Source organism: Lepidochelys kempii, chromosome 1 (assembly GCF_965140285.1).
Source record: "Lepidochelys kempii isolate rLepKem1 chromosome 1, rLepKem1.hap1, whole genome shotgun sequence".
NCBI lineage: Eukaryota > Metazoa > Chordata > Testudines > Cheloniidae > Lepidochelys > Lepidochelys kempii.
Window position 1 is genome coordinate 337,229,593 of NC_136380.1, and position 121,896 is coordinate 337,351,488.

Consider the following 121,896-nt stretch of genomic DNA (forward strand, 5'->3'; position numbering starts at 1 on the left):
TACGTCTGTCTGACTCCAGTCCTGACCCTTGGCGAGACTCCTGACACTGCTTCTGGCTCAGCCTTTTAGGTGACTCCGAACCCTGACTCCAGCCCTGACCCTTGGCGTGATCCTGACTCCAACTCCAGCTCTGACTCTGGCTTTGGTTCCTGGCTCCCAACCCCAGATCTGACCAACAAACATGACCACCCTTGCTCTGGTCCCTTGCTTGGATCACTATTCTTACAACTGGGCCCAGCTGAGTACGGATCCAGCAAAGTTCCCCTTCCCCCAAAGAATATTGGCGTCGCATGAGAAGGCAGCTTGGCTCCAGGTAGATAACTGAGCAACGGAGGTACAGATTGCACAGCTGGCTGCCGAAAATCAGGTCTTGTGGGAGCAAGCCCATCAACTCCATGCAGAGAATACTGCACTCTGTGCCCGACCAGCCGCACTACCACCTGGGCTGGGACTTACTATCCCCCTTCTGGAGTGCTTGAATGGACATTGTTCAAAATTTCAGGGCTTCGTCAACCAGTGCCACCTCTTGTTCCTGCTTCGACCACAGATGCACTCTTCCATCCGGCCAAGATAGACCTGGTAATACGCCTACTTGATTGGGGAGGCATTGGATTGTGCCTTCTCACTGTTGTACACCAGCAGTCCAGTGCTGTCTAACTGGGACTCCTTCCAGAGGGTGATACCAGTCATCTTGGATGACCCCAACCATACCTGCTTTGTTGGGGCTGCCTCCTCCTATGCAGCACACTCTGCCGGCTCATATCAGACACAGAATGGAGTCCTGCTTTTACCGTTCTGATGGGGCTTGTGGGATGAGATCAAGGGTGAACTGACCTGAGCTGAGATCCCAATGGCTGTGGACACCTTCGTTGATCTGGTAATTAGGATCAACAATTGGCTATGTGAGCGACGGGAAGAAAGAAAAGAAATATCACAACTGCACTCCATTCTTTCGGATCCTTAGATTCTGCTCAGCCAGATGAGCTGATGCAGGCAGACCTGACTCACCGGCAGCTCTCCCCTGAGGAAAGAGCATGCTGATGACGCCTTCACCTGTGATTCAACTGTGGTGAGCTGGGTCACACTATGTCCAGTTGTCCCATGAGGAACCCATCCTGAAGGGATCTGGTAAATGAGCTAGCCAGGCCCAGTGAAGGGGGCTGGCCTGAGTGCTCTGACAAAGTGTTCCCCTGAGTCCCAAGCTGAGGTCCTAAAAGGAACATGAGCTGATTCCCATCAACCAGTACGCCATCTACTAGCACTATTTGAGTTCCCAACCATCCCCTCAGCAGTAGCACTCATTGACTTGGCCACAGTGGATAACTTTATCAGCATGGAGGCAGCCTGATCTCTGCAAATTCCGCTGCAGTCCAAGCCTGTTCTGGACCTAGTAGAGACAATTGATGAGTCCCTCCTGCCCTGTGGGCTGGTGCCCATGGAGACTGTTCCCCTGGAGGTTACCATCCATTCAAGGGCATCAAGACACACTACAGTTCAGTGCCGTCAGTTCCCCACATTTTCCCCTGATGCTAGGTATCTCTTGGCTGGTCCTCCACAATCCTCTTATCCATTGGCACAAACTAACAGTCAGCTTTTCCTCAGAGTTTTGCCAGCAACACTGCTTGACCCTAGGAAATGGGAAGCATGAAGTCGTTTCTCAGTGGTCACAGGTCAGGATAGCAAGGCCACCAGAGGTGACCACGACCTCAATTCTCAACTCCCATCCAAATATAGTGACTAAACTGACATCTTGAAAAGAAAAACACAGGTGCCTTGCCCCCATACAGCAGTTACAATTGCCCAACTGAGTTACAAATGGGGTGAACTTTCCATTCTGTCACATTGACATCATGGCTGAGCCTGAACTAACTACTCTGTGCACCTACATGCAGGGCTTTATTTGCAAGTCCACCTCGCCCACTGGGTGCCAGTGCTCTTTGTAAAAAAAAAAAAAAAAGATGATGTCAGTTTCTGACTTTGCATGGGCTATTGGGCCCTAAAATCAGGTCACCATTAGGTATCAATAACCACTATGCCCAATCCCCAAAATATTGGACCAGGTGAGGGCCTCTCAGATCTACACAAAGTTCGATCTCTGAAGGGCATACAACCTAGTCTGTATTAGACTTGGGGAGGGGTGGAAGACTGCTTTCCAAACCCCATTTTTAGTACCCCATGATGCCCTTTGGTTTGATGAAAGCACCTGCCATGTTTCAACATGTTTTATTAATGATATGCTCTGGGACATTCTGGACCAACATAGGGTAGTATACCTGGATGACACACTTATTTTTTCAGAGAATGCTAAGCAGCACATCATGCATGTCCATTTGATCCTGAAGAGGCTATGTCAACATGACCTCTACGCTAAAATGGAAAAATGTGTCTTTGTCCAGTCCTCCACAGAATTCCTAGGGTTCATCTTATCAACTGATGGTTTTGAGATAGATCCTTGGAAGGTGAAGGTGGTTCTCGAGTGGGCAGCATCCCTCAATGTTCACAAATGATAGCACTTCCTGGGGTTTGGAAATTTTTACTGATGGTTTGTCCCGAGGTTCTTGGAGTGTATCACTCTCCCTCAGTGCCCTGCCTCACAGAAACACCACGTGTCTCTGGTCCCTTGAGGCCCAACAGGACTTTGAGCAATGAAAACTCGCATTCACTACTCCCGTACTGGTTCATCTGACACTATGCATGCTTCCAATGTGGCAATCGGAGCTGTGCTTTCTCAGAGACACAGTCTCCGACAGATGTTACATTTGTGCACCTTTTATTCCAGGAAACTCACACCCCTGGATCAGAACTGAGAGATTTTGGACAGGAACTCCTGGTGATTAAAATGCCACTATCTAGAAGGGGCCTGGTACCCTGTCCAGATGTATATAGATCATAAGAACTTAGAATATTTGTGTAGGGCCAAGGCCCTGGAACCAATGACAACCTCAGTGGGCCCTGCTCTTTTCACTTTTCAGTTTCATAATCTCCTATTGCCCAGGAGCCAAAAATAACAATGCCAATGCACTGATCTAGAGGATTCAGGCCCTGAAATCTCCTCCACCCTAATGCCTCATAACTTCCTGGATGCAATGTCTCATCAAGACTGGCTTACCTTAATATAAGCAGCCTCAGCCCATGAGGTCCCTCCTGATGAAAAGGAGTCCATAGGAACCACATGATGTCCGAGAAAGGGTAATCTATGTGAAAGCGTGTATATATGTTTCCCCTGGACTTTTGAGAACTATGCAAATATGTCACAACTCTTTGTGAGGTGAGATTTAGGCCAGATAAAGACTCAGTGCCTTCTGGTGGCTTCTCTTGTGATCCATGGTACGGGCCTATGTTGACGTGGATGTGTGCACCTTCTCCAAGATGTCACACAAGAAACCCCTCAGACTGCTGCAATCCCTCAAGACCCCTTCGAACCCCTGGTCAGTCATTGTCCTAAATTTTACAGTAGAATTACCCGCATCCAAACAACCATTTTGTGAAATGAAACCTCACAAAAGTAGCGTACTTCATCCCCTTTACTGGCCTCCCTTCTCCAGGGAGACCACCCAGCTTTGGCTGGATTAAGTCATCCATCTCCATGGCCTCCCAGAGCACATCATCTGTGAGTGTGGAGTGCAATTCTGGCATGAAGTCCTTTGTATGTTGGGCATTTGCTCTTGTCTCTCTTCTGCATATCACCCTCAGACAAATGATCAAGTGGAAAGAACTAACCTGATTCTGAAGCAGTATCTTCACTGTTATATAAACTACCTTCAGAATGATTGATCTTCTCTGCTATCTCATGCAAAGTTCACATACTGCAACATGGAATATGCCTCTGTAGGGCAAAGCCCCTTCTTTTTGAACTATGGATTCCACCCTTCGTTCCACTCAGAGCTACCTGCAACTCCCCCTACCCAGCATACCTGGACTGGGCACAACAACTCTGTCAAATCCAAGATGACATGAATATTCACTTGGAAGTTGCCAAAAGGAGCTACAATATGAAGTATGCAGACCGCCGTCGACAGGACAGGCCCGCCATTTCAGAAGGCCAGATGGTATGGCTCTTGATAAAACACCTACACATGGACAGGCCATCTCATAAACTGGATGACTAGTTCCTCAGTCCCTACCGCGTTTACTGCCAAATCAGTCCAGTCATCTTTAAACTCCACCTACCTTAATCCCTCTGGATACACCCTTTTTTTCATATATCACTCCTGAAGCCCCACGTACAGGATCCATTCCCTCACCACTTCCAACTATCTCCCCCGCCCCTCCAAGCATGTGTTCAAGATCATGATGAGCATATTGTCCATGAGATCCTCAACTCCACAGTAAGATGGGGTAGACTTTGGTATCTCGTAGATTGGGAAAGTTATGGTCCTGAAGAGCACCCTGGGATCCAGCAGAGAATGTCCAGACCCCTGGCCTGGTAAAACCCTTTCAGGAGAGCCACCCTGGAAAAACCTAGCCCACTGATGCACAGAGGGCGCCCTGCGGGGTGATGTGAGGGATCATATGTCTTGAACCTGAACCCAAGGGTCCCCAAGTGATCCCCAGACAGTTACCGCCACTCAACAGTTCTCCAGAACCACCAGGGGAGGGGCTTTCACAACTCTGGCCCACCAGAAGCTCCACCCATGAAATCCCTGATTGGAGCAGACATCCAGCCCCACCGATTGGCCCAGACACACTACTTATGCCAGAAGGAGGCATAGAAAGTTGTCTGAGTGACTGAGTGAACTCCCAATCTGCTGCTGCACTGGACACTAACTACTGACTCTGGCTTGACCTTTGCATTGTTCCCTGGCTCCAGTTTGATCCTTGGTACCGCTGTCTGACTCTGACTTGACCTCTGGCACTGTTCCTTGATTCCTGGCTTGACCCTTGGAATGGCTGTCTGACTCTGACTCTAGTCCTGACTCTTGGTGTAACTTCTGACACTGGTTCTGGCTCAGCCTTTGGCATGACTCCTGACCTCAGCTCTGTCCCCAGTGCTTGGTGTGATCCGGACTCCAGCTTTGGTTCCTGCTTCTGATCCCAGCTCTGAGCACTAGGCTTGACTGCCCATGCCCGGTCCTTACAGCAGGACCTCAAGCTGACCCATCTTTGTTGTGAGTATTTTTCTGTACTAGCCTGTGAACCTAGTTGGGGCTGCAGCTCAGCAGAAGCCCTGTGAAGAGAGCCTTGTCCCACCCATGGGACACTTTGTTTGTGTTAATTTCTTTTTGTGTTTGCTGGCAATCCTAGAAGGAGCTGATTGTCTGGGACTCACCTGGAGGGCTGAGCCTCTTCCAGCTGGGCATCACAATGCAGAGGCCTGGATGCGTGCAAGGGCATGGACCAGGCTATACGGGGCACCCTGGACAAGAAACCCAGTGACAAAACTCATGGGCAAACTTCCCTTCATAATAATATTCTAGTAATGACTCCAAGTGTGGTGTTATTATGATATGCTTGTAGTGTTCCTTGTCATCCCTGTAAAATATGGTCGTGTTTTTTTAAAACAAGAATTTAGGTTTAAACAATTTCACAGCATACCCTGTGCATGGAAATCTCAATTTCTGCTCATCAAGCCCCTATTCTTGCGTGATTAAAACCACTGAGAGCTTGGCCATGGATTTCAGCAAGCATGATTATGCCTGCATAGAACCCGACTGACTTCAGAACTGATTCTCATTGCCATCATATCCAAATACCCGACTACCAAGTACTTGATTTCTACTCCTAATGTTGCCTTCATGTTCGGTTTCTTTGCATTTCATTTCTCACGTTTTTAAAAAAGTGGGAAAATAAATATATCTGCTGCTGCTCACCTTGCAGAGCTCATGGTCTCTGCTAGTTTTGCTAGCAAAGCTTGTAACGTCTTGTTCCTGAGCTATTAAGGCCTTACCAGCTCCTCCTGCTTTGCTAGCAGAGTTTAAAAGTAAAGCTGGGGGAAAATTTTCCTTCCCAATGTTTTTCAGTGGAAAATATCTTTTGCCAAAATGCAAATGTTTACGAAAAGTGTCCACATTCAACATAAAATACAAATGTTTCAGTATCTGCAAACAAAAACTAAAAATGTTTTAAAACTGAATGGTTTTGGTTTTTGTTGAAAACCCCAAACATTTTCTGCAAAGAAAACAATCATTTCCGCAGTTAATGGATCAAGCCCCCGCTACGTTAAATATGAAATTTTGTTTTATGAACCACCGAGACACCTATGGGACAATGCAGATCACAAAGCCCAGCCTGCAGCATGATAGCTGGGGACAAAACATTCTTGGTCGAAGGGATCTGGCTCTGGATGAACTTCCAGAGCAGAGTAGGTGAATCCAGGATCTGACCAGCTTTAAGAGACACCATGAAATCTTCATCTTCAAAAAGGCCTTTCCACCACAGTAAGTGTGACACTCACAACATTGACACTGTATTTGCCCAAACTCACCTCAAAATATATACTACTATCACGAAAACTAATTTAAAATAAAAATTAGGGCTGTCAATTGCAGTTAACTCAACTCGAAAAAATTAATCACGATTAATCACAGTTCTAATCGCACTGTGAAAAAATAAAATACTAACTGCAGTTTTTAAAAATTTTTTGATGTTTTTCTATTTGGATTATTTCAGTTACAACACAGAATACAAAATTTAAATGCTCACTTTATATTATTATTTTTATTACAAATATTTGCATTGTAAAAATGATAAACAAAAGAAATAGTATTTTCCATTCACCTCATATAATACTGTATTGCAATCTCTTTATTGTGAAAGTGCAACTTACAAATGTAGATTTTTTTTGTTACATAACTGCACTCAAAAACAAAACAATGTAAAACTTTAGAGCCTACAAGTCCACTCAGTCCTACTTCTTGTTCAGCCAATCAATAAGACAGAGAAGTTTGTTTACATTAATGGGAGATAATGCTGCCGGCTTTTTATTTATAATGTCACCTGAAAGTGAGAACAGGCATTCACATGGCGCTTTTGTAGCTGGCACTGCAAGGTGTTCACGTGCCAGATATGCTAAACATTCATATGCCCCTTCCTGCTTCGGCCACCACACCAGAGGACATGCTTCCATGCTGATGATGCTTGTTAAAAAAATGTGTTAATTAAATTTGTGAGTGAACTCTTTGTGGGAGAATAGTAGGTCTCCTGCTCTGTTTTACCCACATTCTGCTATATATTTCATGTTATAGCAGTCTCGGATGATGACCCAGCATGTTGTTCGTTTTAAGAACACTTTCACTGCAGATTTGACAAAATGCAAAGAAGGTACCAACGTGAGATTTGTAAAGATAGTTAATGCATTCGACCCAAAGTTTAAGAATCTGAAGTGCCTTCAAAAATCTGAGAGGGACGAGGTGTGGAGCATGCTTTCAGAAGTCTGAAAAGAGCAACACTCAGATGTGGAAACTACAGAACCCAAATCACCAAAAAAGAAAATCAACCTTCTACTGGTGGCATCTGACTCTGATGATGAAAGTGAACATGCAGCGGTCTGCACTGTTTTGGATTGTTATTGAGCAGAACCCCTTATTAGCATGGATGCATGTCTTTTGGAATGGTGGTTGAAGCATAAAGGGACATATGAATCTTTAGCGTATCTGGCACATAAATATCTTGTGACACCAGCTACAACAGTGCCATGTGAACACCTGTTCTCACTTTCAGGTGACATTGTAAAGAAGAAGCGGGCATCATTATCTCCTGCAAATATAAACAAACTTGTTTGTCTGAGCGATTGGCTGAACAAGAAGTAGGACTGAGTGGACTTGTAGGCTCTAAAGTTTTACATTGTTTTATTTTTGGATGCAGTTATTTTTTTGTACATCATTCTATATTTGTAAGTTAAACTTTCATGATAAAAGGATTGCACTCCTTGTATTAGGTGAATTGAAAAATACTATTTATTTTGTTTTTATAGCATAAATATTTGTAATCAAAAATAAATATAAAGTGAGCACTGTACACTTTGTATTCTGTGCTGTAATTGAAATCAATATATTTGAAAATGTAGAAAGCATCCAAAAACATTTAAATAAATGGTATTCTATTACTGTTTAACAGTGTGATTAATCACGTGATTAATTGCAATTATTTTTTTAATTGCTTGACAGCTCTAATAAATGTAACAAGTAAACAAATCAACCAACACAAAAACAAAACAGAGTTGAAACAGAGTTTTGGGATTTTGTTTTTTTTTTTACCCTCAAAAGTGAGAATTGAAAAAAACTCCATGAGATCCACTGTGGACTTTGTGATTGCTATTGATTTTATGTGGAAGGTGCTCAGATACTCGTAGATGGGTGGGATTAAAAAGATTAAAATAGGCAGGCATATATCCTGACCAGCTCTATTCAAAATACTTTGGGCTCCAGCCGAATTGCTGTCCCGCACAGTGTAGGAGCCTGAGTATTGCTAGAATCAATTTTTTTTTTAGTCTAAAAGCCCCATCTCAGGACACTGACAGAATTCAGATATAACTGAAGGGGGAGAGTGCTACTGAAATCACCTTCAAGGCTGCCTATCACTGAGCTGCATTTTTGCTGGAATGCCTTGTAATCGGTGTTTTTAAGCTACTGTTTAACTATTCCAGTGGTACAAGAACACTGGAAACGTCAGTATTCAAAAGACTTTGCAGTTTGGATCCCAATGAGATATCTTATTTCAGCAATTTTGGTTTTGGTTTCAAGATCCTCTTAAGTTTCACAGATACTGTCATAAAACATTTTAACAAAAACCACAATCAAATTAGGTTAGTCATGGGTATATTTAACAAAAGTTCTTGTATTTCTTGTCAGACAAACAGACTCCTTTGCTTATGAATTTGTGTACTACAGTCCATGTTTAATTTAATTTGCTGCCTGATTTCTATTTATGATGCACAGAATGATATTATTTACCATTAATGTTTTAAACAATGCCAGAAATATGCTGCAATGTGGGCAGTACAGGAAAGAGGAGATGATATTCTGAAAATGAGTTAGCTGACTTAATTTTTGTCTTGTCTGGATGCTAACGGAACCACAGCAATGAATTAACGGGGTTCAGTGTTTGCACTGGAGCCTGATAATTCCAGGTTAATAAGGGGTTGTGGAATAAGGGTTCCATTAATCATCCAGTGAAAGGGAGTGGTTTCCATTCAGAAGGGGACTTGTTTAGCTCTCAACATTCTCGAGGTCCATTCATTGTCCTCAATTCACTGTGTCATGGGGGGTACATTCACCGTTAGTAGTGCCTCCTGCTGGCTATCCTGGGAATTAGCTCCACCCAGCTTGCACCCTCCCTCCAATGGTATCTTCCCCTGTCCTGTCTTGCTCTGCAGCCCCGCTCACTCTCAGATCTGCAGTCTCCTGTTCGTGGCTTGGCCTTCCAGCTAGGTCACGAAGGTCCTCCCCTTCCAGGGAATTCAAAGTCCTTCCAGACCCACTGGCTGGCATCTCTAACAACCAGTGTCACTTCCCAGTGGCTGGTAGGGGAACCCAGACCTGCCCTTTACACTGTGTTCCAGCCCAGGGACCCTATCACAAGAAGCCAATGGCTCTGCATGGTCTGGCCCCTTGCTGCTTTTAACTTGGGCTTCTCCGATTCCTGATTCCTAACACTCTTCAGTCAGGGAGTAATTGCAACCTGCCTTCCTGCAGCCCCTTTTGCTGCTGACTGTTCCTGGGTTTTATACTGATCCCACCTGTTCCTACCCAGCTGATCCTACTTCTAATTAGTGGTGTGCTCGCTGGCTCCTCCTCCAGGTGTACTGGGTGGAGTTGATTGGCCTGCCCAGCTGCCTTAATCCCTTTTAACCCTGTGTGGGGCGGACACCTCATCACATAGTGTTTGGTTCAAACAAATCCAGATCACTGTGCACTACAACAAGGCCTGCTGGGAGGAGGGAAACAGGATATAAAAAACAGGTCCTGCTTCTGAAGTGTGGAGAGCATAGGGAGTTTTGCCCTTGGGAGCCCTGAAGGGGAGCACCAGGAGATGTAAATTCTCTCTAGGCCAGGGTAGAGACTGCCTGGTGCCCCACCACTAGGGATGAACCCCTGCAACACAGTGCAAGGACTGAGGAACCCCCAGGATAAGGGAAATTGGTCACCCTTGTCCTCATGAGTGGGCTGTGGAGGCCTAAGAGACAGTGCATAGAGGCTGGTGAATTAAGCCTGAAGAGAAAGTGTGTATGGGAGCAATTTCCAGATATGTGCTGTGTGCTGAGACGTTATTAAACCAGAGCTCAGGAGGGGAGACTTGTTTTGGAACTTTAGATGTTTGTGTGTGATTACAGCAGGCCAGGAAGGAAAGAGAGTCATGGCTACACCTGAGTGCTTGAAGGGGAAGTAGCCTCCTCACACTAGGCTTTCATAAGTTGTTATTAAAAGATAACCTTGAAAAAAAGAACAGAGTGTAACCAGTTTAGAATGGTCTTCCTGAGTCTGCACAAAGCCTGAAAGAATAACACTAAGAGGTGTGAAGTGCCCCGTTCCTGTCAATGTGCTGTTAATTCTGAAACCTAAGGGTAGCAGTATAAATGTCAACATTAACTATTTCTCTGTTTATCATGTTAGGAGGAACGTCCAGTGAATGGTTGAAATGTTCAAAGCCAATCAGGGGCTTTAGCCATGCAAATCCCCTTGAAACCAGTCCCAAACAGCTTCCCAGGAGATGAAAGTCTCAGCTATTCCCTGCCTAACTGCCAAACCCTCCAGTTTTCCCCTAATAACTTCTGTGATGAAGATATAATGAGTCACAAAAACATGGGACATATTAAAATGTGTCAGAGCACTAAATGAATGGAATTTAGTAGTGTATTGAGTGCATCATTCATTTTCATATTTAAGCACCTCAGTTTTTAAAAAAATTAAATGAAACTGCCATAGAATTTGCATTAGGCTGCACCGGGGCTATGCAGAAAAGCCGTTGGTATAATTTTGGATCAGCCATCTAAGTGACACAAATTATGCTCACATATAATTGAAGTCAAAAAATGCACATGAACAATTATTTGCAGGTACAAAAAAGAAGCTCAGTTTGAAGCGCTGGTAAGAATCAGGATCCAGATTTTCTCTTCATGAGTGGCTGGATCCCGCTCTGCCTTCCACACTGCACAATCCTGTTGGGAGTCAGTTGCATTTTACGGGGTGCAAGTCAATGCAGAGTTTGGCTGTCTGTCTATACCATTAGATCTGAACTGTAAGACACTACACTGCAATTCAGGCATGAATAGACTTGAAAGGATTTTTATCAGTAAATATTGGTCCATGTCAATTTCACTATATACACAGACACAAACTGATGAAAAAATATTTCCATCAATGATGATGGAAATGTACAGAGAGGCAAAGTAAGCAAAACGCTGCTTGAGAACTTACTAGTATTTGATCTAAGGTTATTTACTTTGTATATTTTGATATATGATGTTGGCCCCCCACGTGATTTCACAGAACTGTGAGTTTAAGTTGATTAAAAACTAAAAAAAAAAAAATGCTTAAAATAAACATCAATATTATCTGTCAAAATTATAAAAAAATAAAAATTGAGTTCGGCCAAGCGTAAGCATGAAACACTTCTCTTCCCCGCACTGCCGCCGCTATTTTTTATTATGGCACATTGTGTTACAGTTGCATAGCAGGTTTAGTCCCTCATGTCTTCCTGCAGTGTTTGCTCCCAGCAGAGTTTGCCAGAACAGAGCCCTAATTGATACAAGACCTGGGCTGGAGCAGTTAAAGACCTTGTCACAGAGCAGAGGCCAATGGCTGCTGGGCCTGCACGTGTAGCCAGAGTGTAAAAGGACACTCTGGAATGAAATGAGAAGAGGGTGGGGGAAAAGAAGCGCTTTGGTGGTGGTTGGGGAATTGAGGGCGGGGGCATCATTTCCAGGCAGGAAGCGGGAGGAGGAAGGCAAGCGGAGAGAATAAGACGTGTGGGAGCAGCATGCTGACTAATAAACCCATTGTCGTGATCTCTGCTGTTGAAGGGATAGGAGACCACAAGCAGTTCCTACTGCTGATCTTTGATACATACAGTAAATGTATGGCATTTTACAGTCTATATTTTATACTGTATCTGTTGTGTTCATTCAAAATTTCCAGTCCTTTCACACATTAAATTGTTAACCCGTCAAAGGCCAACACCTGTCTGGCTTGCAAAAAAGAGCCAGTATTCTAGTCAACAGGACTACCTGTGCGTGAGGAAGGCATGCAGGATCTGACCCAAAGTGTCTGGATCAAATTCAAAGGTGAGTCTGAGGACAGGTCTACACTACCGCTTAAGTTGACCTAACTTAAGTTGGTCAGAGGTGTAAAAAAGACACCTCCCCAAACAATTCTAGGTACAGCGACCTAAGCACTGTCCACATGGTGCTATATTGGCAGGAGACGCTTTCCTGACAGCATAGCTTCTGCCTCTCATGGAGGTGGAGTAATTATGCCGACGGGAGAGTGCTCTCCCATTGGCATAGAGCGTTTTCCCCAGATGTGCTACAGCCAGGAAACCACATCAGTGCAGCTGCTGTGCACTGCTTCTAGTGTAGACCTGCCCTAAGATAGTGTCATTATACATTCTTCCCTTAACGTTGGCTGCAGCCTCTGGGTGAAATTCACCCCCAGGTACAGGACAAGCACAAGGGCCTATGTACCATTCAATCCCCCTGAAGCCTTGAGACTCTCAATTCACAATGTGTTGGTTAGATACATAGCTCCTCCAATCACAGATCAGAAACCATACCACAGAACTTCTGTATCCAGCCAGCAGCTTGAGAAATTAAGATAATCCCCCTGAAATGTGATGAATGATTTATGGACCAAGAATTATTCTTAGAAGAAATTCAAATAATGAATAAATGTGTACATTTTGCAAACAGGAAAAATGCAAAATTCACAGATTAAATTAATCATTTCAAGTTCTTTACTCAGCTCTGTCTGTAGTGTATTTCCTATTCTTCTTTTAGTTTATTTCTTGGTTCGTTGTGATTTCTTCAGTGTTTCTTGTTATTAGGCACAGCTTTGCCAGAGTCCTCTGAAACGCAGTGGCTAGCCCTAGCCCTAACAAACAGGTCAACTTGCAACTTCATTTTAAAACACTTTTTGAGAAAAGCATTTCTTTGTTTTACCTCGCCTTTCTTCCTCTCCCTCCAACCCCAGTTTGCTAACAAGCAGAGCCTATTTCTGATAGCAAAGGAGGTAGCCATGAAGCCCTTTTGTAACCCTCCAGATCTGCTTGGATTGCTGCTGCAGATGTATGGAATACTTCCGGCTCCACCCTTTCCTTCTTTTCCCCTCTCTTTTCCTCCACTTCAGCACGTTCCCATGATCCCAGGGACCCAAATGAATTCGAAAACCTAAGTGCTGTATCCTGTTTCCTGCAATAGAACAACATCAGTGTGCTTATATTTTCAGTTCTATTTTAGGTGCAGGTTATGATGCTTTAGTCGTGGGACATATGAATGTGCATGCTATGCCATTAGAACCTCTGCCATGTTGTAAAATTCTGTTAAGGAAATTAGCTGGGTATAACTATTGCATCATCCATGGAATATACCGAAAAATATAAAGAAGAAAATATAGGGGGGAAATATGATGAGGTAGAGAAACTGCCTGCCAGCACGGAAGGGGTTAAAGAGACCCTTTGGGCCTAGCTACCCCTCCCCGTCATACCTGCAGCCAGTGCCAGGCCTGGAGGGGAGAGAAAAGGAGGGAACCTGGTTCAGTTTGGGGCTGACTGGCGAAGAGGCAGGAGCTAGCTGCCTCCCTACCTGGGAGAAGGAGCACTAGCCTGCAAGCCAAGGGAGCCACCAGGAGACAAGCACCATCTCCCGGGCTAAAGGAGAGTGTGTGGAAGAGGCCTAGGAGCACCTGGCCTTAGAGAAACCTGGCTGACCAAAGCATAGAGACCCTGGGGGGTTGTGACCCTGCCAAACCTATGGCTGCCCCACCCAGAGGAAACTGGGGCCTCAACAGGATGCTGTCCAAGGTCCACGAGAGAGCGCAGCTAGAGACAAGCCGCCACAGTGACTTGGACTATACGGTCCAGGCCCCAAACTGAAGGGACAGTGGGAGGAAGTAGCCCAGGGCAGTGGATGTAGACTCCCAGCTGGGAGGTCCCATACTCAGAGATTGACTTACACATAACCCTGGACTGGGACCTGGTGGAGAGGGAAGGCCTGGGCCTCAATTCCCTGCCTCCCCCGCAGGGGCGGCTCTACCAATTTTGCCGCCCCAAGCAGTCGCCGCTGAATTGCCACCGCCGCCAGAAGAGCGGGGGAGCTGCCTCCGAATTGCTGCCGCGGGACACGGACTGCTGCCCCTTTCTCAATGCCGCCCCAAGCAGCTGCTTGGAAAGCTGGTCCCTGCTCCCCCACATCTTAAAGGCTGAGGCACCTTGACCAAGCCGGAGGCTGGAAATCAAGCACTCCAACCACTAGGCTACCAGGCCCTCCAAGCCCCCTGTTAGACTGACTGATGTTCTGAAGTTGTGAATCACTTACAAGTCAGGAGCACTAGAATTTAATCTAGAATAGCTCGAATAGCTCAGGATCGTTTTAATTGGGTGATGTATTTAGTCTGAATGATCACAAGATGACTCTGAGCTGTGATTAAATAATGGGATTAACGCTGGAGATGGGTTGAAACCAGAACCATTTCTCTAAACTCCCTACAATCCAGGAAAGTAGACAAAATGAGAACTGCAGCCGCACCATCCTCAGTTTGGGTAGTGTGGAACAAAACCCCACCCGATAAGGTTTTTGCAAAACCCAAACACACACACTCACCCGGCTCCCTGTTTTGTGCATTCATGCAGCACGGGGTCAGGATTTGGGTTTGCCTGTCTGTAGGTCTCTCCGTCATGCTGAATTTCTGGCACTTACTCCCAGTTCTCCGCTCAACGTTCTGTCTTACCAAACAGGCACACAGATTTACTGTCCCTTTGCCAGCATCCCAGAGGAGCTCCAGGGCAAGGCTCAAGCATATCTACCAGCTGGGCCTCTTCCCATTCAATGCTAAGCATACTGTTAGCGTATAGCCTAGTTCCCTTCCCAGATGGAGCTTTCAACTGACAACTGAAAACAATCTACATCATCTGCCTTGCCATCACTGCTCAAGGCTGTCCTGACGTATTTTCAGGATCCAGTACATCTTTGTCCCCACCTGTAATGGCTCTCACCCAGATTTGCTCACACCACTCCACCCAGGCATCTCTGGCTTGCCTGAAACCTTGCCTCATGTTTTGCCAGTTCATGAGGGTCCATGGCCTCTGGCGACCTCCTTCCCCAAATATGAATTGATAGGCTGAGCCAAAGCACAATTTATAGAGTGAGGGAGGAGGTCAGAGTGGGGATTCACTTCCTTCTGTCTGGCAGGTCACAGACAGGGCTACAGCTGGGGAGCTGAAGATGACACATTGACTGGTGAATCAGGCATGTGTGAGATGTGGGGGATTCCTAGAAGAGCAAGACCGCACATGACTGTATGGCTCACCCACTGTAAACCTTAGGCTGCCCACCTGCCTTCTTGTTGTCACTGTCAGTGACATGAAATCAGTGTTCAGTGTGCAAAGTCTTTGCCAAATGTGCTCCATCTACTTTATTGCTAATACAACATATGACTTTGCTCGGCATGCCACTGGTCAGGCCGATGACATCAATGGAAGTAAGCAATGTTATTTGACTAGATATTATCAAACTTACTTCCTCACCAGCACCAAAATCCCCACCTGCAACTGATATATGTTTATTTTCCATAGTCTCCCTTGCACTAAGGAATAAGGAGGGAAACCCTATAGTTATCTGTTCAGAATTTAGGAAAGGAAATATCCCCTCCTTGCCCCAAACACCAGGACTTCAGATGGTGGTGTAGTCACTGGAGCTGTCCCGGGAGTAGAGTTGCCAGTTTTGGTTGGACGTATTCCTGGAGGTTTTCTCACATGACATAATCTTTAATTAAAGATTAATCTTTAATTCCTGGAGACTCCAAGATAATCCTGGAGGCCTGGCAACCCTACACATGAGTGACAGAATCAGAAGAGCTGGTGGAAAATGGCTTTTTCAACCAAACGGAAATTTTTGTATAAAATGTCCATCTTCGTTGAGAGATTTTGTTGATAAAAGAGAAAAAACAGAAATGTTTGGTTTTAAACTGGAAAAAAATATATCGGATTTTCAGGTTTTCAATGACACTTTTTTGACAGGAAAAAATATCATGTCCCAACCAGCTCTTATAGTAAGACTAGAATTTGGCTTGAGAGTAAATGAAAGAAGAATTTTGTTCCTCTGTAAAGAAGAGCAGAGCAGTTTATAAGAGATACTGACAGAAAATCATCCCATAACCTCATGTATCCAGCCACTTCACCCCTGTTGTTTTCATATGGAAGTCAAGGGGAGTTTTGTCTTAGCAGGTAAGCATTCCCTTCTTCTGCAGGTTGTGGAGGGGAGCAAAGATGTGGAAATGCATTAAGAAGACTATTATTCTGCAAAACTGAGGAGCTAAATATTTCAACCATACCATTGTATTCGTGCTAGGATAATTTTTTGGTGTTTTATAACTATGTTGTATTTCCTTAGGACACTCCAGGAATGAATTATTTCACTGCTATTCCTCCAGGAAAAGCTAGCAGGAAGCTTTTGTTTCCTTTTTCTCTCTGTGATTACAGGGATTTATTTATTACAATTGAGAGGCAGAGCTCCCTGGTGAGAGTAGAAATGAGGGCCCCCGGGGCTCAATTTCTAGCTCTGCAACTGATTCAACATAATAAAAGAATACAAATGTAAAGATAACTGAATATATATGGTGGGCATGGTGGTGGTGTATGTAACCTAGGAAAAGACTTAGGGTTATATCCAAAAATAATACACATACAATACAATACCTTACTTTTCAGTCTACCTCTGTACTTGTTGTTAGCACAATAAAGAATAGCTGATTTAAAAGATGATATATATGTGAAGTAACTACAGTGAGACCGTCTGGCTTTACATCCAACATTGTAAAGGCCCAGAATTTAGCTAGATGGGAGGTGCACTCATGTCAATGAGGACAAAGCATTTTATTGAAGCTATTTGTTTCTGTAATTGCTCATAGCCAGGGCTGTCCTGATTCACTATTCATTAGCATTTGTCATTCCTTGAGATATCTGTATGAATAAGGTCCAGTTTCCAGGTGAAATGAATATCATGGTGCTTTCTTTTAGACTGAGAAAATATTACAAATCCAAAACAAAGGGGAGAGTAAACCTTGCTTTGAGTAGTCACATTAAGTTTTAGAGTCTCTCTATATATTCAGGATAATCTTATATGGCAGTGAAGAATATGGGCTTGATCCAAAGCCCATTGAAGTCAATGGAAAGGCTCCAGTTAACTTGGATGGGCTTTGTATTAAGCGTTATGGTTTAGCTCCTTCATCATTGAAGTCAACGAGGTTTTTCTTCCATGGCTGTAGGATCAAGATTTCCATGAGGAAATTTGTACTAAGTATTAGTATTTATTTATAAAAGCTCATTTCCTATCAGTAGTTGAAGATCATCTCCTCCTGTGGGAAAACCTGTAGAAGGAGATTATGAGGGAGGAAATCTCCAGGAGGATTTCCTTGTGATCCTGACCTCCCACTGTATCTCATTGGGAGGAAATGCGGGGCTGACAGGGGTATGCACAGGAATAAAAAATTAGCCGCTTTCTGTGGCCCTCACAGTCGGAGGAGCTGTCTTCCCCACTGGCCTGTGGCTGGAGGAGCTACCTTTCCCCGCCGTGGCCCTGGGGCCAGTGTAGCTGGCTCTCCCTCCATCCCCCAGTGGCCCCAGCAGCTGGAGGAGCTGGATCTCCCCTCACCACCCCAGGGCCGGAGTTGTCATCTCCCGCCCGGGCTGGGTCAGAGGAGCTCACTCTCACAGCCCTGACCGCAGAGGAGCTCTGTGCCCCTGCTGATTTGGAGGCGGGGGGGGGGGGGGGCGGGAGAGCTGTGGTCCTGCTTGTCCCCCATTGCGCATGCCCCTGGGGGCAGGTTTACTTCTTTGCAGTATAGGTGGCGGGGCTGAAGATGAAGTATCCATGGAGACCACAGCCATTGGGCACAGCGGGTCCTACACTATTTCTTTGTCCCCAGTACACTGCTCCACTCCCTAGTGGGGTGGGTCCATTACAACCATGCTATCAGGGTGTCTCTGGCCACAGCTTCCCCTAAGTGATCTGTGGGAAAGAAAATACTGCCTTAGGCTGTGTTTATTTTTTTCTCAGAATCTATGCAGGGTAGGTGGAATTTGGAAGGATGTCCCCTCCAAATCTCAGTCCTCTGATTTCTGACCCCAGCCTGTCCCGTCTCTGTCCCCTTCCTCAGTGCCAATCCGGACCTACTGAATACCCTGCACAAGGGATGGTGTCATGGAAGCAACTGTGTCTCTACTTCCCTGGGAGATGAAAGAGACCACTCCATATGTGCATCTGGGGGTAGGGGGGTATAATTCGATAGAAGAAGTTCTATGAAAATACATATGTATTTAGGATTGTAATTTATGGGTGGAGTAACTTATATCAATCACACATTGCATTAAACTCCTGTGGAACCCTGATTTGGAAGAGTTCAGTCATGATCTTCATTAATTTGATTGCCAGAAACAACTATCTCTAGTGTAGGATGCAAAAACAAAAAACACACCACCCACCCACCCACACAACCAGGCAAACCCAAAAGCCCTCCTTATATTCTACAATTCTAACTGTACAGATAAAAAAGTTTAATCATGCATAAAAAATACACCATGTACTAGTGCCAAAATATCCATGATTGGTTTGCAATAAAAGACAGCATAAAACTCCACACAGTCATAATTTTAAGGCTGTCTGAAAAAAGAGGTGAGTCTTAATAAAAGCTACAATACAAATGAAGAATCAGGGTTTTACAGTGCTGCTAATGAGTGTGGAAGGCAACGGAAATGAAAATGTTCCATCATATTGTTAGATTTTTTTCAGGGAGTTATAAACTGGACCAATGGATTCTCCTCAGTATTGATACAGTTTGATCTCTTCTTGGATCGGAATGTTCCCTATACATTGCAACGCCTGGGGTGCTATAATGTCAAAGACGCACTTTCTCTTTCCAGTTCCCTTCTGACATTCATTTGTCTCATAAATTAAATGCATTACTTGTAATTTGGACTGAACGTCAGGCTTCTCCCAAGGCTTTATCCTGCCTGTAGTAAAGCAAAGAAGAAACAGACTGACCTTTGGAAGAGAGCAGCCTATCTAGTATTTTTCCCTTGGGTTGCCACTAGGATATTGATTTGTCATACACATAATTCCTAGAAGTGGAAGTATTTGTTTGTGGGCAGCCCTATTGCTAGGCAGAAAGGCATCAAGTTTTTCACTCGCTTTTGTGGTGACGTAGCAGTCAACATGAATGGGACTGGTGATGTGTTATTTAACTGAAAGCTGCACATGACTGTTTGTGATGGAAGCTGGGTTGGAAGTGTTAAGCCATACTCCTGAGCATTTGTGTTTACCATACTTAGTAATTTATCTCACTTGTGCTCATTGGGAATGCCACTTCTGAAATTGCACAAAACATGCAGGATTTGATTAGGTTTTATTATGAGGGGAGAACAGCCATGGGGCAGATGCTTGTAGGCAGAGGATATATAATTTACCAGCAACCTCAGCTGTGATATGGTCAGTCAACAGTAAAGCCTCAAAGGACCTAAGAATGGCCACAATGTTGCTCAGCCTGCTGATTTCTTTATAGGGAATGTCAGCTGGTTACTAAAATGGTTGGGGGAGAGATAGAAACATGGCAAACTGGGTATAATGATGATTAATTCCAAGGGAAACCAGGAATACATATTTAAAAACTGTTTAAAAATTTAGAATTTCTCATAGCTGCTACTATTATGGTGGTGCAGAGATCAACTGAGATCAGGGCCCCGTTTTGCTAGGTACTGTGCAAACATAGGGTATGTCTACACTACGAAATTAGGTCGAATTTATAGAAGTCGGTTTTGTAGAAAGCGTTTTTATACAGTTGATTGTGTGTGTCCCCACACAAGTGCTCTAAGTGCATGTATCGGCGGAGTGTGTCCACAGTACCGAGGCAACCGTCGACTTCCGGAGCTTTTCACTGTGGGTGGTTATCCCACAGTTCCCGCAGTTTTCTCCACCGCCCATTTGAATTCTGGGTAGAAATCCCACTACCTGATGGGGCTAAAACATTGTCATGGGTGGTTCTGGGTACATATCGTCAGGCCCCCGTTCCCTCCCTCCCTCCGTGAAAGCAAGGGCAGACAATCGTTTTGCGCCTTTTTTCTTGAGTTAACTATGCAGACGCCATACCACGGCAAGCATGGAGCCCGCTCAGCTAACCGTCATCGTATGTCTCCTGGGTGCTGGCAGACGTGGTACTGCATTGCTACACAGCAGCAGTTAATTGCCTTTTGGCAGCAGACAGTGCAGTATGACTGGTAGCCAACATCGACGTAGTCCTGGGTGCTCTTTTAATCGGGTGCCTGGGCAAACATGGGAGTGACTCAGCCAGGTCATTTCCCTTGTTTCGTCTCGTGGCGATTCACTCCTACCGGCAGTGTGCTGTCTTTTAAGCTCCAGCCAGCAGAAGATGATGGCTAGTCGTCATGCTGCACCGTCTTCTGCCGAGCACCCAGAAGATGATGACGGCTAGCGGTCGTACTGCACAGTCTGCTGCCAGCAAGATGTATAAAGATAGATGAAGTGGCTCAAAACAAGAAATAGACCAGATTTGTTTTGTATTCATTTTCTCCTCCCTCCCTCCTTCCCTCTGTGAAATCAACGGCCTGCTAAACTCAGTTTTGAGTTCTATCCTTGAGGTTTCGAGTTCTATCCTTGAGGGAGCCATTCAGTTTCTCGCAAAGCCACCCCCTTTGTTGATTTTAATTCCCTGTAAGCCAACCCTGTAAGCCATGTCTTCAGTCGCCCCTCCCTCCGTCAGGGCAACAGCAGATAATCGTTCCGCGCCTTTTTTCTGTGCAGACGCCATACCATGGCAAGCATGGAGCCCGCTCAGATCACTTTGGCAATTAGGAGCACATTAAACACCACATGCATTATCCAGCAGAATATGCAGCACCAGAACCTGGCAAAGTGATACCGGGCAAGTAGGCGACGTCAGCGCGGTGACGTGAGTGATGAGGACATGGACACAGACTTCTCTCAAAGCAGAGGCCCTGGCAATGTGGGCATCATGGGCCTAATGGGGCAGGTTCATGTGGTGGAAGGCCGATTCTGGGCTTGGGAAACAAGCACAGACTGGTGGGACCGCATAGTGTGGCAGGTCTGGGACGATTCGCAGTGGTTGCGAAACTTTCGCGTGCGTAAGGGCACTTTCATGGAACTTTGTGATTTGCTTTCCCCTGCCATGAGGCGCAAGAATACCAAGATGAGAGCAGCCCTCACAGTTGAGAAGCGAGTGGCAATAGCCCTGTGGAAGCTTTCAATGCCAGACAGCTACTGGTGAGTCAGGAATCAATTTGGAGTGGGCAAATCTACTGTGGGGGCTGCTGTGATGCAAGTAGCCCACGCAATCAAAGATCTGCTGATATCAAGGGTAGTGACCCTAGGAAATGTGCAGGTCATAGTGGATGGCTTTGCTGCAATGGGATTCCCTAACTGTGGTGGGGCCATAGACGGAACCCATATTCCTATCTTGGCACCGGGCACCAAGCCGGCAAGTACATAAACCACAAGGGGTACTTTTCAATAGTGCTGCAAGCTCTGGTGGATCACAAGGGACATTTCACCAACATCAACGTGGGATGGCCGGGAAAGGTACATGACGCTCGCATCTTAAGGAACTCTGGTCTGTTTCAAAAGCTGCAGGAAGGGACTTTATTCCCACACCAGAAAATAACCATTGGGGACGTTGAAATGCCTATATGTATCCTTGGGGACCCAGCCTACCCCTTAATGCCATGGCTCATGAAGCCGTACACAGGCAGCCTGGACAGTAGTCAGGAGCTGTTCAACTACAGGCTGAGCAAGTGCAGAATGGTGGTAGAATGTGCATTTGGACATTTAAAAGCGCGCTGGCGCAGTTTACTGACTCGCTTAGACCTCAGCGAAACCAATATTCCCACTGTTATTACTGCTTGCTGTGCGCTCCACAATATCTGTGAGAGCAAGGGGGAGACGTTTATGGCAGGGTGGGAGGTTGAGGCAAATCGCCTGGCTGCTGGTTTCACACAGCCAGACACCAGGGCGGTTAGAAGAGCACAGGAGGGCGCGGTGGGCATCAGAGAAGCTTTGAAAACCAGTTTTATGACTGGACAGGCTACGGTGTGAAAGTTCTGTTTGTTTCTCCATGATGAAACCCACCGCCCCTTGGTTCACTCTACTTCCCTGTAAGCTAACCACCTCCTCCCTTCGATCACTGCCTGCAGAGGCAATAAAGTCATTGTTGCTTCACATTCATGCATTCTTTATTCATTCATCACACAAATAGGGGGATAACTACCAAGATAGCCCAGGAGGGGTAGTGGAGGAGAGAAGCACCAGGAGGGCTGGTGGAGGAGGGAAGGACAAGGCTACACAGCACTTTAAAAGTTTAAAACTTTAAAACTTATTGAATGCCAGCCTTCTGTTGCTTGGGCAATCCTCTGGGGTGGAGTGGCCGGGTGGCCGGAGGCCCCACCACCGCATTCTTGGGCGTCTGGGTGAGGAGGCTATGGAACTTGGGGAGGAGGGCGGTTGGTTACACAGGGGCTGTAGCAGCGGTCTGTGCTCCTGCAGCCTTTCCTGCAGCTCAACCATACGCTGGAGCATATTGGTTTGATCCTCCAGCAGCCTCAGCATTGAATCCTACCTCTTCTCATCACGCTGCCGCCACATTTGAGCTTCAGCCCTCTCTTCAGCCTGCCACTTACTCTCTTCAGCCCGCCACTTACTCTCTTCAGCCCGCCACCTCTCCTCCCGATCATATTGTGCTTTCCTGCTCTCTGACATTGTCTGCCTCCACGCATTCATCTGTGCTATGTCAGTGTGGGAGGACAGCATGAGCTCAGAGAACATTTCATCACGAGTGCATTTTTTTTGCCTTCTAATCTTCACTAGCCTCTGGGAAGGAGAAGATCCTGTGATTTTGAAACACATGCAGCTGGTGGAAAAAAAAAAGGGACAGTGGTATTTAAAAAGACACATTTTCTAGAACAATGGCTACACTCTTTCACAGTAAACCTTGCTGTTAACATTACATAGACAGCACATGTGCTTTCGTTCCAAGGTTGCATTTTGCCTCCCCCCACCACGTGGCTAGCTCCTCCCCTCTTTCCCCCCCCCATGGCTAACAGCGGGGAACATTTCTGTTCAGCCACAGGCAAACAGCCCAGCAGGAACGGGCACCTCTGCATGTCCCCTTAAGAAAAGCACCCTATTTCAACCAGGTGACCATGAATGGCATCACTCTCCTGAGGATAACACAGAGAGATAAAGAACAGATGTTGTTTGAATGCCAGCAAACATACACTGCAATGAACTTTGTTCTACAGTGATTCCCAAGTACATGCTACTGGCCTGGTGTGGTAAAGTGTCCTACCATGGTGGGTGGAATAAGGCTGCCCTCCCCAGAAACCTTTTGCAAAGGCTTTGGGAGTACATCCAGGAGAGCAGCAAATGCCAGGGCAAATTAATCATTAAACATGCTTGCTTTTAAACCATGTATAGTATTTTAAAAGGTATACTCACCAGAGGTCCCTTCTCCGTCTGGCAGGTCCGGGAGGCAGCCTTGGGTGGGTTCGGGGGGACTGCCTCCAGGTCCTGGGTGAGAAACAGTTCCTGGCTGTCGGGAAAACCGGTTTCTCTGCTTGCTTCCTGTGAGCTATCTACAACTTCATCATCATCATCTTCCTCGTCCCCAAAACCTGCTTCTGTGTTGCCTCCATCTCCATTGAAGGAGTCAAACAACATGGCTGGGGTAGTGGTGGCTGAACCCCCTAAAATGGCATGCAGCTCATCATAGAAGCGGCATGTTTGGTGCTCTGACCCGGAGTGGCCGTTCGCCTCTCTGGTTTTCTGGTAGGCTTGTCTCAGCTCCTTAAGTTTCACACGGCACTGCTTCGGGTCCCTGTTATGGCCTCTGTCCTTCATGCCCTGGGAGATTTTTACAAATGTTTTGGCATTTCGAAAACTGGAACGGAGTTCTGATAGCACGGATTCCTCTCCCCATACAGCGATCAGATCCCGTACCTCCCATTCGGTCCATGCTGGAGCTCTTTTGCGATTCTGGGATTCCATCATGGTCACCTCTGCTGATGAGCTCTGGCCAGCGTGGCAAGCTGCAGGTGACCATGCAAACAGGAAATTGAAATTCAAAAGTTTGCGGGCCTTTTCCTGTCTACCTGGCCAGTGCATCTGAGTTGAGAGTGCTGTCCAGAGCTGTTACAATAGAGCACTCTGGGATAGCTCCCGGAGGCCAATACCGTCTAATTGCGTCCACAGTACCCCAAATTCAACCCGGCAAGGCCGATTTAAGCGCTAATCCACTTGACAGAGGTGGATTAAGGAAATCAATTTTAAGAGCCCTTTAATTTGAAAAAAAGGGCTTCATCGTGTGGACGGGAGCAGGTTTACATCGATTTAACGCTGCTAAATTCGACCTAAACTCCTAGTGTAGACCAGGGCATAGAGTATGAGACAGTCCATGCCAGAAGTATAGTTCATGGATGAAATTCCCACAGAGTTCAGTGGGGCCAGGATTTCATCCCACATGTTCAAGTATATTTCACTGAGAACTATGAGGAAAGAAAAATGAAAACACACTGTGAAATATTTGTACATATTATATGTGAGCATAAAGTGAGCGGGGTGTGTGTCTTGTAGTTAGACTATGGAAGGGGTTCTCGAACTGTGGGTCCGGACCCCAAAGTGGGTCGCGACCCCATTTTAATGGGGTTGCCAGGGCTGGTGTTAGACTTGCTGGGGTCTGGGGCTGAAACCTGAGCCCCACTGCCCAGGGCAGAAGCCGAAGCCTGAGCCCCACCATCGAAGGCCGAAGCTGAAGCCAGAGGGCTAAAGCCCTGGGCAGTGGGGGCTCAGGCTTTGGCTTTAACCCTGGGTATCGGGGCTCAGGTTACAGGCCCCCTGTCTAGGGCTGAAGCCCTTGGGCTTCCCCCCCAGAGCGGTGGGGCTTGGGCGGGTTCAGGCTTCAGTCCCCCATCCTGGGGTCATGTAATAGTTTTAGTTGTCAGAAGGGGGTCATAGTGCAATGAAGTCTGAGAACTGCTGGACTGTGGGACTGGGAGTCAGGAGTTCTGCGTTTTATTCTGAGCACTGTCACCAATTTACTGTAGGTAAACCACTTAGGGCCTAATTTCCACATGGACTGAGCTATACAGCTCCCACTGATTTCAAGTGGAGTTGAGTGTTCAGCCCTTCAAAAATCAGGCCCTTAACCTCAGTTTCCCCATCTGTTAAACTGTTGTTCAGATGCTGTGATGATGGGCACACTGGAAAGAAGTTAGATAGAAGTTATATATCTGCTTTGTATGAGTGCTGAGGTTTAACCAAGGTTTGTAAAGTATTTTGAGAGTGTTAGATGAAAGATGCTAAAGAGCCCTAATCCACCAAAGCACTGAAGTGAATGTTTAACTTTAAGCATGTGAATAATCCCATTGAAGTCATGGTAGTGTAATGGTTACACTGAGGAAAGGTGGGGGAAGAGGACTCAAACTGTTTGACAGATGTTGTTACATTTTTTAAAACCGTGTTTTTAGGAGCGTTGTGGAGGGGGATGTTTATTTTCCTCTCCCTGATGGACTGAGCTGTTGATTGTTTTAGTGGGAAATTATGTGAAATTGTCAATTTTAATTGCTGTAAAGGCACCCACAGCACAGACAGTTAATGAAGTAACATTTTTAATAAATAAAATAACCAAGAAAACTAACAAAACCCACACCCACCCACCCACCCACTCCGGCCTGCATTACAGCCCAGATGTGTAATGACTAGATGTACAGATTGGAACTTCTCAGAGGCTGTAGTGGAATATTAACATTTATTATTTAACATTTTATATTTTGATAGTACATAAAGGCCAATCAAATGAAAGCCCTATTGTGCTAGGCATTGTACAAACATTTAGTAAATTACAGCCTCAAATTGCAATGCATTGCAATTTACATATTACAGTTCTGGTTATAATGGGCACTCCCTTACCACATATTACACTTGTTCTGTTGAAGAACTTGATTTCATGATTTTATGAGTGTTCCACAGGACCATATGCTGTACATTTATGGGATGTGCATTGTGTCTAGAGAGAGATCACTCATACATTCAGTACCAAACCCATATATAGTCTCAGAAATATAGACTTTCTTTATAGGAGTGTATCTCCCTCTGTTTGTCATGCACAGTGTTACAATTTATGGTGCTATAACAATTTTGAATAATGACAACAAGAGAAGGCAAACATTAAAATGATTGTGTTAACGGGCAGTAACTAGATATGTACAAGTAACAAATACAAGATAAGAAGGAAGGTGCAGAAAAAAATTCACAGCATAGATGGCATACAGGACCTAATCCTATGAATAATAATACCCATCTCTTATATTGCACTCTTCAGTATTAGATCTCAAACTGCTTTGCTCAAGAGGTCAGTATCATTATCCCCATTTTATCCCCCATCTAGTGGGGTCCTGCAGGTGTCTGTCCTGGGTCTATTATTAGTCAATATTTTCATTAATTACTTGGATAGTGGAGTGGAGAGTAAGCTTATAAAATTTACAAACGACACCAAGCTGGGAGGAGTGGCTAGCACTTTGGAGGACAGGATTATGGTTCAAAATGGCCTTGACAAATAGAGGAATTCGTCCAAAATCAACAAGATGAAATTCAATAAAGACAAGTGCAAAGTACTACATTTAGGAAGGAAAAATCAAATGCACAGATACAAAATGGGGAATAACTGTCTAGGCAGTGGTACTGCTGAAAAGGATCCGAGGGTTATAGTAGATCACAAACTGAATAAGTCAACAATGTGATGCAGTTGCCAAAAAGGCTAATCTTATTCTGGGGTGTATTAAGAGGAGTGTTACTTTTAAGATACAAGAGGTAATTATCTCACTCTACTTGGCACTTGTGAGGCCTCATATGAAGTGCTGTGTCCAGCTTTGAGGGCCACATTTTAAGAAAGATGTGAACAAATTGTAGAGAGTCCAAAATAGGGCAACAAAAATGATAATTTTTTTTAGAAAACTTGACTATGAGGAAAGGCAAAAGGTCTGGGCGTGTTTAAATCTTGAGAAAGGAAGACTGATAACAGTCTTCAAGTATGCTAAGGGCTGTTATAAAGATGATGGTGATCAAGTGTTCTCCACGTCCACTGAAGGTAGGACAAGAAGTAATTTGCTTAATCTGCAGCAAGAGAGCTTGAGGTTAGATATGAGGAAAAACTTTCTAACTATAAGGATAGTTATGAACTGGACTAGGCTTGCAAGGGAGGTTGTGGAATCCCCATTATTAGAGGTTTTTAATAACAGGTTAGACAAACAGGGATGATCTAGGTATAGTTGGTCCTGCCTCTGCATGGGGGATGACTAAATGACCTCTCGAGGTCCCTTCCAGTCCTACATTTCTATGATTCTGTGATTTTACAGATGGGGAAACTGAAGCACAGAAAGTGACTTGCCCAACATCACCCACCAGGCTAATAGCAGTGACAGGAACAGACCCCACGTCTTCTAAGTCCCAGTCGAAGGAGTACCGACCGAGTATCTGTTAAGGTTCTCAGCATAATAGAGCCCAACATGTAGGTAGTGGTCAGAATGATTTCTAAAGCAGTTATCAAATAAAATTCTGCTGTAAATAGAATCCCCCTTTGTCCTGCAGCCTGTGGAACAAACATATTTTGTATCCAGCTGTGTAGCATTAATCACAATATGGATTATTTGAGCTGTAGGTCAACCACAGGGTCCAACTATTAACATCTGGGATGTATCTATTATCCCTCCTACATAAAGATACAGTATAATAGATAATTAAGCTTCTGAATGACTGCATGTGCAGTATTCTGGTTTTTCCAGTTCTCTTTGTGATTTGATCCAGAATCATTTCCTTTCACTGAATGCTTAGAAAAAGAGGAAACCAAGGTGGCATCCCGATCTTAATTTCAAATACACAGGAAAACTCTGAGGAAATCCCTTTTATGCCCCAGGCTTTATGTAAAGAAAAAAGAGAAAACTAAAATTTCATGTTGTTCATATCCTGTATATATGTGTATAGCAGATGTTTGTTCAGATACAAAACTGATGTCTCTGCTAAGTTGTAGCACAGAAAAATGACCATAGAAACCTACAGTCATATTGTTTTAGTTTATGAAAAGTCTAGACAACCATTTTAAAAATAAACAAATTCGAACACAGAGGACTAGATCCTCATCTGATGTAAATCAGTGTTGCTCCTTTGAACTCAATGGAATGACACTGGTTGACACAAGCAGCGTCTGTTGCAAAAACATGGGGAAGATAAAATACATTATGATTATTTAATATCTTATTGCAGTAGCATGTAGACACCCCAACTGAAACCAGGACCCCATTTTTCTGGGCACTATGCAGACATCCATTAAGAAACAGTTCCCGCCCCAAAGAGCTTACAGTCTAAATAATGTAATATTGTTTTTTATTGTTTCTTTTTAACAAAATATAAACACAAACAGATAAGAAAAATCAAGATATGTAATAGAAACCATTTGATTTATATGGTAACAAGCATGCCAAGTGATCATGTCACATCATGTTTATAAAATGAAATGACCGTGTACTTTTGGCCATAAATGTTAATAAAAAAGAAGGCATATCTTGTTAAATATTTCCAGTGTATCTTTCAGTCTGAGAGATGCTCTGAAGTGCAGCCAGCTCATTCATGACTGGGATTCCAATAAACTATTTTTGGTAAAAAATGATATCTTACGTTTGTATAGTGCCTTTTACCCAGAAGGGTCCCTAAGAATTTTGCCAGTGCTGTGTAGAGTTCACTACACCCATTACTTCAAGAGGCAGTGTAATTTACTGGAAAAGGCACCAGACGAGGAGTTAGGACAGTAGGGTTTCATTCCTGACTGCTGCTGATGTGCAACCTTGGGAAGTCATTTCACGCCCCGCGCCTCTCTCACCCTTTGTCTGTCTTGTCTATAGAGACAGTGAGAGCTTCATGGAAGGAACTGGCTCTCACTATGTGTTTGTGCAGGGCGTAGCACAATGCAGACTCAATCTTGGGCCTCTAAGTGCTACTGAATTACTAATAATTATATACGAAAATTATGTGAAAAGGATATTAAGGTTGCAAGTCAAGCACTCAAACGTTAGGAAATGCCACAGTTAGGGTTGCTTGTGCAGCCTTAATTTATTACCCTTGTGCATATGCATTACAAGAGTCTTTAATTACATGATCACATACTATTTTTCCACAGACATCTGCTTCATTCAGTGTGTGGTCCTACGCCAAGTTTACTGCATACTATCTAAACCCTGCACTCAATACAGAATTGTTCATTTCCTCCTAGACATTTCTATGGTGCTCTCTCTGTAGTGTATGAGTGCTCCAGAAACATTAATAAATTTATCTTCACAATGCATTGGTATTATCAGCCCCCTTTTACAGATGGGGGGCTGAGGCATTGAATGACTGAGGCTGAAATTGTCAGAATTGTCCATTAATTTTGGGTACCCAACCTGAGATGCCTGTGGGCAGATTTTTCAGAGGACATAGTATTTTATAGTACTTTGTTCACAGCACAGCTCCAGTGGACTTCAGTTGTAGTTGTGAGCATTCAGCACATCTGCAAATCTGATCTTTGGTGTCCTAAGTTCAGGGCACCCAGAAAATAAGGAACACACAATTTCATGGCCACCCACAAAAACTGTTGTTTTTGGTGGCTTGCCCAGCATCACAGCCTTTTCTCTGAGTGAAGACATGGCCTCACAGAAAGTGCCAAGCAATCCTTAATAACCACAAGTGGTCATGGCTTCAGCTTTACATCTTACCCTTGAAAAAACAGTACTGAGGTGGCATGGCTGAGTGCCATAAAGATATCCATAAGAACATAAGAACGGCCACACTGGGTCAGACCAAAGGTCCATCCAGCCCAGTATCCTGTCTACTGACAGTGGCCTATGCCAGGTGCCCCAGAGGGAGTGAACCTAACAGGTAACAATCAATCATCATTTGTATGATTCAAAATTCCGCTGTCATTGCAATCATCCTTCACTGCAATCCAAGTCATTTGCTAAAGAAAAGTTTCCTTGTAATAAATATATAGAGTGACTGGGTGAATCCAAATATGTAAAACATGCATTCCAATTAACACTTCATCCAAGAAGGCTCATTTATGATTTGTGCATTCTCAAAGTATCCGTACCATTGTTCCAAATTGTCTTTCACTTCTCCTGCATGTCTTACTTGTACTGAAACAGATTTCCATCCGATCTTTTGCAGTTTCAGATACAGTATAATGATCAGTTACACCCTCATGCTTCAGTTGGATCCACATGGACGTATAGGTCTGTCCGCAGGGATCCAATGGCAGGACTGGGGCCTCAACTCGCATGTAGTGATTGGCAGAAATATAAATGGGGGATGGGATGGAGTTGTTATGTTTTTGGATAAAGAAAAGAGAAGAAATAAATGGGTGGGGGAAGGGAAATTAAACCAAAAATACAGTTTGAGATTACCCTCTGACAAAGAAAGGAATGAGTCACTTTCTTGGATGAATGAGGTCACCCAAAGGATTTAATGCCTTGATAACTTTAGAAAATAGCTACAATTAAAGCAAGCCATGTTTTCCCCCTGCTCTAAGGTTCAATCCACTACAGTTTGATCTGTTTCCTCTTTTAAGAGAGAAACAACCACAAAATTAAGGAGCCCTAAATCACAGCTCTTAACCGGTGAGTAAAACTGGAAAGCCTGGGAATTATACAATTGACATGAAACCCTTTCTTCCATAGCCGCCTCTTTTCCCACTCTCCTTCCTTACCCTTTTTGTTATGCATTATTTGTATTATGGTACTGCCTAAAGCAGTGGTCCCCAAAATTTTTACCTCATGCCCCCCCTTATCCCTGTCCATGCCCGCTCCCTGAGCTGAGGCCAGGAGTGGGGCTGCGGCTCCTGGAGGGCTGGGGTGGGGTGGGTGGGGGGGGGGAGAAGACATGGGCAGGGGTAAGGGATCTGGGAGCCATGGCCAGCAGCCGTAGCCAGGAGCAGAGTTGGGTGATGCTCCCTCTCCGCCCCCCGAGGGGCTGGCCTGGGCCCAGCTGCGCCTCCCCAAACATTCATCCACGCCCCCCGTAGAAGGGCACGCCTCACAGTTTGGGGACCTAGAGACTTGGGCTCTATTGTGCTAGGGGACCATAAAAATACATATTAAGAAACAGCCCCTGCCCTGTCTAAATAGACAAGATAGACAAAGGATGGGAGGGAAAAAAATTAATCCCCATGTTACAGATAGAGAAACTGAAGCACAAAGAGATGAAGGGCATGTCTACACTGCCATGGCAGAGCTACAGCTTCAGCAGCATTGCTGTAGCATTGTAGTGGAGATGCTTCTTACGTTGATGGAAGGAGTTTTTCTGTCGCAGTAGTATGCTACGCCTGGCTCATGAGACAGCTCATGGAACACATCACAGGACATTGACAGTACCACGTCGAGTAACCGAGAACGCTGACCAGGGAAATAACCCACTTCCTTCCCTGACGAATCGAGGGACGCACCCCACCCATGTACTTATTCTCTACACCAATACTGACTCAGACTCTTAATACATTCCATGGGTGGCATACCCGAGCCCATTTATCCACTGATGCATTAAAAACTCCCACACCTCAATCTGGATCTATGCTGGTTATGTGATATGTATGTACCTCGTGAACCTTGTAACCGATACTTGCAATCCCCCATAACCCAAGCCAAACCCCAGATGTACAGTACCTTCCCTCTTAACTTGTGTAAATTTGATTTTAAACATTAACTTTAATAACATTTTTAAATCTGCCTCTCTTAGGGTGGGAGGTAGGTCGGCGGAAGAATTCTTCCGTCAAGCTAGCTAGCTGAGCCTGCAGGGGGGATAGGTAGGTCGACCTAACCATGTTGCACAAGGGTGTGACATTTTTCTAGGTCGATCTAATGCTGAGGCATGGCCCAGGCCTAAGTGATTTCTCCAAGGTCACCAGAGGGTCTGTGGCAGAACCATGCCACGATCCCATATCACCTGAGTCCCAGTCCAAAACTTTAACCATGCACAACAAAGCCCTGTCACCAACACAACACCTCTCCGACCCAGAGGGGCACTGTGGTGTGGGACAGAGGGGCACATAGGGTTTTTCTCTTAGAATCATAGAATATCAGGGTTGGAAGGGACCTCAGGAGGTCATCTAGTCCAACCCCCTGCTCAAAGCAGGACCAATCCCCAATTTGTGTCCCAAATGGCCCCCTCCAGGATTGAACTCACAACCCTGGGTTTAGCAAGCCCATGCTCAAACCACTGAGCTCTCCCTGTGGGGCTCGGGCTCTTCGTCACAACTCCCTCTCATTCGCCCTTCCTCCCAAACACAACCCTCTCTCACCCCCCACTAGCCCCCTTCTTCGGAAACTCACAGCAGCCAGTGAGCCGCCCCCCGACCCACCCCTCTCCCCCTCCTCCCGGGGACCGTGACAACAAAGGAGGCGCTGGCTGGCTGGCTAGGTGCAGAGCCGCGGCACAGCCAGCGGGGCGGGGGGCCGAGGAGGAGGAGGAGCTGCTGTGACTCAGCAGCCAGCCCCGTGCAGCTCCCCCCCGCCCCCGTGCAGGCAGCAGCCGGGGCTTGCCTGTGTGTGCGGGCAGCGCGGCAGCGGCAGCGCGAGCCGGCGGGGCAGCGCGAGCGCGTGGGGCAGGAGCCGCGGCCAGCGCCGCGCGTGGAAGCCCCTCTCCCGGAGCGGCGGGGCGCAGCGCGGGAGGAAGGTGCCTTTTGTGGCAGCTCAGGGGCAGAGCCGCCCAGAGGGGCGAGGTAGGTGTCTGTGTCTGGGGCTCGCGCTCTCCTTTGCATTGCACACAAAGACGCGCTGCTGGGGGCTGGTTGGGGGGTGTGTGTGTGCATTGGCTGGGGAGGGGGATTGGGGGGAAATAAAACCCAGGGGTTTTGTTTTCTAAAGGGAGGCTCAGGGCCGGGGGGGAGGGAAGCCCCCTCCCTTCTCCCAAATTGTCCTAACTTAATGAATAGCAAAGACAGATATTTAAACCGCCCCCCCCCCCTCCGCCGCCGCCGCCTTGTGCTGGAAATCTGCTCGTGTGAGTCAGGGAAGCGGCAGCTCCAGGGCTTTCATTGAGGAAAAGTTCCCTCTGGCAGCCCCATGGGGGGTGCAAATGCCGTAGGGTGCGATCAAGGGAGCTGAGCTGGGGGTGGGGGCCAGAGTGAGTGCCCCTTCTCTGCTCCCAGAGAGAGAAAACGAAGAGGGTCTCTGTGCCTCGGTTGTAGGGTTTTTCGTAAGTGCGATAAAAAGGGAATTAAAAAACAAAAACCTCACGGAGAGTTAATTGTTCCTTTAAAAGGAAGGATGCATCGTGCTCAGTGAATCATGTGGTTCCCTGGACAGATACTGAGCTAAGTCTGGGTCTGAAATCAGGGTTCTTGGCCATGAGGCATTTTTAATCTGGAGCAGAACAGTTATGTGTGTTTCCAGATAATGGTAGGTTTCCCCTGCATTTGGCTACCACGCTTTTTTTGAGCTTGTGGGGTATCTTTGTTCGCCAGCATGTGTCTCCGAAGTAACTTCTTCTCGTGACTATTTCCTGAGTCTCTTTCCAGCGTCTCTTTTCTGTGTTAACAGTTCATTGCTGTGCCATACAGCTTCTGTCTGCTAAAGGAAGGTGTGTGCTGCTTGCATCCTCTTTCCATTATTCACAGACGTCTAACATGTCTAGGAATGTATGTATGTGTCCTTGGATAGACAATCAGAGATACTGTAGGGTGGCAAGACCTATTAGATCATCCTAGCATTGCAGAATTATTCCCTATATTGTCTACCTTTTAAAATGTGAAAATAGTGTTCAGCCTTGAAATTCTGATGGGTAGGAGGATGGGCTGCGAATGTCCTGGGCCAGTCATACCAAACCTATGGTAAAAAATTGTGTAGCAAACCACAGAGATTTGTTCTTTCTTTTTCTCTCTCCTTGGTTCCAACTCTTACAGTTTATGATTTTGTCAAAATTTCCCCTAGTTGCCTTGAGGCTGTAATCTACTAGATTTTCATAGTGCTTTGGGTTAAAACCCTGTACAAAAAGTTAACAGCCCAGATATATTTTTGCTAATAAAATCTCTGTGTTCATTTGATTGAGAGTGTAGGGGGAAGGATGTTATATATATATATATATAACTTTACATATAAAGTTTTTACTTCTGTTACATCATTTGATATTGGGTCATCAGATATATGTAGTCTGACTAGTATACAGTACATGTGTGCTTGACTGGATTGTTAGGGTTTGTGGGACAAGGCACAGGATCTCAGTTCTGTGTAATGAATCTCATGCCTGAAAGTTTTAGTATACGTGCATGTATGTTTGTAGCAAACTCTCAGGAATGGGACAGGAACACATGAACATTTGGTTTCACTGAGACTTTGTATAGTAAAATTAAAACACAGTAAAGAGAGAGGTATTTCTGAATGACATAGCTAGGGCCCTTCCAAATTTGTGGCCATGAAAAACACGTCACGGACCATGAAACCTAGTCTTTTGTGTGCTTTTACCCTATACTATACAGATTTCACGGGGGAGACCAGCGTTTCTCAAATTGGGAGTCCTGACCAAAAGGGAGTTGCAGGAGGGTTGCAAGGTTATTTTGGGGAAGGGCGGGGTGGGTGTTTCATGGTATTGCCACCCTTACTTCTGCACTGCCTTCAGAGCTGAGCGGTCGGAGAGCGGCAGATACTGGGTGGGCACCCAGCTCTGAAGGCAGTGTCCTGCCCGCAGCAGCGCAGAAGTAAGGGTGGCAATACCGTACCATGCCGCCCTTACTTCTGCACTGCTGCCTTCAGAACTGGGTGGCCGGAGAGTGGCGGCTGCTGACTGAAGGCCCAGCTCTGCAGGCAGCAGCGCAGAAGTAAGGATGAGAATACCATATTATCCTTACTTCTGTGCTGCTGCTGGCAGTGGCTCTGCCTTCAGATCTGGGCTCCTGGCCAGCAGCCACCGCTCTCCAGCCTCCCAGCTCTAAAGGCAGCACTGCCGCCAGCAGAAGTAAGGGTAGCAGTACCGCAACCCCCCCTACAATAACCTTGTGTTCTGCCCCCCCCAACTCAGGTCATTTTGGGGGGGGGGGTCATTTTTGGGTCATGACTCCTACAATTACAACACCATGAAATTTCAGATTTAAATAGTTGAAATCGCGAAATTTGCTATTTTAAAAACCCCGTAACTGTGAAATTGACCAAAATGGACTGTGATTTTGGTAGGGCACTAGATATAGCTGCTGTATATAGTCAAGGATTGTTCTTTGAGTCACTTTTGGCAGTAGTGCTATTATACTTTTGGGAGGGGGCGGGTATTTTTACAAGCTGATACATGTGATAGCAAAGTCTGTGTACATTTGCTAAGGTGGCAGATTTTTAAAATAAAATTGCCTAATGTAACAGCCAGGCTTAGAACAGTTTGGGTGAGTAAGTCAAAGGTGCAATTCAATGTATTTTTGTATAGCATGATGCATATAAGGTATCTGCTTCTCAGCGAGGTCAAGGAGCAGTATTGGTTTACAGAGTTGGGTACAGTGTTCTTCAGAAGAACAGAGGCAGAAAAGCGATATACAAAGATGGAGCAGAGGAAGAAACAGTCAACAGATATTTTTGTATGTTAGCTACAAGAAGGGGAAGATGGAAGGATGTAACAGTGTGGCTGAGAATCAGTCCTAAGCTAAATGAAAAAGGGCGGTGTAAAACTGAGTTCAAGCAAGCATCTCTTCTTTAAGGAAGGCCATTCTAGATAGATGGGACGATTTAAGGGAAAGGGGGACTCTATCTTAGGTACTTTTTTGGCCTCCCCTTAGTGAAGTATGTGAGCAGCTCACAATCTTTTAATTTATTGATCCTCACAACATCCCCGTGGAATAGGAAAGTGCTATTTTTTCCCATGGGGAACTGAAAGGCAAAGAAACTAAATGACTTACCCAATGTCACAGAGGAAATTGGTGGCGGAGCAGGTCTCCCAATTCTTAGGCTGATGTCCTAACCACTGGGCCATCCTTTTCTCTCTCTGCAAACCATGAGGAGTGAAGCAAAGAGACATGGACAAGACTGACTGAGCAGAGGGGCATGAAAACCCCTTTTTCATTGGGATTTGGTGCCAGTTAATTGTGGTGTATGTAGTTGTTATCTAAGGTACAAATTTATGTGGGCCTTTGGTAGAGAGGCCATAAAACCAGGAGAGACCTGTAGAGTATGAAATGGGTGTATAGATGGGACTCTTACCCTAGTCTCAACACAGAAACCCAATTCTGTTCAAAATCTTAGGAAAAGAGCCGCTCCACTGCCTGGCACTGTGTGTAGTCACTACATGGGTATAAAACAGGACCATTCTCATTGGGTTTTGCACCTGCTTTGTGTCAGTGTTAACGAGCACGCATAGTGCGTGGTAGTGAAGAGCTGAGTCAGTGACTTCCTACATGAGGGAAATAGCATGAACTCATTAACTCAGCTTGACAGCAGAAAGTCCTGACATCTGTGAGAGGGGAAGGACGTGGGTTAACCAGACCAAAACTTCCTCTCTAACTGTAATCTTAAAACCCCTCAGAATCTCCCATCTGGGCTCTTTGCTTGCTTAATGACTAGACATTTTATTAAAGCGAATGTTAAAAAATTATATAATACACAGGTTAAGAAAAGAGTATCTGTACATCTGGGTATAGTGCTTAGATTATCCACAAATTACTAACGTCCAAAACAACATTTTCTTACGACATCGAGATTGGTAGTTGGCAGTTCTGTGGGCAAAATTAATGTAATCCTGGATGTATTGTTTTGCACAACCCTACAATAACAAATCTGTGTGTAAATGCAATGCAGAAAAGACTTTTTGATGAGGGAACAGATTTTTAGTTTAAGGCTTCCAGCTGGTGATTATAAATGAATAATCCAAAAGGGTTTGGGCTGCTGTGTGTGTAGAACCCCCATTGGGCCATATATATATATATATATAAAAGAACATCTCAAATAGGCTATCAAAAATCCAGAGTAGGGTAAAGAAAGTAGTAAGCATGCCAGTGTTTCTAATGGCCTAGAGGAGTTTACATTCTAATACAGAGCCGAATCTGGCTTGCTTTACATTCAGAATGAGGCCTGTAGTCCATCATAAGCCTAGGCAGATGTGTCCAGAATTGTAGTTTCACAACCAGAGCAAGGACTATAAACAGTTTCCTGTATGTCTCGTTTCTTGGTTTTTCATATATTATTTTCTAACACTTCTGGTTTCATGTTGTTAGAGAATGCATAGGTGTATGCTCTCAATGAAAGGGAGAAACAAGGCAGTCAGGAATTGAGGGTGAAATTCGTTTTACCCACATAGTCCAAGAAACCAGGGTTCGTGCCGTTGAGGAAGAGAAATCCTCCCCCCCCCCCCCCCCGTCATGTCTTTATTCCAACCTATAGGAAGCACCTTTGCTTCCATGATGTATTGCAGATTCTGTATTTCCCTTCCCTGGGATATCCTAGCTAGCTACCATTGTTGGCCTTTGGTACAATCCATGTGGGAAACCTCTCTGTGGCTTGAAAGGGTGTGGAAGGGTTCTAACTGTTGGGAGGGTTCAATGGTTTCACCAGTGACTTCTCCCCTATCCCACACTCAGCCTCAAAGTGGGGAGATGGGAATTGTTTTTGTCCTCTGTGCCTGAGTGAATTTTACCCGCAGGCAATACAACAAGTTAAGAATCTGAAATCTACAGGACAATTCTGCGGGAGTATCCTCAATGGGTGAGTGTGAAGTGATTGGTCCCTCAGCTTCACGGTCAAAGTATATTTGTTTCAGTGATGTATATTTGATCCTTGAAACAGCTTAATATAATCGTGGGTTTCCCTTTGTGCCCATAACTTTGTTTGTTTGAATATTAAGGGGTTTCCCCCTCTGGTGAAGGACACTGACTTCACCACCCCTGTGCCAGCTGGGGCTAGCTAATACATGGAGTCCAGTTTCATCTGCTCCAGAAGGAGGCTGTGCCAGTCAGAGGTAGCTTATAATGATAACATCCACTAAAGTCTTTTTTGATGAGAGGGAGGGTTCTGGGGAGAGTGTGCTTCTATGAGGGGGAGATAATGGAATGATTCTTTCAGTGCCTTGTGTGTACAATGAATAGGCATTCATGTGACCTCATGTTTATACACTGTCCTTTGTTCTACTGAAAATAATAAATACCCAGGGATGTTAATTCTATTTTAAGAGGACGTGACAAGAAGTGGGTCAAGAATGTTCTGCTGTACATAAATACAACCTAGATCTAGGCTGGCATGTATGTATGATATTTCTATACAAACTTAAATGATTTCTAAGGCGTTAATTTACACTTTTTGATGTGCTGTTGGACCCCTGCTGAGCAAAGCACTTACGTATGGGGATCAAAATTGTTTAGTTACCTTTTGAATTCAGATTCAAAGTAAAGTGGAAATCTTATTGTCAGGTAGCTTAGGAAGGAAGGCAAGGAACCTGTTTTGGACCAAGTGAAATTTTATTACTTACTGGCAGGCCAAGGGGCATGGATCAGCGTTCATGTTGCTCTCCCCATCAGTACCCGGCCTGGGTTGGGGAAGTTAATGATCCAACCAGCAGACCAAATTCGGTGATGAATCCTGGTCATGTGCCATCTTAGGCACGTTCCGCATATGCTAAGAAGATGACTGGTAGGTTAGGTTATGAGCAGCACTTAAAAATAAATCCTGTATACGTTGACTTGCTATTTAATTTGAAAATGGGCGACAGGGGATGGATGACTTGATGATGACCTGTTCTGTTCATTCCCTCTGGGGCACCTGGCATTGGCCACTGTCGGAAGACAGGATACTGGGCTACATGGACCTGTGGTGTGACCCAGTATGGCCGTTCTTATGTAAAAATGTCTTTGCTACCTCAGTTTCCTTGTAAGTGTAAGCACCAGGGAAATGGACGGTTTACTGAACAGTCCTGTTAACTTGCTAAAGTCCTCTTCTAGGTTTTCTCCCTTAGTTGTGCCCCATAAGGTACTTCAAGAAAGAGTGTATGTGGTTAATCATGTCTGTGCTTTCCCTGAGATGCAGGATGGGATACAGTTGTCTCTTGGAGGTCAGTTCATGAGGTAACTGAGGCAGGAGGCCAATGTTCACTTGCAGCATCAGGATTTTATTTTTTTATTTTGGGTCAGTTTGGATTATGATAATTTTGCATTATATGGTGCCTTTCATTCAGAAGGTTTCCAATGCAACTTGTCCTTGAAGGAGAGCTGTATTGAATAAAGTACTGAAAACAACTTATATTTTAAAAAAACCCTGCTTGCTACCCTCCCACCCCAACACACACAATTGCCTAGAAAGAACTGCCAGAAATTTGGAATTCAGGTTTTCTTCTGACAGTTTCAAATACAGGAATACAGAAGATGGGGAAAATTGGTTTTGTTTGCACCTTTTGATTTGCTTCTTTATAATGTATAACAGGGATTGGCAACCATTGGCACACAGCCCGCCACGGTAACTTGTTTACCTGCCGCTTCCGCAGGTTCGGCCAATCGCAGCTCCCACTGGCCACGGTTTGCCGCTCCAGGCCAATGGGGGCTGTGGGAAGCTGGGGCCAGCACATCCCTCGGCTCGCGCCACTTCCCGCAGCCCCCATTGGCCTGGAACGGCGAACCGTGGCCAGTGGGAGCTTCGATCAGCCGAACCGGCGGACGCAGCAGGTAAACAAACCGGCCCGGCCTGCCAGGGGGCTTATCCTGGCGGGCTGAGTGCCAAAGCTTGCTGATCCCTGATGTATAAGAAGGCCTGAAAGGTATTTTCAAGGGTGTTTTAAAAATGTTCACTTTTAGAAATATCAGTAACATCAAATCTGGTCATCTCCCATCATGCTGGAAGTGTCTGGAGAATCCAGAGATACCCCTTGCAAGCAATTCTTAGGGTCCGATCCTGCATGGTCGTGCATGAGGATCTTTACTAAAATGAGTACTATATCCAGTGGGACTACATGCATATGAAAAGTTACTTGTTTTTGTGTTTACAAGATTGGGCCCTATGGCCTTAACTGAAGGGGTGAGAGTGACCTTTAACAAAAGTGTTTTTCTTCTAACGGTTTCTCGGGCTGTTGAGTCAAATGGACGTTAACAGGAATGCAAAATCTCAATAAAAATTACTTCCCTTCTCAATTAACCAGGTTTCACCTTCCTTTGGTGCCTGTGATGTCATAGCCTTACTAGTTCTCCAGTTGTCCCTATATTCTTTCAAGAAAAACAGGCTAGACAAGAGCTAGATTTCTAATGTAAAAGATGACCAATTCTCTCCCCTTCCCCCCCCCCAACCCCCAAAATTTCAGGCTGCCTTAATAGTAGCAAAAAAACTACAAATCCATTGTTCCCATTTGAATGTCACTTTTGTAAAGGTTGATTGTTTTAAAAAAAACAAAAAACAAACCAATAGCTTACCTAAAATAGTAGAGTGGTAGTAGTCACTTCACAGATAAAGCTGCAAGTGAAGTTGTCCCGCTGAACACACATGCTTCTTTAAGACCGTTCAGAGAATACTACTCTGTTGCAACTGAGTTGGGGTTGTGGTTTACTTGGGTGTGACTGGCTTTTTGTGGAAGTGCAACCTTAACTCTGAATTTCCTAGGATTCTGTTTTTCTTTCTTAAACTAATATCCTTTAAAAAGTGTAACACACCTCAAAAACGGAGGTGCCTGGAGCTGTAGCACCAGATTTTGTGAAGTAAATTATAGTCATTTAATCATTTCTCTGTTGCATGTTACTTATTTATGGCTGTAAACGTATATGGTGCTTTACAAACACAAAGCAAGACATCGTGCCTGATCTACCAAGGAGCCTGCAATCTACTGTTAGAGAAGACTAGTAATAATAAGATGATTGTGGCCCTACAAAAGCACTTATTTTCTTACAGTTTAGTTGTGTGTTATTCATGTATAATTTGCCTTTGTTTTGTTCAGTTGAAAATACAGTTAACTCATCTCTAGTAGCTTTGAATTCCTTGATATATGTAGAGCTCAGGGGTCAGATAATCTCAGATTGATATTTGCTCATTTGTAGCTCTGAATGAATGGCGTCCAAGGATAAGAAGAATAGGAACATACGAACTACCATAACAGATCCGACTATCTAGTTCAGTATCCTGTATAATGTTGGTGCAGTACAGTGTCATAAAATGTATGCTGGCTGCATAGAATTCCCTAATTCCTATTTAACTGACAGAATAATTTTAATTCTCAGTATTTTTTTCCAGTCTGTTCTTGAGCAATTATACAAGTTGAAACTATACGGTGGGACATACAGTTAGCTTCCCACTATTGTTATAGAGATGAAAATGAAGAAGCCTAGCATACGTTTATTTTGGTTCACCCATTCCATACATGCTTTCCTCTCATTTCCTTGTGGGGATCATTGCCGGTGCACCCTTTCTTTCATTGTAATTATATTTTTCAGCAAATACCTTTTTTAAAAAAAAGTGATTGCTGAAACTAAAGAATCCCCGCTCTCTGAAAAGCAGCAACTTGGTGCTCTATAGATAGGGGAATATTTCCTTACGCATAGTTGAATTGGAAGGATGTGCAAAGATACTTCTGTAAATTTCCAGCAACTAAAAGCAACACTGTTATTGCTTGTAAAATGAAAGAACTAGCTAGATACCACTAAGCTTCGATTCTGGAGGGAATGTCACTTAAGATTTCATACCAACTTCGTGTGTGTGAGGTTTTTTGAAAAACAGCATAGTTTCCTATCATTCATAATACTCCTGCAGATCTTCATAACAAGGTTTTAGGGATGCCACTAGCTGCATTGTGTTATGAGGAACATCCAGCTGAGAAGTGTTCTGGTAAGGTGTGTGTTTCCTCTCTCTGCAATGCACTTGGTGTGTGTGATCAGTCCCTCCTTGTGAGTGATTGAATGAATGCATGCATGCATGCATGTACAGAATGCCAGTAATCCCCCAATTAAATGTGGGGATTGGTGAGCTGCTGGAACCCTGTAATGATTCTGAAAATGTAATGTTGTAGCTTAGTAACATGCCAAGTATAGAGTACACTTGTATTACACATAATACTTTGGTAAGCTATTTTAATATATTGTCTCGTCTATCTTAAATCTTGCAGTCTATTTTGAAAAACTTGGTAAATGTCCCTGTAAATCATTTTGTGTGGAAGGTTTTGTGAAAGGGCTATTATGCAACAAATCACACATTTGAGATGAGCCTGATCCAAACCCCCCTTCAATTTTGGGAAAGTTAGACCCAAGTCTGCACTCTTCAGCTTGAGTGCATTTCTACTGTCTTACTACATGTGTGGAATTGTGGTTTATCAACAAAAGAGACTTTTGCTGAAAGAAAAGGCAGTCTGTAAGTTCAGGCTGGATGTGTTTTATACTTTCTGTGATACCTTTTTCACTATGGCTGCATAATCCAAAGATTCATACCTCATAAATCCAGGAATTTACTGAGCATTCACTAGACTGTGCTTACATACTAGAATTGTCAGTATGTCAGAATACTTTGAGGAAGCAACCAATGCCTTTAACAAAAAAATTTACACGCCAACTGTTAATAATTATTTGCCTTACAGTAGCGCCTAGAGACTTTACCAGCCATCAGGGCCCGATAGTGTTAGACGCTGTTCAAACACCGATAAGAAACAGTCCCTGTCCCAAAGACTTTACAGTGTAACTACACAAGAGGGACAATGTGTGGAGGGGAATCAGAGGCCCTGAGAGGTGAAGTGACATGCCCATGGTAAAAAAGCAGATAAGTGGCAGAATCAGACATTGAACTCATGTCTCTTGTATCCTAGGCCAGGTCTATACAGTCTTTGTACTGATTTAACTGTTTTGGCGAGGGCTGTGATCCACCCCACACCCCACCAAAATAGTTAAAGTAGTGCAGCCTCTAGTGGGGATGTAGTTACATTGGAATAAAGGTGCCTTGTATCGGTTTAGCTCATTCACTATTCCTTACAGGAATAAGCTATACTTATAGTAAAGCACCTTTATACCAGTGTTACTATGTTCACACTAGGGAGTTGCATTGTTTGAACTATGCTGGTACCATTTTTTGTGTGCAGACAAGCCCATATTCTAGCACCCGCTCCTCTGAACCATGCTTATCACCTCCTCCCCGTCACATGCAACAGTCTCGTTATCAACTTTGAAAATCTAGTATGAGATTTTTAATAGAGCTCAGCACCCAGCAACTGCTGTTCCTTTCTTTGGGCACTTCTGGGAGCTGAACTTCTGTGAAAATCTAGCCCCTGTTGTGGATTCTATCCACTTGTGCCAAAGCTTAATGAGTAACGCTGTACAGTCCTCATCAGAACTTTGAGAGTAGTTCAGAGATGCTGGGTCTTCTAGATGAAGTATAATGAAGTTCACTGGTTGTCTTTAAAGAGACAATTGCACTGTATGCAATACTACAGGTATTGGAATCCATATCCTGTGATAGAAGAAGGGTTATGTTCAGTGGTTAGGGCATTGTCCTGGGACTCAGGAGACCTGGGTTCAATTTTACTGCTTCACCACAGACTCCTTGCATGACCTGGGACATGGCACTTAATCTCTCCGTGTCACAGTTCTTCATCTGTGAAATGGAACTAGCAGTATTTCCCTACTCCCAAGGGAAGTTGTGAGGATAACATAGGCCTGGTCTACACTGGGGGGAGGGGGCGGATTGATCTAAGATACGCAACTTCAGCTACGAGAATAGCGTAGCTGAAGTCGACGTATCTTAGATCAACTTAGAATCACTTTCTGCACGTCCTCGCGGTGCGGGATCGACAGTGGCCCCTCCCCCGTCAACTCCGCTTCCGCCTCTCGCCGTGGTGGAGTTCCGGAGTCGGCAGCAGAGCGATTGGGGATCGATTTATCGCGTCTACACTAGACACGATAAATCGATCCCCGATAGATCACTACCCACCGATCCGGCGGGTAGTGTAGACGTTGGCCATACATTAAAGGATGGTGAGATACCCAGATACTATGGTGAGGGGCCATATAAGTATGTCACAGAGAGAGTCAGAGGGATCCTGGCCAAATTGTAATTCAGGTATTTACATTGTGCCTCTCCAAAATCTGCTGCTTATGATTTCCTATTGCTAAGTTGTTATTCCCTTCCTGAAAGCTGTCCTGGGTGTTGCTGGCATGGAATTGCTTCTGCATTCTACTGCAGAGGTTTTTCATTTTCTGTGGTGTACACATAAAGACCACTTCAGACATTATGCTTCTGGATGGAAAGTGCTAAATAAGTAAGAAAATGCCAAGCTAATAAAGTGCTTCATGTCAGTAATCTGAGAATCCCAATCAAATACGTATTTTACTATTCAGTTGTGGTGGGTGAGGTTTTCTAAGCCGTTTCTCTTGTTGTGCGGAAAACTCTACAATTAAAACTCTTTTGCTGCTGAAGAACAGTTTAACTTATCATGTGTGAATGTCATTTTTCAGTTCATCCTCCAGGAATGGAAAGCTTTGTTATGACTTTCCAACAAATTAAGTGTCAAAACTGAATAACACCCACTTGAATGAAGTAGATGCAGATTTAAAGTACTATTCTGTGCATTGAAACAGATTATTGTTAAATCCTTTAAAGAAATATATACTTAAAATAAGTTTATTTTTCCAAATGCTTAGAGAAATTGAACTGATAAGAGTGCTATCAAACAGAACACATAATCTGTGTAACAAACCATGTTTTGTGAAATGATAGTTTTTAAAGGGATGATCCAACTCTCACTGAAATGTAAGTACAGGTCCATCTGTATGCTGGTGCCCCTTTAGATGTACTATTCATGTTTGAAAACACTATAGATTTCAGAGTTCTTCTTGTTTTATTTACAGAATCAGTCATTGATATAGGATTTTTTCTTTTTTAAAGAAAACTGGCTAGCTTTCTGTCAAAATGGCAACAAATATGCAACATTTACTTTCTAAACCCAGACACTGAAAAACAACGTTGTTATATCAGGCAAAGATTGCATTTGGGAAGTACCACACTACCAATACTCGTCAAATTCTGTCATGTATGGATAATTAGGCATCACTATAAGAGGAATGAAATAAAGAATTCCCATTCCTATTGCCACAAAAGGGGGACAAAAGTTACATGCTGTCAGGTACAATGGTTCAGAATATTTTTAAGATTAAACTTCTTTGTAATCAGTGCACAGATTTTCTAATGTACCCTCTTTAAGATGTGCAAACCCAATTTAGAACAACATGGTTATTTCAAATGAGACTCAGAAATGTAGTGTTGGAAACCACATATACAGAAAGAAAACAAAAAATATTCAAGGTTTACAAACACCAAATAAATTAATTGACAGAAAAGAATGTAGATCAGAGTATTCATTACTTCGTACTTACATAGAGCTTTCCATATGTTGAAAGCTGCACAAATACAAATTAATCCTCTCAACATCCCTCTGAAGTAGAGAAGTATTTGTTTTTATTTTTCAGATGCGGAAAAGAAGGCAGAGAGCTTGTCCAAGGCCATATATAATTGGAGGCAGAGCTAGCTAGAATTTGAACCCTGGACTTCGTGAATTCAGTAGGATTTTTAAAAGGATTAGACTTTTATATGGGAACAGAATGAGATAATATACAAGTAAGATACAGTCCTATGTTTCAGGGCATAAACTAACTGCTAACTGGCAAAAGTGAGGTAGAAACTTACCTAATGGGTAGTTTAGGCAGTTATGTGTTTAGAGATCTATCAGTTAGTGAGTTTTTAATGCATTTAATGTATGCTATTTTGATTTTATGTAGTACTAATTTTTAAAATCAGAATGTCAGGTTAGTAGAACATAACAACCATACTGGGTCAGACCAGTGATCTATCTTGCACCTTATTTTGAAACATCTGATACCGACCAGAGGGTGCTGGACTAGATGGATAACTGGTCTGACACAATTTAGTGATTTCTCTGTCAACTCTCTGCATGTTACTCTAGATCATGTCACCTCTACACTGCTTATTGCTGAGTTGAATGCCCAGAAGGGGAAGTTAGTTTGTGCCATTCCTAAATTGCCTCATTTGCTCCAATCTCAAGATTATGCAGACACAGAAAAACAACCTGGGGGTAATTCCACTTTGTTTTGAAAAATTGTAACAATTGCCTGGTGGCAGCAACATAAATAAAGTAAAGGAAACCATCCCGAGTTTCCCCTAGACAGATCCAGTATTTGCGAAAGTTGTCCACGGTGGCTTTACTGAACACTGAAATGCAGCCAACTCAGGGGTGTGATGTGGCATTTTTTCATTAGATGTCACACACGAGTTTTAGGACAGAAAGTGAAGTGAATTCATTAAGTTAAAATTTTCCCTGTTCATTCAAGTACACAGAGTGTAACTACCTATATTAGAATTTGGAGTGGGTGTAGAGGATAAACATGCCTTACTCTTGTGAAAAGTGCCTTGGGGTCAGTAAAGAACACAAGTACTCAGGATGTTGGTTTTTATGACTCATCCCCATAAGTAACACACTTAACACATAAGTAACACATAATGTCCCTACACTATGCTGGGGGCTCAGAGAAAATTTGAACTGGAGTCTGCCACCTGCAGAATTACCAACACCACTTTTTATTTGACCCTGTTTAAGCTTGAGAGATCAGATGTGATCACAGCACCAGAGGCCAGTCCTGAGATGTTACTAAGATTGAGGATTGGTGGTTTTAATCACAGAATGTTTTAGTTACATTTTTAACTCTTCTTTGTTCTTGAGCTCCAAAACCTTTTATACGAGCAGTTCTCAAACTTGAGAACGTGGATTTGTGCAGGAAATGGCCCACCTTGATTATCATACACATTGTGAAGAGAGTTGTCACTTTGGATGGGCTATTACCAGCAGGAGAGTGAGTTTGTGTGTGTGTGTGTGGGGGGGGGGGCGGAGGGTGAGAAAACCTGGATTTGTGCTGGAAATGGCCCAACTTGATGATCACTTTAGATAAGCTATTACCAGCAGGACAGTGGGGTGGGAGGAGGTATTGTTTCATGATCTCTGTGTGTGTATAAAAAGATCTTCTACATTTTCCACAGCATGCATCCGATGAAGTGAGCTGTAGCTCACGAAAGCTCATGCTCAAATAAATTGGTTAGTCTCTAAGGTGCCACAAGTACTCCTTTTCTTTTTGCGAATACAGACTAACACGGCTGTTACTCTGAAACCTCTCAAACTTCAGCAACCCTGAGGACCCACATTTTGATTTAAAAATATTCATGGACCTCCAAACCCCCTGCTCAGCCCCAAGACCCACCACTGTCCCTCCTCTTCCCGCGCCTGCTCCACCCTGCCCCTCCTCTTCCCCACCTCTTTCCGCCCCCTCCCTCCAGCACGCCCCATCCCTGCTTCGTCTCCTGATTGCCAGGGAACAGCTTTTCACCGGCGTGCAGGAGGCACAAGGGAGGGGGAGGAGTTGATCAGTGGGGCCCACGGATCCCCTGGAGGAGGTCCATGGACTCCAGTTTGAGAAATAGTGCCTTATACAAACGAAGGGTACTTTCTCTTGCTCTAAATCTGAGTGCAAGTTGAGATCTGGCTCTTAGAAATATGCAAACTTCAAAGTGTAACTTACTTGTTACATGTCAAATAATATAAATAGGAGGGTGAAATCCCAGCCCCTTTGAAGTCAATGGGAACTGCTTGTATTGATTTAAATAGGGTCTGGATTTCACAGTAAGTCACCAGTGCAACTATTCCATTCAAATAATTTGGAGTTCCAAAGTGGTGTGATTGTAACAATCCATTCTGTATTAATTTTGATTAAATCATGAGTCTTGTGGCTTTTGGTACTTAAGAATTTAGCTATAATGTTGTAGTCCTATAATAGGGTTTAGGTTTTTTTCTTTTTTGAAGAAGAAGTTGAAAGGCTTATTTCAGTGGTCTGTTCAGACAGCTTGCTTGAGTAAGATACTAAAATGAATGGAAAGGGAGTTCCATTTCAACATAATTTTTAGAAATTTCAGCACTGCATAATAAAAGCTGCAGATAACGGTAGGGTTCATTGATACTTTTGCATGAATGGTATGGGAAAGTGTTGGGTGACCCTTGAAAGAAAATGACTGTTGGTGCTTATACCTAGATTTATTGATCTGGTGGAAATTCCTCCTCTTATTTTTCTCAATTAATATATTTCTTTTACACTATACACTGCTTAAATAATATTCATAACAAAATAATTTAGATTCCTTTGGCTTGACTCTGCTGGACTCTCTGTTGCTTGGGCTTCAGCTTAGTAGATGCTAGTCAACACTTCACTAATGGAAAATCTAAGGTAAAAAGTGGATATATGTTGCATCATGAACTGTAGAGCAGTGGTTTTCAAACCGGCACCGCTGACCAGGCCATTAAAAATCCTGTTGGTGGTGCTGCAGAGCCAAGGTAGGCTGGTCCCTACCTGTTCCGACACCGCGCTGCACCCTGGAAGTGGCCAACAGGTCTGGCTCCTAAACGGACGGGGGGAGTGGGGGGGCATGCTGCCCCCACCCTGAGCACTGGCTCCGAACTCCCATTGGCCAGTTTGTGGCCAATGGTAGCTGTGGGGGGCGGCGCCTGAGGGTGAGAGCTGTGCAGAGCTGCTTGCATGTCTCCGCCTAGGAGCCAGACCTGCTGCTGGTCGCTTCTGGGGCGCAGCGCAGTCCATGGTACCAGGACAGGCGGGAAGCCTGCCTCTGCACCCCGGCTGTGCCGCTGACTGGGAGCCATTGGAGATAACCCCACGCCACCATCCCCTGCCCCAGCCATGAGCCCATTCTGCACCCCTCACCCTAACCCTCTGCCCTAGCCCTGAACCCCCTGCCATACTCCAGACCCCTCATCCGCAGCTTTGTTGGTTTGCGAGCATCAATAATTTTCTTCAACTGGGTTGCCAGAAAAAGTTTGAAAATCACTGCTGTAGAGGACTAAAAGATCCTGCAGTGAAAGTGCGAAACTTTTAAAACATTGCATGAAATGCTTTGAAGAAATTGTTTTTGTTAGTAGAAAATTGGATAGTTGGAATTTCTTGGCAATAGCACCCAAAAGTTGGAATCATTAAAACTTTGGACATTTATAATTCAACTAGTTTTGAATGTAAGGACTTTGAAGCTTATAATGGAGGGGGCAAAGAGTGGAAGGCAAGTATTTTTGTAAAGTGTATTATTGATCTCAATTTAGTTTTTTATGATGGATTGGTTGATCATGCTTATGAAGGGTTAGAGGATGATCTTGGCATCTAGAGCATTAATACATAGGCCAAGTGTAGTGCAGACAGCTTAACTGATAGAATTTTTGTGCTGTCTACCTTTTGTGCTGGGGTTCGGGTGTTTTTTTTGTGTGTGTGTGTGTGACACCCATGTGTTTTCAAGTTCTGCTGTATGGAGGTTTTCGCTTAACTGGGTACTCCGCCTCCCCCCTCCCCCCCCCCCCCCGGAGTAACTTTTTGAAAGCATATCTTTCTTTTTATACTGGGGCAACACTTTCGAAGTTTAAACACAAGTTTAGAAAGTTAAAGGCTCTGGGCCAAAATCTTGGTAGACGTATATATGTTGACACCCACCATAAAAACAAACAAAAATTTGTCTTGCAGCTGTTGCCCCACCCCATTCTGGACTCCATATGTTGATTTGATAGGCAAAGCATAAAGCAAAGTAGCCAAGGGCTGCATGTTATGATGCAAACATGTATGCATCTTCCAGGACCAAGCAATGGTTCATACAAACAGACTCTTCTGCATTCTGATCCTACTGTCTGCATCAATAGACTAAACAAGGGGGCTAGGAGTAGTGGAAATTGTAAGGTCTTTTGCAATATAGATATGCAGGCTTTTGGGGATTAGGCTTGATTTAAATAGTTCTCTTTTCAGCAATCAGAATTTGATCTCGTACGGTCCAGTGGAAAGTGATTTTTTTAGATTTATTCATGCACAAATAAAATGTAGAATATATTTCACAGTAATGGTATTGTGTAGCTATGGGTCAAGGTTCAGGAATGTAGAATGATCAAAACCATTCTGGCAAAATCTGAATTAAGTTAATTGATGTAGCATTTAATCAAGGCAGGTAAATATTAACAGATTTTAAACCAAAGTCTCCATAATGGCAATATCTCTCTTCTTTTAAACCGGACTTTTATATTTGAAGCTGGGACACTGAAAATGCTCCAAGAAGCCATAAAAATCACATATAGGAAAAATGTTTGAGGTAGATACAGGAAAGGATATATTACTACTACTTAGTAAAGAAATGTCAGTTGCTTAAGACTCCCTCTTGTGAGTTCGGAAGGAGCGGGGCATGGTTATAACAGTATGACTGAAATGTGCAAACTTAAAAAAAAGCTATCTTTGTGGTGTGTCTGTATAGAGTGCATTTCCTTTTCCAGCTGATACTTGTACAGGCACGATCTGATAGCCCTGTGAGATGGGTGTGCATGCACGCCCTTCCCACATCAGTTTAATCCCTTTTAAAAGTACACAACTAAAAACGTAGATCCTGTTTACACACTCGCCCATGTGCCACTGGGTGAAATGCTTCTCCAGTCCTGCTCCCCCAAAATAGCAATGAGCTCCTAGGAGTTTTGGCTAACATTTAGCCTCCAAATTGACCGTAGTGCAGGGGATGATTTACCTACTTCTGAAGAATCTTGCCCCTGCTTTCTTGTTACACTAGATCATTCCCTCTCAGAGATCATTTATTGCTGGGTGAAGCTCATAAAAATCTCTAGGTAGAGCAAACCTTTTGCATTTGGAATGCACCAAATCACCAAGTGTCAAATTTCTCAGGCGAGTTTATATTTGGAATCCCCTATGAAGTGTGCACAGGCCCTCCAGCCCATACTCAACCCTAGCTACTCAAGCTGAATGTGGAGCTATCCTATTAATGTGGTCAGTATATTTCACCAGAAAAAAGTAAAAACAGTTCCAAGGAAGCATACTTAATATATGGTAAATTTGTCTGCCAAGTGGTGTTGCCTTCTCCCATTGGTGCCTACTCCTGCAAGGTGATGAATGCCCTCAGCTCCCATTGGTGTCAGGAGGGCTTTAGAATGCTCAGCACCTTGTAGAGTGGGTAGAATAGGAGAATGTGTCTTGTTTAACTAGAAAAATGAATTCATACATTCTCAGTACCTCATCTTTCTCTTCTGCAAGCAAATACACTCCCCATATGTGGGGTTTATCCCAGACTAAGGGGAGCAATGTAGGAATCCTTGATTAAAATATTAGCAGCCCATTGTTTAGAAAATGTCCCTTTGTTTAAATGCATGATTATATCAAACCTTGCTTCTTGGTTATGAAATCCTTCTTGTTTGCTCCTTCTCAGTGTTTGCGTGATGCTATATGTTTTATATAGCCTATATTCAGCCACCCAAAGGACAGTCTAATGTGGTTCCGCAATGAACCCTTTAAAGCCCAGTCTGTACTACAACTAGGCAGGTTTAACTAAAATGTGTGCAACTGAACAGTACTCCAGATTCCTTCTCCTCAGTCCCTAAACGCTTTTCAACATGGTTGCTAACTTTAAAAAAAAAAAAAAAATGATTGTGAAAGAAAACCACAATAATTTCCTTAACACAGTTTAACTGCCACATGGTGGGTATCTGAGATGGGGAAATAACAGCTACACTTTCATTTTAGTTAACTTTCTAACCTGTAAACCACACATAGAGTTCATGAGGCTCAAAGGAAAAAAATGTGTGTACCTCCACTCTCCTCTCACTCATTACTTACCAAGGTACATTGCTCGTTTAACATTGTCCTTTATAAACTTTGTGTTTATCTGCATGTCTTATTCCTGTACTTCATTGACCTCAGATATCAAAGTCCTGAAACTTAGATGTTAGAAAACTTAGAGGGAATGCACATCGTTACACTCTCACACACAGCAGTTTGAAAGTGCACCTCATTTTGGTTCTTTGGCTTTTAAAAACTAACTACTAAACTAATTAGATAGCCAGATGTTAGCATGATGAAAGTACAGCAGTTTTAGCATAGTGTCTGTCATGGTGTATGGAATTAGAGTCCTTTTTTAAACTGGAGATATTGATTAAAGAAAACTGCTACAACTTCAGACACAAACAAAACGGTTTTCCCCATAGCTTGAGTTCCAGCTTGGGCATTTCTGCTTACCAGGAACAATACCAGAAAGATACCTGGTAGCTGAATAATATATTGCAAGTAAAGATATCATCACAGGATCTGGGTACACTTGGCCGAGATGGAGACAATTGGCATATTCCTATAAAATAGAGGAATCTAACTTTCCCACCCTCCTCATTCCTTTGAGTCTTATATTTTAAGTTGATCCATTTCTTCCCCGCCCCACCCCCCAGTCACCAACTTTAGTCTTTTAGTGACCAGCTCTGAGGTTCTAAGCACCCTCGACTTGTGTTGTTTTCAGTATAAGCATAAGATGCTTCCCAATTTTCAGGCATAGTCTACACAGGTTTTCTCCTGGTATAACTATGTCGGTTAGCTGTATGACATTTTTATCAGTACAGTACAACTCCTAGTGTGGATGAGGTTATACTTGTAAAAAGATGCGTTATACTGGCATAAGGGAATAAGCTGTAAAAATATTACCATAGTTATACCAGTGTAACGGTGCCCACACTAGGGGTTGTACTGCTTTAACTCTATCAGTCTAGTTAAATGGCACAATTCTTGTGGGTAGATGAGGTCTCGGAAGGTCCTCATATGCCTGGGCCTTAATCTGACTGATGCTCACATGTATCTTGCAGGGGTGAAAGTTACATGGATTTATTTATTTATTAATAGTACATCTATAGAGGTCTTAGGGCAATGTTCTCCCAGGAAGAATGGAGCAGTCACGCCACTTAAGACTGTTTCTGATATTGCTTTCAATAAAACTTGATTTAACTAAATGCACTGTCTGGCTCCCTGCCCGTGTGGTAAATAAAAATAGATGTATTTTATTAAGCTGTTATGGCCCATTTTTTTTAAAATAGTGGAATGATAGCTGCTTTCTGAGAGTTAAACACTGGGGTGGGGGACATTATACAACAAGGCAAAGATTGTTAGCGAATATTCTCCATTCAGACAAATCGTGGCAATTCATGTCACATTGGTCCTTATTTTGTTGCTTTTTAAAAAGGGTTCCTCTCTTTCCAAACCCGATGAACGTTAAACTTCCCTGTGCCTACAAATGAGAAAACCTGCTAGGGTACTTGCATGGAATTCGTTTCAGAGGACTTCGGCACTATGTATTGTATGTGATGCCATCGTCAGAGTCTGAAAGTAACTTTTTTCTCTCCTGGTTTTGGCCTTTTTTACATTTGGCAAACCTTCCTCCTCCTAGTCCTCTGCAGTTAACGTGGCTATTGTTGATGCAAAGTCCTCCTCAACGTTACTGGGGCCCTACTGGATTTAAAATATCTGAGCTGGTATTGGACAGCTGGAATCCCTCTAGCCAGAACAGGCAGACCTCTGTTTACTCCAGACAGAAACATCTCCTTATTCAACATTTCCTGAAGCTCTTCTGTGGGTGTGAGCCGCCTGTTATACACTGAAGTGGTCCGAGGAAACTGCTTCCGCAGGTCAGGCTCAGCCTTCTGTTGCTTGGAGAATCAACTCTAATGCCGTCTGTCAGGTTATTTTTTCTAGAGTACAGAGTGAACATGATGAATTAACAAAAGGGGAAAGTAATAACTCTCACTTCCTTCCCTGATCCCCTTCCACTGCATCTTGGTTCTATCTTATCTTCAAGCTTATCTTCAGGATAATGGTGTAGTCACAGATCCAAGTACTGAACATCTTCCTCGTGACTGTTGCAGAGATCTTGGAGAAATGAAATGGATAGAAGTCCTCAAAGGAAGCGGGTGAGGCTTGTGCCTGGTCTCCGCTTGAAATGGAGCAGCATTTGTTTCGCCCCCGAGTGGTTTCTTTTTTTAGGGAGATTTAAGAATTTTATTAAGATGATAAAATAAAAAGAAAATGGTACAGAATTTAAGCATAGAAGTTTCTGGTTATCAGGGAATAATGTACAGATTATCAAGGGGTACAAAGTTTGGTTTAGGATTGGATGGCATAAGGAGTACATAATCTTCAATATCCCCAATTGGGGGTTAAAAGATTAACAGATCAAAGTATAGATATTAAGATATGAGGGTTTGTTCATATAATGGCTATGTTCAGGTGTGGAATATAATGAGTGGATACGATGATGAGGATGGATTTACCTCATTTGGTGAGATTTAATGTTCAGTGAGTTTATTTAATACACTACAATGAAGTTGCTGCCTTAGGCCCCCCGACAGCAATTATGGGCCCCAGGGCCATGGCCATCCCTGGGGGGGTGGGGCTCAGATCAGAAGTGATGAATCCACCGCTTCTGGGACCAATTGCAATGCCCCGCGGGGACCCCCAAAGCGCGGGGCCCAGAGCGGTCACATGTGCCTAGGAGCCCTGTGGCTCGCCTGTGTGATTTAAAAGGGCCTGGGGCTGCCGCTGCCATGCCCTTTTAAATCGCCTGGGCCCCAGGGCAATTGCCCCCTTTGCCCCCCCCCCCCCCCCCAATCGGTGGGCCTGTGCTGCCTTGATTCAGAATGAACGTTACCAAATCACTCCAGGGGATACTTCAGAATGGCAAAGATGAAGAAAAGATGGCCAAGAATTAGAAGCACATGTATTTCCCATGTATGTATAAGGGGCCCCGTTGCCACACAGGTGCACAAGGCTATGGCACAGTGTCCCCCTCTTCTGCCCTAATCTAGATTCTCCCACACAACTCCCTCCATCGCCCCACCCCACCCTTCTGATATTGGATTGGGGCAGGCAGAGCTCCACTCCTGGCTGGGTGCCTGCAGTCACCTATGCCTGGGAACCTGGGGCTGTCTTCTTTTCCTACCATATTTCCCACCTGTAATCCATGAAGGACGGCAGAGTGAACCTAAACGGCTATGGACCATCGCCTGGGCTCTGCAGAAGTGGGTGTTAGTGCACAGAGTGTCTGTCTTGCAACTCCATCCCCATCCCCGGAACACACCTGCAAGTGCCGCTGATGATTGCTGGCCTGCAATTGGAGCCACGGGTTCCTGCTGTGCAAAGTCCAGAGTTCTAGGAACTGCTCAGGTAGTACATGAAGGATGCTACGCTCCCACGAGCATCTAGCTCCCTTCTCTCTGTAGTAACTCACTCCCATCAGCGTGCAGTCATCCTCAGCCTTCGAAGAGGAGCATAATAGGATACAGAATCCCTGCTGGCTTGTCTTCAAAGGAAAAGTCGTGCCTCTAATTCACTAGACTTCTTTGAGCGTGTCAGCAAAGCCATGCATAAAGGAGAACTAGATTATAATTTAATTGGACTTTCAGAGAACCTTTGTCAGAGACCACGTGGCATTTGTGACCTGCAAAATGGCTGTTGTGCAGTGAAATCTATGATGGTTAGACTTAAGAGGCAGGGACAGAAGAAAGGAAACATCACATGGAAGTCCCACTGTACAGTATAGCAATCCTCCACCCAGACCCTGGCAACTGAAATTTAATTGGGACTCTACTTTTAACTTTATCACACTATAGAAAGTGGGAACTTCAGCTGAGCGGTCAGCCCAGGGACAGAGGAAATATCCCTTTTTTTGCTCAAGCTCACTTTTTAATTTCCTGGCTTGCCTCTGAGTTAATTTTTATTTAAATATTGTTTTGATTTGTAGCCTTTAAAATGAGGAAATGTTTTTTTCAAGAGAGGCTGTTTTGAAAAAAAAAAAAAAAAAAAAAAAGTCTGAGATTATTTAAGGAGTGGCCACTATGTCTCCTTTAGTTTTCTCATCCCCTTGACCCATCCTGGTATGAGTAAATTATTGTCTAGTTGCAAATTGCCATTCCTTTGCTGCAGTCATTTGCTAATTGTGGCATGGCAAGCAGTGAGCTCATACAGAGTTACTGTGCTCAAATTACTGTTGAACCAGTTTAGACCTCTTTAGTGAAAACCTTCCTCCTTCAATCCCTTTTGCAGTTGTCCTACACAAGCAATAAACTTCTTGCATCTGAGACTTTTTAAAATAAAATCTTCAATGTTAATTTCATTGCAAAATGCTTTTGATCCCTTACCTATTTTATTTAATATTGTTACCTTAGTTCCGGAGGGATAGTTTCTGAGGAGGAAAAAACTTCTACTTTATGAAAAATTAAAATGGTTTAGCTAAGGGAGACTTTATTTATAACTTAACTCATTTTACAATGAGTTAAATGTCCATTTCAGCTTAAGATTTAATGTGGAAGCGTGGATCATTCCAAAAGCCAGCAAAGTTTTCTGGATGTAATAGCATATGGATGGGATAATATTTTGTAGTGGCTGTGCAATAAAGGGACACATCAGACTGGTTATGGCAAAACTTGCATAATTTATCTAGGGGTGCATAGACTTGATCTCATGACACAGAGCAAACTCCCACAACCACATATAGCAATGAGTGGTGTGTGAGAACTTTGAGATAAAATGTCAACCAGTTCTCACAAAATCACATGATCAGTGTCACTTCACCACCATCTTTTCAAATGTGACTTTTTTTCTCCTGAGATTGAGATGTCAGGATCTACTGTAGACTTTGCTAAAGTAAATTGAATCTTTGTTTGGCTTTGCATGATATTGAAAGGTCTATAAACTGTATTTTATTTAGGGAGTGCCTTTGTTGCGTAAGTACTCATATGGGCATTTTTCTGAGCCTCTGTTCATATTGGTTGCCCATTTCTTGGTGACCTTACATTTCTGCTATCTTTTGAGTTGGGGTGACGTCATTCTAGGGCATTGCTGTCAAAAAGAGAGATTTTTTCCCCCTCCTCCCCCCCACCCTAGGATGACAACACCCAAAACAGTACATTTTGGTGTCATCTGATGTCTCTTCTCTTCAGAACTTCAGTGCAAATCCCAGTGTCATGATAGAAGTAAACATTCTTTCTGGCCATTTTGTTTAACTTTTCTCATAAGCAACCTTACTGCCTTTATAATAATTTTAGTTCTAAAAAAATCCATTACTCTCTGCACTGCTTAGTAAATTACACTTTAAAAAAAAAAATCAAATACCTGCTTGTTGTCTTGTTGCTTTTTCCACTCTCCCTTTTCAGGTGACTTTATATTCTTGCATTTCCTTGCATTCCTTAGGACAGGTCTGGGAGATGTAGCTATTTAATAAGGGACAGGGCCCAAAGAAACCAGTTTAAGTTTCTCTTAATGTAATAAAGCTGGCAGACTTGTTTAGGCTTTTGTTTGTTGTGCTTATGTAAACTGCTCACTTATGAATTTGCACCTCAAGACGCAGCCAGGCTCCTGTACCTGGCTTATTTGTTTGTTTGTTATGTAAGTGCTCTCTTTGATTACTTCTGCCTTAATTTATTCTAATACACACACATCATCTGTGTGTATGTGGAGAGCCTAGGAAATTGGAATCTTTGAAAAATCCATCCCATAGTTTTGACGACATTGTTGTACTGACAGTTTTGGGGTGAATCTTCCCTGGGAGGCAGCCACAAGAGGGTGTACTTCATATCCCTGTGTCTGTGACAACTTTGATTTTGTCCTTCTAGGTGTGAAATACCCATCCTTAGGTTGGATTGCTCAGTAAGTCAGTCAGTCTCTTCACACTGCCCTACCTACCTCCTGCTTCTAAAGCCCTTCGTAAGGCATTTTATTGAATGTACTCAATGGGTTCGTCTCTAGAATGTAAATTTAATGCCAGCTACAACTCCTGCGGTGTATCAACTTGCTTCCTTTTTAATTGAGATTGAATAATGAGGGTGGGAGGGAATTAAATACCGCCAAATCATTTGCTTGTGATGTAAAACATTGAAACTCACAGAGCTTGGGGAACCTCGATTTACAGAAGTTCCTTCTAGGTCTGTATCTGGATATATGTACACCCAAACGCTAAACTGCTTCTCCCTTCTCCCAAGGAAGAATCACTCAGCCTAAAGTACAATATGAAAGCTCATTGTGACTCCTTCAGAGGAGCTGAGTGCTTTTGGTCTAATAGATGCTTAGATAAAGGACATCAATTAAGGTTTAAGGTTTAAAACTGTGCTCTGGGTCAAATTTCAGAGGTGACTAAAGAATATTTTAATGCTTTAAAACCTTAGCTCTACTGATGGAGACAAATCCAGCAAGTTATACTGTAATTTATGATTCTGATAGATTTCCTTTCGTTCATGACTTGATTTACAAGTTACAGCATCTGTATTGTTGAAGTATTTTAGGTGCATATGTGGAAGCTTTTTAATAGGTGTACCAATGGCAGGTGAAGGAATAACAGAAGTCAGAGATAGAAATGACCTGACAGGTCATTTCTATCTAGTCTGTCCCTAGTACCAATGCAGGATTGTTTTTGTACCACGCTATATCCTTCAGTTCATTTTTAAGTGACTGTCCAAGATCTATATATGCAATGGTTCTAATGCCTCCTGATCTTGGCCTGTTAGCCTTCTTTCTCCAGTCCCTCTGCGACACAGCTTGGTTACTGTCAGATTGCCATTAACTGAACTCCAAGCCCTCTCGCCTGTATCTTTAGTTTGAAAGAGTCCCTCTGCGCTCTCCTACCACTTTATAAGTCTGTCAGCCACAGATTCCCTGGCTGCTTCTGGGCATTGCAGACCTTTAATCCTCTTTGTCATTTGTTAGCTCAAGACAGCAATGCAAAAATTATCATAAACTATGGCTGCCCTGAGAGGAGAGCATGCGGTGTAGAACAGCTGTTTCCTTGACTCCACTGTAGTCCTTGCCACTGCAGCCATGGATGGACGAGAGGTGGATAAATGGGGGAGGAAGCTCTTCTGCTCACATTAGCACAGTGGAGATGAATTTACGCCCTTTGGTGTTTGTTTATTCTCCAGTATAGAACTGTTGGAAATATGTTTCTAGTAGATTTCCCCCCCCCTTTGAAATAGTTGAAGGATTTCTCTCCCGCCCCCCGGCCCCCTTTATATCTATCTAAATATCAGTTTTGAAGTAAAAGTGCGGGGGTTAGGGAAGGGGTTGACAGTGGTTGTATTTAGTGCATTGTACTATTCTTTGTAAATTTGCTTCTCTAGTCACTGCTGGGAAGAGTTCTGAATCCGAGGCGTTTCTACTTCAATAGAAAATCTAACCAGTGAGAGAGAGTGAATGTTGATGAGATAATGGAAAATATTAACAAATGGAAAGGTCTGGCATTGAACGGGGAGGAAGAGGCAGATATGCAAAAACAACAAAAGAAAGGCCTTAGTTTGCATGTTAATTATGGATTAAAAATTTACAATTTAAATTATGAGATTTAATCTGGTAGCTAAATAACATTTTTATAACCAAAGTGTGGGAAATAGATTTTGGGTGATAATCTATTAAAAACGGAGCCAAGATGATGCAAGGGGGCCTGATTCTAAAAGGCCTCAAGCCTCCAACTCCCATTGCAGAATCAGGCCCATGTTGTTGGATTTCTAGGATAATTCCCCCCCCCCCCCAAAGTATGTAGTCAGAAAGATGATCAGAGAAGGCTGTAATGCAGGTATTGAAAAGTGCTTGATTCAAAAATTGAGGCCTAGATTCCATTGAAATGCCAGTGGAGTGTAAAAATCAGAGGAGGTTGAGGAGAAATGTCCTATTTGTCCATAAGACCTGTTGAATCTGTGTACAGGTAATGAATATGGATTATTGCTTAAAGTTATTAGTAAGAATGTACATTTACTGTCCATTCCAAAAAAAAAATGTACAGCACCAGAAAGAAATAGAGGGCCAGAACCTCAGCTGTTTAGAATTGACATAAACCTATGGAAATTAATGGGAATTAAACATGTACTTAAAGAAAAGTGATATCTTTTGATTATCTTCCTGTTTTTCATGCCTTCTTTATACTGAAAAGCTAAGAGAAATATGAATTAAAACGAGAGGGGGAGTTATGACACAAAGTACTATATATATTGAATTAATTGTCTGGGACAAACCAAGAGGAAAATTGTAAATACTGTATTATGAATCTGCATTTACACTTCAGAAGCACTCGGCTTGTGATAAATGCAGTGAAGGCCTGTGGTCTTGTCTACATGTTATCTGATGAAACTAAGGTGTATGTACTATATTAAATCTACAAGCCAAAATAAGTATTGCTATTAGGAAGTCTAAAAGTAACGTACATGGAAATGTACTTTCTTTATTATTCAAATAATAATAAAAATACATATATTTTTGGATACAGAAATAAAAAATGAATATACAAAAGATAAACCTCACATTTTCAGATGCATGTTCTAGAGATAGCAAGTCTCTGGAAATACGTGAGCAGATCAAATATGCTGGTGGCTCTTTTGTAACAAGAGTGGTAAAGTCAGAATGAGAACCTTGGGTTCATGTGGACATCTAAAACAAAAACAAGCTTGGACCAAAGGTAGTAGTGGGGAATGTATCAGCCATAGACCTACATTTAATGGAGCCCTCTCAGGCCACGGCACTGAGAATGCTCTCTGGAAACATCGCTTGCGTGATTTGAGAGTCGGCTATCTAAACTAGTGGTTTTTCAACCTGAGGTCCGCAGACTGTCTAAGGGTCTGCAAAAGGCAGCTATTAAAATAAAGTTTCAGATCCCAGCAAAGGCATTACGTTTTTCTGATCAATCATAAGTATGTGAATACCCCCACTTCCATGTCAAAGCCTGAAAGTGTAGTCATTACTATAAAAGCCCAGTTTAGCACTCTTTCTCATGATGCGTCAGATGTCGTGCTGAACATGTGCAACGTTAATAGTTGAATTCTGTTCAGTCAGTTTTCAGTCTGACTTCTATGGTAGGGGTCGACGGACCACAGGTTGAATTTTCAAAGGGGTCCGCAGATGAAAAACCACTGTGGCCTAAACTAAGCCACATATAATGCACTCTAATAGAATAATGATATGCTCTATATGGACACAATATAATAAACAAACCTTGACAACCGCAGACATAACTCATAAGGGAACGGTGCAAACTTGTTACTACTAGTTTTTATTAGATAGACCACCTAATGTAGTTCCTAAGCACCAGAAGTGTGAGGAGGGGATCTTTCATAGATTCATAGAAGGTTAGGGTTGGAAGGGACCTCAGAAGGTCATCTAGTCCAACCCCCTGCTGCCAATGTTGAATGTGAAATGGCTTAACCAATAAGTCTTCTAGATGGGTATTGAATCAACAGACATGCAAGATGCATGGCTTTCTAATCTCCATAGCCTAGAACCTCCATCAATATCTAGATTTGCACTAGCTTTTCTGCACCTGGTATCCAGAGACCTTCCCTTTAGACTGGCTGTCTCCTCAAGGATCTGTATGACAGCCAGGGGGGTCATTAGAGCAGCCCTACAGAACAACTGTTCATGGTTATGCTGGATGTTGGAGTTTCTGTTCGTTTCTTCAGTCAGTATAAAGGATTAAATTTGGTTGCCAAGTCTGATTTTTAGACCTGGAATCTTGCAAAAATACATGATCTTTTTAACTTGGAAATATGAATTTATTTCTAGCATGGGATTGCTTCAATACAGCCAGCATTTGGTGTTTGTCTTTACAGTGAGTTAATACAGAAGATAAAGGGTCTGATCCAAAGCCCAAAGAAGTCGGTGGAAAGATGCCTGTTGATTTCAGTGGACTGTAGATTGGACCCATAGGTACACTTGGTGAACAACTCATCCAGGAAATGCTTTTGTTGTCTTTAGAAGTTCCTGGAAGGATGATTAATAATGGGCATGCTTACTCCTTTGAATTATAGGCTCATTGATGCAAAAATAACAATGCTTATCAACTGAGAAACTGCTCTAATCTTGTTTGCAATTAAATTAGCATACTACTCCAGCATCTGTAGTACCCAGCTCCCATTAATGGTCTTTGAAAATAAAAGGACTTTCTGTGGATTAGCTCCTTTTGTTACATGTGATCATAGTTTTTCTGTAGTTTTGGATCTTGTATTCTACATTTAGCTGTAGCCTGTGATGAGTCTCTATCACAAAGGACCTATGCATGCTTCTGTTGTTTCTTGTCCGTATATTTATAATCATGCTAGTGTCTCTGTGACTCCAAGTAGTTTTAAGAATCTCTCTTCCTGCCAGGGTTTGGGTGTGAGAAGAGGTGTTTTGGTTTTTTCCATTCTTAAGAGGCTCCTAAGCAGCCAATAGCCTTGGAAATGTTTTTTGCATTTATACACAATTCTCATTTCTTCCATGTATTTCTGATAACCAATCTTGAATAGATTATTTTCTTCTTTTGGAACGCTATATGGATGAGATATGCAGGTGCTCCTCCTGTCACATATGAAGAAGCTCATTCAGTAAAAAATATTCTTTCCATCTATAGGCAGGTAAAAATTTGAACAGTGAAATAAAATTCTATTAACAATACCAGCTTGACTGTTCACTTGCACCATAAGCACCTTATTGTTTTTTTCCGTCACCTCTTTTACATGGAGTGGAGGGCAAAACTCCCAGTCAAAATCTATAAAGTTGCCATATTATAGTCCTTCTAAGTTCATCTATAAAACTCATCTCTTCTGTAATGACTATAGTAAATGTCATCTGATGAAGGCCACATGAGTTGTGAATTGTGGTTATAGCTACTAACTGTGCAAGAACTGTGCACCCAGCTAGCCTGTGCTAAAACATCCTTTTTTTGTTACCCCATCCTCTCTTCCAATCCACCCATCCCACCTGCTTGTTTGTTTTATCCTCTTGCAGTCTTTGAGGCAGGGACTGTCATGTACTGTATGTTTGCATAATGTAGCCCTGACTTGTTGAAGCCTTCTGCTACTACAGTATAAACATTAAATATCTATGTAATAGATTAAGCTTTACATGCAGTCTTTAAAGTACAGTTTTAATAATAAATTCCATCTTGCATGAACGAAGTAATTTGGAAACCTGGAGACGTATCTCTGTAATAGCATACCTAGTAACAGGACAAATCTTGCTCGTGCAAGTAGCCTCATTAACTGTAAGCCTATGTCTACACTACAGACCTTACAGCGGCACAGCTGTACCGATGCAGCTATGCTGCTCTAAGGTCTCCTGTGTAGCGCTCTGTGCCAATGGGAGAGAGCTCTCCCGTCGGCATAACTAAACCACCCCCAACGAGCAGCAGTAGCTATGTCCGCGGGAGAGCATCTCCCGCTGACATAGCACTGTCCACACCAGCGGTTCTGTTGGTGAAACTTATGTTAGTCGGGGGTGTGTGTTTTTTTCACACCCCTGACTGACAAAAGTTTTACCGACCAAAGTACTAGTGCAGACATAGCCTAAGGTTTACTAAGGTGAACAAGATTTCGTCTGTCTACAATAATTCCTTGATTTTTGCATGGAATATATAAATCATATTTTTACACTGCTTTTAAACCTGTGTGTACAGATATGGTTACAGTTGGATTTTTTAAGCTGAAAAGCAACTCTTGCAAACTTACCATACTCTATGTTCATTCAAAAACAACTACATCGTTTGCAAAAAGCTGCTGCTGGTGTTCATTAAATGCTGTGGGGCCTGCTTCGGAGCCCACTGAAGTCAAGGCAAAGCCTTTCATTGACTGCAATCTCTAAATCTAGAACAGGATCCATATATTGTCTGTAAAATGTTTCTATGGCCCAGTCCAAACCAACAGAAACCTACGGTGCTCAGCAGCTTGCATACTGAACCGTTAGTTACTACAATATGATGGAATACTTGTGGCACCTTAGAGACTAACCAATTTATTTGAGCATAAGCTTTTGTGAGCATAAGCTTTTTCATCGATGGAGTGAGCTGTAGCTCACAAAAGCTTATGCTCAAATAAATTGGTTAGTCTCTAAGGTGCCACAAGTACTCCTGTTCTTTTTGCAAATACAGACTAACACGGCTGTTACTCTGAAACCTACAATATGATGGTCTTTCCACAACATGTGTGGCTAGAATTTTCAGGAAATGGCCATGAAGAAAGAATCACTGATAGCATGACAAAGACAAAAGGGGGTGGGGGATGAGAAAGCGCTGGTTGTCAGAGGAAGGGTAGGTTGCAAAAGTAAGCAATGGGTAACTGTGTGTGAAATAGACGGAGGCAGGAAACACTCAACTCCGTCTGAACTGGTAGCACAAGTAACATTAAAGAATGTTTCTATTGCTATGGATTCTGCTGTCCTAATATGTTCAATGGGAAAAATCAAGGCTAATTTAGAGCAGATTCTTTTATTTTCCCACCATGCCAGCTCACATCTCACTTTGTTGTTATCTTGGTGACGGACACAGCTGCAGATGATAATGGGACCACATACTGTACTGGTGTCTTTTGAGACTGTAGTTCACTGACACCATAAAAAGTCACACTTAAGGAAGATCTTCCTAAGAGTACATACGTAGTGCATGTTTTTATTATTATTATTTTGTAAAGACTAATCAGTCTGAAACCCATTTCTCTTCCATTAGAATGACAGCAAAGTGTTTTGTTGAAGCTGTATGCTGTAGTTAAGGTTACATCAACATTTCCATTATAAACCCCTCATTTCCTATAACTCTGCTATATAATACTGATACATTACAAAGTTCTTAGTGTAAAATGGTTTTATCGAGACTAAAGATGTCTGCTTTTTTTTTCTTTTTTTCCAAACCACCCCCTGTCCCTCTGCATCTGATTAACATGGGCTTAAATGTAGCTTAAGGCCCCTTTATGCTGCCAGAGCAGTGTAAAGGGGACATGGTGTAAATGAGAAGCAGGTGCCATGTGTTACAGTTGGAATGTAGAGATGGCTGAATGTAAACAGAACAATGTTTTCCAGTAATTGGGAGCTGTTGAAGGTTAAGAGTATTAACCTACAGTAGTAGATATTAACATTCACAAGGTTTGCACACTGAGGAGGGAAGCTTCTGGGAGTGAGTGCAGAAGAAACACAGGGGGCTGTTTTCTTGGAGGGTGTAAATTGGCACAGTGCCATGTCTTCGCCGGCACTGCGCCAGTTTATACTAGTGGAGAATTCTGACCCACATCATGGAAGAATCAACGGATAGGATTTGCATGATGAAAATAATAGAACCCAAGTGATATATGACTTGAAATAGACTAGCTGTTCTGCTTTCCAAACCCACAGTGGTAGGTATTGTACGTTTAGGGGAGCTGGGAGGATGGATGGAAAACCATTTACTTCCTTTAGGGCAGAGAAGCAAATAGCTGCTGCTTATTATCCTTAAGTTTGATGGTTTGGAATGTAGACCGTGAGGAAATGTGCAAGCTGCCATTTTTAAACCGGTGCTGACGCAGATGCATGTTGTTCTGGGTTTTGTTTTATTAACTGCTCCATGGGTCAGTCATCTCTAGCATCCTCTTGTTCGGCAGTTGAACTCTGAGTTTGTACCATCTGCATGTGATCTGTGATAGATTTTCTGTGACCTTGGACCACCTAATTCAGACAGCATCAGAGGAAATTAACAGAATTGATGAACCTGTTCTTTAAAGGTCAAACTTGTATTTTTAAACATAAAGTTTTCAGGACCTCCGAGTATTAATCCCAGTGGCCGTGACTCTTGCATGAAAGTGAAATGTTAACTTTCTTTTTCCAATTTTAAAATATTTGCTTTCCCTGATACACATGTAATTCATTGATGCTGTGGAGTATAGTCTGTGATTCCTCATTTATTCAGATTTGCATTTATAAAAGTTGTGAACAGCTTTCTATGTGGAGTTTATTGGTTGAGGAAGCCTTTAGGAATCGGGTATGTTATCTTTAGTAAACAGAAACTTAACAGTTGTTACATAAAATCTTCTAGGGCTGGGCATATGGACTGTGCCATTGAGAACTGCTGAACCGCTAAAAGACCACGCATAGCTGAAAGTGTAGTTAAAAGTTAATTGCTGTCGCGTAAGTTCAGTTCCATGTGTTTTATTACTTTCCAGCTTCATACTTTTTTAACACGAGTGAAATGAATAATTGGGTGAGGACTTATACAAAAATGGAATATTAGACTTCACAGCACATGAGGGAGGAAAAGGTGATCTCATGATGTAAATGTTGAGTTAGGACTCTCATGGTATTGTAGCAGGTCAACTAATTTTATTCTTAAGTTCTGATCTGAAAAGAATAAATTCACATCTGATATTATTAGGAGGGGTATAATTCTTTTTACAGTAGAGTACTGAAAATCCTAATGAAAGGCAATCATTGCAGACTGAAGAGAAATGAACTCTTTCAGTTAATAGTCTTAAAAAGTAGTCTTCTGTTCTTCAGGATTTAAGTAGATGCACAGTTTACTCACACAGGTTGTCCCAATGACTAGTTGTCATGAGTACAACTGTACTGAATGTGGAAGGAGAGGAAAAATACAGTGATCTAAAATAGTTTTATTGTACATGAAACTGAAAACATAATTAGGGCCTACCAAATTCATGGCCATGAAAAACGTGTCATGGACCGTGAAATCTGATGTCCCCCGGAAATCATAGAATCATAGAATATCAGGGTTGGAAGGGACCCCTGAAGGTCATCTAGTCCAACCCCCTGCTCGAAGCAGGACCAATTCCCAGTTAAATCATCCCAGCCAGGGCTTTGTCAAGCCTGACCTTAAAAACCTCTAAGGAAGGAGATTCTACCACCTCCCTAGGTAACGCATTCCAGTGTTTCACCACCCTCTTAGTGAAAAAGTTTTTCCTAATATCCAATCTAAACCTCCCCCACTGCAACTTGAGACCATTCCTCCTCGTTCTGTCATCTGCTACCATTGAGAACAGTCTAGAGCCATCCTCTTTGGAACCCCCTTTCAGGTAGTTGAAAGCAGCTATCAAATCCCCCCTCATTCTTCTCTTCTGCAGGCTAAACAATCCCAGCTCCCTCAGCCTCTCCTCATAAGTCATGTGTTCTAGACCCCTAATCATTTTTGTTGCCCTTCGCTGGACTCTCTCCAATTTATCCACATCCTTCTTGTAGCGTGGGGCCCAAAACTGGACACAGTACTCCAGATGAGGCCTCACCAATGTCGAATAGAGGGGAACGATCACGTCCCTCGATCTGCTCGCTATGCCCCTACTTATACATCCCAAAATGCCATTGGCCTTCTTGGCAACAAGGGCACACTGCTGACTCATATCCAGCTTCTCGTCCACTGTCACCCCTAGGTCCTTTTCTGCAGAACTGCTGCCTAGCCATTCGGTCCCTAGTCTGTAGCGGTGCATTGGATTCTTCCATCCTAAGTGCAGGACCCTGCACTTATCCTTATTGAACCTCATCAGATTTCTTTTGGCCCAATCCTCCAATTTGTCTAGGTCCTTCTGTATCCTATTTCTCCCCTCCAGCGTATCTACCACTCCTCCCAGTTTAGTATCATCCGCAAATTTGCTGAGAGTGCAATCCACACCATCCTCCAGATCATTTATGAAGATATTGAACAAAACCGGCCCCAGGACCGACCCTTGGGGCACTCCACTTGATACCGGCTGCCAACTAGACATGGAGCCATTGATCACTACCCGTTGAGCCCGACAATCTAGCCAACTTTCTACCCACCTTATAGTGTATTCATCCAGCCCATACTTCCTTAACTTGCTGACAAGAATACTGTGGGAGACTGTGTCAAAAGCTTTGCTAAAGTCAAGATACAATACATCCACTGCTTTTCCTTCATCCACAGAACCAGTAATCTCATCATAAAAGGCAATTAGATTAGTCAGGCATGACCTTCCCTTGGTGAATCCATGCTGGCTGTTCCTGATCACTTTCTTCTCATGCAAGTGCTTCAGGATTGATTCTTTGAGGACCTGCTCCATGATTTTTCCGGGGACTGAAGTGAGGCTGACTGGCCTGTAGTTCCCAGGATCCTCCTTCTTCCCTTTTTTAAAGATTGGCACTACATTAGCCTTTTTCCAGTCATCCGGGACTTCCCCCGTTCGCCACGAGTTTTCAAAGATAATGGCCAATGGCTCTGCAATCACAGCCGCCAGTTCCTTCAGCATTCTCAGATGCAACTCGTCCGGCCCCATGGACTTGTGCACGTCCAGCTTTTCTAAATAGTCCCTAACCACCTCTATCTCCACAGAGGGCTGGCCATCTCTTCCCCATTTTGTGATGCCCAGCGCAGCAGTCTGGGAGCTGACCTTGTTAGTGAAGGCAGAGGGAAAAAAAGCATTGAGTACATTAGCTTTTTCCACATCCTCTGTCACTAGGTTGCCTCCCTCATTCAGTAAGGGGCCCACACTTTCCTTGGCTTTCTTCTTGTTGCTAACATACCTGAAGAAACCCTTCTTGTTACTCTTGACATCTCTTGCTAGCTGCAGCTCCAGGTGCGATTTGGCCCTCCTGATATCATTCCTACATGCCCGAGCAATATTTTTATACTCTTCTCTGGTCATATGTCCAACCTTCCACTTCTTGTAAGCTTCTTTTTTATGTTTAAGATCCGCTAGGATTTCACCATTAAGCCAATCTGGTCGCCTGCCATATTCACTATTCTTTTGACTCATCGGGATGGTTTGTCCCTGTAACCTCAACAGGGATTCCTTGAAATACAGCCAGCTCTCCTGGACTCCTTTCCCCTTCAAGTTAGTCCCCCAGGGGATCCTGGCCATCCGTTCCCTGAGGAAGTCGAAGTCTGCTTTCCTGAAGTTCAGGGTCCGTATCCTGCTGCTTACCTTTCTTCCCTGCGTCAGGATCCTGAACTCAACCAACTCATGGTCACTGCCTCCCAGATTCCCATCCACTTTTGCTTCCCCCACTAATTCTACCCGGTTTGTGAGCAGCAGGTCAAGAAAAGCACCCCCCCTAGTTGGCTCCTCTAGCACTTGCGCCAGGAAATTGTCCCCTACACTTTCCAAAAACGTCCTGGATTGTCTATGCACCGCTGTATTGCTCTCCCAGCAGATATCAGGAAAATTAAAGTCACCCATGAGAATCAGGGCATGTGATCTAGTAGCTTCTGTGAGCTGCCGGAAGAAAGCCTCATCTACCTCATCCCCCTGGTCCAGTGGTCTATAGCAGACTCCCACCACTACATCACTCTTGTTGCACACACTTCTAAATTTAATCCAGAGACACTCAGGTTTTTCTACAGTTTCGTACCGGAGCTCTGAGCAGTCATACTGCTCCCTTACATACAGTGCTACTCCCCCACCTTTTCTGCCCTGCCTGTCCTTCCTGAACAGTTTATAACCATCCATGACAGTACTCCAGTCATGTGAGTTATCCCACCAAGTCTCTGTTATTCCAATCACGTCATAGTTCTTTGACATCACCAGGACCTCCAGTTCTCCCTGCTTGTTACCAAGGCTTTGTGCATTTGTATATAAGCACTTGAGAGAACCTGTTGATCGCCCCTCATTCCCAGTATGAGGCAGGAGCCGTCCCCTCACAGACATTCCTGCCTGTGCTTCCTCCCGGTATCCCACTTTCCCACTTACCTCAGGGCTTTGGTCTCCTTCCCCCGGTGAACCTAGTTTAAAGCCCTCCTCACTAGGTTAGCCAGCCTGCTGGCAAAGATGCTCTTCCCTCTCTTCGTAAGATGGAGCCCGTCTCTGCCCAGCACTCCTCCTTCATGGAACACCATCCCATGGTCAAAGAATCCAAAGCCTTCTCTCCGACACCACCTGCGTAGCCATTCGTTGACTTCCACGATTCGACGGTCCCTACCCAGGCCTTTTCCTTCCACGGGGAGGATGGACGAGAACACCACTTGCGCCTCCAACTCCTTTATCCTTCTTCCCAGAGCCACGTAGTCCGCAGTGATCAGCTCAAGGTCATTCTTGGCAGTATCATTGGTGCCCACGTGGAGAAGCAGGAAGGGGTAGCGATCCGAGGGCTTGATGAGTCTCGGCAGTCTCTCCGTCACATCGCGAATCTTAGCCCCTGGCAAGCAGCAGACTTCTCGGTTTTCCCGGTCAGGGCGGCAGATAGATGACTCAGTCCCCCGGAGGAGAGAGTCCCCGACCACCACCACTCGCCTTCTCCTCTTGGGAGAGGACTCACCCGTGAAATCTGGCTAGTGTAGGGGAGGGACAGGGCTGGGGCCTCTTACTGCGCGTCAGTCTCCAGATGCTAGTCCCGGCTGGACTAAGGAGGGACGGGACTTCCTCTTCCCTACAGGGGCTGCTCCCAGGGCCGAGTCAGACCCATCTCTGGGAACCTCCCCCAGCTGCTGGTAGCTCCGTGGCTGCTGGTTGGGAGCCCAGCTCTGAAGGCAGCGCCGCTGCCAGCAGCGGCACAGAAATAAGGGGGACAATACTGCAATCCCCCTACAATAGCCTTGTGATCCCCTTACTGCTCCCTTTTGGGTCAGGATCCCCATGGTTACAACGCTGTGAAATTTCAGATTTAAATACCTGAAATTGTGAAATGTATGATTTAAAAAATCCTATGCTCGTGAAATTGACCAAAATGGACCATGAATTTGGTAGGGCCCTAAACACAATTATCCAAAATATCTAGGCCCTTCAGGACTACAAGCAAATATTGTACATGCCAATTCAAAGCTAGTAATTTTCCTTTTTTCCCCAATAGCCTAAAATACTTGGAAAAAATGCAAGATATTGGACTTAAATCTGTGACAGGTCCAGGATTGGATGTTGCCCACCCTGGGCCTTAGGCCAGTATAATTATTGTAGGCCAGTATAAATTCCATGTTTGGTGGAAAAGAAGGAAATATTTCCCTGGCAGGTTGATTAAAAATTTAACCAAAAGATGGCATGTGTAGCTTTCTCTCAGGCTTGGAATGTTATAAGTCAACTCTGTGGAGATGTGTTGGTGGTCAGGGTGTAGGTGATGTGGTTAAATGCAAGAAGGACGACATTATGGTAGTGGACTCGGGCTTGGGAGATCTGGCTGCAGTTCCTGGCTATGCCACAAATTCTTATGTATCTTTGGGCAAGTAGCTTAATTTCTCTGGCTCTCTCAGTTTCCCAGTCTGTGAAATGGGGATCATACGTCTCAACTTCACAGGAGTGCTATCAAGATAAACTGAGTGTTAATTAAACACTCAGATACTATGGCAATGGGAGTCACACAAGTAACTAGACAGGTGCTGCATTTTTCCTGTGTGATGGTAATATCTATGTGATCTGTCTAATGTAGAATATTTCTACTAAAGTTTTCTGTATTGATAGCAGGTATCATAAACATTTTTATTTGAGGAATTTTCCTTTCTAATGTCTTGGCATTTAGATACTGTACTTTAACATTTAAAATTAAATTTGTCATTGTTCCAGTCTTTTGGAAGTGACACATGTCTAAGTCTAGGCAGAACCGTCTAAAGAAGTAAGGGCAATCAAGTTTTATCTGTACTGCAACCTTCAGGTAGGATGTTGTGGGACACTTTATCCTGTAATATGCGGAAGAATGTTGAGCAGCAACTTGGTACTACCAGGAAAAGGTCAAATGCTGACCAGTTGGACAGGTTTTTTTCCTTTCTTTATGGCTAGGTGATGGAGTGTGTGTACCATACGCAGGCCGTGAATCGATTAATGTAGGCCTGAGAGTCCAGGTATGTTATCTGGCTGCACCTGGAGGGAGTGCCAGGCTTAACTGATCTTGTAGGCCAGTGGGGCAGGAGCAGGCTGGCTAGCATAAAGAGAGGAAGTTTGTCACAAAAGGAGGTTGCAGAGTGTAAGTCTGAATGAAAAATAGCGTACACAATAACTCCTGCCAGAGCAGTGTATAAGAGAGATGTCATCCTTCTAGTGTACAAGACAAGAAAGGTAACTGAGCTTCAACAAAACAGTGAAATTGACTCTGTTCTGAGTTATCAGTGCGCAAAGTAAACAGAAACAATCTATATGTAAATATATAGTCTCTCTAATCTTTCAAAAAGAAAAGGAGTACTTGTGGCACCTTAGAGACTAACAAATTTATTTGAGCATAAGCTTTCGTGAGCTACAGCTCACTTCATTGGATGCCACAAGTCCTCCTTTTCTTTTTGCGAATACAGACTAACACGGCTGCTACTCTGAAATCTAATCTTTCAGTCAGTCATCTGGGGGGTTACTTGGAGTAATAGTAGATACAAAATTTTCAGTTGGAATTGTGATTTTCTTTTTTTTCTTCAGGCTAATTGTGCCATTTTATCTCCTTTAATTGCACTGTTGGGGCACAGCAGTGATCCAGGTTGACCACAGCTTTTCTGATTGTATCTACTTGGCCTCTCTATAGAGGCCATATATTTTTTTAGGTATCTTATCACTTGATTCATGCTAATTTAAAGTGTTCAGTTTTCTGAAGCCACATGGTGATAGAACATTTTTCATGTTAACACTAGATTCTCTACAATAGTTTCATGACAAAGTATTATGTATGGAAACTATAGAATTTCTTGCACCATCCTCTAAAGCACCTGGTGTTTGAGATAAGATACGGAACAAGATAGAACTCGGGTCTTCTACAGTATGGTAATTTCTGTCTGTCTTCCTATTTTCCTTATTGGATGTTTTGTTCCTATGATGGATTCTGCAAGGAAAAGCTGAGCTTGTCTTTTGTTCTACATAGCATTGATTTCATTTGTGCATTACCTGTAAAAGCACAGATCTGACAAATCATTGTTTTTGAAATAATTTGTAGTTCGTATGTGGTTTTTTTCCCCTTCAAATAAATTGAATTTATCAATTTTTTTGCTCAACTATTTCAGTTGAAATGGGGCATTGTATTGGGACTTTTTCTTTTACATTTCATGGACCAAATGAAATGGTTTAACATAATGTTGAAATATGAGGGGAAATGTCACTATTTGGGGATTAGAGATCTGCTGTTCAATAGTATCCAGCAAGACAACTGGCAGACGTGTGTGCAGCAAACCTGGTATCAGTATAATGCAGGTCATTTGAATTATTAGATATTGTAGTCTGACAGCATGGGCAAGCTTTGCAGAGCGTATCTCCACTATAACATTAACTTGCTGCTATTCTGAAGGCACAGCCTTCTTCATTTGATTGACAGCTGTATTTTGTGCTTCTTTCTAACGAAAATGAAACGTTAGTGGTTAGTCATAAAACATCCTTAAAGTAATATTGCTTTGCTAAATGTAACCTTCATTAAGTCTTGTGCCATTTTGTGCACTCATTTTATATTCCTACAAAACGATAGTTTAAAAATGCGCCTCCACTGAAAATTAGAACAGTAGCTCTTCCTAGTTAAACTACCGACACTGTGGTGCTAGTAATAATACCAAGCAATTACTTTAGAGCCAGCTTTCCTGCTAATTCCCAGTATATTGCGTATGGCAGCTGTTATTGCATTAGAATTTCCTCCTACCTTGCTTTGGATAGCATAATTGTTTTGAATAGCGTTGGTCACTAGTAGACTCTGATGCCTTACTGCTCTATTTTTAAGCCAATGGCACACTATGACCATGTGTTTTTAAGTGTGTTCTGTCATTTTTCATTATGCACCTTAGCCTCATTTCTGGAGAAGAACTTAATTATCAAACAGATATTTCATAAACATATGCTGACTTTTTCCTGATGATTTTCATCAGATATTTGGCGACATAAATGCATAACACCAGTGAAAGCAGCTACGCTGACTTAATGCCAGCTGAAGATCTGGCCCACAATTTTCATCTCTCTCTGGATTTTGATTTACTCAGAACGTGGACAATAAGTATCTAAACCAATATGGAAAATTATTTTCACCATGTTAAAAATTTGTATTCACTTCCCTTCATTTTTAACCTTAAGGGGTATAGCTAGTTAAATGATTTTTTAACTTTTTCTTTGCAGGGAGGCAATCTGTGCATGATCATTCATTTATTGGGTGGAGGAATTAGAGAAGTGTGGAAAAATAATCACACCCAAGGTGAAACTGGGGGAATTTAAGTAACTTTTGTGGTTGAATACTTTGCTTTCTGGCCTGGAATACCTTGAGGGCCTCAGTCCTGAAGCAAATAACCCAAAGAAAGGCAAGCCCTTTCTTGTTGTTTTGCTCACTAGGAAATCTAGGAACTAATAAGATGTCCACAGGCACTTTTTTTCAGCCTGTGGTTCCAACACCAATAGCTGACGAGACTTGGATTTTACAACTCTGTCGGTAAAAGCTTCTGGCTGGAAGGACGTGATGTCCGGGTCTGTGATGCTGAGCAATGTGAATGAAGGATGTGTACAATAATTGTACCTGGGTGTACACAGTACAATGTCCCAAATCCCTAGTTTCCCCCCCCCCCCCCAATTACTGTTAGATGTTTTTGTAAATAACTGGTAAAGAAATATAGTTAAAACTAGAAAAGTTGTATACGTGGAACATATCTCAGTCTCTGTTCAGTGATGTACATCCATGGCTGTCCAGGCTACTCCCACTTGAAGAACTTGGCCATATCCATCAGGAATGTGTGTCTGTGGAAATCCATTCTGAAGTAAACACTAACATGATCTGCTGGCTGAGAGGTGAACTCCAGCAACTGAATTTTCTTACGACTCTGGCCCTATTAGGTTGAATTTATGCTGCCCGTCTTCTCTTGTGATTATAACGCTGAAGCTCTCGGTGGGCTGTTGGCACCAAGGATTGAATCTGGGATCTCCTATCTCTAAAAGTGTGGCCTTCTGCCTAAGTTAAAGGGCCCACCCCTCTGAGCTAGGGCTGTGGCAGGCTTATCCTCTGCCCAGCCACCACTTGAGGGGGACGTGTATCACACTGCGTGAGTGTGGGTTACATGCAAGGGTGCCACAACAGGTGGGGTGGAGAGGGTCGAAGCCCCCTACCCCCACCCCCAATTTATTTGGTAAAATTTTGTCCCCTGGCTGGTAGTTCTGCTGCTGTGGCCTCAGAAGCAACGCGATACTGAGCTGGCGGATCTCCTTCCCCTGCCCATGGGGAACGGCAGTGACGGAGGAACTCGGGCTGCTGCTGGCTGGCAGGGTCGGCGCCGCCTATGGGAAGGGAGGATGCCGAGGAGCTGGAGGTGCTGATTCTGGGGAGGGGGCGCTGGTTGCCTGGTGAATGGCGGTGCTGCTGTGAGGTCTCTTATTGTGCAGCCTGTTGTGGCTCCACCCAGCAGCTTGAACTTCCCTGCTGTCTCCTAGTAATGCTTGGGTCAGGGCTGGACTGGCTCAGTCCCAGGCATCGGCCAGAGTGAAGGGCCCAGCCCAACTTCTGGGGGGGGAAGCTAGCACAGAAAAGCACCAACCCTACTCAGCAATTCAGCTCCATGGTGAAGGATCACATCTGCTAAGGTCCATCCTCCCTCACCCACCCAATTCTACCCCAATATCCTCCCTCTGCCGCTGTTACTATGGGGTAAATTTTTGTGAAATGTTCAGTAAATTGTTTTTTTTAGGTTTCACCCTCCTCCTGCTTGAGACCTCAGTAAACTAGTAGTTACTCCAGCTCTAAGCCTCAGCTTTCCCATCAGGTCTCACAAAGACAGAGGAACAAGGCGGGCACACCTACCTAGCTAACCAGTGACGCATGGAAGAGCTCACCAGTGAAATAACAGCCATGACCCCTTTTTAAGACTTCTCTGACTAACATAAGGACATGCCACCATCACACTCTTTCATCAGTTGGGGAAGAACTGGTTGTCATAGCAGCACTCTTGGGTGCTCTCATTCTGAAAGTGGAAAACTCCCAGTTCACCTCGATTTCATGATCTCAGCTGCCCTGTTAGGCTGGTTGGAGTCAGTGATTCCTTTCTAAAGAGGGGAGGTGATGGCACAGAATGCTCAGCATGCTGTACTAAGGTCAGTGATAAGTGGCGGTGCTCCTCTATCTTGCACAGAATGCCAATGGAGACCAAAAAGCTCATTGACTCATAGGCTAGCAGACGTGAGAACAAATTCTCAGTGAACTTTAACCCTAAACTATCAAGCTGGAAAACTGCCAGTCTATAAACTCTCTCATCATAATCATTTCTGCATCTCTAATATGGTTCACAGAAAGGAACCCCCGTTTATCATGGGAAATATTTTACGTGTCTGTGGTTCATAAAGGAATAGAGTAATTAGGCTACACCACACATTAAGGAGTATTTCTCTCTTACTGGTTACTGGGACATGGTTACTGAGGATTTTTAATACGGAGAACGAAGAGGTTCCCAGAAAACTTGACTTTTTTTTTTTTCAAAACAGATATTTTGCATCTCAGAAGTAAACTGTTTTAACTTCCTTAATTAAAAGTAATGATCAGCGCATGCAGACTAATAATAGAAATTAATTCTATTACACTTAATGTGAGAGTTACAATAATGGATTTATATCTTATTAAAATGGTTATTTCTTAGTGTGGTCATTTGCTGTAGCTCAAAATTTTCTTAACAAATGAAATTAATTTTCATACAGTGTTTGGAAAAAGGGCGAGAAACCAGATATGTATTTATAATTGCTACCAGTCAGGAATAAGGCATGTCTGTAATCCAGGATAGATTTATTATGAGATGAAATGGAAATGTCAAAGCACAAAAATAAGCAATAAAGTTGTTGGGGGGAAGAGAAGTTTTTCCATAACTGAAAAAGGGAAAATCCCCCAAAATAACTTTGCCTCAAAAACAGTAAAATCCGATGAAAGCTTCAGTTATCAGAATAAACTGGGACCAATACATGTTGATTTGTATGATTTGTTTGCATAATTGCATGCAAAGACATATATGGAAAAGTACAAGAAATATGTTATATACCATTTAGAATCTAGAGGATAAGCGTGAGTATGTGTTTCACACACTTAATGTGGCCCAGATTGTCTGTTCCACTTATGCAGAGGTGACGAAAACCTATAGGACTGTGAGCTGGTTGATCCACTGGCCTGGGGCTGTGGGAGAGTGCTGCCTTTGCAGCATCATGCCGTGCATCACTAGACCCCATGAGTGCTCCCCCTTCTGGATCTGTGCTTCCTGGAATTTTGGAGGTAGAGCTGGAGGCAGGAAATGATGGAGCAGGGGAACTAGCCACTGTCTGTGGTGTCTTCGTCTTCCGTACCCATGGATTTCTGGTGTGAAATCTGAGTGGGAGTTACTGCGTCTTGAAGTCACATTAATTCCTGCCTGTCTCATCAGTGACTGTGACCGTGCAGTTGCAAGAGGACTCTGGTAAGATCATTTAAAGGCCAGGAAAGAGCCCTACTCTCTGCTGGGAGTCGATTTGACTGGAGCAACAGTGTGGAGGGAATAACCCTGCATGGGAACTGGGTGTCCCCCGATCTCTGCATTCTGGGATGTGGTGGATTTGGAAGAATGCAAATCCTGCTTCCTCTATCAGCTCCCTAACACCTTCCCTTAAAGAGGACGATTTGAGAGGAACTCTGTGAAGAGAAACTTGCAAAGTTTCCTGTGGCCTCTGTATTCTCATCTGGGTATACCATAAAAATTTTAAACTTTAAACAGTGTCCACTGAAAATACATATGTCAGGGTTTTTTGGTATCCTGTTTAATTCTAGTTCTCTAAAGAAGAAAGTCCCTTCCCCTCATCTCCTGCAAATTTAGCAATGGCACAGTTCTGGGTTAAGCACTGTTCATGTGCAAGTGTAACCCACACACACTTCTTGGGTGTGGTGCTCTGTCTCATCTAGTGGCATTGAGACTACTCAGAGATTAATGAGTCTGCTCTTTAGCTCATGCAGTAGAGGCTCATGAACTAAGCTCCAGGGGTCTTAGGTTCGATCCTGCCCACTGACGACCATGGTCTGTTGGTGTTACACAAGGATTCAACATTCAGTAGCTTTTAGTTGTCGTCATTAAAAGCACAATACCTGGCAGTTAGGACAAGGTGGGGTTTTACCACACAGTCTCCTAACCCTGAAAAGGCTGAATAACAATTTTGGGGTTTTCATGTTCATTTTTTTTTTTTCCTTTTGGATTGAGACCAAGCATGAAACATTTCTACCCAAAACCTTCTGGGGATTGCAGTAGACATTAGTGGTGCAAATTTATCTATAGCAGTCACCATAGGCAATTGCTACAACAGAAATGTTTTTATGACTTTTAAAAAATTCAATAGATGGGTTCATACGGGCAAAGGGGTGGGGGGCTGTGGGTGCATTTCTTTTTTTTTTTAAATAAAGATACACCTGTGCGACATTGTGCTACTCCAGCACATGCTAACTAGAGTCCCCAGTCCTCCAAGCACTTATGGATGTGCTTATCTTTACATATGTGAGTCCATGGGGAATTACAGTATTAAAAAGTAGAGGTCAGATCTTCAGCTGGTGTAAATTGAGGAAGAGCCATTAATTTTAATGGTCCTGTGCCAATTTACACTAGCTGAGGATCCCATCCTGTAGTATTTTAAAGTGTGTGCCAGAAATCTTGATCATGTAATCAGTCTGAATTTCACGCTTCTTGAACTTAAGAATATATGTCCAAAAGATCAATGCAACTAGTGATTTTTTATTTTTGAGTGCCTTGCCCAATTGAGCCACATTAAAGGGGCCTGATTTTAAGAAGGCAGTTGCTTGGCACATTCTAAAAGTCAGACTTTTAAAGGGTTTCAGGCTAGGCAACCAGAAATTGAGGTGTCCAAAATCATTAGTTTCTCTTGAAAATCTTTACTATAATGTGATTAAGTGGAATGTTCAAATTTCGTGTCAACAGCTACAATTGGACCTCTGGAAGTATCAGTGAAGACACTGCTATCATTTTTCAGACAGCCACATCTGTGTCAAATTTAGCGTGGTAGAAACTAAACATATAGAGAACATTTTTGAGCCAGATTTATCCCTAATGTAACTCCACTGAAGTCAATGGAATTACATCAGTGATGAATTTGGCTCATTGTATTTTATTTATTATCCAGGATGTGTACGTAGCTACAGCACATCCTCGCCCCGGGTCTGGTACACGAGAGGAAAATATGCATGATTCCATCAGTACTTTGTTAATTTAATTATAACAACAGATGCAGCATTTAATCTATTTGACTTCTGTTATTGGGTTACTAAATCGTACTCCGAGAACACTTTCATTTAATTATCCCCATCTATCGCACGGAGTAATAATAAGCCTTACAGCTTTTCAAAATGTTAAGCAGCTTTGTATCTTCCTCTATACTCTACTACATCAATAAGCTAATATTTTTGCTGATAGTACTTTGTTTTGAAATAGGAGATGTAAATCTTTCTTCCGCTTAGCAATACCTATTTCCTGTTACAGTCGTTTAAAAAATAGATGTATTTTTCTCTGTGACATTTTCCCCCCCAGGGCCAATGAGCTCAAAGTTTTTAATGAAAAAGTAAGCCCCCTTCAGGACAGCACTTAAGCACTTGCTTAAAGTTAACGTGCTATTTGAGGCAGTGGCCTGAAAATAACAGCAGGGTTTCCACTTGTATTTCCAGTGGTGCAATTTTTATAGCCTTTTTAAAAAGAAATGTGTGCATTCCACTGATCATGATGTGATTAAGTGGGGGTTTCCTACTGAATGGTTAAGCCCAACTGCTAATGGGGACAGTAATTCCACTCTAGGAATGTCTGCAGTTGATTTAGCGGTTCTTAGGTCTCTATGTGTCTCAGTTCCATGTGGGTTTTGTCTCCTTTTCTTCTTAGAGCTGTGATATGTGCAATGAGCGTCTTGCCTTCTTGTGATTGCTGACTTGCTCTTTCCATTCCAGCGATACACTTTTGACCACTGTGTCAGATACCTCACAGCTGCACTGGTTACTGGTGCCTCCTAAGTCCATGGACCTGACTGGTAACTGTGTGGGCAGTCAGCTGCAAAGCAGTGTTACTACGGAAAGAGGAATTCTGCATTATTGGAATGAAAAGCACCCCAATTAAGTGGATTTCACTGTATAACATTTACAGCTTACTAATTTAACATAAATAATGCTTTGTCTCTTCATTTGGTTTCAGGTGAACAGTCTTTGCTTTTAAACTTCATGTCCTTTTGCTCTGTTCCTGTTAATTTTGAATACTTCTTCCCTCCAAATATGTAGGCATATTTCTCCCTTCTCCCCGTCCTACACATTGGAACTTCTTCTAATTGTGTGAGTGCTTATTTCACCTGTTTACATAATGTTTCTGCAATATGTTTCTGCAATATCAGGAAAGGGGCTTTGCAACATATGCCATATTTGGTAGGAAATTCTGGTGCAAGAAAATTGAACTGAGGCAGAACCCCATCTATTTTGACAGTGTTCATAACAGATAACAAGAACATGTAGCTTCTGATTCTTTAGCTGATTACTACAGACCGATGATAATAATGCTACTTGCATTCATTTTATTATCATGTGATTAGTGTAAAACAGGGGCTCTCAATCTTTTCAGACTGCTGTACCCCTTTCGGGAGTCTAATATGTCTTGCGTAGTCCCAGGTTTCATCTCACTTAAAAACTACTTGCTTACAAAATCAGACCTAAAAATACAAAAGTGTCACAGCACACAGTTATTGAACAATTTCTGACTCTAATTATATGCTAAAAATGATAAAATAAATCAATTGGAATATAAATATTGTACTTACATTTCAGTGTATCGTTTATAAAGCAGGATAAACAAGTCATTGTCTGTATGAAATTTTAGTTCGTACTGACTTCGCTAGTGCTTTTTATGTAACCTGTTGTAAAACTAGGCAATATCTAGATGAGTTGATGTACTCCCTGGAAGACCTCTGCATACCCCCAGAGGTATGTGTACCCTTGGTTAAGCGTCACTGATGTAAAAAGTATGGTAGACAGTGTGACGAGTAATACAGGAAATGATTCAAAGGATACTTTCCATGATTTCCTGTTCCCTGGTGTATGACACTGGAAGCAACTGGCACACTGGAAATATTGTTGAAAACATGGGCAGGTTAGACTTATCAGGTGCAAGTAATTTAAGAAACGTGGGGTGAAATCCTGACCCTGCTGAAGTGTAGACCCTATTGAAATCCCACAAGGTGCCTATTTCCATCTTTAGGCACCTAAATACCTTTAAACATTTGGCCCCCTAAGTGCCTACCTCACTTTTGAACTGGGGACCTAGGAACTTCTGAAAATTTTAACCCAAGTCCATGAGTTATTTTCAGTTAGTCAAATGGCAGGTAAATGTATCAAAAAATATACACCCTTATCTAAATTCTGATGATTCTTGAAGGTTTTAACAAGATAATGTAAAGTTATGTGGTGCCTGATACGATTCTTAGCCCTACCTTCTGTAAGTTCATTTTACCTTTTCTCTGCCATCATGAGAACACGTTCCACATTAAAAGGGCACCCACTGTGTTGCTACAGATGCTCGCAGTCACATAGAGTTCTGAATGGCTGTCAGACAGTGGCTGATTGACTACAGCAGCGGTCTCCATTGAGCCAGTGATCTAGCAGCCCAAAGCTCCGTATCCCATGAGTTCCTTTTTTCTTTTTTTTTTAAGCAATAATTTAATGTTTAAGACCTAATAATCAAGAGGTGGGATATATCATGAAGAATAACAAAGTGTTCGGAGGAGCCGATTGTCATTAGCTTGGCTTCAGGCTGTTGGTCCCAGCTGCTCTTCGGTGCCCAAAGAATCCCTGCCATGCTGTCGTCATTGCTAATATCATGGAAACTTTTTTTTAAAGGTTCTGTGAGAGCTGTTGCATTGTGCACAGTCTAGGATATTACTATTCAGCCCCCCAACCAGTCAAGTCTTTGGGATAATTTTCAATCTTTCAGTGGAAATTATACTGACTAGATAGTGGATTTTTTTTTTTAATGAATCAAGAAATCTGGCAAGCGGGGGGAAGATATTGAGCATTTCTATTATCTCAACAATTCTCTTTGGCAGAGAGGGGACGGTGGTCAGGAATCTCTTTCTCTCACACACACATACGCACATGTATGGGTGTTATACATTTGTATTTTTCAGTATCCTCAGAAAAATGCTAGTTTTAGTAGTAGAAGTTGTTTCTCCATTAAAACTAATAGGCATGATCCCTCTATTTTCCTATATGCAAAACACTTGTTGGAGTCGCTGGAAATACTGTGTCCACCTTTACTTCCTTATATAGCACCCAAAGTGCACTAAGCAGGATTGCAGAAATAGTAGGTTGTGGTGGTCTACAGCAGTAACTTAGTTCCTTGAAAGGAAACTTCAGATTCAGCAAGTCCAGGTTCACTTCCTAGCTTTGCTACAGACTTGTGTAATGTAGGGCATCACTTAATCTCTGTGTGTTTTGTGTATTTAGATTTAGTTTTTGGGGCAGGGACACTATGCTGACTGTGTGTGTATGCATAGCACCTAACACAATAGAATCACTATCTCAGCTGGGACACTAGGCACTTTTGTAATACGAAATAATATATCTTACATGGCTTTCATTTGAGTTTTTTGTCTTGTGTATTTCAATCAGCCTGCTATAATTCTTTACTCGCAAGTTGTCATAAAAGACAAGCAAAGCAGCAGTTTCCTTCCTAAAGTTTCTTTAGAAGAAATCTTCTCGATTTTTTCCTTCTGGCACACACCAATTTTATCCTGAAGTGTTGCCATACATAATTTACTGCAATCTTGTCTGCACTAAAAAGTTGTACCACCTTACACCAGTATGGTTAAAGCGGTACAATCCACACAGTGTGGACACAGTTATACTGGTATAAAGGTACTCTATGCTAGTAAAGCTATTCCCATACAGGAAGGGGAATAAGCTATAATAGTATATGGCACCTTTATACTGGCATAACAATGTCCACATGAGGATTTTTACTGGTCTATCTGTAAAAAATCACAACTCTAACTGACATAGTTTTACTGGTACAAGTTTCAAGTGTAGAACAGGACTTAGTCCAATACCACTAATGCCACCAATGGCACTACCATTGGTGCGGCTGTAATGCTGTAGGTGAAGAGAAGACACAAGGAGTAATAAACACTGAAGGGCTGTCAATGCTGGGAAAATTTTCTGTGTTGCTTCTGGTGGCCTGATCCCTTTTTACTGAATGGTTTTCAAAACCTCAGGTCAGGCTGCCTTAAACCACGTAACACCACATCTTTGCTGTGGTTATATCCAGTTTTTAAATTGCTTTAGCTGGACCACTTTTTAAGAGGGTTAGTAAATGTCCCTTGTGTAGATAGGGTCTTAGATGTAAGAATGGTGCCTGGTGGAATGGCAGGGAGGGCTTAGTCAAGTTGGTATTTGAAATGGTCTCCAGAAAATATACAGTACAAAAAAAACACGAAGGAGAAACTTGTTAATATTTCATATCAAAATTATAGGATTACTGCACATTTTCTTGATGGAATGGTAAATTAGCTGTTCCTAGTAATCGATGCAGTCTGAAAAATCTAATGTGTAAAAACCAAAAGTCACACTGAAACACTGTCTGAAACTGGCGTATTTTCTCCCTTTTGTGCTTTGAGACATTTGAAGAGCCCATGCTGTTTTAGGGGAGGACCGTTTTTGATAAATGATTGTTATTGCTAAGACACTCTTGAGGACAGTGCTATATGCACTAGGAAGGGCTTAAACCCTCAGGCTTTTGGCCTTTTATTGATGGTTTTTTCAATGTGGACCTTAAGCTCTAAGAAGCTGAGTTTTCTTTAAATTTATATATTTATTAGTGCAGCTTGATGGATATCTTTTTTTTATTATGTGTTTGTATTTCTGCGTGAAAAATTGTGGACAAAAAATAAAAATCAGAAAAGAATAAGAGTGCTATAATGACTGAAATAAAGAAAATGCATAAAAGTACATGAAAAGCAAAATATCGGCATCCCCAGGCTTTCAAGCCGTAAAACTAAGGTATTTTATTCCTCCAACACTGAAAAGAGGTTTCACAGCCATTATGATGATTCCAATCCATTTTCTTAAATTTCCACTGTTATTTTATTAACCCCTATTTTTTAGCTTGCTTTTCAGTACTACCAATACGATTTCTCTCCAACGTAATATACAAGTGAAAATTATTTACTGGTTTAGTAGAATTTGGGTTTTGCCTTTTGAACAGAACATTTGTTTTTAGAAGCAATAATATTCCTTGTTTAAAAAAACAGATATTCATAATGAAATTGTTCTGTATCTCTTCCAGAAGTTTAGTCAAGGTGCTGCTTATCCTAAAATAAAGTGTAAGATCGTTCTAATGAATTTGTATGCCTTCTGTAGAGGCTTTCATCCTAAGATCTCAAAGCACTTTAATAAAGTAGGCTTCACTGCTCCTATAAGGAAGGGAGTGGTGGTCCCATTTTATAAATAGGGCAATTGAGCTCAAAGAGTTTGAGGCCTGTATTTTCAAAAGTGACCACTATTTTTTGCTATCTCAATTTTAAGGTGCCCAACTTAGTGTCTCATGTTGGGCACCCAAAAATTGAAGCACGCAAAATTAATGGACGCTTTTAGAAAACAGAGCTCAGTGACTTGCCCAGAGTCACAAAGCAAGTCTGTGGTATCGTAGAGTAGAATCTCTCTCTCTCGACTCTTGGCCCTACACTCTAATTACTAGGCCACACGCTAGCCACATGATAGAATTTGTGTGGTTGTATCTACTGGAATGTACAGATCCAATTTTATAAAAGTTACTTAATTCATGGAACGTGTGCCCTTTCCTCGGCGCTGCAGGCCGTTTACTTTGCAAGTAAATTTTAAAACCTGGTCAAATGAAGTGTCTGAGTCTGACCTAAAAGGGAAGTGTTAAGTTTCTGTTTGGCAATTCATTGTTGCTTGGTGCTGTTACAATACCTTTAAGTAAATGGGTTGGGAAACTGTTGATACTGCAAGTAGAAAGATGATTGGAACTTGAGCAATTTTAGTGGAAATGTTTGCAGGGACTGGGGAGAACTAGTTCCTCTTATTTGGATTAATAGGATTGGTACTAGGCCAGGAATTTGACAAAGAGTAAAGAACTACCCCCGCATACACTCTTTAAAATTACTCTGCTTGCATTTCAGGATCATGGAGCAACTTCAATAGCTGAAGAATGTTTTAGGCCAGGGATTTCACAGGGTGAGCTACATCTGCAGAGAGAAAGGTGTGACTCAGTTTCCTCTTCCATTCACAATTTCATAGACCACATCCACTCTGTCTTGATTGCAAGGACCAGTTCCCTCTCTTTCAAAATTGTGTAATATCCCTGTGGCATCTACAGCAATTGCTTATGTGAAAAATTATGAGCCAGGAAGTATTTAGAGTGGGATTTCTAAATCTCTGAGCAATGGCCGATCTCTGATCCCAGTGAAGTCGATGAAAGTTTTACCATTGATTTCAAGGGAAGCAGAGTTGGGCCATCTCTGAAAATCCCTGCCTTAATGTATATGGTTAGTTCTTTTCCAGATGCTAAACTGCATTAAGGGAGGGGCCGGTATCTTGTGACTATCCACCTAAACAGGGGCTGTCAGCTTAGGCTCTGCAGATCACCAGTGGTCCATGAACAATAGTATGAATACAGTTGTTTTAGGCTCTGAGAGGAAGTCCATAGTGCCTCTGTTTGGTAAAGAAAGAGAGGGCTCCATAAGAAGAGCTTCAGAGGATGAGGAATTTAGATGAGGATTCATTTCAGATGAGATTCATTTCAGGGGGTGAAATGAATTTGTTACAGGATCTTAATTAAATGTGTCAACCCTTTCTTTCTGCATTATCATCCCCTTGCTTTTTTAAAAAACAAATGGGCTGTTTTTACCATTAAAAGAGTGCAGGCATCAGGTTACAGGTTCTTCCTCTCCCTTTCTTCCTACCTCCTACAAGTAACTGGAAGGTAACACTGCGGTCTCATTCCAGGTGGCCTCAATATGGTAACTCTCCCCATACCTCCTTAGCAGCTGCTTGCTGCCAGGCTGGGGAGCAGGGATATCTGTTGGCTTGCAGGTTTCTCCTTGAGGGTAGCAGAAGCTGGGCCTAACAGACAGCCCACTGAGTTGCCTATTCATCTGGTGAGTAAAGATCAGAGATGACTTCAGAAATGAAGTGGTACAGCTGGCAACTGGTCGTTACTGTTACAAATGAATAGGTATTTATCCTATTAATTAGGCAGCTATTGTCAAAATCTGAGATAGGGACATCTTTTCAGCCTGTCTGCCTTAAAGATAATCTGGGGCACAGAGACAGTGTTTGTAAGGGGACTCTAATGTAAGGTGAATGGAAGTGAAGAAGGGTTTCTTCAGATTCCCCTTCTCTTTTCCTCTGTCCTGAGTGTAGGCTGTAGAAGAGCCGGCTGTAACCTCTTTCAGAGCCATTTGTTGTGTTGGCTGGCCATATTTGAGTGCTTTAGGGCAGTGGTTCTCAACCAGGAGTACACAGAAGTTTTCCAGGGGGTACATCAACTCATCTAGATATTTGCCTAGTTTTACAACAGGTTACATAAAAAAATCACTAGTGAAGTCAGTCCAAACTGAAATTTCCTCCAGACAATGACTTGTTTATACTGCTTTATCTATGGTACACTGAAATGTAAGTACAATATTTATATTCCGATTGATTTATTTTATAGTGTTCAGTAATAGTGGGCTGTGACCCTTTTTTGTGTGTATTTTTATGTCTGATTTTGTAAGCAAGAAGTTTTTAAGTGAGGTGAAACTTGGGGTACGCAAGACAAATCAGACTCCTAAAAGGGGTATGGTAGTCTGGAAAGGTTGAGAATCACTGCTTTAGGGTACCTCCGCACAGCAGCTGGGAGGTGTCATTCCCAGTTTGAGTAGACGTACACATGCTAGCTGCGTTCGAGCTAGCTCCTAAAACAGCAAAGTGTGGCTAGCCACCCCTGTATGTGCCCAGGGGGTCAGGCAGAATGCTCTTTGGCAGCTAGCCTGAGCTGCTGCCTGTGCCCCTCCAGTCACACTGCTATTTTTAGGTGCTAGCTCAAGCAGAGCTAGCATGTGTATGTCTACCCCCACTGGGAATTATACCTCCCAGTCTGACGAGCAAAGAACCAGACACTGACCTGGGTGCTGATTTCCTTGCTGCTGCTGCAGTCTGGCTAGTCAGCAGGAGGCTAGGAGCCCAAGACCTCCCACATCCCATTCCTGTCTTTGCCCAGGGCTCGGTGTGTGGCCTTGAAGTCGCCTAACCTCTCCGTGCCTCAGTATCTTTTTCTATAAGATTGAGAGGACTGTGATGCTTTTTTCCTTGGAGGAAGAGCGTGAAGATTGATTAGGTCATGTGTGTAATGTGCTGAAAGCCCCCCAAGTGCACTGGGGGGGAACTTAAAATCCCAGAATTGGCTGGCCCAGTTGGAGCAGAGGTAGACAAAGAGTAGCTTTTAAGTTCACCTCTTCAGAGCAGAGCTCAAGTGAGCCATCGCTTGAGGGCTCCAGGAAAGGAGGATGTGGGGGGCGGGGGGAGGGTTCTGCCACTTCCAAGGGGGCTGCTGGACACCCCCTGAATGTTTGAGGGTGGACAGTCTCTGGATTACTGCCCTGATCCCTTGGTCTCCAGGGGCTTGACAGCAGAAAAACTGTGTGGGGGAATGATAACTCTAATATTCCCTTACATGCCTTCTCACCCCCAAGCTATCTCAGCTGTCCTCTGGTACACAGATTGTAACTAGTCTATAGCAGTGGCCCCTTTTTTCTCCCTCCAACTATCTCTAATGAAAAGCAGCTTCCAGTTTTGCACACTACATCCTGAAAGGAGACCAACATTCATGTAGCTTCTAATCTGTGCTCCTGGAGGATACATTTTATCTGTGTGTGCAAAGCTTTCTGCATATGTTTGGTTTTTATTTTAAAATCATGCCATTCTGACTCCTCTGTGAAAGGGAGATTAAAGGTCCAAAGGATGCTCAACTTTGTGAGGAAAAGATCTACAGGTTGTTTGGTCAGAGATGCATTTCTTTAGAAAACGATGCCCCTCTGTCTGGGGGGAGGTGCAGTCTCCGTTGCCTGTATCTCCTGTAGGCTGGCTGCTGCTTAGTCTTGCTCTGGTGTCTTTGCTTCCTGATTTGTGAGGCTGTGATGGGATCTGCTCATTGTAAGTATACATAGAGCAGAAAAAGGGCCATATCTGTCAAGGCTGGTAGCTTGGAAACTGATCTATCTTGAGGATACTGTTCTCTGTTAATTTCTGGTTTTGGAGCCATTCCTGCTGCTAGACAAAATTTTAAAAATGCATCTTTTGACTCTCAGGGCTGGTCTACACTACAGGGGGGATCAATCTAAGTTACGCAACTTCAGCTACGTGAATAACGTAGCTGAAGTCGACGTACTTAAATCTACTTACCATGGTGTCTTCACTGCGGTGTGTCGACGGGGCATGCTCTCCCATCGATTCCCCTTGCACTTCTCGTTGAGGTGGAGTACCAGAGTCTACGCTAGAGCGATGGGCAGTTGATTTATCGTGTATATACTAGACACGTTAAATCGACCCCTGCTGGATTGATCGCTGCCCGTCGATCTGGCCGGTAGTGTAGACAAGCCCTCAGTAAATGCACTAGTGCACGCAGGCATCTCTACTGTATCTTGCCACCTCATATAACTACTGTTTACAAGCTTTGCAGACTTATTCATCCTGACTGTCCTTATTCCCCTAATGGCATAGGCCCTAGCTTTATTAAGATATTTCCCTGAGCCTTGCTGTGACTAGTATCTGTGCTCACCCCACCTGTCAGGGATCCCACTGTTGCAGTTTAAATCTACAGGGCACTGTGCCTTTGCTGTGGTGAGCCCTAGGATCTGCTTGACCCCCTTCTTTCTGTCTCTCGCTCCACTTATAAGACGATGCTGTCACATGATGTCTTATTAGTATAACTATTATTGGTCCCTTATATACTGCCATCTCCCGCAAACCCTCCTCCTCCTCTTTGTATTCGATTCTCTTTTGCTTTATGTACTTAATTTTTTAAAAAGAAAAGGAGTATTTGTGGCACCTTAGAGACTCACAAATTTATTTGAGCATAAGCTTTCGTGAGCTACAGCTCACTTCATCGGATGCATTGAATTCCACTGAATGCATCCGATGAAGTGAGCTGTAGCTCACGAAAGCTTATGCTCAAATAAATTTGTTAGTCTCTAAGGTGCCACAAGTACTCCTGTTCTTTTTGCGAATACAGACTAACACTGCTGCTACTCTGAAACCTTAATTTTTTAAGAGTGCCATGCCTAACAATATCTCAGAAAACAAAGACTTAATAAAACAGGTTGGGGCAGGAGAGCGAGTCTCTCTGTCTTTGAACACAGCATGGGGATGGATCTTTGATAATGAGGCCAGAGCCAAGACTTGCAGTTTGGGAATGTAAAATTTTAGTTTCTTTTCTGTCTCTAAGGACGAGTGTGTGTCTGGCTGATGGCAGGACTAAACCTTGGTATGTTAAGCCACCATTTCTTTTATTCCATTCCCCCTCCCCCCCTCCAGTTTTGAATAAATCTAGTTTTATGGAATTCTTCTAGTGCAGTGGTGGACAAACTTTTTGGCCTGAGGGCCACATCTGGGTATGGAAATCGTATGGTGGGCCGTGAATGCTCACAAAATTGGGGTTGTGGTGTGTGAGGGGGTGAGGGCTCCAGCTGGAGGTGTGGGCTCTGAGGTGGTGCTGAGGATGAGGGGTTTGGGGTGCAGGAGGGTGCTCTGGGCTGGGACTGAGGGGTTCGGAAGGCAGGAGGGGGATCAGGGCTGGGGCAGGGGGTTGGGGCGCCGGAGGAGAGGACTCTGGGGTGGTGCTGAGGATGAGGGGTTTGGGGTGCAGGAGGAGGATCAGGGCTGGGGTCGAGGGGTTTGGAAGGTGGGAGCAGGATCAGGGCAGGGGGTCAGGGCCCGGGAGGGGGTCAGGGGTGCAGGCTCCAGGCGGTGCTTACCTCAAGCAGCTCCTGGAAGCAGCAGCATGTCCCCGCTCCGGCTCCTATGCGGAGGTGCAGCCAGGCAGCTCTGCATGCTTCCCTGTCCGCAGGTGCTGCCGCTGCAGCTCCCATTACCTGCAGTTCTCGGCCAATGGGAGCTGCAGAAGCGGTGCTTATGGTGGGGCAGCGTGCAGAGCTCCCTGGCTGCCCCTACACCTAGGAGCCGGAGAAGGGACATGCCGCTGCTTCCAGGAGCCGGGCGGAGCCACAGCACACGCGGAAGCAGGGCAAGCCCCCAACCCCGCTTCAGTTTAGGCACCTAAATGAAGTGGTCACGTTTTTAAAAGCTCTCAGTACTTCCCAACTCCATTTGTTCTTAATAAGAACTGCCGAGTGCTAAGCACTCTTACAAAATCTGGTCCTAGTTGTGCATGCTTTTAGCAATGTTGAAAATCTTGCCCTGTATTATAAAATAAAATAATATGGGCCCTATTTAAATAAAGTAGACATTATGAAGTATGTTAAACTGAAGAACCGCTGGGACATGGGTTTTTTTAGTAAAAAAAAAAAAACCAAACCCCAAACAAACCAGATTTGGGATCATGAGTAAGATTTCCAATGCCATAATTTTTTTAGTTGTAACTATTTTGCATAAAATCCTCTTTGTCAAGGTTTTTTTTCTTCTGCTCCTTTCCAAGGTAATTTCTGCTACTGTCTGTAGGAAGTCCTTTACCACTGGGTGACACTGTTTGACAGTATTCTTGATGTTCACTACAGTAAAGCCTGAAGAAGCTGTCCTTGAACTTCTGATTTTCATACTGAAACGCCTAGAATTTATATTAGGTATGCTGTCTTCATATGTAGTCCCAAAATGTGATTTATCTGGCTCTGCCATAATCTGTCCAGTGTTTGAATTCATTCCTGATGAAACACTGTTGATGTCAATGGAATTACATGAGGGACAAATCAGGTCTGATTCTGACCTTTCTTCCCCCCCCGGCCTGCCCCGTAATCATATTTTAAAGTAATTTAAGGTTTGAAGAAAATTTACAGTTGCTCTGGGTTGTGTATGGATTAATGATGAACTGCATATTAATGAATTGCTAATTCCTTTTTGGGGGAACAATATTAATGCAAATTATGCTGTCACGTTTATTTCCCAGGAGGCAATAATTTGAATGATCTGATTCTACTAAAAGTCAAATTTGATGCAGTAGGCACAGATTAACATTATAACTCTTCAGTGAGAACCAGATTTCATATACTTGGTTACATATTTTTAGTAAATCTTGCTTAATCCCTGTAAAATGAATTGTGTGTGTATACCCCTAAACAATATTTCTTTTATTACTGCAGAAGCAAATGTGGTTCATCCGTATGCATGCGTTCTTTGGAACAAGTCCAGGGTAGGATCAGATTGTTCCCTTGTCCCCAGCATGTTCTCTTCCCTCCCCCCCGCCCCCACAAGGCTGTCCCATATATAGGTTTGAACACTGACAAGACCATGGTGTTACCCTTAATATAAAGGACGTAGAGAAATTGATAAACGTATTTCTAAAGAGGCAGAAAATCGAAGCCAAAAGGTGTACCTGAGCCTTTATAGCCTGATTTGATTCTCGTCAGTCTCTATTGAGAGTCAGCATTGGTTAGTGGATTGGGCACTGGACAGGGAATTAGGAGAGCTGGGTTCTGTTCCCAGCTGTGCCATTGTTGTATGCGGGGAGACCTTGGGCAAGTCACATACCTTCCCTGTGCCTCAGTTTTCCCATATGTAAAATGGAGCTAATGATACTTATCTTTTCTCAAGTGTTTTGAGGGCTACTGATGAAAAGCTCTATATAATAGCTAGGTGGTATTATCATTGACCAGCTGAGAGGTCATGGGCAAGTCTCTTCACTTTTCTGCACCTTCCCACCGCCCCCCCCCCAACTTTTTATCTATTTTGTCAATTTGGACTATTTGCTCTGTGGAGCAGGGCCTGTCTCTTACTATGTGTATGTACCGTGCCTGGCATGCACAATATGACCCCCAGGAGTCTCCAAGTGCTGCTGTAATATGTATTAATTAATGGTGCTAGTCTCTCTTCTGCACCTTTGATTCCACCTCAGTCTACCCTACGGTTTGAACAACTCCTCTAGTATGGAAATCTGGCTCATTACATCCTGGAAGGGATATTCTTCCTTCTTCCCTTCCCTGCCCCCAATTCAACAATGGTATTTGTGACTGCAGCTTTTCACCATTTTAATCTAGCAGCTTCCTTTAACTATAATTCTAAGCAGGAATGGAACTATGTATATCTTATAATTCACCTCTTCACCCTCTGAAGCAGCAATTCTGAGTTTTCCATAGGATCTTGCAGCCACAGTGTGAAACCTTTGGGAGAACTAAATACAGCGTCTGTCCACCAACCCTTCCCAGTGTCTTTGGAAAGTGTAAAAATTCTCAAAGCCATGTGTCTGTTGCTGCCCATTGTTATTCCATGCAGATTACAGAACTGTGGTTCACTCCTCAGTGTAACTGCTCTGTTGGGAATTGTTCAGACCCAAGGAGGTTCATTTATCCAGCATATCCCTCAATATATCTGATTGTTTTTCTCTTGGAAGCACTGGGATGTAGAATGAGTCTGGTGGTGTTCGAAAAAGAGATGCTAGCTTATAAATATGAAGCGAGAAGCACTAATGTGGTGGCAATTGAAGAAGCAAACACTGCCACGTTTAGTCTGTTCTTCTTCCTTTGGGTGTCCGTAAACCTTCCAATGCAAACATCTTTAAGCAGATATTGCCTATTCTGGCTGCTCCATCTGTGTTCGGTTGATGTTACAGTCACTGTAGTATTTTGAGCGGGTTGGGGAAACAAACTTTAAATATTTAATTGGATTTCCTGGAGGTTTTGAGTGGTTTAACTAGTTTAATACCCACTCAAGTCACAACAGAAGTAGTTGTAGCTAGCAATGCCTGCTGCTTTCTGGATTCCAAATCCCCAACATTATTGGAGTATCTTAGGCTATGTCTACACTACAGCAGGGATTGACCCTCTGAGATCGATCCACTGGTGGTCAATTTATAGGGTCTAGTGAATCTAGTAGATCTAGCAGATCGCTCTCTAGTTAACCCCTGTACTCTACCCCCAACGAGAAGAGTAAGGTAAGTCGATGGGACCCCCTGTGGTGTAGACCCCGCAGTAACTTGACCTAAGGTACATCAACTCCAGCTACGTTATTCACATAGCTGGAGTTGCGTAGTGTATCTCGACTTACCGCGGTAGTGTAGACATAGCCTTAGGACTGGATCCTGCACCACTTAAATCACTGGTAGCCTTGCTGTTGTCACCAATGGGAATAGGATCAGGTTTGTAGTCTCTTGGCAGGTAGGTGATTAATGAATCCATTAAATGCTGTTAGTAGTATCTTATTTCTTAGGTTTAACACTGGTCTCCAGCTAACCCCATTCAATACCATTCTAATCAACAAAACATTCCAAGATAATGTTATGGAGTTTGTCTCAGGCATGGCTGGCCTAATTTCACATCACTTACCAGGCTCACAACTTTCAAGTTCATACTTCCTATCTCCCATTATCACATAGCTTGCGATTCCAGGGGGAAAGACTGCAGCTGTTTTAGAGACGAGATTAACAATAATTAACCATAACTATTTGCATTTAAACACAATGTTAAAACAATGGGCTCTTTATTACTGCCTTCTCTCAACACAGTAACCAGGGCTTTCAAATCTATATGCCATGGATGAGGAGTTAGGTGGTTACTCGTCTAAGGGAAGTTTTATGTCGGGCTGTTCTGGGTATGGTAGAGATCCAGATATTCCAGATTTGCTACCTTTGCTGTCCCCTGGCATTGAAAACCACTTACTTTCTAACACTAAATAGTCTTTGGTCTTAATATAGGGGAATCTGGGTGAAAATTAATGGTTTGTGATACACAGGAAGTCAGACTAGACGATGTAACGGTCTCCTTCTGACTTTAAACTCTATATACCACCCTGCTGGGCTCACCTTGTACCAGTTTCCCTCCTTTCCCTGATGTTAGATTCACCATAAACTATCTCTTATTCTAGATCAGAGGTTCTCAAACTGTGGCCCGTGAGCTCCATTCAGGTGCTTCACACACAGTTCCCTCTAAGGTGCATGCCTGGGTGGCCACACACGAGAGAATGAAGGGCCACCCACCTAATTAGTGAAGCCGTGAACTAATTAGGTGCCTGGACCCTGGAGAAAACGTTCATGTAAGGTGAGGTGGTGACCTTGGGGAAATAGGGGGTACGTGGGAGGGGGCAGTGGGGGGATTTTGGGATGTGCAGGGCCGCGGCGGCCAGAAAAAGAGGCAACTTGCTCCAGCTCCAGGGCTGCAGCTGCCAGGGGGAGACCCCCCTTTCCCCCCCAGCCCCAGCTCGGGGGCTGCTGTGGCAGGAGAGACCCCCCTTCCCCCCAAGCCCCAGCTCGGGGGCTGCCATGGAGGGGGAGAGAGGACACATCCATTGCATTAGAAAGGAAAGACTATTGATATTAAAATATGAGTTGTGTGCTTTTATTTGTAGAACAAAAAAAGTTTTGTATTATGTTTTTCTTTATATAGTGCTTTTATCCAAAGTGCTTTACAATAGTTAGCTAATGGTGCAAACAACATTTGGAAATATCATTAAGTGGTCTGCCGAGACCCTCAGCAATTTTCAAGTGGTCTGTGAAAAAAAAAGTTTGAGAACCACTGCCCTAGATTATAAACTGGCCACAAATAGAATCATGAATACGCTGAAAGCTGATTATCTTGCCAACTTACGTTTGGTGTGTAAGCGCAAATCTTGGGTGGAATGACTGGGAAGGTAGAACTCCTCCTACCAAGGGCTGTCCACTGCTTGCCAACTGTTAAATAACCAATGAAGGAGGAGTGTCTAACTCCAACCAAGACTGGGTAAAAAGTTTTCCACAAATTGCTCTGGAGTACAAGCATATAGGGTGATACTGCATTCTGGAAGGAGGACGTTAACAGTCTTAATGACTCAGTGGACTATATAGGTACTGCTTGTTCTTTCCCACTCGCTACAAGCGGATTTAGCTTTCCAGAAAAAAATATCCATCCATATGAAAACTGTTTTTCATTCATGTGTTATAGCATCTTTGACCAGTCTAGTGCTTTACACTGAAACACTCACACACAACCTTGTATAATACATTATACTTGGATTGCTCCTTCCATCAGAGTGTTTTGAAATGCTTTGCAAACAATAGTGAAGTTGAGCTTCCAATGCTCCTGGGAGATAGCTAAATTATCCCCATTTTGCAGATGGAAAAATGGAGACACGCAGAGGTTCTGTGATTTGCTCAAGGTCACCTAGGAAGTCTGTGCTGGAGCCAGGAACAGAAGCCAGGTCTCCAGATTCCTAGACCTGTGCCAAAAGTGTGCCCTTTATCTGGTGTAAATAGCATATGTGGTAGTGTATTACTATGAGAATATTAAAACAATCACTACAATATGTTTATCATTTATGTACTGCCATAGGTGTATCCCTATGGTATGCCTTATGTATTCCTTGTGTCTGCCATAGGGACAGGTAATGGCCACAAGGTCCCTGACCCTTGCCTTTTATAATCTAGAGCCAAAATTCTTGCCATCTTTAAATGGCACATGCCTAGAACAAGAGCACGATCGGGCACTGACACATCATTTACCTCTCTCTACCACAGCTCCCAGCCAGCAGCACCAGAACCCGCCTCTTGCCAGCACCACCCACCCTCCCCTCCCCCAAAACAAATGTCTGATTCTTGCCTTGACCTAAATCCCATAATCCCATGGGACCCCCAAAGGATTCTTGGATTAAGAGTCAGGCTAATAAATCACGGCTGGTTTTGGGATCCCAGGTGGGTAAAGTATGAGAACTCTTTCCCTAGATTAGAAAGAGAACGAACAGTAACTGGAGAGTTAGTTCTTAAAGGGGAGTTAATATGAACATTCCTTATCTGGGATCTCTTGCATTCCTCATGAACAGATATTTTAAAAAAAAAATTATAGTGGTGCTTAGTTGATACACGCGAACAATGTGCACAGTTCGGAAGGGAAGTGGGAAAACTTGTGCAGCATGGATTTAAGCAGCCTTTTCCACCCAAGCGTGGCTGTGCAAGGCTGCGCTAGTTATGTAACTTCTGATCAGAGGCATGCTGAAGTATTTTCATTCTAATGCCCCTGGAAAGCAGAAAGTGAGAGTGGAATCATATTTCTCCTAAAAGACTGCTTTAGGGTTACTTGTTACAAACCACAAGTCTATGCAGTAGTTTTAAAGATCTAAAAATGTAAGCCTTTCAAAAATAGTGTTTGATGGGTTATAGTATGCTCAGAACAGATGTTCAAGCTCTTTAAAGAATAAAATTTCATGTCCGGAGACATTAAGCGATTGAGTGAACGCTTCTGGGCAAGATTAATTTCAAAGTTTATCTAGGCAAAAACTAAAAATTAAGTGAATAGTCCTAGTTGCTTGCTTCAGTGTAACCCTCTGAGGCCTGGATAAGTTTATTATTTATTGATATATATATATGTATAGGCCTTGATTTTTTTTTTTTTAAAGGGGCCTCAACTCTGCCTCTGCTTTCACAGCTGAAGATAATTGTGTGCACAATTTGAAATGTGTAAATGCTCCATATGCATACATTTATGGTGTTTTTGTTCTCTCAAGAAAATTTTGAAATTCAAATTCTATATTAGTTCTGTTAGGAAAACACCACATTTAAGGTGTTTTCCACTGTAAAGCAATTAAAGCAAAATATTGAGACTTCCCAAGGGGCTTGTGACCACTAGGGTGTTTTGGCATACATTTCCCATTGTTGCAAGAACCAGTAGGAACACTAGTGTAGTGAAGACTCCTGCAGCTGCCATGTTATAAAGACCTGCCTTGGAGAAGGGTCAGATGACGCTGTTAAAAATGCTAGTGGCGACCTGTAGCCCTTTTTATGCTAATGCTCGCACTGTTGCTAACATCGGTAGACCTAGCCAAAAAATCCTAGTGTAAACACAATAAAATGTGTAATATGAAGAACATTTAAAACCAAAAATGTACACTGGAGTGTATTTATGGATAGTCTCTCCACAATTCAGTTTGTAAGTTCTCAGACCATAGTGTTCTATCTGCATGTATAAAATAATAAAGATCAATGGATCGCTTCTGATTCTGCTCAATTTATTGGCAAAACTCCCATTGAGTTCAATGGAAACAGGCAGGATCTGGTCCTGACTTCTGATTTACTGAAGTGCTGATAGGATAGCTTTGAATGACTCTGAAAGTAGCTTTCATACCTCTGAAAATATAAAATTTGTAGCTGATTGGATCATTTTAGCATATGGCTTTAGTATGAGGTAGACATTTTCCTTGGCTATTTGGATACCCAAATATCCACGCTGCTATGTTTGAAAAGTCAAAACTTTTTTGTTTCTGTTTAGTATGGCATATTAAATTGATCTAGAATACACCCATGGTAAATAAGAGGTACATACAAAATTCATGTGAATCTACTTGTATACATAGACTTGGAAGAATTAGATTTTTATCAGTAAATATCAATAAACATCAATTTCACTGCACACACATACACACACACCAATGAAAAAATATTTCCATTGATGATGATAGAAATTTAGAGATAGGAAAAGTAAGAAAAATGCTGTTTGAGAATTTATTAGAGTGTGATTTAAGGATATTTACTTTGTATATTTTGACATGTCATTGACAATTTGTGCTTTAATGGTTATAAAACTTTAACTTTTTGAATCTCAACATCTGCTGTTATTAAATAACCATTGTCTAATTCCCCCATTGTCTGATGCCCCCATAATTTCCCACTATTTTGAAAACGTCAATAAACATCTAAAAAAAACCCTTAAAAATAAACATTGATATATTTATCTGTCGGAATTATAAAAAAAAAATAAAATTGAATTCTGCCAAACCCCCGTCTGCAGTACTAGACGCAGCAGATAAGTGCTTTTATGTTGCTACTGGGGCAACTTGTTACAAAATACACTGAGAAAACTAATATGCTACTGCTTTGGCCCAGAGTTTCAAACTCAGCCAAACATGTCCAACATCTGTATAAAAGGTTTCTTAGCCTTGAATTAAGGTACCAATAGTATAGTGAAGTGAACTATGCACCCGCAGTAGATTTAAATACTGCTAACAGAAATTTAGTGGAGCCTCTCAAATGCTTGCAAAACAAAATATTTGTGTTTTAATTCTTTGTACCAAAACCCACACAGTACTGCTACAGAACTGAAGCCATGACACCTATCTGGGATATCCAAATACTAGCTTTGTACAAGGACTCTCTTTGCTTCAGAGACTTTTGTATAAAAGACAAAAGGTCTTTAGGACCTAAGCTGCTTTTCTATATCCCTCAAGAACAGGGCTTGGGAAATTTTTTATGTTAGGCCCTAGCTTCTCTATATCCAAACCATCCCTCAAGAAAATACCAACCCAAAATGTTTAACATGATTCTTCGTAAGTTTCACTGCTGCCCATTAGGGTTCTGAATAGCAGCAGTGAAAACTGACAGGGCGCTATTCGGTTTTCATTTTGCTGCAGCTTGACAAAGCTATTTGTAGCAGCAGAGGCACCTGTGTGTAGACTCAGGAAGATAATGCTGCATCCTTTTACATTCACTTCACTTATGGAAGGTATTTTCGCAATCCTGAGGACTAGAAACTGCAATTTATTTTCTTCTTAAATAGGGAATTTTACATATTTTAAAGAAACTGTTGGCACTCACCTGGGAAATAATTGCAACAATATGAAAACTGATCAGTGTCTTGGCAGTTTTTATTGCTGCTGTTCAGAATTCCATGGACAGCTGGGAAACTAACAAGAACAGAGCACTTTCCTCCCTTCACCACATACTGGTGGTAGGCTATGCTTTGTTACCAGGGTATTAATTTTTGGCTAATAAGTTTAGTCCTCTGGCTGTTGTCTGGTAAAATACTCAAGCCCTCTATGTCTAGGAATTTGCCTTTAGTAATCTGCATATTAGCAAGATTCCATATTCAGTTCTGCTTTTCCACTACTGGTAAATGGCATGTGCAGTCAGTGAGAATTGTATGGCCCCAGACAATGGCTCAGTCTTTTACAAGCTAATGCAGACAAAGACAGTTATGTGTACTTAAACTTTTTAAGGACAAAAAACCTAGTGAGAGGAAAAAAACGAAACAAAAAAACCCCTTTCATTGCTTCCAGTGAGATCTAAAGTGTTATATATTGGTGTCATCGAGAAGACCCGCCTGCCCTACAACTAAGAATATTCAAGTAAAACGAACAATATGGGAAAAGTAACTGAAATCTGTTTTTGCTACTTGTTCAGGGGAGAGAGAGTGTATTAGGTTGAAAAGCAGTAGGAAAAGGAAATGATTACTGTATGTAGTACTGGTACATTTCTAAACTGAGCAAGTGTATTTACTGACTAGTTTACATGCTGTAGATAAGTGTTTGGTGAACATTTAATCTAATGTTGTGCAATGGAGGCATTTTTGTTGGGACATTAATTGTGTGCATGTTGTGACTTGAGAAAGGATTTTATCAATGTGGGAGTAGTCTGAATTCATCTGAGCCAGAGTTTGGTTCTACTCCCAGTTCTGCCACTGTGTAGCTGTGTGACATTGGGCAAATTGCTTCTGTGCCTCAGTTTTTCCATGTGTGAAATGGGGATAATACATTGTGAATGTATGAATGGAAATCATGTTAGTTCTGCTCAAATATTGTCACTGATTATTTATTTACTTAGATTGTAACCTCTTTGGCATAGGGACTGACTTTTTGTTCCATGTTCATACAGCACCTCGCACAATGGGTTCCTAGTCCATGGCTGTGGCTCCTAGGCGCTATGATAGTACAAATAATTAATATTAATAATCATTGTGTAGGGAAATGCAGGATTGGGCCCACAGTTTGTGATTAAGGCTGGGATTTTGCAAAGGCACCAAAGGGAATGACTTGAATGGGAGTTGGGTGTCTCGCTTCCTTATGTCCAGTTGGAAATCCCAGCTGGAGCTAAGGTCCTTTGTTTTTGGTATTTACTAGTTCTTCTCCAAAAAATGTGTGTGTTTTGAAAAAGTCAGTATTTGGGCTTTACTAGTGTCAGGGTTCCTTCCCCACTCTGAACTCTAGGGTACAGATGTGGGGACGAGGCTTTCTTCCGGCAACTAACGGAAGTTACTAGATCGCAGGCCCTGGTTCTCATGGGAGACTTCAATCACCCTGATATCTGCTGGGAGAGTAATACAGCGGTGCACAGACAATCCAGGAACTCTTTGGAAAGGGTAGGGACAATTTCCTGGTGCAAGTGCTGGAGGAACCAACTAGGGGCAGAGCTCTTCTTGATCTGCTGCTCACAAACTGGGAAGAATTAGTAGGGGAAGCTAAAGTGGATGGGAACCTGGGAGGCAGTGACCATGAGATGGTCGAGTTCAGGATCCTGACACAGGGAAGAAAGGAGAGCAGCAGAATACGGACCCTGGACTTCAGAAAAGCAGACTTTGACTCCCTCCGGGAACTGATGGGCAGGATCCCCTGGGAGAATAACATGAGGGGGAAAGGAGTCCAGGAGAGCTGGCTGTATTTTAAAGAATCCTCATTGAGGTTACAGGGACAAACCATCCCAATGTGTAGAAAGAATAGCAAATATGGCAGGCGACTAGCTTGGCTTAACAGTGAAATCCTTGCTGATCTTGAACACAAAAAAGCTTACAAGAAGTGGAAGATTGGACAAATGACGAGGGAAGAGTACAAAAATATTGCTCGGGGATGCAGGAGTGAAATCAGGAAGGCCAAATCACACCTGGAGTTGCAGCTAGCAAGAGATGTTAAGAGTAACAAGAAGGGTTTCTTCAGGTATGTTAGCAACAAGAAGAAAGTCAAGGAAAGTGTGGGCCCCTTACTGAATGAGGGAGGCAACCTAGTGACAAAGGATGTGGAAAAAGCTAATGTACTCAATACTTTTTTTGCCTCTCTCTTCACGAACAAGTTCAGCTCGCAGACTACTGCACTGGGCAGCACAGCATGGGGAGGAGGTGACCAGCCCTCTGTGGAGAAAGAAGTGGTTCGGGACTATTTAGAAAAGCTGGACATGCACAAGTCCATGGGGCCGGACGAGTTGCATCCGAGAGTGCTGAAGGAATTGGCGGCTGTGATTGCAGAGCCATTGGCCATTATCTTTGAAAACTCATGGCGATCCGGGGAAGTCCCGGACGACTGGAAAAAGGCTAATCTAGTGCCCATCTTTAAAAAAGGGAAGAAGGAGGATCCTGGGAACTACAGGCCAGTCAGCCTCACCTCAGTCCCTGGAAAAATCATGGAGCAGGTCCTCCAGGAATCAATTCTGAAGCACTTAGAGGAGAGGAAAGTGATCAGGAACAGTCAGCATGCATTCACCAAGGGCAAGTCATGCCTGACTAATCTAATTGCCTTTGACGAGATAACTGGCTCTGTGGATGAGGGGAAAGCGGTGGATGTGTTGTTCCTTGACTTTAGCAAAGCTTTTGACACGGTCTCCCACAGTATTCTTGCCAGCAAGTTGAAGTATGGGCTGGATGAATGGACTATAATGTGGATAGAAAGCTGGCTAGATTTCGGGCTCAACGGGTAGTGATCAATGGCTCCATGTCTAGTTGGCAGCTGATATCAAGTGGAGTGCCCCAGGGGTCGGTCCTGGGGCCGGTTTGTTCAATATCTTCATAAATGATCCGGAGGATGGTGTGGATTGCACCCTCAGCAAGTTTGCAGGTGACACTAAACTGGGAGGAGAGGTAGATACACTGGAGGGTAGGGATAGGATACAGAGGGACCTAAACAAATTGGAGGATTGGGCCAAAAGAAATCTGATGAGGTTCAACAAGGATAAGTGCAGAGTCCTGCACTTAGGACGGAAGAATCCCATGCACCGCTACAGACTAGGGACCGAATGGCTCGGCAGCAGTTCTGCAGAAAAGGACCTAGGGGTAACAGTGGACGAGAAGCTGTATATGAGTCAACAGTGTGCCCTTGTTGCCAAGAAGGCCAATGGCATTTTGGGATGTATAAGTAGGGGAATTGCCAGCAGATCGAGGGACGTGATCGTTCCCCTCTATTCGACATTGGTGAGGCCTCATCTGGAGTACTGTGTCCAGTTCTGGGTCCCACACTACAAGAAGGATGTGGGAAAATTGGAAAGAGTCCAGCGGAGGGCAACAAAAATGATTTGGGGACTGGAACACATGACTTACGAGGAGAGGCTGAAGGAACTGGGATTGTTTAGCCTGCGGAACAGAAGAATGAGGGGGGATTTGATAGCTGCTTTCAACTACCTGAAAGGGGGTTCCAAAGAGGAGGGATCTAGACTGTTCTCAGTGGTAGCTGATGACAGAAGGAGTAATGGTGTCAAGTTGCAGTGGGGGAGGTTTAGGTTGGATATTAGGAAAAACTTTTTCACTAGGAGGGTGGTGAAACACTGGAATCTGTTACCTAGGGAGGTGGTGGAATCTCCTTCCTTAGATATTTTTAAGGTCAGGCTTGACAAAGCCCTGGCTGGGATGATTTAGTTGGGGATTGATCCTGCTTTGAGCAGGGGGTTGGACTAGATGACCTCCTGAGGTCCCTTCCAACCCTGATATTCTATGATTCTGTGAAAGATCCCCCTAAGCTTATTTTTATTAGCTTAAGTTAAAAACTTTCCCAAGGCACAAACTTCGCCTTGTCTTTGAACAGTATGCTGCCACCACCTAGTGATTTAGACAAAGAACAGGGAAAGGACCACTTGGAGTTCCAGTTTCCCCAAAATATCTCCCCAAGCCCTTACACCCCCTTTCCTGGGGAGGCTTGAGAATAAACAAGATGAGCACAGACCAGCCTTGGATTTTTAACACCCAAAAACCCCAATCAGATTCTTAAAAAACAGAACTTTATTAGAAGAACAAAAAAAGATAAGAGAACAACTCTGTAAGATCAGAATGGAAGATAATCTTACAGGCAGTCAGATTCAAAACACAGAGAATCCCTTTAGGCAAAACCTTAAGTTACAAAAAGACACAAAAACAGGAATACACATTTCCTCCAGCACAGCAAATTTCACAAGCCAAAACAAAGAAAACCTAATGCATTTTCTAGCTAGATTACTTACTAACTTTACAGGAGTTGGAGGCCTTGCATCCTTGATCTGTTCCCGGCAAAGGTATCACACAGACAGACAAAAGCCTTTCCCCCCCCACTCCAGATTTGAAAGTATCTTGTCCCCTCACTGGTCATTTTGGGTCAGGTGCCAGCCAGGTTATCTGAGGTTCTTAACCCTTTACAGGTAAAAGGATTTTGCCTCTGGCCAGGAGGGATTTTATAGCACTGTATACAGAAAAGTGGTTACCCTTCCCTTTATATTTATGACAACTGATTTTGTTGTTTTTCTTCTACATGAATATTGGTGAGCTAGGACCTCTATTCCTTCCCCGCCCCCCACCCGCAACAGCAGGGAGCGAAACAGGCAGGGAGCCAGGTCTGGCAGCTGAGACCACCCGACCACCGACAGGGAGCAGGTGGTTTCCTAAGGGCTATGTCGTGTGTACCGGGCACCTCCCCCCTTCTGCTGCCCTTTGTTTGTGATTTTTGTTACGTTTTCACTCCTTTTAAAAAATTTGGAATAAACACTGGTAAGTTCCTGGCAAATTTTAGACAAAACTAAAAACCAAAAGGGCCTTGTGGCCAGATTTTCAGCTCCTGAGCAAGCTGTTATCAACTCAAGTCTGTCACCAGTCGTTCTTTTTACAAAGGGAGACCTCAATTCCTGACACAAAAGATCAAGATTACAATGGTGGATAAATCTTTTTTATATTTTTTTAATAAAGAAATGGAGAACAGTATTTGAGCAATATTTAAAATAAACCGTATGAAATTTCAGACGGATCCTTTCTGATGCCTTCCAAAGTAGACTTACGTTCTGCAAAATGCTTTATCGAACATTCCCAGACAAAGAGACTGATTCATATTCTATTTCCCGGGGCTCTTGTGTTAGAAAAATGATCCCACAGTTGTGGTGTACCTGCTGTAGGTAATTCTGCATTGGCTATCTCTGTGTGAAAGTGGCAATAAGTGTGTTGCTGGTTTATTTTTGTGATCATAAATGCTTTTAAAAATACAATATGTTTACCCTCCACCTATAATAAGCCTGCATTGTACATATTTGATTCTGTTTGAGCTGACAGACCTTGTGTTAACGCTGAGAGAATCTGAATTGTCCTGTCCCTTAAAAACAAACAGGTATAAAGCTGTGTAGCAGAGCCTGTTCAAAGGCTGCAATAAAGAGAATGGACCCTGGCATAAACCAATGGTGGGGTGCACAGTATGGTCCTTCCAGTCAGAAATGTACCTTTTTATTTTGTATGTGGCAACTTGATAATATACTGAGAGACATGCGATAAATTGTTAGTCGCAGCATATGAGAAAATGTTGATAACCCTGTGATGATAAAGATGCATTAAAAAATGGGGAGAAGTGGTGGGTTTTGTTTTGTTTTTTTTTAAACATCTCTGTATTTTTGATGTCGATAAAAGATTTTCATGACATGTCTTGAACCCTATAATAGCCAAGTCTTGAGCCAAGTCTGATATTTACATTAGCACCCAAAGGTCCTAACCAGGATTGGGGGGCTATTGAGTTCGTCACAGGGCACGTGCCTACAAAAACAAAGTCCTTGCCTTGAAGGGTTAACAGGCTAAGGCCTAGAGTGAACCTCTTACTGTGGAGAACAGGTACTCCCAGGAGTAGTTCCAGTGAAGTCCACAGCTGATGTGTGATGGGTAAGGGAAGAAATTGTATGATTCAGATAAATTATTAAAATGGAGAAGCCAAAGGGCCTGATTTATTTCAGAGGTAGAAATGCAGAGTAATTCCATTGAAAAAAATATGGCAGTACTCTGGATCTGTGGTCTCCCTCTATACCACACTCACCTCTATGCTTTGGGAATGTTACTGGCATAACAAAAAAACCTGACCTAAAGGTCATTAAAGCCAATGGATTTGGGATTCTTTCCATTGACTCCAGAAGGCTTTGGATTGGGCCCGTAGAACAGATGTGGGACCCAAGCTCTGAGCTCTTTTATATGGGAATAAGTAAACAGTCCCTGTCTAATGATTAACTGGAGTGAAACTGCTGGTTTTGTACTCCACTGAGTAACAAAGTAAGGGAGATCACAGTTCAGATTTGGTTAAAGCGTGGATTCAGTTTTCGCTCTGGAAAAAAACGAAGAGGTCTTTGAGTTTCTCTCAGTAGCTCTATATTAAAAGGTCTGCAATGTTCAGCTGTTCCATCAACCATGAGGATCGAGGTCTGTATTTTTTATGCAACGTCATATCAGTTTATCTCTGAAACACAGCATGCTGTGAGGCATTTTTTGTCTTTGAAATGAGTTGTTGGTTGTCTCCTGTGAGTGTTTAGTTCCAGTGTGCCACCTTCTACTGGTGGGGCTCCGTGATAGTAAATGAAGGCAGAATTTGGCTCAAAATGTTTAATTTCAGGTGCAGGAGTTCTGTGTGGTATGACTGCTAATAAACGTAATTAATAGATGTAACTAGATATTAAATGCTGCAAACAGATAATTTCAAAACTTATTTGTGGATTAGCTGCTAATAGAAATCTCTCTTTTATTGTGATTTATGTATGATAAGAATACGCTTTTTACAGCTTGACGTAAATGTGAATCCAATGTAGTTTCATTGACTCAAATCACTGGAGCTGTCCCGATTTACACAAGCTAAAAATATGGCCCTTAATTGTTAAAGTTCCCAGGTCAAAGTTTGGATGTTTTATTCAAAATCTAACTGTGATCAAGATGTGAATTCTCATTGTGCATTTTGGGAAATATTTTCCAAATTAAATTATTCTTTTTTCTAAGTAACAACAAACAAAAAAGAGGGTAAAATGATTTGTTAAAACACATGATTCCGTTGGTTAGTAGTGCTGCATTACAATACTGGACGTACTTAAGAGAGATCGTATTTTCCACTGTCATTATTAAATGGGGTTACTGGTAGTGGGAAATGAAATCCTAATGGACTCAATGTATTTTTCTTTTTTTTCAGAACTACAAGATACTGAGGTTATGCTCTTAGGTCCCAATGAAGCAAAACAGACTTAAGCATATGAGAAGTCTCATTAAAGACAATGGGACAATTCACATGCTTGAGTTTAGGCATGTGCTTAGTTATTTTGCTGAACTTAGTCCTTAGTGTTAAGATTTGCAAAAAGAAAAGGAGTACTTGTGGCACCTTAGAGACTAACCAATTTATTTGAGCATGAGCTTTCGTGAGCTACAGCTCACTTCATCGGATGCATGCCGTGGAAACTGCAGCAGACTTTATTTATGCACAGAGAATATGAAAAAATACCTCCTCCCACCCCACTGTCCTGCTGGTAATAGCTTATCTAAAGTGATCACTATTATTAGATAAGCTATTACCAGCAGGACAGTGGGGTGGGAGGAGGTATTTTTTCATATTCTCTGTGCATAAATAAAGTCTGCTGCAGTTTCCACGGCATGCATCCGATGAAGTGAGCTGTAGCTCACGAAAGCTCATGCTCAAATAAATTGGTTAGTCTCTAAGGTGCCACAAGTACTCCTTTTCTTTTTGCGAATACAGACTAACACGGCTGTTACTCTGAAACCTGTTAAGATTTGATAACTAAGAAGGTCTAGTTTATTGAAGTCCATAGCCTGAAGAATTTTGAGGAGGAAATTGTTCCTCAGTCTCCCATCCACCCAAGAATACTGTGATTTTTAGTAAAAATTAAGAAGCTAAAGTAAACTGCTCTAGAGCCTTATCTGTACTTACTGTCAAATGTATCTATATCTATCTATATATAAAAAGGTAAATGTTACCAACATAACATATTTTAGCTGTGTGGACACAGCCACCAATTCTGTATTCCTTTATGAAAAAAGGTCTTTAAATGTTGTTTTAACGTGATTGTTCCTTGTGTTTTACAGAGAACTTGAGTGAGGACACTGAACTCAAAGATCCATATCTTATTCCAAGAAATATCATGGCTGAACCAGACTACATAGATGAAGAGAACCCTGAACTAATTAGACCTCAGAAACTAATCAATCCTGTGAAATCATCCCGGAATCATCAGGACCTTCACAGAGAGCTCCTTATGAACCAGAAAAGGTGAATTCGACTGAACTTTTACTCCGTAATCAAAGGGCTCGTCTTCATGTACAGCGATACAGCAGCACGGCTGCACCGATGTTGCTGTGCTGCTGTCGTGCTTTGGTGAAGACGCTATTACGCAGATGGGAGAGCTTACCGAGAGGCGGTAGCTTCTCCCATCAACAGCGCTGTCTACAGCAGGGGTGAGCTTGGTATAACTACGTCGTTTGAGGGGGTGGATTTTTCACACCCCATACCAATGTAGTTGTACGGATTTAGGTCTGTAGTGTAGACCTGGCCAAAGTGTCTCACTACCCAAAACCTGACTAATATTTTATGTAGCTTTAAAGATTCAGTGTTGGGAAGACTTAGGGCTTGTCTTCACAAACATTAAATTTGCAGAAAGCTGGGGTGTGAATTGACTCCACACTCGCTTGCTTCCTTGTGTGGACCCTGCTGCTGCACATTAACAGGTCATTAGTTCAGTTTGATGTAGTCACCTTTGAAATGAGACTAGATCAAAGTGAACTAATGACCTGTTAATGCACAGCGGCAGGGTCCACAGGGAACAATGAGTCTGCAGCGGGCTAGTGCAGGGTTCATTCACACCCCAGTTTGCTTCAAACTAAAAGTTTGTGTAGACAAACCCTAAATTACAATTGCTACCCATAGCATTTAATTCTATTTCAGGAGTGTGCTGGATTGAGTTGACTAGTCCTTTTTCCTTGGTAGCTGTATCTTGTGTTCCAGAACCTAATCTTGTGTTTCTTTTTTAAAATATTTATTATTATTATTATTTATTATTATTATTAATGTATTTAAATAAATAAATAAATATTTATATTGCAGTAGCACCTAAAAACCTCAACCAGGTTGCGTCTTGTTGTGCTAGGTGGTGTGCAAATATGTAGGACAGACTCTGTCCAAAAATATTTCTTAGTCTATGTCTATGCTAGATACCTTTTTAGTTTGTGCTTACTGCATTCACACTGGGGAGTTACAATGCAGCACACTGGTGTGCGTTGCAATTCACACCCCTGTAGTCTGAACTGTGGGGCCATGTATACAAGCCCTTAGATAATCTTCAGAATCTGAACTGTATATACATAGGGCGGGTCTAGTATAGACCCGCCAAATCGACTGCAGATCGCTCTCCAGTTGACCCCTTTACTCTACCCCCAACAGGAAGAGTAAGGTAAGTTGACAGGAGATTTTCTCCCATCGACCCCCTGCGGTAACTCGACCTAAGGTACCTCAACTCCAGCTATATTATTCACGTAGCTGGAGTTGTGTAGCGTAGGTCGACTTACCACGGTAGACATAGCCATAAATTGATTCACTCTACAAACAGCCTAGAACAATATATTTCTGAGAAAAGTGCAAGCTTGCCCCATTTATCTCAATGGGATGATGACTTGGAACCTAGTGATGGTAATTCATTAGCTGTCTCACGGCTGATCAGAGATCACAGTAAAGAAGAAGCTTGATCATATCATGAAGTGCTGCAAAATCTGCTGTAAATGGCATTTCATTTGGCCTCACAAGTAGGCAGAGTTTGAGTTGTGGGCACGGTTGGAAAAACGCTACTGCTGGTTTTTGCCACTTCCAGCCTGACTTTTTATTTATAAAGATACCTTTAGGTCACATTTATTATTGAAGATAAAATTTCTCATCAGTTCTATAGTCTTCTTTACAACTAAGTTAGGTGTATATTTGGCATCTGCTTTCCTGATACATATGTATTACTATACATTATGCAAGTGTTACTTCCTTCATGCTGGTAGATGATACAAAGCATGCTGCTTTGTTTATGTACTGCTTAAGAGCTAAGGGCTCAGATCCTGATTCTATTGACATCTGTAGGCCCAGGACTCAGCTCAAAGTTAGCTGGGATTCTGTTTTAAATTAGTCAGCAATGGAGGGGAATAATTTTGAAAAATTTAAAAATAATGCACACAACCAGACTGTAAAATGAGCCAGATTACTTGAAAGAATTGTCAATTTAAATGGTATTAAAGATTTGGCCAATTGGAGATGATATCCCTTTGCCAATACTTTGCTGAGAAACTTGGTATCCTCTTGTGCTGTTCAGTCCATGCTGTGTCAGATTAACTAATGTTTCCAACTTGACTCCCTTCTTTTTCATTGATGTATTAGTAAAATCCCTGGTCTGAGCTTTAACACAGAGACCTGGCAACTGGTATGTTCTTAACGAGGACACTTATTAGCTCTGCAGCCTTGGGTAAACCATTTAACCTCAGTTTTCACATCTGTTAATTGGAAATTATACGTACCGACCTTGCAGGAGTGTTTGTGAAAGTTTCAGTATATTACTCCTGGGGAATTCTTCACCAAAAAATTAAAAATTCTGTGCACAATATTTAAAATTCTACATATTTTATTTGTCAATAAATAAATGTGGATGTTCCAGCATGGCAGTGGGGAGCACAGGCCACTGGCTGCACGGAGGTGGGAGATCACCCTGCAATCTTGCCCCCTTTCCCCCCAACCTCCTCCACCCCGCAACATGGACTTGGCAGTGAGGCTGCATCCGACCCTGATTCAGGGCAAGGGCTGGGCCTGCCCCAGAAATACTCTGGGGCCCTGTCCCTCCATGCCAGACACGCTAAAATAGCAAGCAAGAGGGACAGAGTCTTGGACATATACCCAGCCCTGGCCCCTGATCCAGGTGTGGGGCAGTCAGGCTCAGCCCAGCAAGATCCAAGTGTCGGGTGAGAAGGTTCTGTGTGAGGCAATCTGGATGCGGGCAGCTCAGTGAAGGATCTGGGTATGGAGAGGATCTGTATGCACAGGGGCTCATTGGGGAGTTCCCAGTGCAGGGGGAATGGGACTTTGCAGGGGGGTTCAGTTGAAGGTGGTTGGGGCTTGAGAGGGGGTTTGGCGGAGAGGCGTTTGTGTGAGAGGTTCATCATGGGGGTCCAGTTGCTGGGGAAGTGGGGCTTGGTGGGGTCGGGGTCTGAGTGCAGCTGGTTGGGGCTCAGTAGTGTGGGGATCTGGGTGTGGGCGGCTTGTTGGAGTGGTCCAGGTGCAGTGGGGATAGGGGTAGCGAGCTCAACGGGGATGGGTGTCTGGATGCAGGGGTGGGGGCCCAGATGCAAGGGAGGGGTCCAGGTGCGGGGAGGATGTGGCTCGGCGGGAGTGTCTGGGTGCAGGGGGGCTTTGGTGTGGGGGTTCTCAGTGCAGGGTGAATGAGGCTTGGTTGGGAAGATCTGGGTATGGTGGGATCCGGATGCACAGGAGTTGGACAGTCTGGGACGCAGCTCCCCGTACAGTGACCCCTCCCCCCTGCAGCTGAGGAGCAATGGGGGCAGAAAGCGGTGGAGAGGGTGCGGAGCTTCCTGCAGCTGAGGAAGTTTCTGGGGATAGGTCTGACCCACCACCAGACCCCACCCCAGTCCCAACCACTCCTTCCAGAGAAAAGAAAGTTCTGTCACCCCCTGCTCCCAGTCCAGGCAGGGTATCCCCTGCTCTGCTTCCCCCGCCCCAGTGATGAATTACCTCTCCAGCAACTTCTCCAGGTGCCTGAAATGACGTGCCTGCATTGCTGGGGAGAAGTGCATGACGGCTTTTGCGGCTTCCCTATGCTTCCATGTCAGAAGTCATTTTTCTGTGGGGAAGCAAAGAAATCTGCAGGGGCCGTGAATTCTGTGCATGCGCAGTTGTGTAGAATTCCCCCAGGAGTAAGTATGTACAAGCAGGTGAAAGGTCATTGCTACTTGGGTCAATAAGAACTACTCGCATGAGTAAAGGTTTGTAGACTTGGACCCCAACTCCTTGAGAGATGAAAAAAGGATTGTTTTTAGTTGTTGTGTCAGAATATACCCCTGCTGTTTCCACAAGCTGTTGTAATAATCTTTGTACATGGTATGCCTTGTGTGGTATCATTTATCATAATTTGCTGATCAATAATGTCACGGCAAAATGCAGGTAGCAGCGTTAGATGTGAAGTTATAAACGTAAGCTGAAATCGTGACTAAAAGAATGTTTTCCAGATCAGTCTGGGGAGTGGCCAAACCACTTCCTTAGAGACCAAGGGTGAGCTGATGCCTCAGCAAGGTGTCGTCAAGGCTAGTGCATCATTACCTGCTAAGTGGCAGTTCACTGGCGGGAAAGGGGACAGGGGCAAAAAAAAAAAAAGAAGAAGAAGGCTACATCTTAGCAAGAAACAGCATGGAGTTTTTTCTCCACATCTTGCTCCCAGCTGGAAATGTTTTTTCAAGAGGGGAACTGAAACTATAAAAACAGGGGCAAATGCACCAAGACACACACACGCCCCGGCCCATTCTCCCTCATTCTCTGCACCTGAAAAGACACAGGAAGCAGCTGTTGGATTCTAGGGGGAGAGGTCCTGAATGCTGAAAGCATGTGGTGAGAAAACTTTGCTTTGAACCTAATATAGTTTGTTAAATTAGGCATCAGTAAGCATTTTATCTTTATTTTTCTTGCAACCATTTTTGACTTTGATGCCTCATTACTTGTACTCACTCAAAAGCTATCTCTTTGTAGTTAATAAACTTGGTTTACTGTTTTATATAATCCAGTGTGTTTAAATTGGATTTCTGGGTACTCTATTTAAAATAATAAACAGGTACATTCTTCCCTTTTGGAATAACAGACTTATTATATTTGTACTGTCCAGGAAAGGGCTGGGGAGTACAGGATATTAATTACGGGGAGAAGATCTGGGATGGGGATGGGGTTGGGGTGCGGGGAATCACCCTGCAGCATAACCAAGGCTGGTAAGAGCCACTATGTGGCTGGTTGGCTGCAGTACACATAGACACAGCTGCGAGTGACTTGCATGCAGGAGGCTTTTTGTGAGCAGTCCAGGTTGGAGGCTTCAGGAAACCCCGGTTACAGGGCAGGGCTGACACAGCTACTCATTAGTCAGGATTGTGCCCCAGTATGTCACAGTTATAGATAATCCATGGTCAGGTAAATTGATATGGTTACAGACAGCTAGGATTTTTGTCTGATAATTTGTTCTTCATTCCTGTCTTTGTCAATGACATTCATGGATATGTCAACTCCAGAGGATCTGGAATGGGTTCAAGTAGATTGTTTTAGATTATAGGACTGCTGTGGGTACCATTGCTTGGGGTCTCTGGCCAGTGTTGGCATGACTCTCTGATTATAAAGCTCTTCTACGTTAGAGTATTGTCCAAGTCCCAGCCAAGTTTTGGATTCATATCCTTAGTTTGAGAGTTTTTGAATTCTTTTCTGGGACTGGGAGGAAAGGGGGTAAACACCAAAATCCTTTGGCAGGTTTTAAGCATTCCAATCCCTATATATTTTCCTTTTTGTTTGTAATGAGTAAATATCTCAGTTGGCTTTGCCTGGGAGCATGGATTTTTCTAAAATCAGAAATGTATTCTCACAATTGCAGAAGACTACATGCTTTGGAGTATGGTTTTAAAGTGTGTGTGTGTGTGTGTGTGTGTGTGTGTGTGTGTAAAATATGTATATATACACACACATATGCGTGTGTGTGTATATAAACACATATACACACACGCTTTAAATAATTTTAATGTTAATTACAAAATGTTACATATATACCCACTATATCAATATAAAATTAGTATGACGAAATGACAGTTTTTTTAATGATCGTTTTTTAGAAGTAGTGGAAAAAACCTGAACATGAATGGGTATCCTCAGTCATTTTAGAACACAGTATATAAGTGTTTTTCAGTGGATCGGCCCTGTTCATTTAAATATTATCTTAATATTTTGCATTTGTCCAGTACATTCCATTTGATCAGCATCCTGAGGTTTAATGAGTGTGATATTTGGAATCCTGCTCCTTCCACAGCAAGATCACATTGATAGAGGGGAGGCTCTTCACTTCGCATCCATTGCTCAGGAACATTTAACTTTGTCCATTGCTTTAAGGGGGCAGGATGACAAAGTTTCAGAGCCCACTCTCTTTTATTGTCCTTGCTCCTTTCTGTCTATATCTGTTTATCAAACTTTCTACGTACAATGTTTATGGCACCCATGTCATATTGACTGAGCACATAATAGTATCTCCCTCACCCTGCAGTGTGTTTGCAAATACAAGGCACAGCTGTTGGATCAATGTCTCAGATGTAGCTATTCCTAAGGTAAGAGATGGGCGGGTGACACAGGAAATTGAAGGGGAACAGGATAGCTCAGAATTAACTTGTGGTTTCAAATACCATGAACAGCCAAACAGTCTTTATTAGACTGACTGAAACATTTCTCCATGTAGGAGAGACAGGAGTGTCATCGCTTTATGACATCCAAACTGCCTAGATTTCCACGTATTAATCTTCCTGCCTAGTTCTGATTGTTCCTCCTTTTGTATTTAGTGTGATAAGATATTGAGGGGGGACATGAAGAGGGAAGGGTCCTTTTGCGTATCTAATGCTGAAATTCTCCCAAATGCCAGGGGTCAGCTATCTAAAGCTAAATGAATCCTGTACACAGTATAATAGCTTTCCAATGAAATGGATACATTGCACAGAGGCCAAGCGGATTAGAGAAAGTTGGCAGTTTGGTGTGTGTGCGTCCTATTTTGTGTTAATGGGATTAAACATCAAAGACTAACTTCTAGCACCAAAACATTTAAAGGCATTGAGAGACACTTGGAGTTTCCTTTCTTACGCTTTTAATCTAAAGCATGTTTAGGCTGCCCTGAATTAAATCTGCTTTTTCCCTTTAAGGTTTATAAAAGCATAAAGCACCTTAATGTAGTCTGGAATTTTTCTTTCCTTGTGTAGAGGAATATCCTATTACACGAAGAGCTGTGCTGCCCGCAATATCCACACTGCTATAATTGTCATTTTGATTAGCAGCAGTATTTAATTTTAGAACCTCATTTGTTTCTAGTGAAGTGAAGTATGCCTGTGGTGCAGAGTTTTACTAAGAGAGAGAGAGGGGGGCTGCTACATTTTTAATTCTTTTCTGGGATTGGGAGGAAGGGAGTAAACACCAAAATCCTTTGGCAGGTTTTAAGCAATCAAATCCCTATATCTTTTCCAGGAAGTACTGAAGCTTCTTGTTGGGAATTGGCTACTCTGGTCTCTGGCGCGATCGCAATGTTGTTGCGGAGGTCTGCTCTCTTTTAGCTTCCCATGGAGCTCTGGGTTTCACGTGGGAGCTCTCAATGTTTTCAGTGAAAATGGTTCAACTGTTGACCGTCACAGCCACCCACATGTAAAACTCCCAAATGTTGAGAAAATGGCAGAAACCGCATTTCCCAAGAGTAATGTGACAAAAAGTCCAGATGGGGAAAAACGTTCAGCTCCACTGTCACAGACGCCTCTGGACAGACCGTTCTATGCAGAGCTGACTGGATAAAATCTGTGTGGTCTGTTGGTTAAAACAGGGAGGCAGGAGTCCCAAGTTCCGTTCCTAGCTCTGTCCCTGACTTGACATGTGACCATTGTTACATGATTTCCTCTGGAATGGAGAGAGCTCCGTGAAGATTACCGCTGAGAGTGTGAATTAGTCAAGAGGAAAACTGATATGTGTATTAAAAGGAGATGTTTTTAGTGGTAATGCGGCGCTCCTCTCTAACTTTTGTTCATTTGTTAGGTTAATACTGTTGCATATTAATACAGAGATATTTATCTTAACCTGAGGGAGACGTGCATACGTTTCTGTGCGAATATACAATTTATTAAAAGCTCTATCTCTGTTTTTTTCCCCAAAGGGGTCTTGCACCTCAGAATAAACCAGAGTTGCAAAAGGTGATGGAGAAAAGGAAACGAGATCAAGTTATTAAACAACAAAAGGAAGAGGAAGCGCAAAAGAAGAAATCAGACCTGGAAATAGAGTTAATGAAACGACAGCAGAAGCTGGAGCAGGTGAGAAAGGCAATGGCGTTAAGAATAGGCGGAGAAGATCACTGGGCTAGAGATTAGAATGGACTGGGATTGATGGGGGAATTACAGGAGCCTTCTGTCTATGTAAGTATTTGTGTGTTCTCTGTGTGCAACTAAACAATCCTTAGTGGATTTTATCCTCGCAACATTCCTGTGAGGTAGGGAAGTATTATCCCCATCGTACAGATAGAGAACTGAGACTCAGGATAGGTTAAGGCCTGCCTACCGTAGGAGGATTCATAGCTGTAGTACAGTATATAGACGCAGAACAGAAGTGATTTTGCTGGTATAGTATATATCAGTAAAACAAGTAAAGTAGGCTATACCAGCATATACACTTTTATGCCAGTTTAACTTCATCTACGCTGCGGGTTTTGCTGGCATAGCTATGCTGCAAAAAAAAAATCCCATCCCAAGCCAATATAGCTATGCCAGCAAAACTTTTAAGTGTACACCAAGCCTAAGCAGCTCGCTTAGGGAAGTGCATGACTGAGCCTGGAACTGACCCCAGAGTCCTGACTCTCAACCCAGTGCTCTATCCACTAGACCATCCTTCCTACCCCTCCCTTAACAAACGTTTGTTTTAAAGGTATGCAATGTTATCGTGTATTCGCTTTTAACACAGCCAAATGCAAGGTCACACATCTAGGAACAAAGAATGTAGGTCACATTTATAAAATGGAGGAATGTCTCCTGGAAAGCCGTGACTCTGAAAAGGACTTAGGGGTCATGGTAGAAAACTAGTTGAACATGAGCTCCCAATGCAGTGATGTAACTAATGGGATTCTTGGATGTATAAACAAGAGTATCTCAAGTAGGAGTAGGAGAGTGGCATTGCTTGTGTATACATTGTAACATGACCATTACTGGAATCCTGTGTCCAGTTTTGGTGCCCACACTTCAAAATGGAATGTTGAAAAATTGGAAAGGTTTAGAAAATAGCTACAAGCGTGATTTGATATCTGGAAAATACGCCTTAAAGTGAGCTGCTCTCATTCTGTTTACAGGTTTCAGAGTAGCAGCCGTTTTAGTCTATATCCACAAAAAGAAAAGGAGGACTTGTGGCACTTTAGGGACTAACAAATTTATTTGAGCATAAGCTTTCGTGAGCTACAGCTCACTTCATCGGATGTAGCTCGTGAAAGCTTATGCTCAGATAAATTTGTTAGTCTCTAAGGTGCCACAAGTCATTCTATTTAGTTGATCCAAGAAAAGGTTAAGAGGTGATTTAATCATGGTTTACAAGTACCTGTATGAGGAAGAGATTTCTGATAGTAGACGGCTCTTTAACCCAGCAAAAAAAGTCATAATGGATGCCGAAGCTAGACAAATTCAGACTAGCAATAAGGTGCCAGTTTTTAACAATGAGTGTGATTAACCTTTGGAACAACATATCTAGGGATGTAGTGGATTCATCATCCATTGCAGTTTTTAAATCAGGTTTGACTCTCTCTTGGGGTGAAATTTCACTCTGATGCAAAGGGCCAGCCAAAGGTCTGTGTGTTCCTTAACGAGGTTTGTTGTTTGCATTAAGACAATCCAACACACACCAACGTGCCTTCAAACAACGAAATAACTTACTCAAAAGCATTATTTTTTTAATTTAAAAAATCCATTTAAATAAAAAAATCAGTTAAAATTATCATAATTAAAATACAATTAATCCTGCTAATTGTCTAGCTAAATATTAATTAATTATATTCCAAGCCCCATACAAAAAATTTAGAAATTAGAAATTTTGGGGGGTAAGAGATTCTGTTTTTTAAAATCCTCGCCCCCATGAAGAGCCCAGTCTCAAAACAATCACTACTTGGAAGCTCCCTAAAATGTCCTTGATTGGCTCAAGTTAAATCTGGAAAAATAAATCCTGTTGCAACAGGGAAAACCTGCCCATAGCAAATAGTGTTGCCACTCTGCATGTGTGGCAGGAGTGAAGTGACATCAATTGACAAAATAATTCATTGTGGAATGGAGCCATTCTTTATCATAATCAGATGAGTCCCTTGTCACAGAGCCAGAAAAAGGAGAGCTTGTTTGAGTGGTATGTGGTCCCCATTAATCATCAGGAAGACCCTAATATATTCAAATGAACAATTCCTCTCAGGACTGTATTTACTGTTCGCTTTCCGGAGAGTTGCTTCTTCCTGCCTACTGGCTCATAGGTTTGCACTCAGGACTTCCAGAGTAATTGTTGTTCAAAGCAATTCATAAACAGAGTTTCTTTACTAGCACTATATGACCACACCTCATGGTGCACAGTAAGCAACTACATGCCCTAATGTTTTTTGACGGCTGCCATGTATGGGCAGGAACGCCACGTGCTTTAAAAATGTTCGTAATTGGACACTCAAAATGTCTGCAACAGATGGGGTTGGGGGAACTGTTGTTTTACTCTTCTTCCGCTCAAGATAAGCAAAGCAATTGGAGATGTCTCCATTAGATACCTAAATCCATATTGAGATCCTACAACCATGCATGTTAATAATTCTGATCTCCTGTATTCTTTCTTTGGGCATGATTGTTCTCCTCCTGCACTGAAAGCCAGAGGAGAGGACTTTATTTATTTTTAAATTGCAAGGAAATTCTCATGGATATCTCCAAAGACTTAATCCCATTGTCCCATCATGTGAGTATGGTTTGCCCCACATGGCAAAGCTATTTCCAAGCTGGGTGGATCTTCCAGGAGAGACTGATTAGAGGATATTGTGTCTCGTCTGAATGCCACTTCACCTCTTTTTGTTAAAGTACGTTCTGGTACTTCTAAGTCTTTGAGGCTAAATTTCCTTTTGTATGAAATCATAGCTTTAATTTTGGCCTGTGACTTTTCATTCGCTAATGCAGGTATTTTATCTTTTTATAAACGTGACTCTCATTTCAGCTGGAACTTGAAAAACAGAAGGTCCAGGAGGAGCAGGAAAATGCACCTGAATTTGTTAAAGTCAAAGGCAACTTGAGGAGGACAGCCCAAGAATCGGCAGAAGCTCCAGACTCATAGAGGAAATACCTGCTAAGACTGTCAACATTCCAGCAGTGGCTGCAGAGAAGGGCTTCTGCAAATTGTCTGACCCCTTTGCCCTTGGGAGGGTAGATATATGGCATCCAGGTGGTGTTTACCGAAGATGGGTTTTGAATTCCTGGAACCTGTGTGGATTAAAAGTCTGCAACATAAACAGATCAAACTCGCCAAACACAGTACTGAGACCTGTTTTCAGGTCAGGATTATTGACATGTCTGAAGTGCTTAATGAGAGTCTTAAATCAGGGACAGTAGAGAAACCCTTTGAGTGCTGCACTGCTTGGTTTCTTCTGATCCCAGTTTAGTGGAGACATCAAGCTTATATTCTGCTTTTAAATAAAATAAAATCTGTGGTCATATTTTATGGAACTTTGCTGTGTAGGGAAGTTCTCACTTTCTGTCCCTTCAGTCTGTGTAAACTCCATTTTGAAAACGTGGATTCCTCAATTTAATTTTCATGGGGGTTAAATGAGTGGTGTGTCCTGGTCATTGCTGGGCATCTGCACTAGCTGTTACCACTGGGCAAATTGGTGCACAGATATAGGAATGTTTAAAATTCCAGGGCACTGAAAAAGCTAAAAAAGTTTTTAGGACCAAATTCTGTCTTTGGCAGTGCATGTAGAATTTGGCTCTTGGGAGCGCAAAAATTGGAATATTTCCTCTGCTGGGCAAAAATCAAAGGCTGGTTTCCCCTCTCTCCTCAAATGCTTCCCTTGCTCCTCCCCCGCCCCCCCAATAGGGCAATTACACCGTACAGGCCCATGTAGCTCCACTGGTGTACCTTTTTCCTGTCAGCTGTTAGTGGGAAATGATGCATCCTCTAGTTTTTATGTTCTGCTTGGTTTGCTGGCATGGTCTTTCTCCTCTGAGACCTACAGATCTAAACTAAGTGTTAACAGATCAGTAGCATTAAACTCACAGGACTGACTGTGAGCATTTGAACTAGGGGCCTTGCTCAGAGCACCGTGAAGACAATGGGAATGCTGTGCATGGATCAGCTACAGAATCAGGTTTAAATGAGACCAAACTAGTTCTCCAAGGCTACTGATATGAGAAACTTTCCCTAATGTTAGGTAAGCTCTGACTTCTCCCATCTTTTGTCGTCTCATAAGTTGATTCCCTTATTTCATCACTGAGTCTTAGGGCGATATTCTGTCCCCTACACGTAGCCCTGTTGACTTGCCACCGAGTAAGATGGAACTCGGTCTGAGTAAGGGTGACAGAATCTGACCCTTAGTGCTTGTGACTACTACTTTCCCCCTGTCAGGAAAGCCTGGAGTTGGAGAGGAGACTGCTCATGAAGGGTGAGAGCCCCCGCTCGGTTAGGTGTGCACGCTACTAATGCCTTCGTGGGAGGGATGTTTATCCACACCCGCTCATCGTTTTTGCCCTAGAGCGTTAAAGAGAAATAAATGCTCCTTTGTAATTACATCTGAGCTAACTGCTTGAGAATATTTTCTCTTAACATCAGGGGTGGGTGGGTGTGGGGGTGTGTGTGTAACATGCTGTTTTTCTCTCTTGCTTTTCCCAGGGTACTAGAAGTTTCAATACAATTTCAGTATTGGATTTAGGACATAGCGTTCACAATTAACAGGGTTTCTTAGGCATATCCTTCAAGTTGTCGAGATCAAGCTTTTTTTTTTTTTTTTTTAAATGAGGACCCAATTAGATTAGAAGTAAATTAAATATTGGGAAACTTATTACCATTAACTTAGATTGACAGTGCAGTTCATATTTAGAAGATTAAATGTTAGAAGTGGTTTACAGAGCCGTTCAGTCTGTGGTCATACAAAACGCAAAGGCAAAATGTAAGACACCACATTTTGTCAACTCTACCATATTGTATTTTTGGGAAACAGGACCGTAACTGCTGCAGTTTTTTTCCCCCTGTGCCTTTCTTGCTTTGGAAGAAGGTCTTCCTTTCTAGCAGCCAGTCATTCAAACACACTCTCTGACTGGATTTGCCTCCTGTCTTCTGTTCAGACAGCCCTATGCTCCAATTTTCTGTGCTGCATCCCCCAGAACAAGGGCAGTTGAAAATACTCCTTTAGAAATCGTACCTTGATGCTTAGCCACTGCTGTTTATCTTTCTCACCCACTCCCTGCCTTGTGAACTCCTTCAGGTCTGCTGGATTCCACTTCCACAGGCAGTCTTAAGTCTTCAGAAATTGAAGAGACAACCTCATTTTGCTTGACCCGTACATTGCTTCAGACAAAGCTCAGCCTCTGCCATTTCACCTCAACGTACGTGGCAACCCTACTAACTCAAACTCAAATATAAAAGAAATAGGGCCTAATCCAAAGCGTGCTGAAGTCAGTGGAGAAGGTTTCCCATTGACTTCAGTGGACTTTGGCTCAGGCCTTACTGGGAATACTGGATGGACATTTTCCACTTCCCATTCGTGTTGGTGTAACCAGTTGACTTGTGGTTAAAGGTAGAGTTTCTCTTTCTAAAAGATGGAAGGCCTGAATACTTCTTGCATGTACAGTGTGAAGTAGTTTTAAAAAAAAAAATCCAATTCTGCATTACTAGACTAAATATCAGTAGAATGACGATGTTTTTTGGTTTTTTTTAAATATCTTAGAATTCTGCTGCACTTTTGTCTAGGAACCCAAAAGTCAATTTCATGTGGATTTGGCAGGCAAAACTCTGTTTTATTTAAATCAGGTCCAACATTGGTTTAGATGATGCAGCCCTTAAATAGGTGACCAATTTGTCACACCAGAAATCCTATTAAGTCCAGAGGCTACTTGTGTGAATATCTGCTCACCAATGTGAGGAAAGGGATTTATGATCTGGCCCTTAGTTATGTGAAATTTTAAGCAATCCTCTGTTTTCATTGAGCTATCTTCTTGAATTAAAAGTGGCTTGCTTTTACCACTTTCTGTCTGTAATAGGGCAAGACTGTTTGTTTGTTTGTTTTAAAAAAAAAAAACCCTTGCTTTTTGTTAGTAAATTTAGGATTTCTTTCTAGCTCTGAAAGCTGACTTTAACCTTCTGTTAATATCTGTACTTGTTTGAGTGTACATATATAAATATATATAAATATAAAATGGGAGCCTTAATAGGTGTGTTTTCATAATTTAATATTTTTTGTATTTGCTCTTGTATAATTGTTTTTAACTAAAGGTATTATAAAAATGATGGTGGAATACTTAGAACCAAAGTTATGCTTAATAAAATCTACTACATGCTTGGAATATGCAACTGTCTCTGTCCTGACCTACTGAAAACGGAGCTTTGGAGCTCTGCTGAAAGTTATCCAGGTCATTTTAAAATTATATTCTGTCTTTCTTTTTGCAAGCAACAATTTCAAGGCCACACTGACTTGATTCCTGTAACTTGCCTCCATATTTATATGCATGTAACATAATGGGCTAATTAGTTTGGCAGAGGCAGCTAAATCTTGCTGTTTTTTGCATCTTATTTTCACTGAGAATTTTTTAAAGACACTTAAAATCCAGGCAGCATGGAGAAGTGATTTAAGAAAGGAAAGGACTGCTGAGCTATTCAGCTAGTACAAGTGAACAAGGGGGTGGAAAGTATTAGGAAAGTTTTTGATGGGATTAAATAATTCCTGGAAGCTATTGTGTATATAATTTTGCTGACCTTATTAAAGCACATGGGGCAAAATTCATTGCAGAAATCAGCTGATTAACAACCAGGCTACATTTGGCCCATTTAAAAAAAAGTATCGAGGAAAAAGCACTGAGCCTGGCCCTGGGCTCAGTTCTGCAATGTGCTCCTGGTCCAGCAAAGCATTTAAGCATATTGATTCCTATGGGGACTACTTGGGTTTAAAGTAAAGCACATGCTTAAATAATCTGCTGGGTTGGGGGTCAGTGTGCTCAGCACCTTCAAGGATTGAGGCCTCTAAGAGCAAGATAACGATCTGTAAAGGCAGACTGGAAAAATACAGAGGGAAGAAGATAGGCCAGGGGAAAATGTGGGTGTACAATTCACTCCTCCCCGCCTAAGTCCTTAAAGAGAATGAAAATGTCAGCCTGGGTGCTAATGGCAGCGTAGTACAGATGGTGATAGGAGATTCAAAGGCCAATAATGGGGTGGAGGTAGGGGAGGAGAAGAGCCGTGAATTCAGACCAGATGTCAGGAAATGCTTTTTTCCTTCAGAAAATACTCAGCATGTGGAATGGATCCTGGCAATGCTGCTGAAGCAGAAACTGGAGCCACTCCAGGAGCCGTCAGATGTGGGGGAGGTAGGAGGGAATGGAGT

General features: G+C 42.9%; 1 protein-coding gene across 5 annotated transcripts; it reads left to right on the top strand.

Annotated features, from left to right (window-relative positions):
• Window positions 1-32,770: 32,770 nt before the first annotated feature.
• On the top strand, window positions 32,771-120,793 carry FAM107B (family with sequence similarity 107 member B). Of its 5 annotated transcripts, none has more exons than XM_073328704.2 (5): window positions 32,901-32,966; window positions 37,856-37,917; window positions 106,607-106,790; window positions 114,475-114,628; window positions 117,525-120,793. In XM_073328704.2, the coding sequence occupies exons 2-5, from the start codon at window positions 37,914-37,916 to the stop codon at window positions 117,639-117,641; spliced, it is 459 nt and encodes a 152-aa protein (XP_073184805.1). In that variant the 5' UTR covers window positions 32,901-32,966; window positions 37,856-37,913; the 3' UTR covers window positions 117,642-120,793. The 5 variants fall into 5 exon arrangements, with proteins under 5 accessions (XP_073184807.1, XP_073184805.1, XP_073184802.1 ...); XM_073328701.2 differs by lacking the exon at window positions 37,856-37,917 and adding an exon at window positions 90,316-90,460 and having other exon boundaries at window positions 32,907-32,966; window positions 117,525-120,792; XM_073328706.2 differs by lacking the exon at window positions 37,856-37,917 and having other exon boundaries at window positions 32,771-32,966; window positions 117,525-120,792.
• Window positions 120,794-121,896: the final 1,103 nt, after the last annotated feature.

Coding starts and splice junctions, on each gene's coding strand:
- FAM107B (XM_073328701.2), top strand. CDS start 90,382: ATGTTCACTACAGTAAAGCCTGAAGAAGCTGTCCTTGAACTTCTGATT. Junction 90,461..106,606: donor ACGCCTAGAATTTATATTAG/GTATGCTGTCTT, acceptor TGTGTTTTACAG/AGAACTTGAGTGAGGACACT. Junction 114,629..117,524: donor GACAGCAGAAGCTGGAGCAG/GTGAGAAAGGCA, acceptor CTCTCATTTCAG/CTGGAACTTGAAAAACAGAA.